A 141,445-nucleotide genomic window follows, 5' to 3' on the forward strand; every position below is an offset into this window, starting at 1 on the left:
AGTAATTTCGAAGCAGTGTCATTGTTGTAATATAGGAAATATGTCAGTCAAATTGCTTACAGCAAAATCCTACAAACAGCAATATGATGACGTACACATAATTTGATTTTGAAGAATAAAAGTTACTCTCTGCACTGGAGTGTCAGCCTGGAATGGGACTCAAACCTGGAATCCTTTCGCTCAAAGGTCAGCATGGCTACCAACTGAGCCACAGCTGACCAAAAACAATAGACAAACAGTCACAAAGTAGAAAAGGTAGTCAAATTTTCTTGGAAGACTACATAGCTAGGATTTTATTTCAAAGCGTATAAGCTATTACCAACTGAGGAAATCACTGATGAAGCAAAACACAATAGATCTAAAAACAAAAAATGGTGGAAATGCTCAGTATCTGTGGAGAAACAGTCAACAATGACCTTTCATTAGAACAGGGGAAAGGTTAGAAATGTAATCAATTTATATAAGTAGGTCAAATGAAAAAGAACACAAAGGAAGGTGTGAGAGAGGGTGGAAGGCGGGAGATATCATATGACAAAGAATTTGCTGGGCAGGGGCTGAAAGAGAGTAGTAATGGGTCAAATAAAGAAATGGAAGATGTGATAGGTAAGAAAACGCGTGTGCAAGGTCCAATACTAAAATAAAATTTAGTTTTTGCAATAGGCAGTTTGTATTTGCTATAATCCATAATCTGAAAAATACTAAATACTAAATTTGTCTTGCTTTGTACAAAGGAAGAAAAGGGCAAGGAAGCCATGTGGTAGAACTCTATGAATTATAAACCAATTTTATGAAGCATGTAGTTCAGATAAAAGCTTTTTTCAGTTTGACACTATAAACCTACTGTGATCAAATAAGATGCTTTAAACTGCAAAATTGCAATCCACTGTAGCATGAAAATGAAATCTCTCTCCTAGACTTAATATTTTAAATTAAGTCAGTCTAAATAGTTTAGAATTTCAGATAACACTGGTTGCTTATTATGCAAAATGTTCATACCTTCCACATTAGTAGGGAATAGCCATATTTCAAATGCTCAGAGTACTTTGCAGAACCGAGTTAAACCTTGCAAACAATTTAATAACAAAGGTATAATTTTTTATTGAATAGATGATATTTAATGACTTGTAATACCAATGCTGATCAAGATTAATTGGATCATTAGAAAAGATGGTCTTACTGTAACCCCCACTACCTCATTAATCTACTATCCTGCTCATTTTACCTTTTTTAGCTTGTGTTCCGTATCCTAAAATGATCCACTTTATGTCCTTTTCACTTTGAAAACTCACCTTCAGGATCAATTTACCTGATCTCTGCTACTTCTCAAAAGTTAAAACTAAGCAACAGTATCAGTGCTATTTTGCAAATCCTACCAGTCAATGAGCTCACTACATCTCATGCTGCTCTGCACCATAGCTTTGACCCTATCATAAAAAGGTAAGCATCACAATAGATCCTTCTTACCTGCTCCTTGGCCACAATGCGATTCAAGTCCTCTCCACAGCAAACCTCAAACACTGCTGCACTCAAAGCTCACCTCTCAGCATCCATGTCACGGACTGCAGTCCCTTGCACTAGATTTGGGTTTCACCCATATGTTGCAACTATTCCTAATCTGGATTATAAATCTTGACTCACTATATTAACCTAAATCTTCAGATTATTACATATAGTTCTTTTATATGGTAGGAGGAAAAAAAAAATCCATATCCCAGTCAGATACCAGGGCTAAAGCTTCCAGCAAAACAGCATCAAATTCTGTCGGCCAGTATTCGATAAAGTGTTCCAAGGTCTGATTAGAAGCTGAGCAGTCACACGATTAGGATGCTTTAACCTTCCATCTACGCAGAAGGTGGCAATATCTACTGTGCCTGTTTCAGAGGTGACTGACGGTTGTCCAGTGTTTGTGAAGAAAGTTTGATCCTTCTGGTTGCATTGCAAGGCTCTCTATAAGGAATTAATTTGATATGCTGCAGGTTTTTTTAAGTATTGTTACCAGGGCAAGCAGAGATTGTTGAAAGGTTCGGCAACATTGCAAAATGGGTCTTAACATTCTTTCTCTCCCGTATCAAGCCCTGTGACCTCTTGCTCTTTTCTGGTGCAAGGGCTCAATCTCTACTAATGTAGGAATTAACCACTAATTTCTCTTTGCTGTTAGGTTACATCATTTCGCACATGGCATCTCCTCTACTCATTCCAAATCTCCGCTAGGTATATTATTCACACCTACTTTTAGAATAGAATCATAGAATCCCTGCAGTGCAGAAGGAGGCTATTCAGCTCATCAAGCCTGCACTGACAACAATCCCACCCCGGCCTTAACCCCGTAATCACGTGTATTTACCCAGCTAATCCCCTTGACACTAAGGGACAATTTTGCATGGTCATTCAACCTAACCTGCAAATCTTTGAACTATGGGAGGAAACCAGAGCACCTGGAAAAACCCATGCAGACACAGGGAAAATGCACAAACACCACATAGCTAGTCACCTGAAGCCAGAATTGAACCCAAGTTGCTGGCGCTGTGAGGCACAGGCCATCACAAAAATTAGATAAACCAATTTCAGTAGAATAGCAAAGCGATACGAGGGAGATACACCCAGGCATAGTGGAAGCAGTTAAGAGAGCTGTCAAACTTACAAAATGAATGAATGAAAGGATAAGAGACAGTTAAAATGAATGTACGTGAAAGACAGAACATGGAAGAGACGACAGCATGGTGGCACATGGTTAGCACTGCTGCCTCACAGCACCAGGGACCTGGGTTCAATTCCCGATTGGAGTCACTGTGTGGAGTTTGCACATTCTCCTTATATCTGCATGGGATTTCTCCCACAGACTAAAGATGTGTGGTTTAAGTTAATTGGCTAAATTACTCCTTAGTGTCAGGGGGACTAGTTAGGGTAAAAGCATGGGGTTGTGGGGATAGGGCCTGGGTGGGATTGCAATTGGTGCAGATTTGATGAGCCAAATGGCCTCCTTCTGCACTGAGGGATTTTATGATTCTATATAGAAAGATTATTTTCCTGAGGAAGGAATAGGGGTTACATTTTTGAAAAATTAATTTATGGGATGCGGGTGTCGCTGGCTAGGTCACCATTTATCGCCCATTCCTAGTTATCCTCGAGAAGGTGGTGATGAGATGCCTTCTAAAATTGGTGCAGCCCCTGAGATATAGATAAACCCCACAGTAATGCCAGGAAGGGAAATCAAGGATTTAGACTCAGTGACAGTGAAGAAACATGGGTTTATTTCCAAGTCAGGATGGTGAGTGGCTTGCAGGGGAACCTCCAGGTGGTGGTGTTCCCATGCATCTGCTTCATGTCTTCTTCCAGATGGTAGAAATAGTGGGTTTGGAAGTTGCTGCCTAAGTAGAAGACAGATTGTATACTGAAGTGACTAGTTGAGAGAGAAAATGTTCTGAGAGCTTCTCAGCAGTAACTAAATAAGAATAGTGTGCTCCTAGGAATGGAGAAAGGAAGTATGGGCTATCTGGAATGTTTCGCAAATAAGCTGCTACTTAGAATGATGGCATAGGAAGTCTCGCAACACCAGGTTAAAGTCCAGCAGTTTACTTGATAGTAAACCCACTAGCTTTCAGGGTTTGCTCCTTCGTCAGGTGAGTGGAGAGTTCTGAGTCAGAGTCAGAGGTTTACAGTCACAAACAGAGCATATGAAGGCACGCAGTTTACAGAATACTGATTAGAATGCGCGTCTCTACAGCTAATCAATTCTTAAAAATGCAGACGTGAGTGGAGATGGCATTAAGCATAGGTTAAAAAGATATGTATCGTCTCCAGACAGGACAGTATGTGAGATGTTGCAAGCCCAGGCAAGTCATGGTGGTTACAGATAGTGTGACATGAACCCAAGATCCCTGTTGAGGCCATTCTCATGTGCGGAACTTGGCTATCAGTTTCTGCTCAGCGACTCTGCGCTGGCTATCCAGCCTTCAGGAGAACAGTGACCACAACACCACACAACCCTGCCACAGCAACCTCTGCAAGACATGCCGGATCATCAACATGGATGCCATCATCTCACGTGAGAACACCATCCACCAGGTACACAGCACATACTCTTGCAACTCAGCCAACGTTGTCTACCTGATACGCTGCAGGAAAGGATGTCCTGAGGCATGGTACATTGGGGAGACCATATAGACGTGATGACAACAGGTGAATGAACACTGCTCGACAATCCCCAGGCAAGACTGTTCCCTTCCTGTTGGCGAGCACTTCAGCAGTCACGAGCATTCGGCTTCTGATCTTCGGGTAAACATTCTCTAAGGCAACCTTCACGACATACGACAGCGCAGAGTCGCTGAGCAGAAACTGATGGGCAAGTTCTGCACACATGATGGCCTCAAGCAGGATCTTGGGTTCATGTCACACTATCTGTAACCCCCATGACTTGCCTGGGCTTGCAATATCTCACTTACTATCCTGTCTGGAGGCAATAAACATCTCTTTAACCAATGCTAATGCTATCTCCACTCTCATTCTCTGCACCTTTAAGATTTGATTAGCTGTAAAGACTCACATTCTAATCATTATTCTGTAAAATGTGTGTGCCCTTCCATGCTCTGTTTGTGACCAGAACACTCCACTCACCTGATGAAGGGGCAGACCCCAAAAGCTAGAGGGCTTACTATCAAATAAACTTGTTGGACTTCAATCTGGTGTTGTGAGACTTCTTACTGTGTTTACTCCAACTCCGGCATCTCCACATCATTAGAACAATGGAACCAGAGTACTTGGCATCAAGAGAAACTTGGCTTGTTTTGTTAACTGTCATTAGTGACATGGACTTGTTGAAATTTGGTGAAGGGATACATTTCAAGCTATTTTTCATCTACCACTTTCAGTCATTATACTGTCAACAGTTTTGTTAGCGTTTGTGTTTTTGTATAGAAAATGAGAATGGGAGTTGGATCATGTGTGAAGTGTACATGACAGAGGGGAACAAAGTGTGCTGCATGAGACGTGGATGTGAGAGGAGGAATGAGTGTTTGGGGGGTAGGGAGGTGCAGGGCATGGAAAGGCATGCGAGACACATTTGTCTGAGCTGTGCATCAGAAATAGGTGTGTCTGGGGAGGGGTGAGGGATGTGTTGATGTATATGGCTATCTTTGTCTACGGGTGGATGTTGATGCATATATGTGAAGATGTATGGGTGAGGGTGTGAAAGATATAAACAGAAAGAAACTCTTGGTGATTGCAACAGCAACATACAACTGTCTGCCAGCTAACCGCATAATGTTGTGGCTGTTGTTTTACACTGCAACCATATTAAAATAGTACAAGTCAAATTGGCTCGAGACCAATCCAGTCGAACATACTTTTTAATTAATAAACAAACATCTTAACTATGTTTTTTAATTTCAGTATGCTAATTATTTCTTTACTATTGCCAGCACTAATGTTAAAAATGGTAGCCATGTCTTAAACGTAATCTGGCAAAGAAAAAAATGCAAGTGTTTTCTACTTCTCACTTTTAGATTCACTGGCAAATTGAAGTGAATGATTTAAGAAAGCAATATAGAAACAGACTGCAACTGTAAAAAGTACGATTCATTTTGTAAAAAGAGGAAAACAACCAGTGAAACAAATTAATTAACCTTCTTCAGTAGCTCAATAGATGCACAAGACCAAATGTGAACAGTAAATACCTTGTTTTTCATGACCAATATGTCCCCACAGAGAATTATACTAAGGGGTTAAATTTCTATATTTATCTATGTTAGACTTCCTCTTTCCATATTGTACGAAAACAAACGGTAACACAACACTGATATGATCTTTAAACACTATATTTAACAAGAAAAATCTTCCAATGGAATAATTATTAACATAATGGGCTGCTTCATAAATGCTAAGCTAATAATGAGCAGTGGAGGCTTTCAGTGAAGAGCTAGTTTGGATACAGAGTAGACACATTCACATGAGGAAAAAAGAAAAGGGCACCCAAAGCTCTAATTGTCTGGGTGACCAAATTTAGAGAGGTTAAAATGAAACAGAAAAAGGAAGCTTGTGTGACATACTGTGTTAAAGCTCAGTTTAAAATAAAACAAGCTGTTTACAAATTTAAACATGGGAAATTAGAAAAGGAAATAAAGGGACAAAGAGCGCATATAAGAAGAGATTAACAAATAACAAAAGGGAACCTAAAATATTTTCAAAACATAAATAAGCGGGGAGTCAAAAGAAGGGTGGGGGCATTCAGTATGGAATGATAAAGCACAGAAAGAGGTCATGTGGGCCATTATTTCAGTACCGGCACATTGAAAGGTCAATTAGACTTCACTTCCCTGCTTTTACCATATTGTCTTGATTAACGCAGCATGCTGAGCAATAACAAATCATTGTTGGAAAGAAAGACATGTTGCTGAAGCTTTTCATCTTGGACTCATCAGGACGAATGCAAGAATGTCAAGTTTCAAACAATGATAATTTTTGGTTCAAAATATGTGCAAGGCTTGAAAGGCCTGCATTTTTTTGAATTATCCAAAAAAAAGGAAGCCTAATTACCTTTTGCTTTCTCTTGCCAACCAATCAGCACCTCTTTTCTCCTGTAGTATTTGTAATTGAAATTTGACATTTTTACATTTGACTTGATGAGTGATAGGCTTCAACTATGTGTCTTTTTTTCAGCAATATTTAATTTCTATAAAACAAATTAGCAAAACTAGCCTTAAAAAATTGTGCGAAACTTGATTCAGGACTATTAAGATTTTGTGCAGGCAGCTGGATTAGTTGAGGTACCAAACGAGTGCTTTGTAAATATTGGCATTAAAGAGGATGCTGCCAATAATGTAAGAGAAGAGATAGAAAGTTGAGCAAGATAAAAATAAACAAACAGAAGGTATTTAGACATCTGCCAGTGCTCAAACAACTCTGGCAAAATGTCCCAAGCCCCTTGATATATGGGGAGTGGTGTCAAAGGATTGATAGATTGCATCTATTAAACCCGTGTTCAAAAGTGGGAAGAGGGAATAAATCCAGCAACTAAAACCTTGTCAGACTGACGATGATAGGAGGGAAACATATAGAGACATTAATCTGGGACAAAATTAACAGGCACATGGAAAAACATGGCTAATAAATGAAAGCTTGTATACAATTCAATAAGACTGTTTGATTAACCCGAGTGAATTCTTTAACGAAGTAAAGGAGATGATTGATGTTGTTCATATAGACTTGCCAAAAGGCAATTGATAAAGTATCTCACAACAGACCTATTAGCAAAATTGAAGTCTTTGGAAATAAAGCTGCTGTCACTGCATGGACACAACATGAGCTAAGGAAAAGACAGCAGAGGGTAATGGTTTACCATTAATTTCAGACTATTTGTATATATTTTTAAGGTAGAACTAGATAGATTCTTGGTTAACAAGGGAGTGAAAGGTTATCAGGGTAGACCGGAACATGGGATTGAAGTTACAAGCAGATCAGCTATAATCTTCTTGAATGGCAGAGCAGGCTTGAGGGGCCAAATGGCCTACTCCTCCTCCTAAATTGTATGTTCACATGATCAGAGAGAAAAATGTAGGGGCCAATATTAGAACCACTGCTCCATCTAATACCTATTGATGACCTAGACTTGGATATATAAAGCATAGTTTAAATGTTTCTAGACGATATGAAACTCTCAGATGTAGTAAACATAGTAACAGATTTCAAGAGGACAGAATGGTGAAAAGGGCTGTAACGTGACAGATTAAATTTAATGAAGGGAAGTGTGAAATAATTTCTTTTGGTGGGAGGAATGAAGAGAGGCAATACAAATTAAATGGTATGATTTTAAAAAGGAAGCATGTACACAACCATTTGAAGGTGACTAGACAAGTTAAGAAGACCATTGAAAAGGGATGGGGGGATCCTTGGCTGTATGAGAGAGGCATAAGTGAAAAAAAATTGAGGTTAGATATGCAAAACATTTAAAAAGAAATTATTAGGCCTCAGCTGAAGTACTGCAGACAATGCTGGGCATCACACTTTAGGAAGAACATCAAGACCACAGATAGGGTGCAGAATAGATGGTACCAGGGATGAAGTCTTTCAGTTACATGGGGGAACTGGAGAAGCTGAGATTGTTCTCTTCAGGAAGGAGATTTCATTAGATGTTCAAAATCACTTGGAAGACTAAATAAGGAGAAGCTTCCCACTGGCATAAGGATCAGGAACTAATGGACAGATTTAAAATTTTTGGCAAAATGACTAGAGGTGACCCGAGGTAAAAACAATACAGTAAATTGTGATCCGAATACCTGAAAGGGTAATGGAACCAGTCAACAACACAGGGCAGCACAATGGTCGTGGTTAGCACTGCTGCCTCTCAGCGCCAGGGGCCCTAATTCGATTCCAAACTTGGGTCTGTCATACATTGCCATTCCTTCACTGGATCACAATCCTGCAACTCCCTTTCTAACAGCACTGTGGGTGTACCTACAACACATGGACTGCAGTAGTTCAAGAAGATGCTCACCACCACCTTCTAAAGGTTGGTTAATGCTGGCCTTGCCTGTTGCAATCCCACAAATGATTTTTTAAAAATTATTCTGTAACAGTGGTATTGAATGAGATGACATTATTTTAGAAACTCTAGTAAATACTGAAGTGAAATCAAGGCATAACGGCAAATGTATCTTGCAATCAGATTGACACATTTAGTCATGGATATCATTTGTCATCTATTCTGAAATTGAAAATGGAAACTTGGTGCTGGATTATGTTTCTCGGCAGTGAGGGAGGTGGAACAGAAATCAAAAGGGGCCACCCACTTCTGAGCCTGGTGACTTTGTATCCAATCAAGCGCAAATGGCCAAATAGTGACCATCCGACAGGAAGCAGGCCAATTAAAGGTATAAAGGAAGCTTGCCTTCCAGCTATAAATCCTTCTTCTTGCTTCCTTCCAACTGTTTAGTTATTATCAGGGCGAGGTTCTCATGCCTGCTTTTTGCCACAATATAGTCAACTCTTATGTCTGAGTTCATAGAAAATAATATTGTTGAATTTTTGTTGGTGCAACTATATTTACAGTGGAATATGAATCCCACCTTAGTGGGACTATATAACTTATACATTCTGTAGGCCGCAGTGGAGAGATGTTCATGGCTAGAATTGTGAAGGCCCCCTATTCTCAGCCTTTTTTGTTCAAGAATCCAAAAATGTCATAAAAAACATGCAGATGCTGCCACCTTCCCCAGCAAAACCTGCTGGTACATTCAACTGTGGCCCCAGTAGCAAGACACAAAAGCCAGTCCTTTGTTTCTTCTATTTATAATGCAATCCTGTGCAATTTTGTTATTTCTGGAATATTGCCAGTGAGTGCATAATAATCAGGATCTTAAGTTAATCAATTAATAATTTTCTTCATCCTAACAGCTGATACAATTGGGATCAAATTTGAAATTCTCTTAATAATAACCCACTCAAACTTTGAAATTGTTCTGCTGTAACTGGTCAGCAAGTGCAATCTAATGAACCTATCATCTAGGATTTAGATCACAGTATTTTTTTTTGAAGATGAGCATTACTTTTTAAATGTGCTCAAGCAGCTGCATCCTGCTTGCTCAGCAATAACAACAGACATTTGAGAACAATGTAGAAAACATAGTGCATACTTGACTAACTATTCATGTCACCCTGGGGCACACGACACTGATGTTGCCAAATGTCAAGAAACACTAGTTTAAGATTATTGCAGTTTTGTTTTAAATAAAATCTCCTGGCACAAAACATGCTCCTTCCAAAGAGGCCAGTGTAGTTTTTAATTTCTTCACAGGGTGTGGTTGTCACTGGCTTAGTCAGCATTTATTGCCCAGCTGTAGTTGCCCTCGAAGGTGATGGTGAGCTGCCTTCTTGAATTGCTGCAGGTCATGCAGTGTGGGTACACCCGCTGTGCTGCTAAGATTTGGACAGGCTGAGTGTGTGGGCATATGCAGTATAATGTGGATAAATGTGAGGTTATCCACTTAAGTAGCAATAATAGGAAGACAGCTTACAACTTGAATAGGTGTAAATTGAGAGAGGTGGGTACTCAGCGAGACCTTGGTGTCCTCGTGCATCAGTCGCTGAAAGTAAGCACAGGTACAGCAGACAGTAAAGAAGGCAAATTACATGTTGGCCTTCATAGCAAGAGGTTTTGAGTAAAGGGATAGGGATGTTTTGCTGCAATTGTATAGGGAGTTGATGAGGCCACACCTCATTGTATTGTGTGCAGATTTGGTGTCTTTATCCAAGAAGGATGTCCTTGCCGTACAGGGAGTACAGCAAAGGTTTACCATGCTGATTCCTGGGATGGGATGTTTGTCATATGAGGATAGATTAAGCCAATTAGTTTTATATTCACTGGCGTTTAGAAGAGTGAGAGGGGATCTCATAGAAACTTATGGAATTTTAACAGGGTTAGACAGGGTAGATTCAAAAAGAACATTCCAATGTGGGGGACTCCAGAACCAGAGGTCACAGATTGATGATAAGGGATAAACCTTTTAGGACTGAGATGAGGAAAAATTTCTTCAGCCAGAGGGTAGTGAATGAGCAGAATATAATTAAGGCATAAATGTTGTGTGGTTTCATGAAGAAACTTGATATAGCTCTTGGGGCTAAAGGGATCAAAGGATATGGAGGGAGGGGGTAAGGATATTGAATTCGATGATCAGCCATGATCAAAATGAATGGCAGAGTAGGCTCGAAGGGCTGAATAACCTACTCCTGCTTCTATGTTTAAGGGATTTCTAGGACTTTGACCCAGTGACGGTGAAGATTCCAAATCAAGATGGTGGGTGGCTTGGAGGGCAACTTGCCAGTGTTGGTGCTTCCATGCATCTGGTGCCCTGTTCTTCTAGGTGGTAGAAGTCAAGAGTTTGGATGGTGAAGTTGGAGGAGGTCTGTTGAGTAGTTGCAGTGCATCCTACATATGATACACACCGCACATTAGTGGCAGAGTGAGTGATGTTCAATATGATGCATGATGTGCTGAATAAGCAGGCTTGCTTTGTCTTGGATAGTGTTGAGCTTCTTAATTATTGTTGCACTTACCCAGTCCAGGTGGAGAGTATTCCATCATAGTCCTGACCTGTGCCTTGGGGAATGAGGAGTATTAGGTGTTGCAGAATTTCTAATCTCTTACTTAGCCTTGTAGCTACAGTATTCAGTTGCTCGTCCAGCTCAGAATCTGGACAATGGACTTTGATAGTGAGAGATTCATCGATGGTAATGCTGTGAATGTTATGGGGAGGTAGCTACATTCTTTTTACTGGAACTCAGTGTGAATGTTACATACCCGTTATCAGCCCAAGCCAGAATGTTGTCTAGGGTTCTTGCTGCATGTGGGTGAGAACCCACATGCAGCAAGTAGCAAATGGTACGATACATATCACGTGGAGTGAATTGAATTATCTGAAGTTTGGTATCTGTGATGCTAAGGAGGCCTCTCAGAAGGAGACCAAAATAGATCATCCACTTGGCACTTCTAGCTAAGGATGCTAGCTGGACTACATCACCACGGGGGATGGGGTATTTGTGGAGCCTCCTCATTCACTTATTTTTTAATTGTCCATCATCATTCACTACTAGTGATGGGAGGATTGCAGAGCTTTGGTCTGATCCATTATTTGTTACTTTTGTGTATAACATTCTGCTTCTGCTGTTTAGCAAGCACTTGGTCCTGTGTTATAGAACATAGAAAAACTACAGCACAAACAGGCCTTTTGGCCCACCAGTTGCACTGATGATATCCCTACCTACTAGGCTTACCTGTAACCCTCAATTCTATTAAGTCCCATTGTAGCTTCATCCAGGTTCAGACCTCATTTCTGGCCATGCTGGCATGTTCTTCTGGACTGCTCATAAATGCAAATTATGTGGAGAGACTGGAGAAGCTGATATAGACTCACTTTGAAGTGGACAAGTTTAAGAGGAGATTTGATCAAGGTTTCAAAATTTTGAACAGTTCTGATAATAGTTCTCATACCAGAAGAAGTTTAGTAACAAGAAGGCAGAAGTTTAAAATGATTGGCAAACAAAAGTAATAAAAGAGGTTATAATTTGGAATGCACTGCCTGAAAGAATGTTGGAGGCAGATACAACACTAAATAGAGGGGAAATGGAGAAATAATTGAAGGAAAAAATTATAGGATATTGGGAAAAAAGCAGGGCAGTGGGACTAATTGGATTATTTTAGCAATCAGGTGATGGAGGAATGATGGGCCAAAGGCAACCTTCTACACTATCATTTTATGAAATATGTCAATAAGCAACACTGCAGGAGATCATCTGCATCCTGCAAGTCACTGCAGGATTCAAATCTGCCTATTGTACATTCAGCGCATGATATATCAATGAGAAAACTTTCCCAAGGGTTGTAAAGGAGATACAGAAAAGCCATTCAGTGGGTCCAAGTCACCAATTTGTTGAAGTCAAATTACCAGAGCTAGGGAGAAAGTTTTCTTATCAATCTTGCTTTTGTACCAGGCCCTGAACCCTGAACCATTTAAATGAGAAATCTTAATGTTTGTTTTCAATGAAGTGCACATCTGTTACACCAACTTAAAATCTATTCACAGGTTTGCAACTCTATGCTAATTATGCCTTATCATACAACTCAAGGTTTCCTTGGCTTATAAATTCCTTTCAATATAAAGATGAATTATTTACACCCAAACTATCAAATTTCCTTGCCGAATTATACATTCAGCTTCTTTCTTTTTATAAAACAGATGAAATCCATTAAGAGACGGTACAATTTCCATTTTTTTTGACACACCCATCCAATCCAGTATCACCATATCAGGACCCGATTTTTCCTGGTATAAACTTTCATTGGTTTCCTATATAAAATGGGTCTGTTTGCAGCAAATATACAATGACTTGAAAATTTAATGAAAAATGCATTTGATTAGTTACATGTTCATTCAGCACTATATAAGTTCTCCTATAAAGCCTAGTTGTGTTCCAGAAAAGTGGAGCTTAAAGTTAAACAACAAGTAAATCAAATTTTCCCACTACAACCATATACAAACAGTAGTTACGTTCCTTTCCTATCATAAGACATAAAACTTAGACCATGTAAGTTGAAATACTGTATATTCCTATGTTCCATATATGTAAATGAAAACTTTAAATATAATGCATTTAAAAATATAGAATATGCTAACTTTTTCTACAATATCTGGCCAGGGAACAACCATTTCTTCCTAAAAGTGTAGTGGAAGCTCAATCTTTGAATATTTTTAAGGGAGAGCTCAGTAGATAATTGATAAAAGGAGTGAAAAGTTATCAGGGGTGGGTGAGAGTGTCATATTGAGGCTACAATCAGATCAGCCATGATCTTATTGAATGGCAGAGCAGGCTCGAGGGGCCTACTCCCGCTCCTATTTTGTACATTTGCGTATATGTTTGAATAAAATGAGTGAGGGACTGTGAGGCGCAATGGAAAAAATTTGCAGAAGCATTAGGTGAAGGACGGGAGTCGGGTCCCCATAACAGGTTCAATCTGCATTAAAGAACTGTGAGGACAGTGCTCTGGACAGGCTGGTTTGGAAAATGTGATCACCTGTATTCTGAAAGAAACCAGAATGAATATCAACCTTATTTACTACAGTGGCATATTGTTCAAACTTTGGCTCATATTAAGCCCAAGATCAGATGCAATGCCTTCTCTTGTCAGCTTGGATCTTGTGTGTCTCCATGAATTGGATTCAAAATTGTTTTTGGAGCAAGGGAGGAGATGGATTAAGGGCTTGCCCCATCCACTGTGTACATTGATTTTTGTAATTTTGATGGAATGAAATTTGAAAAAAAAACTCAGATTGCCAGTGTCTTGCACCTGGTGTTCAAAGCACTACATGAATGTTCTCTCAATGATTAACTAGAACTGCAAAGGCTTGCTTATCTAAAGCTAATCTCAGAATCATTGAAATATGAACAATAAACCTGAAAAACAAGAAAAAATGGTACGGACATGTAAATATCCAAACAGTAATTTTGAGTACTTTTCATTTTCAATTTGATTATGAATAGATTCTCCACAACTATTTGAGAAGAAAACAACTGTCCTTTATTTTTAATATGGGTACAAAGAACTAGAATTAATATAAAAGCAAATTACTGCAGACGCTGGAATCGCAAACAAAAAATAGGAAATGCTAGGAAATAGAACCATAGAGGTTTACAGTACGGAAAAAGGTCCTTATCCATGCCATCCAGTTTTTATCACTGAGCTAGTGCCAATTTGACCCATTTCCCTCTATACCCATCTTACCCATGTAACTGTCTAAAAGCTTCTTAAAAAAACAAAATTGTACCTGCCTCTGGCAGTTCGTTCCAGATACTCATCATCCTCTGAGCGAAAAAATTTCCCTTCTGGGCCCTTTAGTATCTCTCCCCTCTCACCTTAAACCTATGCCTTCTAGTTTTACACTCCCCTATCTTTATGAAAAGATGTTGGCTATCTATCTTATTGGATAGCATCTGTGGAGATAACTACAATTAATGTTCCTTTGGACGATCAACATATGTCTCACCACAGTATGGGTGGTTACCAGAAAAGGTGCATTAGTTTAGAAAAAAAATCCGTGTTCATCAGTATTCACTTCAAACAGAAGCACTAAAGGATAAGAAACTTGAAATTAACAAATAAAATCAAAACTATGCAGGAGTGCGCTACTTGTCTGCAATTCATTTTTAAAAGGGGGTGGCTGATGTGAGACTTGCTTTCAACAAGTTAGCATGTGTAGTTAGGATTTTTTGGAGAATATGGTGATAATAAATGGACAAAAATATTTTGTATATAGATTCCAAATGAAAAGTTTTACATATGCACGCAGACAGTGATACGTCTGTTCTGCCATTCTAGGAATTAGTCTGGTTGAGGTGTAAAAAGTTGAGGAACATAGATATGGTAAAAAGGAAGAAACTTTGCCCTTTAGTAGAGTGGTCCATAACCAGGGGGGCGGGGGGGCTTAGATTTAAAGGTAAGAGGAGATTGAGGAAAAGCTTTTCCATCCGACGGTGGCAGGAATCTGAAACTTTCTGCTTGAAAAGGTGAAAGAGGCAGGAACCCTCACAACATAAGCATTTTGATGAGCATTTGACACCATGGCATAACAGGGCATGAACCAAGTGCTGGAAATAGGATTAGAATAGATAGGTACTTGATGGCAGGTGCAGAAGGATTGAACGGACTCTGAGTCATAAAACTTTATGATCATAACTCTATGACGACTAAACCACTCAACATCCTGACCTGGAAATATATCCCAGTTCTTTCACTGTCGCTGGGTTAAAATCCTAGAACTTCCTCCTTAATAGCACTGTCAGCGTACCTACTTCACATGGACTTTACCAGTTCAAGAAAGCAGCTCACTGCCACCTTGTCAAGGGCAATAAATGCTGGCCTAGCCAGCGATGCCCACATCCCGTGAATGAAAAACAAATTTGGAAATTTACTCCACAAGATTTTACCAGATCATCAAACCAATAATTACAATTTCAGGACAAAAAAACTGCGTCATATTTTTGATGGAGCTTTTAGAATGAAAGCATATATTAAATGTTTAGTAGTTCAAGCTTGCAACTTGTTCTGTGAATTAGATTCTCAACCGGAAGCAGATAATTGCTTACTATAATAATAGCAGAGGGCTGTGGCTTCCCTTCCAGCAAAAAGAAACATTTTTTTCCCGATGATATCTGAGGCAAATAGTTGCCATGTACATTAGACAGTTTAGTGTCAATGTAATTCCAAGAATTTGGCTAGATTCTAAGACTGTAGACAAAAGCTTGAAGTATAAAAGAATGCTACATGCTATTTACTGAAAAATATTTTGCAATTAAAACACCAATCAGATGTCAGAAAAAATAACTTGAATGTGATCATGAACTGTACATAGTTTGACCGTCATGATCATTGTAGGTAAAATAGTACGAAGTTAACAGAACTGGGAGTTTGTGTAACACAAAAATCAGGAATAAACAATTTGTGAAACAGAGACAATTTCAAGAGGAAACTTCTATGTTTTTTCTGTTATTAATTTCTACATTCAGCATTTGCTGTTGTCGTGATCTTGTAGTGCCAATATAAAAGTCATGCCAATATAAAAGTCACTTTTAGAAGTATTTCATATGTTCTTTCAGAAATAATTCTATAAATTCTATACAAGAGGCTTTAAGTTAAAATTACATTTCATCGCATTGGTGGTAACTTATTGGCCTAGTTAGGAGATTGGTTAGGCAGGAAAAGATAAGAGATTATGGATAATAGGTATTCTCTTGAATTAAAACTAATTGATTATTGTTGTCCCACAAGCATCTATACTGGGACCTCAACTATTCTATTAATGACTTGAGCAACACAATAAAAGCAAAAATTCAAGCCTGCCAATGACATTAGGGATGTGGTGTCAAGGTAGCACAGTGGTTAGTACTGCTGCCTCACAGCATCAGGGACCCAGGTTCGATTCGAGCCTTGGGGGAGTGTGTGTGGAGTTTGCGCATTCTCCCTATGTCTGTGTGGGTTTCCTTCTGGTTCTCCTGTTACCTCCCACAGTCCAAAGATGCGTGGCTTAGATTGATTGGCCATGCAAAATTACCACTTAGCGTCAGGGGAACTAGCAGGGTAAATACATGGGTTTCTGTGGATAGGGGGGAATTGTTGTCAGTACAGGCTCGATGGGCTGAATGGCCTCCTTCTGCACTGTAGGGAGGCTATGAAAGATTGGCTTGTGGTACAGCAAGTAGTGTTGTTGGGAATATGAAATTAGAGAGAGATGTCATAGAGTCAGAGGTTTACAGCATGGAAACAGGCCCTTCGGTCCAACTTGTCCATGCCGCCTTTTTTTAAAAAAATCTCCTAAACTAATTCCAATTTCCCGCATTTGGCCGATATCCCTCTATACCCATCTTACCCATGTAGCTATCTAAATGCTTTTAAAAAGATAAAATTGTACCCGCCTCTACTACCACCTCTGTGCCACACACTCATCACCCTCTGTGAAAAGATTGCCCCTCTGGACACTTTTATATCTCTTCCCTCTTACCTTAAACCTACGCCCTCTAGTTTTAGACTCCCTTACCTCTGGGAAAAGATATTGTCTATCTACCTTGTCTATGCCCCTTATTATTTTATAGGCCTTTATAAGGTCACCCCTCATCCTCCTACACTCCAGGAGAGAAAAGTCCCAGTCTATTCAGCCTCTTCTTATAACTCAATACATCAAGTCCTGGTAGCATCCTAATAAATCTTTTCTGCACTCTTTCTAGTTTAATAATATCCTTTCTATAATAGGGTGACCAGAATTGCACACAGTATTCCAAGTGTGGCCTTACCAATGTCTTGTACAGCTTCAACAAGACATCCCAACTCCTGTATTCAATGTTCTGACCAATGAAACCAAGCATGCTGAATGCCTTCTTCATCACTCTGTCCACTTTCAAGGAGCTACAAACATGTACCCCTAGATCCATTTGTTCTGTAACTCTCCCCAGTGCTCTACCATTAACTGAGTAAGTCCTGCTCTGGTTCAGTCTACCAAAATGCATTACCTCGCATTTGTCTAAATTAAAATCCACCTGTCATTTGTCTGCCCACTGGCCAAATTGATCAAGATCCTGTTGCAATTGGAGATAATTTTCTTCACTGTCCACTATGCCACCAATCTTGGTGTCATCTGCAAAACTTACCATGGCCCCTATATTCTCATCCAAATCATTAATATAAATGACAAATAACAGTGGGCCCAGCACTGATCCCTGAGGCACACCGCTGGTCACAGGCCTGCAGTTTGAAAAACAACTCTCTACAACCACCTTCTGGCTTCCGTTAAGAAGCCAATTTTGTATCCATTTAGATACCTCACCCTGCATCCCATTAGACTTAACTTTATGCAACAACCTACCGTACGGTACCTTGTCAAAGGCTTTGCTAAAATCCACGTAGACAACATCAACTTTTGAGCTTTACCTCAATTTGAGCATGGCACCTTCTCATGGTTACGAGTTTTGGCCATGGGTTTTCATGTGGTTTGACCCGCGGATCTTTGGGCACATGAGCAGGAGGTAGTGGGATCTGGAGTGTGGGATTTGTAGTGAGCAGGAAAAACTGTGGCAAATGGAGTTCAACACAATTAAGCATATGGCTATCCATCTTTAAATGATAGATTTGGGTATTTTGTGACTTTGTATGATGGCCACACTCGATAGGCTGAACGGTACTTGATATTATAGTGATGTTAAAATGCCAGTCCAAAAGTCACATGGCCCAAAGTAAAATGAGATCATGCCTAATCAAACACCCTGTTTGAGTAAGTGAATTATCAGGCTTCATTAATTGCATTAAACAACATTTATCAATGAATTTAAAGCACAATAAAAAATTATGTACAATATGCTGAAATTGAAATATATTTGGTTAACTGATCAATTCATAGAGGTAACATTTGGATAGATGATATTTGTAATTTACCAAATGCCAATTTAGTCATCACTTCAACTTTTTTTGCAAGGTGGGTGGGGAGGTTAGGTTTTAATTTTTTGCTGCAAGTGTCATGGAAATAGGATATTTATCATACTTTGGCACTTAGCTTCAATGTTTTGCATAACATCAAGTACAGTTTGAACAAGAAACAAAAGTATTTTGTTCCAACAATGTATCTTAAAACTTCTAATCACAAAACAACCCTTGTGAGTGTCATTGGAAATTCTTGCATTCCCTACATCATTCACCATGACTAGGAGTATAATCCACGAGAAACAGGATTGAGACTATCTAAATCTTGCAACTTGCATAATTTTTTTTCAATTGCTTTCCAGGAAGAAAATATAGTCTTCATAGAATCTCTACAAGTGCGGAAAGAGACTATCCAGCCCTTGAGTCTGCCCCAACTCTCTGAAAAAACATCCCATCCAGGCCCTCCCCTCTGTCCTATTCTCACTGCTATCCCCCATTTGCCATGGCTAATTCACCTAACCTACACATCTTTAGACACTAAGCAGAAATTTAGCAATGGCAATCCACCTAACCTTCACATTTTTGGTCTGTGGGAGGAAACTGGAGCATCTGGAGAAAATCCATGCAGACATGGGGTGAATGTGCAAACTCCACACAGACAGTCACCTCAGGCCAGAATCAAATCTGGGTCCCTGGTGCTGTGAGGCAGCAGTGCTAACACTATGCAACTGTGCCACACTTCATAAATAATGTCAGCAACCTGACAATGAGTGCTAATACAGACTTTGATCTACCCGCCAACGTGAAACAGCTGCCATCTGGTGGTAGTACTAGGTAAGTCAAATATAAAGTTTAAAAGCACTTTTGTACAAGATTTCCCAATGAAAACCTTGAAAACTAAGATAACACAACAATGATTTCAGTTGCAATTTGTATTTTTGTGACAACTTCAATTATATGCATTTGTTTCTATTTGAGTAATTGAAGCACCTACAGGAAATTGAATATTTATTGAAATAAGAACTTTCCTTGATGCTCCTTCACAAAGGATAAAGAACAAAGAAAATTATAGCACAGGAGCAGGCCCTTCGGCCCTCCAAGCCTGCACCAACCATGCTGCCCGACTCAATTAAAACCCCCTACGTTTCTGGGGACCATATCATTCTACTGCCATCTTATTCGTTTATTTGTCAAGTTGTCCCTTAAAAGCCACTATCGTATCTCCTTCTACTCTCTCCCGTAGCAGTGAGTTCCAGGCACCCACCACCCTGTGTAAAAAAAAAATTGCCTGATACATCTCCGTTAAACACTGTCGTTCGCACCTTAAACATATGCCCCCAAGTAATTGAGTCTTCCACCCTGAGAAAAAAGGTTCTAACTGCTCTATCCATGTCCCTCATAATCTTGTAGACTTCTGTCATTCAAGTGAGAACAAACCAAGTTTCGCCAACGTCTCCTCATAGCTAATGCCCTCCATACCAGACAACATCCTGGTAAATCTTTTCCGTACTCTCTCCAAAGCCTCCACATTTTTTTGTTTGTGTGGTGACCAGAATTGAACGCTATATTCCAAATGTGTAAGGCCCTATACAGCTGCAACATGATTTGCTAATTTTTAAATTCAATGCCCCGGCCAATGAAGGCAAGCATGCCGTATGCCTTCTTGACTACCTTCTCCACCTGCACTGCACTTTGGTGATCTGTGTACCTGTACACCCAGATTCCTCTGCCTATCAATACTCTTAAGAGTTCTGCCATTTACTGTATATTTCCCATCTGTATTAGACCTTCCAAAATTACCACACATTTGTCCAGATTAAACTCCATTTGCCATATCTCTGCCCATGTCTCCAACTGATCTATATCCTGCTGTATCCTCTGACAGTCCTCATCACTATCTGCAATTCCATTAACCTTTGTGTCGTTCGCAAATTTATTAATCAAACCAGTTACGTTTTCCTCCAAATCATTCTAGTTTCCAAGTTTATATTATTGGTCAAATTACTACAAGTACACAGTGAAGAGAAATAGATAACGTAAAGCAAGTTTAATGCACGTTAATGTTTGATTGCAAATAAAATAAACAATAGAGAGAAGACATAGAGAAAGACCATATGCTGTTTTGGCAAATTAGATTAGAACACTGCACCTAGAGTTCCAAGAGATAAAAGCCTTTCAGAAGATTTCCAATTAAGCCCACACCTGCTCTTTCCCTATATTCCTGAGCAACATGAAAACATGAAGAACAGAATAATTGTGAAGATCTTGTTAGAGGCGTGCAGACTTTTTTCTGCGCTAGTACTTAAAATAAAACTTGGCTTATACATACACAAGCAAACACTGCACAAAACAAAATGGTTGATATACAACAAGTTCAGGAAACTTCATACTGATATAGTTATCAATTTTAAGATGCTGTAAATGGGATTTGAAAATAATGCTCCTGTTTAAAAAAAATCATAGGTAATGAACAACACATATAGGGGAGACAAAACAATTCTTACCTGCTCTATGTCAGCATTACGAGGTAAGAAATAAATTATATTTGGTGATATCTTCTGGGTCAGTGCAAAAATTTCAGAGGTAATATGGAGTCAAGGCAAAATAACAATAGCAAGGAGTTTAGAACATGGACATCAAACAAACAATGAAAAACACAACCTTCAGCTTAAGGGTAAACTAGAAACAGATCTGACAACTCAAACTATACTGAAACAAGAAAAACACTGGAAATTTACAAATATTTATGAAGATTCTTTAAAGGGAAAAATAGTTTAGGCCTACAATCAAAGTATTAACCTTTTTAAAAAATCTTTCTGCTGATCGGTTTGACTAGTCAGAAATTTGTTTTTATTTCAGACTTCTAGCATTTCAAGTTTTTTTGTCATTCAAGGAATATTTCATTGGATGGCTGCAGATTATAGAATTTGATGACTTAGAGTTATTCTCGTAGTTATCACTCCACATCTCATTTGTCTCAACCTAATTTAAGAGGTTTTCACACTGGCTGCTGCAGGCAAAAACACACTTTGGCACAGTCATTTACAGCACAGGGAGACCATTTGGCTCAATGAGTATATGCCAATTCTTTAAGGAGTCACCATCCAGTCAATCCCATTCCCTCATTCCATCCCAGTATCCCTGCAAGTTTATTTCCCTCAAGTGTCCATCTAGTTCCCTTCTGAAATTATTGATCATCTGTGCCTCCAATACCCTCAGCAGCAAATTCCAGGTCATTAGCACTTGCTGCATAAAAAAGTTCTTCCTTACATCTCGGTCAAAATCCTAAATCTGTGTCCTCCTAGCCTTTGTATCATCAGCTAATGGGAACAGTATTCCCCTTCAACCTTATCTGAACTACTATAATTTTGTACATTTCTGTATCAAATTTCCCTCAATTTCTCTTACTCCAAGGAGAACCACCCCAGTTTATTGAATCTAATCTTGTAGTTAAGATTCCCCATCCCTGGAACCATTCAGGTAAATCTCCTCTGCAACCTCATATCCTTCCAAAAGTGTGGTGTCCAGAACTGGATTCAATACTTGAGTTGTGGCCTAATCAGAGCTTCATAAAGGTTCAGCATAACTTTCCTACTTTTGTACTTAATACTTCTATTTATGAAGCTTTAAGCCCCCTCTTAATATGTCTTACCACCTTCACAGATCTATGCATATGCACCTCCAGTTTTGTCTGTCCCTGGATACTGTGCCACTGAGATTATATCTGCCTACTCTTACTGATAAAATGCACCACTTCATCTGCATTAAATTCCATTTGCCACTTGTCTCGTAGCTTATCAATACCACGTTGCAGTCAATTTATAAATTGGATACATTTATAAAATGTGCTTGAAAATTACAAACAACTTGGGTCTCAAATTGAAAATGTGTCTTCTTTAATGGCAAGAAATGTTGGTTGATGACACGGAAAATTAATCATTCTAAACATTCCGTGGCTATGTCCCAGTAAGTTGCGGTCCGAATAGCAGAATTTCCACAATTTCTTTGAAGTTTAAGCATTTAATTATTAGTCACAAGTAAGGCTTACATTAACACTGCAACAAAGTTACTGTGAAATTCCCCTGGTCGCCAAAATCCGGTGTCAGTTTGGGTCAATATGCCTAACCAGCACATCTTTCAGAATGTGGGAGGACGCGGAAACATGCAAACTCCACACAGACAGTGACCTAAGCCGGGAATCGAACCTGGGTCCCTGATGCTGTGAAGCAGCTTTGCTAACTACTGTGCCACCATGCTACCCACTCAAACTCTTGCAAACATGCAAAGATACTAAACAGAAATGACAATCTATGAGCTGCCTAGTTTTAAGATGTCCTTGACAATTTTTAATTTGCGCTAGTGGTTTTTAAATCGTCATTCTCACTGATGATGCAAATGCTTAAATCAGAAGATAGTGGCATTACAGGTTTTAATTCTCCATAGACCTTTGGTTGGCGGCAGCATTCAAAATCTGCTATTTCCATCACCCGCATTTCATTTTCCAGGAATATGGGAAAAATAGATTAAAAAAACAATGGCTTTTATTTACATAACACTTAATTTTTCAGAAGCATTGTAAAACAAAACTTGACACTGAGCCACATCAGGAGATAATAAGGTGGGTGACTAACAACTTGGAAAACGAAGTAAGTTTTGGGATTTAAGGGAGAAAACAGAGAAGAACTTGAGCGTTTGTGGCCTAGACAGTTGATAGCACAACTGCCAGTAGTGGCACGTTTGAAGCTAAAACTGTTGCTGTTTAATTAGGCGGTTACAGAACAAGGGAAAGACAAAACCACATGGATGGTGGACACTATTTAGAAACAAGGCTGAGAATTTCCAGCCCCTGAACCCTCTCCTCTTTTACCTCAACCCAGCCAGATCTTTACTGCATCTGATCTGTTCCCTGTTTCCAATCTCTTCCTCCGCTATACTCCTTGGCTGTGGCTAGATGCCAAAGGTTTCCATTTGACTGGCTGTGGCTGGGAAATGAACATAAAATCTCATAATAGGCAGGACCTGAGGAAACACATTCTTCTCAATGCAGAACAGCCCCTCAGATCCAACCCCATAAGTATGAATTTCCTCAACCTGAAGCTATCTGCAGCATCTGCAATACCTTGCCATCTAACATTAACCAACTTAGTAGATGAAGCATTGACATTTCTGCTGTTTGGCTCAATGGATATGTAGAGTACATAGTGTGCCATTCAGTTACTGAGGGAAAAATTACATTTAGTCAGTTTAGCCATTTATCCAAATTTCAGTTTGTTCATTGAATCCTTAATGGATTTTTATCAACTTTGTTGGAATGTTGCAGTTATAGAACTCAGTCTTGGAAACACACTCAAATGCTATCCTATAGTTAATGCACATTATAACGAAGCGTTTTAACGCTTTCAATAAGTAACTCTTGTACTGTGTTTTCTTGATGTTCAACTGTTTTTGTTATACAGTAGCAACGCTTTGTCGACTAATCAAAATTCACTAAATATAGCTTAATCAAATAACAAATCTTATTTGTCAACTGTAAAAGTAAATTCTAAGCTTAGAGGTTTTGAAGGATATCCATCAAGAGCCATCATAGTCTTCAGATCAAAGATCTTTGCATTGACATAATCAGGGCCTCCCCAGGGAGGGCTGAGGAACACAGCATCAGCCTTTAGATCAGAAGCCAGCAACATGAAGTCACCCAGGATGAATTCAATCTGTTCAGACACTCCATAGACACGCGCGTTGTTTTGTGCAAGATCTATTTTCACAGGATCAATATCAACTGCAATCACTGGATTTGAAAAATAAAGGTCAAAATACCAATGCAATTTCCTGATCAAGAAAGATTGTCAAAACAAAATATCACGAGAATGCAAGCTTATTTATTGTAGATACAGTAGCAATCCTTTGAAAACCATTCAAAATCAAGGTAGGATTAGTACTGCCTCACGCAACAGAGGGAAATTTGGAGCTTCTGCTCCTTTCAGAGCTTCATGCCATGTACCTTGGTTAGACACTGAACATAAGCCACCTGATGAAAAGTATCTATTTATAAACCAAACGTTAGTCATTAAGCACATGAAGTACCAGGTCCACCAGCATTTGTAATTGCAATGAAGGAAACTTCCTGGTCAGGAATCATAGTGAAAGCAGGAGCTTGGGCTTTTCTAACTGCCTTCCACAGATCTTTGAGCACATCAATCTCTCTGCTTCAAAAGGAGCCAGCCTTCATTGCTAGCTATCAGCCCATCAGTTCTTCGAGTGACACATTAAACGGCCTTCTCAAGTGGATGCAAAAAGATCCCATGCCACTCTTTCAAAAAAAAAGGAATGTTTTTATTGGTGCCCTAGCCAATAAGTATTACTCAACCCATATTAGACTACTTAAACATTATTTGTTCATCACATTGTGGGACCTTGTGTATAAACTGGCTGCCACATTCCCAAGTTACAATGCTGACTACACTTCAAAAAAAAACACTTTGTTGGTTGTAGTGTTTGGGACATCCTGCCTAAATTCAGGTCTTTCCTCTATTTTACATGTTGCCCAACATTGGTTTGGGCATATTGTTCTGGAAGTTACACTTGGAATACCTTCAAAATTTTGTTACTATTTCAAAACCTTTAAAAATTGTTCCCATTATTCACCAAAATATTGTTTCTCAGGAAAGGTTGAACTTGGCTTCACATCAATGAGAAAATTCAAAGCATCTGACATGAATTAAGATATATTACATTGATACTAACTTTGAATTTATATCCAGATCAATCTTATTGCTGCCTAACACGTTTAAGTACTTGGACATAACCCACAGCAGTGTAAGAACAATCTTAAAGAATTTGGGTTACAGAATCACTGACTTCTGTGGAGTGACCCAAAGAATCTTATAAGATGTCAATCTCATTTGAGCACTTTGTACTGTTAGGAATTCGTACTGAAATGTAAAGTAACGAAATCCAGTAATTGGGAATGTGTCCTGGTAGTTGTAAGTTTTAACGAAACAAACAATAAAAAAAATGGAAATTGTAGTCGGAGATGGTTGGTGGAACTCAGTTTTGATAGGATAAGCACAGCTACACTGTAAACATTTTTAATCTAGGGCAAGTTGGTAACAAGGGAGGATATAATGTTAAGAGTTTAAATAAAGATGGTAAAATTTCAAAAGGAAAAGATGGAATGTGAATTTGACAATTACAGTGTAAAAGGTAATCTCACAAAATAAAGGTAATCAAGAGCAACTTCTGAGGCGGTTAAGGGAAGATCAAAATGGGAAAACAGTATATCATCCCATGGAGAAGGCAAGAAGCTATGACAACTCCCAAAAGCTGTGTTTGGAGAAAAGCCTGTTTGAGAAACTAGTTTTTCTACCCCAAGTTGGAAGCAACCCTGAAAGATATAGGTGCCTGGTGTGGTCGCTATTGCTGGATTTTGCCAATAGTTTTAAAAGCTGTGCGTATTGGATGTGAGGTTTAGCTCTGAAGTTAGGAAAATAGGGGGATTTGGAGCTGGACAAATTTCAAGATACTGTGTACAGACATTAAGGAAGTTAAGTATCTTCGTAGTTGATTTTGTATGTTTTATTATTTAATAAATATTTATTTTGTTTAAAATCATTACAAAAAGCATCTTTCACTGGTCCTCGCATCTTTCCTCAAAATTGTAAAAGTACAATTGGAGAGCAGGTGTTCCAAGTTTTCCTTCTGGGATTTGGAAAACACTAGCATTTACTATCAGCTGTGCTCTGAATAGTACATTTTCCCCAGGTACATTTTTAAGAGGAAAGGAAAGCATAATTAAGGACACCCAAACTCCCAGACATTCTTTCTTCCACCTTCTTCCGTCAGGAAAAGATACAAAAGTCTGATGTCACATACCAACCGACACAAGAACAATTTCTTCCTTGCTGCCATCAGACTTTTGAATGGACCTATTCTGCATTAAGTTGATCTTTCTCTACACCCTAGATAAATTGTAACACTACATTCTGCACCCTCTCATTTCCTTCTCTACGAACAGTATGCTTTGTCTGTAAAGTGCGCAAGAAACAATACTTTTCACTGTATGCTAATACATGTTACAATAATAAATCAAAAAAGCTTTCTCCAATAGGGAGGTTTGCCACGTATTAGAGTGAAATCTTACCAAAAAAACAGCAGTGTTGGTTCTGTAAAAAAAAAGTGTTTCTCTCCAGTGAAACAGGGTGGTTTTCTCTCCAGGAGGTATCTCAATGTCACAAAAAAAAAACAAATAGGTGGACGAGTTTCACATCATCATAGAGGGGTAGGGCCTCAACACAAAGTCCAACGGCACTGAGATTTGGGCCCAATGTTTCAGACCAAAAAGTAATCTCCCCTCCCTGATCAAAGCTGGCATTCACCATCCATCCCCCCGCCAAGAGTCAATGCCAGCACACACTACCCACCCCCCTTCCCAGTCAATGCCAGCACCCACTCCTTTCCCACAAACACTAGATAAAAGTATTAAATTCCAAAAGTAAATGGTTTCAGGTAGTTTACCAGATTTGAACCCTTTAAAACTCCAGGAGCAAAAAAAACCTAAATTCTACACATCATGGAACCTAGGGAGATACGAAGCAGTCAGGAAGTTACTTGGACAAATAAACTGGAAGGAGGCGTTCTTAGGGAAAAGCACCGAAGGAAGGTGGCGGATATTCAAGGAATGTTTGTCTGGAGCTCTGCATGACAACGTTCCGATGAGACAAGGGGGTTTTGGTAGGTCGTGGGAACCGTGGTGCACGAAGGCTGTGTTGAACCTAGTGAGGAGGAAAGGGAAGGTGTACAAAAGGTTCAGGGAACTAGGAGAGGTTAAGGATCTTGAGGAGTATAAGGACTGTAGAAAAGAGCTTAAAAGGGAAATTAGGAGAGCCAGAAGGGGTCATGAGAAGACCTTGGCGGGTAAGATTAAGGAGAATCCCAAGGCCTTGTATAAATATGTGAAAGGTAAAAGGATGAGGAGAGAAGGGATAGGACCTATAAAAGGTGAAGGGGGAAAGGTCTGTGTGGAACCAGAAGAAATGGCAGAGGTGCTTAATGAGTACTTTGCCTCAGTATTCATGGTGGAAGCTGATCTGGGAGATTTTGCTACGGATTTGCAGCAGATGGAAAAGATTGAGTTTGTGGATATTAAGGTGGAGGATGTGTTAGAATTTTTGAATTCTATCAAGATAGATAAGTCGCCGGGACCAGATGGGATGTACCCCAGGATACTGTGGGAGGCGAGGGAAGTGATTGCAGAGCCCCTGGCGATGATCTTTGCGTCGTCAATAGAGACGGGTGAGGTTCCGGAAGATTGGAGGATTGCGGATGTAGTTCCTATTTTCAAGAAAGGGAACAGAGATAGCCGGGGAAATTACCGACCGGTGAGTCTGACCTCAGTGGTTGGTAAGCTGATGGAGAGGCTTCTGAGGGACAAGATTTACGAGCATTTGGAGAGGTTTGACATGATCAGGAATAGTCAGCATGGATTTGTCAAGGGCAGGTCGTGCCTTACGAGCCTAGTTGAGTTCTTCGATAATGTGACTGAACACATTGACAAAGGAAGTGCCGTGGACGTGGTGTACATGGACTTCAGCAAGGCGTTTGATAAGGTCCCCCATGCAAGACTTCTTGAGAAGGTGAGAGGGCATGGGATCCAAGGGCCTTTGGCCTTGTGGATCCAGAACTGGCTTGCCTGCAGAAGGCAGAGAGTGGTTGTGGATGGGTCTTTTTCTGAATGGAGGTCAGTCACCAGTGGAGTGCCCCAGGGATCTGTTCTAGGACCCTTGCTGTTTGTCATTTTCATAAATGACCTGGATGAGGAAGTGGAGGGATGGGTAAGTAAGTTCGCTGATGACACGAAGGTCGGTGGCGTTGTGGATGGTCTGGAAGGATGTCAAAAGTTGCAGCAGGACATAAATAGGATGCAGGACTGGGCGGAGGAGTGGCAGATGGACTTCAATGTGGATAAATGTGTAGTCGTCCATTTTGGCAGAACCAACGGGATGAACGAGTACACTATCAAGGGCAGGAGTCTTAGTAGTGTTGAAGAGCAGAAGGATCTTGGAGTCCGGGTCCACAGGACTCTTAAATCGGCCTCGCAGGTGGAGGAGGTGGTCAAGAAGGCGTATGGTGTACTGGCCTTCATTAATCGAGGGATTGAGTTTAGGAGTCAGGAGGTAATGCTGCAACTTTATAAGACCCTTGTCAGGCCTCATTTGGAGTACTGTGCGCAGTTCTGGTCGCCTCACTATAGGAAAGACGTAGAAACTATTGAAAGGGTACAGAGGAGATTTACAAGGATGTTGCCTGGACTGGGAGGCATGCCTTATGAAGTTAGGTTGAGGGAGCTGGGTCTCTTTTCCCTGGAGAGACGAAGGTGGAGAGGCGACCTGATAGAAGTTTATAAAATGTTGAGAGGAATAGATAGGGTGGATTCTCAGAGGCTATTTCCCCGGGTTGAAATGGTTGCTACGAGAGGACACAGATTTAAGGTGCGGGGAGGAAAGTACAGAAGTGATGTTAGGGGTAAGTTTTTCACTCAGAGGGTGGTGAGTGAATGGAATCGGCTGCCGTCAGTGGTGGTGGAGGCGAACTCGCTGGGGTCTTTTAAAAGACTTCTGGATGAGTATATGGGGTTTTATGGGATTGGGGGTTATAGATAGGTCTATAGATTGGTAGGTGTTGATGTGATCGGCGCAACTCGTGGGCCGAAGGGCCTGTTTGTGCTGTAGTGTTCTATGTTCTAGTCTTGGCATAGATTATTATTAAAGTTGTTAAAATTTATATTTGTTACCTAATAGTTTGGTATATAATGATGGTAGTTACCATTAAGATTTCATAATCAGCATGAATATATCAGCACATTATCTTTTCTGCAAAGTACAGATATTCAGAATTAAATACAAGTACAGCAAGTATGTTCAATTAACCAAATTTGATCCACGTCACCTTAATGAGAAGCGAGTCAGTTTCATAAAGAGCTGGGTATGGAATGCTAGCAGCCCATGCAGCTACTTTTATGTATATAGTCACCACCCATGAAGTGGAAGTTCCTACTACAATAAAATGTACAGACGTAATTGGATTTCTGCAGAATGGTAGAATAAGCAGCTCAAAGTCATGCTACTGTACCTCTTTTCCCAGCTAATGCAAATTGAATTGAATTGCCTCCAACTCCACAAAATGCATCCACAATTATATCACAGTGAAAAGACTGCACGACTCGATTGGCAATGTGCTCAGCAATTTTCTCAGGTGTGACTGAAAACCAGCCTTCTAAAAGATAAAAATCACAGTTCACATTTAAAGTGCATGCAAATAGTCACATTTTAAGACATTCATAGGGCTAGACAAATCTGAGGTACCTTACAGGTTGGATAGGCATAATACCCCTCCAGTCTTACCATTATAACCACACTCTTAAATTGTAGACCCAGGGCCAAAGTATTCTTGCCCTGCAAGCAGCTGCACATAACTACTGAAAAAACGCTAATGCCCAGGATAGATATTTCAATATTAATATAGTGCTGCCCAATGGGAATCTAGAAAATTTCACTGCCACACACAAATGCTAAGCAAAGTTCTCAGCATTTTTAACGTAGATACATATTTCTATAGAGTGGGAAGAAAGGCAGTAGGAGAGGATTTTATCATATAAACACAAAGGAATTCACACTATTAACAATGCTCAGAAGTGTGAGCAACATGAATACAAGGGAAATGGAGCGCATGGACGACCATTCGTCCAAGGATCCCAAACATGATTTAGTGCGCACCCAGAAGATAACCATCCTTGTAACATGACTGAGTACTGCGCAATCTGTCAATTTGTTCCCCAGTGTGGTGTGACATTCACAGTGCGTTCAGAAGTATGGAAAATACATAAAGAGCAAAAAGAAGTTCAATTACAAACCTTGATCAAGTTTGACTCCCTCATCAAAGCGTGAAAATAGTCTATAACGCTGAGCCCAGTATTTGGTCAATTCTGGAACTGCTACAATGTCAGAGGGTATATGAAAATTTTTCTTCTTTTTCTTCCTTTTTTTATCCTTTCTAAGATTCTTCATTTGTAGTGCTGCAATAAATGAACACTTATTTATCAAGATAAATTAAGTTCTTAGCTATAAAAGAACACTGACATGTGTACATATCTACTGCATTCCGCGAAATATGAATTTTCTCCAATGATAGACTAACAGTTATCTAAAGAGCTTTAAACATTGATTTGCATTTCTCAGGAATATTTCAGTCTATGATCACTCTGGACGCCTGTGCACAATTAAGTACTCTAAAGTAGGGCAACATTTGCTTTTAAGCAATTACAGCTGTCACTGTGCAGCAAGGGTTCCTAATGTTAGCTGGACCACTGAAGTATCCAGCAGAACTCAAATTCTTAAAGGAGTGGAGGGGATAATTTTATCCAAGATATTCTTAAATGCACTAAACAGATCAGCTACAAAGCAACACTAAGAGGTTTTGCAGAAGTTCAACTGTCTGTCATCTTGTTCAGGGCCTCAAATGGCAAGGGAGGGTATAAAGCAGCAAGAAAAATTAAACAGGAAAATTATTTTTTTGAAACAGGCAAAGATTCCTTTTTGAACTTTTGCACAATTTTTTTGTTATAAACTTATTACCAACACTTTATGCAAGTACAACATAAAATGGGTACCCACGCCTTTCTACTAAAAGTGAGAAAACAATGAATTAAGATGGTTTAACATTGCAAAGAATACTGGAGGCCAGTGACAAATTTTACCGTGCAGTAGGTGTTCTTTTGCAAAATCAAGAGTCTATGAAAACCTGAAATTGTGGTTTGAATCTCTGATTCAACCAAAATAAACATGTCTGGATGTTTTAAAGTCCACCCTTCAGTTTGGTACATACATTCATCGCCTCTCTCAGTTACATCAGCATCAGGAAGAAGAAAGTCTGGAATATCAAGAGGGACTAGCTGTCTGTCACAACACAGTTCACTCTTTTCAGTAGGTGCCTCATCATACATCTTGGGAAGCTGTTCGTTGTCGCCCTTGGTGCAAATATTCAATTCAGAAGGGAGGTTGACACAAGTTAGGGATTCTCCATCAGCACAAATTCCTTCCCCTCTATTTCCACCGTTGCTGTTTTCATACACAGTGGAGCACTCTGCTTTGGAGCTGTGGTGCTGCTCAGCACTGGCACGTTCCTCAGAGTTGTGTACCACAAATCGTTGAGTTTCTGTGCTATTTGACTCAAAGTCATCCGAAGACATGGCCTGTTTTAGAAATCTTTGCACCTGAAATCGTTAATAGTAACAATCAACTCCAAACATACCAATTACTTTTACCGTGGTGAGAAAGCTAAAACAAAAAAAGAGCGAGTTGAGCTATTTTGGAGCAAGTATTTGATACATCGGCTGGAATTTTACCGTCCCGCTCGCCACAGGAATTGGAGCGGGCAAGGGGCGGATCATGGAAAGGTCTGTTGACCTCGGGTGGGATTTTACAGTTTTGGGACCGTAAAATCCCACCCATATGTAAAACCTCAAGTATATCTATACTTAATCATTTAACACCAACTTAATACATTTAAAAAATACATTTGTTCTTGTTTCAATTTACTTTAATATATCTTGCGTTTTTTTTTAGGTAAAAAAATAAAATTTGCAAAGGTCAATAGACTAAGTCTTTGTTTGATCATTAAAAATATAAAAATGACTGAGGTAACTAACGTTGACTCTAGCCTATAGTTGTATTAGGGAATGGGTTCAACTCAGACTGGGCTGAACAGAAACCCAGAGGTGCTAACCCATGGCATCACTGACCAATGTTGTATGATTTTTATTACCTTTGCTAAGGTTCTGCTCTTTTTAAACTTCACAACTTCTCCTTCTTCTGTGAAGAATATATGTTTATTTTTGGTAGCTGTTGGTTGATGCATGTCAAGGTGTCTGGATAGCTCAGTGACCTTACGATAGTGTGCATGCCCACGGCTATATTTTGAAATGCTGTATGTGAAGATTAAAGGAAAACACAGACACTTAAGATTAATAATCCATTTTGGGGTTGATATGTCAGACAGTTGAGTACTGCAGCAGTCTTAGAGTCTCTTGCACTTTCAGGGGGATTTAAATCTCTAAGCTACTACTGCTGAAAAGTGTTTAGTATTTTGTGGCTAGGTCTTGTTGGAATTGTCCCTAATTAGAGCTCAAAGAAAATGGTTTTCCCGCCTGCTTTTGCTGAGATTCCTATCATCTATCTCCTGCCTCTTCTCTTTTGCCAAGTCATTTAGTGTCGGTTAAGTTTTGTGGAGTTTGGTGTCTCACACTTCCTCTTGAAATGTGTGAAATTACAGAATGTTAGGTCTCTACATGCTTATTAGCTAAGAAAGCTCAGTGAGTTATGAAGATTGTAGGTTGACAAGAGCTGGTGTAAGATTGTGCCTGGCTATCTTTCAGCACACTGAAGGTCTGAAATTAGTCTGAGATTAGTCGAACTGTTTGTGATCGGCTGACTACTACTTCCTGCTCACTCTGTAATTGTTCAAATACTCTGAATTAAGATGAAGATCAAGAGGCCTCAATTTCTAGGTGTTCATTCCCAAAGTGATATTAAGACAGCAAGGTCTTTTATTTTAAAAAATTACTTAGTTAATTACTTAGTCATTTTATCAACAACACAGATAAATGGAGTATTTTATATCTTGATTAATTAAATAGAATTGTAACATTGAAACCAGGTCCTTTGTAAGGGAGGTGTGGAGAGATTTCTGAGAAAAAGTTAGAGTAGGGAGAGAACTGGGACAAAATAAAATAAAATTTAATTCATTCACAGAATATGAGCACCATTAGCAAGAGCAACATTTATTGCCCTCCTTAATTGCCCTTGATAAGACGGTGGTGAATCGCTTTCTTGAACTGCTACAGTGAAGTAAGCAGTTTGTTGCGAGTGGATGGTTTGCTGGACTGTTTGAGGGCAGTTAAGAGTCAACCACATTGCTGGGGTCTAGAGTTGCATATTGGCCAGACAAGGCAAGGATGGGAATTTCTTTCCATAAAGAACGTTAGTGAACCAGATGAATTATATTTTTTTAAACAAATCAGCAGTTACGTGGTCACTATTATGGACGACAGCTTTTTATTCCACGTCTACTTATTTAACTGGATTTAAATTCCCAAGCTAAAGTGGTGTGATTTAACTCTGGTCTTTGGATTTGTGCTCATGTTCTTGGTTCCATAACATCACCATTATGCTACCATGCCCACCAATATATTATTTTGATAATATTACATTACCACAACATACATGATTCACGACTGGGTCCAAAATGATGGAAAACACAGCTTATTAAAGAGTTGTTCGGTAGTGCAGAATTTAAGTATTGCCGGAAAAAAAGAGGCATGCTCTCCTCAACTTATTAGATGTTAAAATCAATTTTCTCAGAATGGGACTTCCAGAATTTCCAATGTTAATAAGTGAATCATGAAAGGTAATGAGAAATCCCAGAATTACTGCGAACTACATTATTGCTCATTGAAAGGTACTGAAGCTCTATAGGCAAGATATTCTAGGAGACTGACAAACGGAGATCCCCATTCTATAACATGGACAATAAAGGGGATCCCTTCTGGTTGATTATATAGCTATTGGCTGGGATTAACAGACTTTGTTCACCCTGCCACTTCTGCCCGCGAGAATGGAAAATTTGGCGCTCAGTCAAAACTCCATTCACTGCAGCAGAACTGGAGAATCCCAGCTGAGGGTGAGGTCGGAGAATTCTGGCCATCATCGCAGGTCCTGAAAACCAAACTTTCTTCAAAATTATAACAATTAGAAAAAAAATGCTGAATTTGCTGACATGTTCCCTTAAAAACACATACGTTTTTAATATTATCTTGTAATAATGTATACCAAACACACGTGGGCAAGGAGGATACCTATGTTATTTAATTTATAATGAAACAGTTCATTTTTCATTTTGAGTTACTTATCAATTATTTCTTCTCTAGTTAATAAAATGGATATTTGGCTAACTCATTCTAGTGCAATCTAGTTAAATCATTGTTCATCTCAATATTCTTACTTTTGACTTGCATGGTACTTGAAACCAAGAGCTAAGCAGGCATCTTCCACTGCCACTACAGGATTCTCTTCAGCATCAAGTTCATGACTAAAAAAGATAGGCATCAAAATAGATAAAACAAAATTACAAAAAAGTGAAATTAGGTCTGCCGAATGACCATTTGAAAAAGGAATACTTAGATTCACACTTGAGGGGCTTTTCTCCCAGCCAACTGTGCTGCTCGAGTAGCGCAACACTGGGAGAAATCGGAGGCCGTTTCGCAGGCTTCCTGCTGGGCGTCACAGCCTCCACAAGTCTCTCAGCCAAAGATTGCCACATCATCAGCTCCATGCTGGAAATCAGCACGGAACTTATTAGCATATGGAAATCAGCATTTACATTTGATTCGTGGGACTGGGACTGAAGTCTCCAGGCCTGCTAGTGTCTCCCCTCAAAAGACTTCAAAAATATTTACTACCGCCCTTCTCTCACCTTCACGTGGTCCATTTCTAACACTCCCCTTCTGAGACTTCTCAGTTTCAATTTCTGGGGATAGACTGTTGACTAACATTCATTACAAGCCCAACAATTCCCACTGCTACCTCAACAATACCTCATCCACTCCTTCCTGTAAGGAATATAGGTCAGATTAGGTAAAGATGGCAATTTCTTTCCCAAGTGGATATTAGTGAACCAGATGGATTTTATTTTGTATAAACCAGTAGTTATATGGTTACCATTATTTATGGCAGCCTTTTAGTCCAGATTTATTTAATTCTCCCAATTCCTTTGTTTCTGTCACATCTGTTTTGATGATGCTACATTCCATTTCAGCACTTGTCTTTTGTCCTCAGCCTAGGAATCCATCTTCACTGTAGTGTCTGACAGGGCCCTCAATAACATCAGCCCTCACTCATTGTTCCCAGAACCATGATAGGGTTCCCTTTGTCTTTACTTCCCATCTCACCAACCTCAACATTCAAAGGATTATCCTCCATCTTTTACAGCAACTCCAGCATGTTGCCATCACTAAACACATCTTCCCTCCCCTGTCGGCATTCCAAAGAAACTGTCCCCTCTACAACATCTTGGTCACCTCTTCTATCAACCTTCAGCAGCTCATCCCTGCCTGTGGCACCTTCCCATGCAAATTCAGGAGATATAACACTTGCCTCATTACGTTCTCCTTCCTCATTGTCTAAGACCTAATATACTCCTTCCTGGTTTAACAGTGATTCAGCATATGTTGTTCAATTTATTCTACCACATTCACTGCTCATTATGCAATCTCCTCTATAATGGGGAGACCAAACGTAGATTGGTGACCACTTTACAAAACACCACTATTCTGTCCACATCAGGGTGAAAGCAAAATTTACTTATTACTAAAAATAAACGTAATATTAATCTCATTAATGTCTCATCAATTAAGTCTGTGACAGATAACATGCTAAATAAGACTGTCTACTAATATTTTCTTGCAAGCAATTCTTAGCAAATCAATCTTCCCCAATAAGTCTTCAACATCATCCTTTAATTTTAAAGAATGGCTCATCACCACAAAATTACTGTTAAGACTTCTCCATCATGAATAAAGGACAGGGTATGATTGTTAAACGTTAAATTCATATTATAAGATCTTTCCACTATGCTGTAAAATAGCTCCATTGTCCTGAGATACATTGCTTCACATGGCCTGTCTGATGACTGCATAACCATAAATAATCTCAAGTACATCAGAGATGGAAGCAAATTGGAGAATATTACTATTTTTGCCACCAAAAAGAATTGCAGTGAAATCCACTAATATGTGAGACTCAAGTATAACATAATCTATGCACACAGTATTTAATGAGGTAAGTGAATTGACAGCATAAATAGAATCAAATAGGAATGATCCAATTGCTGTAACAGAGAGATGGCTACAGTGTGACCAAGGCTGGGAACTGAAAGTTCAAGGGCTGTCAACATTTAGGAAGGATGGATCTTAGGTCGCAAGATCAAGATACAGAATTAGTTTGGGTAGACCTAAGAAACAGCAAAGGCAGCAAATTTTGGCAGGAATTGTTTATAGGCCACCAAATAGTAGTGGTAATGGAGGGCATGGCACAAGTCAAGAAATTAGAGGTGCATGTAACAAGGGTAATTGAAGTCCCCAAGGGAATCTTGGAGAGTTCAATCTAATACAGACTGGGTAAACCTAATTAGCACTAAAGCTGGAGAGGAAGAGCTCCTGAAGTACATATACAATGGTTTTCTGCAACAATTTTTGATAAACCAACAGAAAATGGGCTATTTTAGGCTGAGCATTAGGCAATGAGGAAAGGCTCGTTGTAAAGGAGCCTTGAAGGAAAATGACCATAACATGGTAGAATTTTACATGAAGTTTGAAAGTGGTGTAGTTGAATCCAAGATTAGATTTTAATTTAAACAAAGGAAACAATGAAGATATGAAGGCGAGTTGTCTGAGGAAGATTGGGGAATGACATTAAAATATACAATGGTAAACAGGCAATAGTTAACATTTAAAGAATTAAGACATGGTTTCAACAAATTTACATTCCAGTACAAAACAAAACAGAAAAGGGATCTAACTATGGCAAACAAGTGAAGTTAAGGATCCTATAAGATAAAGGAAGATGTGTATAAAGTTGGCAAAAAAGTAGCAAGTGTGAGACAGGAACATTTTAAAATTCAACAAAAGAAAACCAAGAAATTGATAGAGAGAAAATAGAATAAGAAGTTAAACTACAGAAAAATACAAAAACAGACTAAAATCTTCTATAGGTATGTGAAACGCAAAAGCTTAGTGAAGCCTAATATGGACCCATTAAGGAGATCTTTTTCGGTGCTCAGCATAAATATATTCCAATGGTAAAGAAGGAATGTAGGAGAAGGGATAACCAGTCGTGGTTATCAAAGGAAATAAAGGAGAGTATTAAATTAAAAGCTGATGCGTTCAGAGTGGCTAAAAGTAGTGGGCGATTAGAAGATTGGGAAAGGTTTAAAAATGAACAAAGAATGACTAAGAAGTTGATAAAGAAAGGAAGGATAGACTATGAAGCTAAACTAGCACTAAATATAAAAAAGGACAGCAAGCATTTTTACAAATATATAAAGGAGGCTGGCTAGAGTGAATGTTGGACCCTTAGAGGATGAGAGGCAGGATTTAGTGCTGGGAGATGAGGAAATGGCTGTGGCCTTAAATAAGTTTTTTGCCTCGGTCTTCACGGAGGAGGACGCGAATAGTTTGCCAGATATTAAAGATAGAAGGATGGTAGGAGTTGAGGGCCTGAATGCGATTACTGTCACTAGAGAGGTAGTGATTGATAGACTAATGGGACTGATGGTGGACAAGTCCCCAGGACCGGATGGAATGCATCCCAGGGTTCTGAAGGAAATGGCAGAGGTGATAGTGGATGCCTTAGTGATTATTTACCAAAATTCACTGGATTCCGGGGAAGTGCCGGAAGATTGGAAAACGGCTAATGTTACGCCGCTGTTTAAAAAAGGTAGCAGACAAAAGGCAGGGAATTATAGGCTGGTTAGTTTAACGTCTTTAATTGGAAAAATGCTTGAATCCGTCAAAGAAGAAATAGCGAGGCACCTAGAAAGGAATGGTTTGATAGAGCAGACGCAGCATAGATTCGTTAAGGGGAAGTCGTTAACGAATTTATTGGATTTCTAGGAGGATGTGACTAGTGCAGTAGACAGAGAGGAACCAGTGGATGTGGTGTTTCTAGATTTTCAAAAGGCGTTTGATAAGGTGCCTCACAAAACGTTGCTTCAGAAGGTTAGGGTGCACGGAGTTGGGGGTAAGGTGTTAGCGTGGATAGAGGATTGGTTGGGCGTCTAATAGGAGGCAGAGAGTTGGTATCAATGGGTGCTATTCTGATTGGTGGTTGGTGACTAGTGGAGTGCCGCAGGGATCAGTGCTGGGGCCTCAGCTATTTACCATTTATATAGATGATCTGGAGGAGGGGGCTGAGTGTAGGGTGATGAAATTTGCTGATGACACGAAGACGAGTGGAAAAGCAAATTGTGTGGAGGGTGTGGAAAGTCTGCAGAGGGATCTGGATAGGCTGAGCGAGTGGGCGAGGACCTGACAGATGGAGTATAATGTTAGCAAGTGTGAGGTTATCCACTTTGGCAGAAATAATAGTAGGAGGGATTACTATTTAAAGGGTGAAAAGCTGCAGCATGCTACGGTGCAGCGGGAACTGGGGGTCCTTGTGCACGAGTTGCAAAAACCCAGTCTGCAGGTGCAGCAGGTGATCAAGAAGGCGAATGGTATGCTGGCCTTTATAGCGAGGGGGACAGAATATAAAAGCAGGGAGGTCTTGCTGCAATTGTACAGGGTACTGGTGAGGCCGCAGCTGGAGTACCGTGTGCAGTTTTGGTTGCCGCACTTGCGCAAGGTTATTTTGGCCTAGGAGGGAGTGCAGAGGAGGTTCACTAGGCTGATACCGGAGATGAGGGGGTTGGACTATGAAGAGAGACTAAATAGACTGGGTCTGTACTCAGAGTTTAGAAGGATGGGGCGGGGGGGGGGATCTTATAGAGACGTACAAGATAATGAAAGGGATGGATAGGGTAGAGGTAGAGAGATTCTTCCCGCTTAGAAAGGATAGCGGGACTAGAGGGCACAACCTCAAGATAAGGGGGGGATAGTTTAGATCAGAGTTGAGAAGGAACTTCTTCACTCAAAGGGTGGTGAGTCTCTGGAATTCTCTGCCCGTTGAAGTGGTGGAGGCTACCTCACTAAATATATTTAAGTCACGGGTAGATAGGTTTTTGACAGACAAGGGAATTAGGGGTTATGGGGAGAGAGCGGGAAAGTGGAACTGATCCACTTCAGATCAGCCATGATCTTATTCAATGGCGGGGCAGGCTCTAAGGGCTAGATGGCCTACGCCTGCTCCTATTTCTTATGTTCTTATTACAGGCAGCAAATCGATAATTTATTATGGGTATTAAAGGAAATGACAGAGAAACACAATAAATATGTTATGAGTTCATGAAGGAAGATAAAAGAAACCTTCCTGAAATATTGTAGAGCCAAGGACAAACGAGATAGAGGATCTGAGAGAAATTAGAATTCGAAAAAAAGTAATGCTGGAGAAATTAATGGTGCTGAAAGTTTATAAAATGCCTGAACTTGAATGATCTGCAGCCCAGAGTTGAAAGAGGTGGCTGTAGAGAGTGGATGCACAGATGACCATTGTTCAGAAGTTTCTGGAGCAGTGCCTTCAGATTCAAATGCAGCAAACGTAGCCCCAAACTTTTAAGAAAGGAGGTAGAAAGAAAATGGGGAACTACACACCTGTTAACCTGACATCGATAGTTGGGAAAATTCTACAAAGGATGTGATAATGGGGCATTTAGAAAATAATGGTGAGGTTCTGTTCACAGGAAACATGGTTTTATGAAAGAGAAATCATGTTTAACAAACCTATAGGAATTTTTTTGAGGATATTACTAGCAGAATAGATAAGGGAGAAAGATCAGTGCTTGGGCCCCATCTATTCAATCCATATTAATGATTTGAATGTGGGAACCAAATGTAATATTTCCAAATTTGCTGATGACACAAAACTTGGTGGGAATATGAGTTGCGAGGAGGAAGCAAAATGTCTTCAAGGAAATTTAGACAGAATAAGTGAGTGGCCGAGAATATGGCAGATAGATCCTGTACGAAAATGTGAACTTATCCACTTTGGTAGTTAAAATAGAAATGCAAAGTATTTCTTAAATGGGGAGAGATTGGGAAATGTTGATGTCCAAAGGGATCTGGGTGTTCTTGTCATGTTACTGAAAGCCAACATGCAGGTACAAGAAACAATTAGGAAAGCAAATGGTATGTCTGCAAATATTGTAAGGGGATTTGAGTATAGAAATAAGGAAGTCTTGCTCAGTTGTATAGAGCCTGAGACCATACTTGGAGTAGAATGTGCAGTTTTGATCTCCTTACCCAAGGAAGGATGTATTGGCCATAGAAAAAGTGCAACAAAGGTTCACCAGGTTAATCCAGGCTTGGTGAGATCGTTCTATGAGGAAAGCTGAGACTAGGCCTCTTTTGTCTAGAATTTAGAAGAATGAAACATGATCTCATTGACATGTAGAATATTCTTACAGGGCTGGACAGTATATATGCAGAAAGAATGTTTCCCCTGGTTGAGTGTTCTAGAATCAGGAAACAGTGTCAGAATAAAAGGTAGTTTATTTAGGACTGAGATGAGGAGAAATTTCTTCAGTCAGAGGGTGGCACAGTGGTAAACACTGCTGCCTTACAGCACCAGAGGTCCAGGTTCGATTCTGGCTTGGGTAACTGTCTGTGCAGAGTCTACACATTCTCCTTGTATCTGCATGGGGTTCCTCCCACAGTCTGAAAGATGTGCCGGTTAAGTGCATTGGCCATGCTAAATTCTCCCTCAGTGTACCCGAACAGACGCTGGAGTGTGGCGACTAGAGGATTTTTACAGCAACTTCATTGCAGCGTTAATGTAAACTTTAAATCTTTGACATTCTCTTCCCCAGACAGGCTTAGTCATTGGGCATGTTTAAAGAATAAGGAGTACAGGGAGATGCTGTTCAGATCTTGACTTTGCTAAATGATGGAACGGGGTCTAGGGGCCAGATCACCTTCTCCCATTGCTATGTTTCCTTTATGCGATTTCCACAACAAATTCCTTATTCTACATTTGCCATTTCTTTCACCTTTGCTTTATTCTTATGGTGGCCAGCTACACATAGACAGTTTCATTTCCATTCTGAGTATATATGCCACAGGATAGACATCATGAAAATGAAGCGAGCTTAATGAGTTCAGGGGATATTCACCTTCTCTTCACCTTTGCTGATCGGAATTCAGGTGGTTCATCCTCCTCTTCATCTTCACCAGTTTGACTTTTTCTTGCTGCAACATTGGTTTTTAAAGCTTGGCTGGAACTTTTAGGAGAATCTGCTGGCAAAGTAAATCACATATTATTAGGATGAACCATTTTAAGTAATCTTCAAAAGACAGGGTTTGTGCTGCTTAGATAAAGAACATGTCACTACCATCCTGGTAATGCTTATCCCAACTACGTGACTTATGGTTCTAGATTACTACTTTAGCCTTCTAGAAGTTGTTAGTTTTTGAATCCAATCATGACCAGATACATAAATAATTGAAACAGAAAATGCTGAATAAACTCAGCAGGTCTGCCAGCATCTGTGGGGAGAGAAACACTACAGCAGGGTAATCTGGACTCGAAACGTTAACAATGTTTCTCTGCTCCACGGATGCTGCCAGACCAGCTGAGTTTATCCTGCATTTTTTGTTTTTATTTCAGATTTCCAGTATCCACAGTCTTTTGCTTTTACAGGACCTGAGACACTCCTGCCATTTCACTCAAATGTGTGCTACTGCCTTTTTAATCTGAAATGAAATGATCAACTTGATTAACACAAACATTATTAAAATTTAGAAGTTATTTCATGATGCACAACTTCAGAGGTCTCATACATCTTTAATACAACAAATACAACATCATCTTTATAAGAGTCAAAAATTAATTTGCATTAGTTTACTTGCTCAGCAGCATGCCTTTTTTCTTTATAAAAGTAAATCATTTTGGTTGTGTGGCTTTTGTACCTCTACAGAAACAAGCTTGGCTGGACTCATTTGAACCTAGATAGTTAAATCAAATGCTGATCATATTTGCTGCAGAAACAGTTTCAAAGCAACATATAGAAGAAACTGCAGAACAGATGGAGAGATACTATAGGCCAATACATCATGGCGACTTTATTAATGGTAGTAATAAGTTCAGCACAATTTCATGTAAAAGACTGCTGCCTCAAATTATAGGACAAGTATAGGTGAAACAAACAAACAGTTGCAAGGCCCTTAGATGTAATCTACAACTTTATATTGAGATTAAAGTTGCTTCTTGCAGTTAAAAGGCAAAAAATCTGAACACCAGCCCACAAACCAGAAATAACATTCTTTAAAAATGAAGGTACATGAAAAAAATCTCACCTGTCTTTACTGCAACTGAAGGCTGTCAGCTATTCTAACACCATTAGTTGAATACCATGTTAAGTTTTGTTTAGATTTAGACATCCAGGAATAAAAAGAAAAAGAATACCAATATTGATCACTGCAAGAGAAGATGGGAGATTCTAAACTAAACTTCACTTGCCCATCTTCAATCTATCTGTAAAATAAAACTTGCTCTAAATCTATTACTCACATCTAATTTTGATTTGTCACACGTATTAATATACTGTATTGTTTCTTGTATGCTATACAGATCAAGAACATCATTCATAGAGAAGAAAACGAGAGGCTGCAGAATATAGTGTTATAGTCATAGAAAGAAGTTAAAAAGCGTAGAACGAGAGTAAAAGATAGAATTAGAAGGTATGCTGGGCACAGCTTGCAAGAAGTCGCCTCATTCTGGCACCATCTTGAGAAACAAAAAAAAGCCGCTCTAGTATCTTAAGACAATGTTGGTAATACCAACCTGACTGAACTGTAGAAATTCTTCCACTGGATGCACACCTTTTGCTGTTGCCTCCATCACATGGTTCTTGCTCATCAGAACCACACTCACAAGAAATTGCAGCATCAGCAGGACTCCAACAGATATTTTCCACATCTGTTGATTGTTTAGCTTCATTTCCTGAATCAAGTCTTATGTTATTGATCATACTGACAACACCTCCATAACTAACCTCATTACACTTAATAGTACTCTCTTCATGTGATGCACTGATGGACTCTGCTGCCTGCAGAATCATGAAATGTTCATCAGCATTACTGGAAATGTCTCCTGTTTCATCCACATTTGCACAAGATGAATCCTTCCCAAGATCACTGTCTTTGGTACAGTCCACAGACCATCCTTGACCTGCCCAATACTGAAACTGTTCATAATACAGCCAATACTGTTCAGCATAAAACTGTTGCCACTGCTCCTTGGTCTCAGGACAGTTCCATGGTGCTGTGGCATCTTCTGACCATTCAGGATGCTTGCCTAACCAACTTTCCCAAAGAAGACCTTCACCATATTGATTCCAATATTTTTCCCAGTCTGTTTTGAAATCTAGCTCCAAGATTGCTGCTCCTGCACGTGAATGATTAAGATCATCACGTTCTTCTTCAAAATCTGGTTGCGCTTGGATGAAGTCATTGACATCAGAAAGCACATTTAAAAACTTGTCTGGGCATTCTTCACAAACTTCAGACAGATCTTCCTTGCATTTGTAATTTGATTTTTTCTTTTTGATTCTTTTCTTTGGAATAGTGTTTGTCTTGTAAAAGAAAAGTTGACAAATTGTTCATCTCAATTAAGTACAAATAATGTAAATATAACCTGTGAATTAGCTTTGAACTTCTATATTATACATTTTATGCATGAAGTTATTAAAGCATAAAAATTAATTTAATTTTAAATATTAAATAGTTTGGTTTTCTCAAAGTGCTGTATAGAATTTTTCTTTTGCCTCTGCTGGAATGGTAGATGAGATTCGACGAAAATCCCCAATCCCATTATTAATTTGTTATGTTCACATGATTGTGTAAAGATAACAGTAAGCAGTTTTGGTTGGCATCTTTTTTGCCTCAGGTTTCAAGAATACAAAGATTTTGTCCGATAGACAATGCAACAAATTACATGCATGCAATGTTGGATACCAGAAGATTACTCTAAGTTTTCCGTGATTTATTCCTCATAACCCTAACATTTTGGATGTATATATGTCTAATGAATTTGTCTTAGAATTTAAAAGTAATACCTACAATAGTTCCGACATACAAACTTCTGATGTTAATTATAACAAAATGATCCTTACCACTGGTTGTCTACAGGTTGGTTTGCTACCAAACTGGAGAGGTAATCCCATATTTGCCATTAGCTCTGCCTCACTATCCAGTCCACTTTCCTCCTGAGTCTCTATAACAGTAAAAGTGGGCTCATCATCAACATTCAGGTCCTCTTCAACATTTAAGTCTTCTTCACTCTTTTCATCTTCCTCTTGGATATCTGTAAGTAACGAGCAGCAGCTGCAATATTACACATCCTCTACCAAGTATGGGAAACAAGTCTATATTAAAACAACATTAGCCACTTTCGATGTTCCAAAGTCTCTATTTTCATTTTTAGGATTGTAATTGCAAGAAGCTGAGATCCAAAAGCCTGATTATCAGAACAAAGTGTGTGCTGAGAAAACAATAATGGATGTTAAACCTGATCTTGATTTTTCAGTCAACAGCAGAGTTAGGGCACGTGTCGCTAACCTCAAACTTCCTTTTTCCAGTGGCAGCTTAAAACTGGCACCTATTCAAGGTTAACATGCATCAAACCAGGAAGTTAAAAACACGTAAAATCCTTCACTTTTAATTTAAATATTCACGTAGCAAGATAAATTTATACAGTTTTCAAAATAGAAATTGAAATAAAGATACAGACTTTAAAAAATAATTTTGTAAAAGCTGGAGAATTTGACATTTCACAAGTGTAAAATGAGCTTTTAGGGCCAATAAAGGGTGTTTTAATCATGATTATGAAGTTGTACATTAAAAACATAGTTACAGTTCATTTAACAAAGTCTAGCTTACTCCAGGGCTTCTAGTGAGACATGTGCAAAATAACTGGCATAGGGAACTACATTCAAAAAAATTTAAAAATATACCATCTTGTGATAAGCCAATTAGACTACAAGCAGTTGACACACATTTAGAACCAATCACATGACTATATGGAGAACTTAAGAAATGGGAGGAGTAAAGCACAAGCTCATGAGCCAGCTCCACCATTCAATATGATTGTGGCTGATCTTGGGCTTCAACTCCATTTTTGCACCTGCTCCTTATATCTTTAATTCCAAAAATCCAAATATGCCAGCCTTAAATGTGTCAACGATAGAGCATCCACAACCTTGAGTACAGAATTCCAGAGATTCACAATTCTTTGAGTGAAGAAATTTCTTTGCATCTCATCTAAATGATTGGCCCCTTATCCTAAGACTGTGCCTCCTTGTTTTAGATTCCCCAACCAATGGAAATAAGTTCTGTGTCTACCTGATCAAAGTCCTTCAGAACTTTGTAGGTTCCGATATATCATCTCATTTTTATAAATTCCAGAGAATATAAGCCCAAATTACTCAGTCTCTCATCATTAATCCCAGGGACCAATTTAATTAACTTTTGCTGTAGGGTCTCCAAAGCAAGTGTATCTTTTCTTAAATATGGAGATCAAAACTGCACACTGTACTCCAAATGTAGTCTCATCAATACCATATACAATCTTCTTTACTGTTATACTCCAGTTCCCTTGCAATAAAGACCAATATGTCATTTGCCTTCCTAATTGCTTGCCATACATGCATTCCAGCTTTCTGCAATACTTGTACAAGCACACTTAAATATTGATGTTCAAAGAAACTCATAAGTTTCTGAAGTGAAAAAAATCAGATTTTTATTTTTATGATCAAAGTGAAAGACTTCACACTTTCCTATATTATACTTCCATTTCCATCTTATTGCCCACTCTGTCTATATTATTTTGCAGTCTCTCTGTAGCATCCCTGCAGCTCACCTTTCCTCCTAGCTTGGTGTCATCAGCAAACTCAGTAATATTACTCTATGTCTCTTCATCTAAGTCAGCACTGTAGATTGAAAATAGTTCAGGCTGCGCCACAGCACTGATTCTTGCAGCACTCCATTATTCACAGCCTGCCAATTTGAAAAAGCCCAGTTTATGCCCACTCTCTATATTCTACCCATTAGCCAATCCTCTACCTAATAACATTTTGCACAGTAACCTTTCAAATGCCTTTTGAAAATTCAGGTACACAAATTTTACTGGTTTCCCCTTTATCTGCTCTACTAGTTACATCCTCAAAAATCTTGAATAAACTTGTCAAACAGGATTTCCCTTTAGTTGACTAGTTCTAATCATACAACGTTTTTCTAAGTTGTATAGAAAAACTGAGATATCCTCAGTAATAGATTCCAGCATTTTCGTAATAACTGGCCTGTAGTTCACATTTTTCACAGTCGCCCTTTCTTAAAAAGCAGTGTATCATTCGTCACCTTCAATCCAACGGAACCATGCCCAAATACAAGGAATTTTGGAAATCATAGCTAGCGCATCCATTATTTCAGCAGCTCTTTTAGAACACTACAGCATAAGCCATTGGGTTTCGGGGATTTGTCAGATTTAAGTTTCGCCAATACTTTATTTCTGCTGATATTCTTTTTAGCCCCTAGGTCATCGTCTATTTCTGGTATGGAACTTGTGTCTTCTACTGTGAAGACAAGTACAAAACATTTGTTCAGTGTCTCTGTCATTTCTGCAATCTCTATTATGATTTATCCTGCCTCTGCTTCTAAGGGGCCAATGCTTACTTTAGCCATTCTCATCGTTCTAATTTATTTATAAGAACACTTACAATTTGATTATATATTCCTGGCAATCTTATTATATGTTCATGGCTTGTTTACTCTCATATTCCACTTTTACTTTTTAATATCAACTTTTTGGTGGCATTCACTGGTTTCTAATACACTCCCAAACTTAATACTTGTTACAGTGTTTTTTCTAGTTTTAAGCCTCTTCTTTTAATCTAATACTATATTTAACTTCGAGGTGAGGTGTAGATGATTCTCTCTTGCTAAGTTTTTGTTCTTCATTGGAAAGTATTTTTGTTGAACATTTTCAATTGTTTCTTTAAACGTTTCTCATTGCTACATTTACCTCCATACCTTTTAGTCTAATTACCGAATTAATTGTAGCCAGTTTTCCCCTCATACTTGTGTATTTGCTTTTGATTAAGTTTAAGATTTTTGTTTGCAACTGGAATATTTTGCTTTCAAACTTAATATGGAATTGAACGGTATTTTAAAAGTCCGAAATGTAACGTAGAAAAAGGATAAAGACAAGAAACATAAAAACAAAGTACATTAGATACACACTAGAATCAAGTTTCAACACTAAACCAAATACTTAATAAAGTTAAAGTCATGTGAAATTCCCCACTGTACCTCCATTATCTTCATTGTCATAATATGTGCCCTTTAATCCCATCCGATAAAGTTCCCGGTCACTGTAATAAATTAAATAGGAGCCAACATCACACGAAGTACACAGTGTAGATACATGCCATGCAGGTAAATAAACTTTAAAAAAGCTTTAAATAAACAAACTTTTAAAATGCTGTTAAATGGTTTGGAATATCTAATTACTAATTTAGACATCATTATTGTTGTCTGCACATACATTTTATGATTGTAATTGACCTGTTCACTGACATTCAAAACAGTGAGAGACAAAAATAGAAAAAAATCATGTGCTGATAGAATTGGAGATTATCTCCAATTCAAATTCAATGTTGTATTTGTATTTGGGAACAAATACAACATTGAATATGGAAGATACAGAGAAAACTATATTCCAATTATAAAGACAAAATGAGGAAACACATCCTAAAAATGTTGATATAATTGGAGTTAATGATACTAGGAATAGTTTCTTGGAATGCTTACTGATATCCAGATCCCTCAACATCTGAGCTCTAGCAAAAGAAAGTCAGGGAGATCAGAAACAGTTAGGTCAGTTTCACTGAAGCCCTGTGTTACACTTTTCTGGTTTTCCCAAGCAGACACTTTGCTGAACCTCATGTACTTCAGTTTGTGCACACAATCCAGTCTTATCGTCTAAGGTTAGGGGCAGAATTCTTCCCCTTAACCATCGAAAAGGGCAGAATAGCAACTGAGCTGTCCATAAAGGCAGTTGAGGGAAAACAGCTTGTGAGTGAAAGGTTCATTAGGAACGCAGTCCTGAAATTAACTCAGATACACAATCAATTGATAGATGAGACTGTTAATTGAATCAAGTCACATTTTGCAAATCTATAGATATAACAACATATATGCTTCAAATAGAAGCTATCATGATGTTAGAGTGGACTTCACAGCACAGGCGGTAACACAAAAACAAACAAAGATGCACATAGGGCTATTTGAAAAGTCGAATTCCAATTTTATTTCTGCCCACGAAATGGTCCTGGAGGTGCAAAGAGGCTCAGAAAACATAAATGTTACTAATGGCTTTAGTGAGGCGCTCAGCCTGTTCTTGGATCAAAAAGTAACTGCTGCTCGCAGCAGTGATACGAGGCATTTGTTTTCAAAACACTGAGAATCAGATTTCTGTTAATCACCAATTGTTTGGTATTTATATCAAATGTGTTTAGCTATACAATAATGAATATATTTTGCATTGATAATATTATGTTCTTCTGTGTAGCTGGAATAGTTTTTAAAATTTAACATGGATTCCCCATCTGCACTACTCATGGAGGAAGTTAGTAAAACACTCAAAGTCAGGCAGCTTAAAGATCCTCAAGCACACACATTTTAATAATACCTTTTTTTAAAAAGCCTATGTTCCCAAAACAAGTTAAGCCGCTGAATTCCAAAGTTTACTGAAACGTGTTTGTTTAGAATCTTAAGATTCAGATTGGCAGAGCAACAAAAGAAACTTGCAAGGAAACTCTACCACTTTAGTCAACACATTGATTATAAATATTCATTTCTGTGCAGTTTCACAATGGGCTTTCTGAAATCAGGAAACCTGAAAACAGCAATTATTGACAAACAAAATTGGAAGAGGCAAATTTGAAGTGCTCACCTGTTACAATTTTTGACTACGTTGAAATGCAGTCATCCTGAACTTGTTAAATAAATACATCCAGATATAAACAGACTTATCAATTTTATTCAGGGGTTATTCTGGTCAAGATTCCTTTTAAAATAAAATCTAGATGCAAACCTGTTTGGGATACCAGATCCAATCTTGCACTACATATATCCTCACTATGAATGCCATAGTTGATCCTTGGTTGATCATGGTATTGGTACAATAAGGGCAAGAAACTAAGTTTGAAAGAGTGGAGAGATTTAAGGACCTATGCACAGAAATCACTAATGGATAGGTACAGAAATAATTAAGGTGGCTAAAAGGAAATTGACTTTTATTTCAATGCAGCTAGAATACAAAGAGGTTAGAAGTTGCATAAAGCTCTGGTTAGACCCCAGTTGTCATAATGCATTCAGTTCTGACAGTTTAAGGAGATGTCAGGCAGCATTTCTTCACGCAAAAGATAATGGAAAGTTGGAACTTTCTCTCCCAAAAAAGCTGCAAAAATTGGCCAAGCCAATTGATAGAATTTTGTTAGAGAAGGGCATTAAGGATTATGGAACCAAAGTTAGGAAAGTGTTGAGATACAGAACAGTAATGATTTAACTGAATGGTGGAACAGATTCGAAATGGTGAAGTTCTGTCCCTATCTTATTGATTTTCAAGGAAGCAGCCGATGTTTAAGTGGTTGCATTCCTATCTGAGTCAGAAGGTGAAGAGTTCAAACTCCATTATAGATAGCCCAGACAAGTAGAAATCAGAGTATAGCATCTAAATACTGGCTAAGCAATGAGACCTTAACAGCTGAAAGGGTGATGGCTGACTTATTGGTAGCATTGCTACTAGAGTCAGACGGTGGGGTTCAAGTCCCACTGCAGGCAGCCATGGTGAACAGAGAGCTGTGTCTGAACTGACAGCCAGCAGGAATAATTACATCTATTGGATATGGATGGCCACAAAGGCCATCCATAAAGGGATGTAAAAGGGACATTGAATCACTTTCTCTTTGGGTGAAGCACATCGATCAGATGGTATTCAGGAGATAAAAATATCTGACGATGGGAATAAGATCACTTCAAATACCCTTCCTTGATAAATAGCTCCAGAATCTCATGTTCAAGAACTGAATTAAGTTCAGTATTACGGCAAACATAACAAAGATGGCGTATGCCATAATGACATTTGCCTGCTAACATTTACGTACAATTCATTGTTCAATCATTTGTTGATCTATGAATCAATTTATTTTTAAAAAATCATTCTCATCACCAATTAGGTGGAGAAACAAACAGTCATTGTGAAGCAACCAGTCCTAATAGTGAGTACACTGAGGTTCAGTGGTACCCGGTCTGAAACCTTAATGTCTGAGAAGACAGGATTTCCTTGCCAACTAGTCATCTGTTTCTCTGTTGCAATGAATTAGTTCAGCCAAGTCAAACAGTGTGTTTCTAAAGATGATTGACGGGTGCAGCAGCTCTCCAGGTCAATGAATTGGATATTTAAGCGCTGGCATGGGACAAGCTATGAAGTTTTGTCAGTGAATCCATCTTAACAGAAGCAAAGTCAGGTTATCAGAATTGCAGTATGGAAGATTTTGACAGCCTCATGCTCCCATCCCTTTACTGGGCTTTCAACTAGTGTCACCTGACTCCACTTCTATCTCATTCCTATTGCTGATAAAAACCATTCTCAGACTCAAATAATAAGTGTTCTCCTTCCAACTATCAGAAAATGCATCTTATCCACAATTCCTTAATTTACATCCTACCCAGCACTTCAGTATAGTTCCATTATTTTTTTTGTCACACAGCAATGTCTCATTGTGAAAACTACAAAATCCTTGCTCTCATTCGCAGGTTTCTCCTTCCGTACCCCAGCCACTGCCTTCAGAACTAAATTCCAACACACATTATCTACGCTTTTACCTCGCCCTTTTCTACACCCTTTCCCTCCATCTTTAGTGGCAAAGCCCAACACCTAAACTGGGGCCCAGTCCCCTCTCTCAGGTGACTGCAAAAGATCCCATGGCATTATTTTTAAAGAGTAGCAGTGGAGTTATCTTTGGTACAAAAACAGAAAATGCTGGAAAATCTCAGCCAGTCTGGGAGCACCTGTGGAGAGAGAAACAAAGTTAACATTTTGAGTCCAATGTGACTCTTCTTCGAAACTCTAAAGTTCCTCTGACTGTTTTTCATCACCATCCCAAGTCTTCTGTCGTTGCTACTCAGTATCTAGCTTTTCTTTTACCTTAAACACTTAAGGACACTGTGTTAATGCACTACAAGAGTGTCTCAGGTCTCAAGATGAGAATTGAGAGAGGATAAAAAGGGAAAATTTGTATTTATAATCACAATTTTCTTGATATTTGGACATGCCAAAGTGGCAACAGCAACTGAGGTACTTTTGAAGTATTTGTCTCCTTGGCTATTGCAAGGTGTTAATTCAGTCAAATCATACTTAGTGCATTTCCAGAGGAATAGTAGCTCTCTGGGCCAACATGAATTGGTTATTTAAGTGCTGTCATGTTGTTATGTTAAGCACTTAAGGCTACTTACTGCACTAAGTTGTTAAAGTGTGCACAATCATCAGGTATCACACAGGAGTGATACAAAATATGTCAGCAAACACTCTTGAAATCATTACACACAAGTTATTTAGAGATGCTGTGGCTCTGATGCAAGTATATGAGAAGTGGTAATTGGCACATTGAGAATCAGATGGGCAAATGGGGAAAATGCAATACATTACGGTTCTTTTGCTCCCTCAGTTTCCCCTGAGTGGGTGAATATTTTCAGAACATCAGCAGTCACATCGTGATGACAACTCGTTTTAGTGTGCCCATTAATTTTCTTTAGCCAGTGTGCTTTGACTCATTAGCAACATATGTGGGGACCCAAGAATCATAAGAAATATCTGCATCGTTAAAGTATTAATTTGTTTTATTAAATGCTGGCTTCTACAGCAGATAATAAGCTGAAATGTAGCATAATCTGCATTTCCCTTGCACTGTCAGTAATTAGATCCAATGATACAATTATTGAGCACAGGACATGGGAAAAGCCACAGAGAAGGCACCAAATAAATCAATAGCAAGAAAGAGTTGATAAGGGTAATGTAGTGAATTTGGACATCCAAAAAAGGCAAAAGGAAAATGCAGATGCTGGAAATTTGGAATAAAAACAAAAAATGCTAAAAAAGCAGCATCTGTGGAGACACAAGTAGTCAACGCTTCAGATAGTAGTAGGAGGAGGAGAAGAAGGAGGAGAAGGAGAAGAAAGGGCAGGGGGAGAGAGAGGGAGAGAGAGAGAGAGAGAGAGAGAATGGCAGCACAGACACAAAGTTGCCTGAGTGGCAGGAAACAACAGGGTAGTGGCAAACAGTTCCCTTTCAGCATGGAGGAAGGTATACAACGGTATTAGGGACCATGGCTTCTCTTGCTAAGATGACAAAACTTGAAAGCATTCTAACAGTGGGGAGGATAATGAGGTGGATAACAAGGACAGAGATTGCCAAGTAGAACGGATCTGCAGAACATGTAGCTGATGAAATTTAACACAGAAGTGTGAAGTAACAGATTTTGGTAGGAAGAATGAAGGGAGTCAATAAATAAACAAAAGGGCGCAATTCTAAAGGAGCCGCAGGAACAGAGTGACTGGGAGCATATGTGCACAAATCAATGAAGGTGGCAGGGTAAGTTGAGAAAATGATTAAAACGGTTTTTGGAATCCTGTGATTTATAAACAGAGGTATAGAGTACCAATGCAAAAAAGCTACCATGAACATGCATTAAACATTTATTTGGCCCCATTTGGGGTATCATGTCCAATTCTGAACTGTGCATCTTAGGAAAGTTGTGAAGATTGTACAGAGGGTGCAGAAAAGATTCAGAAGAACAGTTCCATTGGTGAGGGACTTTCATTTTATGGACACAGAGAAATTAGGGTTATCCTTAGGGAACAGAAGGTTGAGAAGAGATTTGATTGAGATGCTCAAGATCATGAGGGATCTTAGACAAATATATAGATAAACTGTTCCCACTGGTAGAGTTGTGTAACAAAGGATATTGGCAAAAATAAGGAAAAAAAGACAGGAAGAAACATTTTTAACACAGTGAGCGGTTAGGACCTGGAAGGCACTGTGAGTATGGTGAAAGTAGACCCAATTGTCCCTTTTAATTTGGAATTGGATAAATACCTGAATTGAGGCTGGGGAGTGGGACAACCAAACTTCTCTTGTACAGACTCTGTAGACCAAATTACCTCCTATAGTACTATAATCATTTTATGGTTCTATGATCTGGGGTTGTATGACTGTTTAATCCAAGTCTGCTTTTATGTTTTTACAGTAAGAAGTCTCACAACACCAGTTTTTACTCATTTTCTTCTGATAGGAGACAGAAGTTGAATAGAGAACTGTTGGCCACGTAGATTCTCCCCAAGTCTGCCCCCGTAACTCATTCCTCTCCTTTAGCAATTAAAACAAGCGTGGATGTCGTTGGAGAGGAAATAGAGCCGTGGAAGAAAGGAAAACAATAAGTTTTGTCATTCTCACCGTGGTACAGTGGCAGGAGAGTGAATCGTATTCTTACTATATGAAAAGTCACAGCAGGAGCTGTCCTTTGCCCCTGTATTTCAGCTCACGCTGTTTTTAATACACTGAAATCAGGATAGTCTGGAAAATGTTGATGACTGGGAGGGAGAACATGAGGTTATCAAACTGACCCAACACTTCGGCGTGAGTGACTTACTGTACGTAGGCTCTGCTGCAGAAGCACTGGATCTGCTCCGTCTCCTCACTGAAATCTTCCAGCCAGAGGAAAATCTCCGCCACCATACTCCAGTTCTCACACATACTGTCTCTCATCTCAACCCGGAACCACCTACACTCTCCCCCAGCAGCCGGGGACTTCCGATAGGCGCAGAGGCCCTATTTCCGGTGAGTGAGGTCGGGCCTGCGCGGGTCCTATTTCCGGTGAGTGAGGTCAAACCAGCCCGGAACGCGACCTGCTCCACTGTGAGTGCTGAGTGCGCAGCCGCGGTGGGTGGGGCGGGGTGGCTCCAAGGGCCGGGTGGGGGAGCGGCGGCTCGAGTGACAGCTGGAGGTGGCGCAGGAAGTACGAACCAGGGCAAAGCGTAGGCCCAGGCTTCAGAGGAGTCTTCCGTTACTTTAACAGTAAATTAGTGAATGATGGAACAGATTATCATAGAGACGACGTCACAGAGTGAGTGAGTGTGAAGAAGAAGGGAGGAGGTGTGGACAGAGTGATGGAGGGCAAGTGAAGGGGAGATGGGAGGAGGGAGAAAGAGACAGAGAGGCATTGGCATTCTTCACGCTTCATGAGAATAGTCCATCATTATTCTGCCCAAATAGCGACGTGTAGATAAAACAATTTCCTGATCGCTCCCTATTGAAGTCTGACCTGGGACAGAATAAATCAAAAAATGATATCTATCATGTCCCTCATTCACAATATCAATCCCCAAACATATCTCTGGGTCGGTGCCCAGGGCTTTTCTGATGTTGTATTCCAATCTCTGATGCAAGCTTATACCAAGAGTCGCTTAAAAGGTTATTCTTAAAATATCATGTTGCAGAATTAGAGCCAAATGGGTCCGGTTCTCCCCGAGCGATATTGTAAACTCTTTGTAGCATTAATTGTATGCAATATTTGTAAAGCTGCAGCATAAAGAATGGCATTTCTTTTATTTATGTAGCATCCTAGTCCATCTTGAAGCATTTGTGGACTTACTACAGTTGGAATGGATGACATCAGAAATTTACTAATTAGGTAAGAAGTCATCCCTAATGAATATGAATGTAATTTTCGAAACTGACTTAAAGTTAGATTGCTTTCTCAGTTGAACAACGGTTTTGTTGGCTGTCACATCCACACTTAAGATGCCTACTTCTGGTGGTTATTAAAATACCCTTCCCATTACTTACCAGTATTTTGGATTCAACTTTAGTAACATACAGTGTTAATGCGTCTGTAACTTCCCAGTTCCCCACTTATGGATTTGGAGAATACCCCAAATGTTTACCCAGCAATTGTCCAGAAGGACTAACCCTGGACAATTGTGCTGAGCTGGGAACCACCTGAAAAGTGATTTAAATTGCTAACTTTGGATGGTTCTATCAGTTTTACACTTGTAGTTATTCTGAAACAGTCACAAAGAATAAAAGCACTTCTAACTTCAGTGTAACTATTTGAACCAGGTGGAGTCCCATAGGGGACATCTACATGCCCTGAACAGCCCTGTGATGATGTGGAGATTTTGGTGTTGGGCTGGGGTTAAAAACAGAAAGAAATCTCTCAGAATATCCCTGTGACCCAATCGGGCTGACCTTGCACGTGCCCAAACCCCCAACCCCTGACCCACATGATCTAACTGAAGTCCAAACCTCGATGATTGAATTGGCCAGCTCCACTCCCCCTGATGTCCAACTCCACCCTGCGCTTTCCAACAGCCCCCACTCGCATGTCCACGTGTCCAATGTCTTCCATGTAGCCCCTTCCACCTCCACCCGCATTCCCCCATTCACTTACCTTTTCCCTTTCAATGGGATTTTAAACTCACTTGCTTCATGACAGAGAGTGCCACAAAAAGGGGGCATGTCTTCCTTTGTTCCTTTTACACTTTGCTGCTGGAGTGGGGGACTCACTGCGATGCTTGAATCTTGCCTTGCCTGAGATGGTTACTTAACAATTTAACTGCAGATAAGTCGGCACACAGTGGCAATCTGCAGCTGATTGCCACCCCAAGGAATTTACCATTCTGCTTGGGGGGAGGGGTGACATAAAAGGTTCCTGTGCAAGAGGAAATTCTGGTTTGTTGTTTACATTATTAAGTTCTGATAAGATCTTTCAGCAGACTGGTATTTGTTTGACTCCTATTACCAAGAGCTTAGATTGGTGGTGACAAAAGGCACTCAGTTGATATCTTGCAAAATTGAAGCCATGGCGACAAACTATTCTGTGTCTAATAAATTGGTTTTGTTGTTCTATGAAGAAATACATCTGAGGAAGAATATACTTGCCTTGAAGATAAAAAATTAATAAGCTTGCTCTTGGAAAGAGAATGTTACTCTAGGATGAGAGGCTGAATAAATGGACCCTCTCCGGAACTCAGAAGAATGAATGGTATTCTTATTGAAACATACAGAATTCTGAAGGGGCTTGACAGGGTAAACGCTGAGAGGTTATTTCTCCTAGTTGGTGAGTCTAGAACCTGGGAACACAGTCTCAGAATAAGGGGGTGGGGGGGCATTTAAGGCTGAAATGAAGAGGAATTTCTTCACACAGTGGGTGGTGAATCTTTGGAATTCTCTGTCACAGAGGATTATGGATGCTCCCTTCATTGAATATATTTAATCAAAAATAGACAGATTTTTGGTGTCTCAAGGACTTGCGGGAATGGGTGGGAAAGTGTGATTGAGGCTGAAAATCAGCCACACTGTTGTTTGGCAGAGCAGGCTCGAGGGGCCTAATGGCTTACACCTATTTTTATATTATCCTACTGTAAATTTAGTGTTGCAAAAAAAAAGATGTAAAGACTGCTGACATTTTAGGAGCAACAATGGTTCTTCTTCAACAATCACTTGCTAACAAGAATGATTGTCCACCTAAGAAACTCCAAGGGTCTGATTTTACCATTTTCATTCTAATTGCTGAATCTGGGCGCAATTCAGATCCAACTTGGAAATCTGTTCTCGGACGCCCCATACGCACTTAGCTTGAAAAAGAAATTGTGGCTCTGAATCGTGCTGCCTAGCATGCCCAAAATGATCAGAGCTCTGAGCTGTGCATGCGCAGTTAGAAAAAATTTGAAAATTGTGCCACTGTCACATCACTCCCAGGCCGCAAGAAACAGATAAAGTGGCCTGAAAGTGAAAAGCGGGAGTGATGGCCCCCCACAGACGTTGCCCGGCCCCCACAACATAACTGTCTCGCTTATCTACCCACCCCTTCCTACCCAGTCTGATTGCGACCCCCTGCCCCCTTTTCCCACACCTATCACCCACAGAGTGGCAGTGGACTACCCCTGCCTCCTCCGCCTCCTCCTCCTCTTTCTTCCCCCCCCCCCCTCCCCCCCACTACCTACCTGAGTAACAGAGCCGTTGGAAGCTCTGTACTTACTCCTTCAGCATCTGGAGCGTCTGAAACGGATCTTTTGCTGAGCATGTCTGTTTTGCACCTAATCTGGATGTGCAAACACGATGGTAAAGGGGGAAATGCTGATAAAGGTGGGTGGGCAGTTCATTAATACAATTTAAATGCATGCAAATGCATTTAAATTGCTGTTGTGCCCGTTTCTGACGCAAATCAGATTGTGGCCATTTTCGGGCCTTGCCAAAGTGGGCATCTGCATGGGCACAGATCACATTAATGGCCTCACGCCCGACTTTACCACATTTTCATGCCCAAAAATGGGTGTGGCATAATGGTAAAATTGGACCCTGAGTTACTGGCCGTGGGTTTTGTGGGTCCTTGCATGACTAATCCTAGAGTCACATCTTCAACCGCACTCTTGGTAGGTGTATCTGGGAGGAGGTAGGTTCGGTTCTTGGACTCTAGATTGTTGCTATTCCTTTCTCAGGCTCCTTTTCCAGGCCTCCTTTTGATGGGTATGCTTGAAGAATTGTGTCCCTGCAATCAGGAGGTTTCTCCAAGTAGGTCTCTTCAGAGCAGGGCATTGATGTCTATGTTGCATTTCTTGAGGTAAGTCTTCAGGGTATTTTTCAAGTGTTTCCTTTGTCCTCCTCTTGTTTGAGAACCTTTCTTAAGTTGGGTGAAGAAAATTTGCTTTGGCAGTCAGGAGTCAGACATCCTAAGCACATGGCCAGCCCAGTGAAGTTTGTTTTGGATGATCATGGCCAATTAAAGGATACAATTTTAAGTTAAAAGAATGAAAGGGAGGTGTTTGGAATTTCATTTAACAGGGTAGTTAAAAGTACATTTCTTTGGCTGCTACCATTGTTGAAGCAGTTCATTAGTTAATCTTAAAGGAAATTGATAGTTCTTGAAAATGAGGAAATATATGATTTGATTTATCGTTGTCACGTGTGTTAGCATACAGTGAAAAATATTGTTTTTTGCACGCTGTACAGACAAAACATAGTATTCATAGAGAAGGAAACAAGACAGTGCAGGATGTAGTGTTACAGTCATAGCTAGGGTGTAGAGAAAGATCAATTTAATGCAAGATAAGTCCATTCAAACATTTGACAGCAGCAGGGAAGAAGCTGTTCTTGAGTTGGTTGGTATGTGACCTCAGACTTTTATATCTTTTTCCTGAAAGAAGAAGGTGGAAGAGAGAATGTCCAGGGTGCGTGGAGTCCTTAATTATGCTGGCTGCTTTGCCAAGGCAGGGGGAAGTGTAGACAGAGTCAATGGATGGAAGGCTGGTTTGTGTGATGGATTGAGCTACATTCACGACTTTTTGTAGTTTCTTACGGTCTTGGGCGGAGCAGGAGCCATACCAAGCTGTGATACAACCAGAAAGAATGCTTTCAATGTTGCATCTGTAAAAGTTGCTGCGAGTTGTAGCTGATATACCAAATTTCCTTAGTCTTCTGAGAAAGTAGAGGCGTTGGTGCACTTTCTTAACTATATGTTGGCATGGAGGGACCAGGGCAAGTGTTGGTGATCTAGACACCTAAAAGCATGAAGCTCTTGACCCTTTCTACTTCGTTCCCATTGATGTAGACAGGGGCATGTTCTCCTTTACGCTTCCTGATGTCGTTAATAATATCATTCATTTTATTGACATTGAGGGAGAGATTATTGTTGCCGCACCAGTTCACCAGATTCTCTATCTCATTCCTGTATTCTGATTTGTCTTTGTTTGTGATCTGACCCACTAAGTTGGTATTGTCAGCAAACTTGAAAATCGAATTGGAGAGGAATTTGGCCACATGATCAGAAGTGAATAAGGTGTATAGTAGGGGGTTGAGAACACGGGCACTGGTGTTGAGGATGATCGTGGAGGAGGTGTTGTTGCCTATTCTCACTAATTGTGGTCTGTGAGTTGGGAACTTCAGGATTCAGTTGCAGACGGAGGTGTTGAGACCCAGGCCACAGACTTTGGAGATGTGTTTCATGGGAATAATAGTGTTGAAGGCTGAGCTGCAGTCAATAAATAGGAGTCTGATATAGGTGTCTTTGTTACCTAGGTATTCCAGGGTTGAGTGCAGGACCAGGGAAATGGCGTCTGCTGTGGACCTGTTGCAGTGATAGGCAAAATGTAGTGGATCCGGGTAGTCCGGGAGACTTGATTTGTATCATGACAAACCTTTTTGAAGCACTTCATAATGATGGATGTTAGAACCACCAGCCGATAGCCATTAAGGCACACTGCTTGGTTTTGCTTAGGTATCAGGATGATGGTCGTCAGATAGAGACCTTGGATTGTTGTAAAGAGAGGTTGAAGATGTCTGTGGACACCCCTGCCAGCTGACCTGTGTAGGATCCGAGTGCATGTCTGGGTACCCCATCCAGGCCAGTTACTTTCCGTGGATTGACCTTCAAGAAAGCTATTCTGACATCAGCAATGGTGATCCCAGATACAGGTTCATCCAGGGTGGAGGGCACGCTCTTGTTGACTTCTTGTTCAAAACGGGTATAGAATGCATTGAGCTCATCAGGGAGAGGTGCTTTGGAGCCAGTGATTTTACGTGTCTTAATCTTGTAGCCAGTTATGTCTTGCAGACCTTGCCATAGTTGGCAGGGGTTGGTATTGCTAGCCTGGGACTCTAGCTTGGTCCAGTACTGTCCGTTGGCATCTCTGTTTTTTGGCATTTTAGCATAGTCTAAGGGGATCAAGCAGCAATTGGTCTTCAAAAGGGAATTGGATAATTATCTGAAAAGAAAATATTTTCAGGGCTGTGGGGGAAAGGACAGGGTGTGGGACAAATTGAGTTGCTTTTACAGAGTGTTGACAAAGGTCACGAATGACTTCCTCCTGTGTTATGAAAGAACATAAGCAGAAACTTGATTGGTTGAATTAGCCTTCTGTTGTGCTGGACCATTCTATGATTCTACAAGTGACAGATTGCAAACATTTAAAAGTTTTTTTTCTGAAGTGGCAAACACCGAAATAAATTACTCCTGTTGAGATAACACTAATCAGACCGGTACACATTGCCTTTATATTGATCAAGCAATAAAGTACTGATCCTGTGTATAATTTCTCATGAAAATAAAGCAGAGGCAGACAGTGGTGGCTGAAATGCATTCTCTAAATCTGGAATAAATGATTTTGTGTCTGTGGAGTTTGCACATTCCCCCATGTAGGTTTCCTCCCACAGTCCAAAGATGATTGGGTTAGATTGATTGACCATGCTAAATTGAACCTAGTGTCGGGAGGATTAGCAGAGTAAATATGTGGTGTTATGGAAATAAGATCTGGGTGCAGTTGTTTAAAGATGTGCTGGTTAGGTGGATTGGCAATGCTAAATCCTCTCTGTGTACCCGAATAGGCGCTAGACTCTGGTGACTAGTGGATTTTCACGGTAACTTCATTAATGTAAGCCTACTTGTAAGTGACTAATAAATTAACTTTAACTTTAACATTTAGTTTTACAAGTGTCTTTGCAGACTGTCTAAGGTCACAGACCTTTGTACTGCCAGATTTCAAGCTGAATTTTTTAACAGATTGTGTATGGAAAACAAGAATATTTTATTTTGCCTTCAAAACTTCGTCAATCTCCATTCTTAACCTTCTCCCACTACTGCGGAAATCAAAGTGCACACCTTCTTCGCTTTAAGGATTAACCTGTCTATCACCCTGCCTTCAAGTTGTACCAATTACAGTTATTACAATACATATTCTGTATTCCCACCATAATCTCACCCTGGCTAAATTGCACTGGTTTCCCCATATCTCAGTGGGGGTTGAGTTTCAGATCCTCAGTGATCACAATCCCCAATCTGTTTGTTCTGTTATTTAGTGGTGCTTGTTCAGGTTCTTTGCCTTTTGAAATCCCAACTTTAAAATCCTCTGACTTGTCACCCATTCCTCTGTCAAAAGTTTCCACGAATAACTGATCTTTTATGTTCACTTTTTTCTACATGTTGTTTGAGACATCTTCCTGCAGGTGTGAAGAAATGTAAATTGTTCTTGTTTGTTGTTGTATGTATCTAGTTTTACTTTCTGCTGAAGTACATTTCCTCAATGCAGCATCATATACGTCTAGCTAGCAATGAGTGTTTCTTTAGTATCGCTGTGATTGGTTAGTAACTTAAATATATATTTGTTAAGAAAATGTACTGTCAGAAAAGCATTTAAGTTGTGTGATTTTCACATTAATTCTTGACACTAAAAGCCCCTTAACTGTGGAGATGCTGACCCCAATGGCAGGCCCTAAAGGTTACAAATAATAAGGTGGCACAGTGGTTAGCATTGCTGCCTCACCGCTGGGGTCCCGGGTTCAGTTCCATCCTTGGATGACTGTGTAGAGTTTACATGTTCTCCCTGTGCTTGGGTTTTCTTTGCGTGTTCCGGTTTCCCCTCAGTCCAAAGATATGTAGGTTAGGTGGATTAGCCATGCTGAATTGCTGCTTAGTGTCCAAAGATGTGTAGGTTAGGTGGATTAGTCATGGTAAATGAGTGAGGTTACGGGAATAGGGCAGAGGAGGGGGTCTGATGGGATTCATTTTGGGGGGGTGGTGGGGGCGGTGTTGATGCAGATTTGATGAGCTAAATGGCCTCTTTCCGTATTCTAGGGATTCTGTGGTTTTGTTGTTCAACACTGCATTCTGCTTCAGTGCATGTGACAGGAACGTTGGACTTTGGAGCTGGAGTAGGCTATTCAGCGTTTCAAGCCTGTTCTGCAATTCAATAAGATGATCTGATTGTTATCTCAACTCTACCAGCCTGTCACTTCCACAGACTAACGACCTTCTGAAAGAAAAAAAATTCCTTTATCTCGGTCTTAAGAGGTAGACCTTTTATTCTTAAACTGTGTCCCTGGTTGTATTCTCACCCAAAAGAGGAAACATTCTCCCAGTATCAATGCTATCAAGTCCTGTCAGGAACTTGCATGTTTCAGTAAGATCATCGCTCGTTCTTCTAAACTCCAGTGAGTATAGGCCTAACTTTTCTTAATGTAAGCACTTAAATCCAGGAGGAGTGGTGTGCAGCTTCTCTAAACTCCTCCTAACACAATTATGTCCCTTTTCCAATAAGGACACTAAAACTGTGTACTGTATTCCAGATGTGGTCTCACCAAGGCCCCGTACAGCTGTGAGTCTTCCCTACTTTTAAATTCCATTCTCCTTAAAATAAATGCTAACATACTATTTGCCTTCCTAATTATTTGCTGTATCTGCATACTAACATTTTGTGATTCATGTACCAGGGCATCCAGTTCCCTCTGTATCACACAGTTCTGCAATCTCCCTGCATTTAAATAGTATATTACTTTTCTATTCTGCCTGCCATAGAGGAAATACTCACTCTTTCCCACATGATTCTCCATTTGGAAATTCTGCCCAATCACTTTATCTGTTTATATCCCTGTGCAGACTCTCTATCTTCACTTAACGCTTATTTTCCTACCTATCTTGATGTCATTGGCGAAGTTAGCTACTATACATTTGATTCTTTCATCCAAGTCATTGATGTAAATTGTAAATAGTTGAGGTCCCAGCACTTATCCCTGTGGCACTCCACTAGTTACACTTGCCAACCTGAAAATGACCCATTTGTCAAATTACTGCTGGAAACTGTTACAAAATTAATTGTGCAGTTCCAAGTTGGTCTACAGAGCGGTCAAGTGTTTGGAATTTTGAAACACTGCTAATTAGAATTCAACCCTTGCTCATGTGTTTCCAGGGATTCTGAGGTAATCCCAAAACGGGAAGTGGAGTTGATTCCTTGGAATATCAAAGGAAGCTACTGAGGGACATTTATAGGCTTGAGGAATTAGTTTAAAGATGGTAGATTAAATTCAGAGCAAGTGTGTGGTGATGTATGTTGATTTAAAGATGAGGCAATAATTATACACTTGAACTAAGATCACTGCTGTGGGAGAGCCAAGGAATATGGGGATACAAATTCACAGTAAATTATGAAAAACATCTCAGTTTACCAGGTAATAAGACTCTAAAAATATAAACTAATGGAATTCCTAACTTACCAAGTGATAAAGAAAATGAAAGTCAAGAGACATGATGATTTACAACTTTTATAAGACTTAAATTAGGATACTGTGTGTTCTACACTCTAAAAGGATATTGAAAATTTGGAAAAGGTAAAATGTACATTCACTAAGATGTTACCTTGGATGAATAACTTCAAATACAAAGGAAATTGGAAAATCATTTTTTTCTCATGAGAACATTGCAGATTATCAAGCTGTAGAAGCGTTCAAAATTATAAAAGGATGTGTCGGGTAGATTAAAGGGGAATTATTTCATTCTGGGTAGTTGAGTTCAGAACGAAAAGGCATAGATGCAAAATTTGAGAAATTTAGCGAAGAGCAGGCAAAACAATTTTGCATGGAAAATTTAGAAGATGTGGAAATATATCATCTTAGAAAATTAGATTGGATGGCTGGATGAAGGACAAAAGGTGACTAAATGTAGTTAGAATTATTTACTTGCTCAGGTTAATTACCAACATGCGCTGATTGAGTTGTGATGTGGAGATGCTGGCATTGGACTGGTGTAAACGCATTAAGAAGTCTCATAACACCAGGTTAAAGTCCAGCAGGTTTATTTGATAGTAAATGCCACAAGCTTTCGCAATGCTGTTCCTTCGTCAGGTGAGACTTTTTGTCTGTTGGAAACCTGTTGGACTTTAACCTGGTGTTGTAAGACTTCTTACTGATTGAGTTGAACAGCCTGTTATAAATTCTACATGTAAGGTTTACCATGTTCCTGAAAATGGCATCATTGAAAGCAAAAGAAACAATGAATTGTGAAAACATTGACATCCTTGAACTTTATAATGTTTACTGCGCACACCAAGTTGGCTGTACCAATGTTGTGATCTTAAAGTATTCCTTTGATGCTCCTGTTAACCTGTGGTATCACACATGCACTTTACTTGATTATGGTGGGAAATGTTGATGTTTCTTATGACTATTGATTTAAAATTACAGTTGTGCTATACAACTGAACAAAATGATTAACTGTGCATAGGTCGAGACTGTTAAATAACAACTGGATTTATTTGGCTGAGAGGAATGGACTGGAAGTATAGGAGTGCATATTTCATGAATAATTAGCTTCCAGATTTTTGGTTGTAACATCTGGTTGTAATTCCATTATTTATTAAATACTGTCTGGTGTAATATTTGTAATTACTAATTTTGAGCTTAATAGCAAACTTTTCTCTAGACTGTATTAGTATTTTTTTTCAAATTGCTGAGACCATGACACTGTTTTCTGTTTCTACAGTTGACAAGAACTCTGTCTTACTCTTAAGAGAATACTGCTATACCTGCCGTAATGATCCCCAAACTTTATCTCTGTACTGATGTTTGCTGATGTTGGTTTGGTATGGCTGCTGCTGATGAATCCTTTGTGGAAGGACAAAATGGGAGTTTTGTGACCTACATAATTGACATAGTGGAAAAATGGACCGGCTTAGAAATCCTGGAAGGCTCCTTGCATTACTTGGATTACCTCTTGTGGGTTTTCACTCCCCTCATCATTGTCTTCATTCTGCCATTGTTTATTATTCTGTTCCTGTACCTTTCCATTCTTTTTCTGCACATGTACAAAAGAAAGAGGGAGCTGCAAGAGGCTTATTCAAATAATGTTTGGGATGGTGCTAGAAAGACTTTGGCAACTCTGTGGGATGGACATGCAACAATATGGCATGGTAAGCAGTTTTCATTTTTAGTATTGGTATTATTAAACTGTTGATCATTGCTGCTAACAATAATGATTATAGCTATCAACAAGGAAACGTTAGGCACTTTTTTTCTCCCTTTGAAAAATAAGGGATTATTCAGTTGACCCATTCTAAAGTTCTTGAAATTACAAGGAACTAATATTGATGATGCAGCCAAATAAACTCAAACACTGGTTGAAGATTGAAAGTTAAGTTTAAATGAAAGAGAAATTCAGAGGGAATTTTTTCATTTAAAAAGTAACTGTCTACGTGAAATAAGATTCCAAGGCAGATAAATCAAAACTTTTGTGGTTGAAGTGCTTTGGGAATAAACTTGACCTTCTATTTATGAAATGTGAATCGATTTTATTTTTATATTTGAGACAATTTTCACCAATTATGATTATGACGTTATGATGGGCTAATGTAAGTTGAGTAAAGTATTTTCTGTTAATCTTGAAATTTTCATGTCTACATTATACGACTGTATTAAGAGCACAGAGCAAAATACAGTGTTTGGCTGCATGGAAAAGCTTGTGCCGTAACTAGCCTAACTTTGTGATTTCATTACCTTTTTGCTGTGTTCTCTTGAAAGCATTGCACTGTTTTGTTTGAATGGCCTGCCTTGGTATCTTATGATGTGACAATGCGGTGGGGTAAAGCACAGTAAGAAGTCTCCAAACACCAAGTTAAAGTCCCACAGGTTTATTTGGCAGCACTAGCTTTTGGAGTCTCAAGCTCCTTCATCAGGTGAATGAGGACTTGTGCTCACAAACAGGTCGTATAAAGACACATACTCAATTTACAAGATAATGATTGAAATGCAAGTCTTAAAGGTACAGATAGTGTGAGTGGAGAGAGGACCAAGCACAAGTTAAAGAGGTGTGTATCATCTCCAGCCAGGACAGTTAGTGAGATTTTGCAAATTGTGAGGATTACAGATAGTGTGATGTGAACCTGAGATCTCGGTTGAAGCTGTCCTTGTGTGGAACTTGGCTACCAGTTTCTGAAAAAACCCACAACACCAGCTTATCGATTCCTGCTCAGTGATTCTACTGTGTCGTGAAGGCTGCCTTGGAGAACGCTTACCCAAAGATCAGAGGCTGAATGGCTGTTACTGCTGAAGCGTCCTCCAACCTGGAAAGGAACACTCTTGCGTAGTGATTGTCAAGCAGTGTTCATTCATTCATTGTTGTAGCATCTGTATTGTCTCCCCAATGTACCCTGCCACAGCAACCTCTGCAAGACGTGCCTGATCATCGAGACAGATGCCATCATCTCGCGTGAGAACACCATCCACCAGGTACACGGTACATACTCTTGTGACTTGGCCACCAATGTCTACCTGATACACTGCAGGAACGGATGTCCCGAGGCTTGGTATGTGGGGGAGACCATGCAGACCCTACAACAACGAATGAATGAACACCACTCGACAATCACCAGGCAGGAGTGTTCCCATCCAGTCGGGAGCACTTCAGCAGTCACGAGCACTCCGCCTCTGATCTTCGGGTAAGCGCTCTCCAAGGCTTCACGACACACAACAACATAGAATCGCTGAGGAGAAACTGATAGCCAAGTTCCGCACATGAGGACTGTCTCAGCTGAGATCTTGGGTTCATGTCACACTATCTGTAACCCCCACGACTTGCCTGGGCTTGCAAAATCTCACTTACTGTCTTGGCTGGAGACAATACACATCTCTTTAACCTGTGCTTAACCCTCTTTCCACTCACATCGTGTGTACCTTTAAGACTTGATTACATGTAAAGGCTCGCATTCCAACCATTATCTTGTAAATTGAATTTGTGCCTTCATATGACCTGTTTGTGAACACAAGTCCTCACTCACCTGATGAAGGAGCTTGTGACTCCGAAAGCTAGTGATGCCAAATAAACCTGTTTGACTTTAACCTGGTGTTGTGAGCCTTCTTACTTTTGGTATCTTATTCCAGATAGCAGTTTCTGTTGTGGGGGGACAAAAGTCCTTCTGAATTTCTCCTGAACTGAATGTTCAGAATTTCATCCTGCGTTTGAGCTATTTACTTGCATTAACTCAATTGATTCACTTTGTAATTTCAAAGCCTTGATTGGTTTCCCTGGAATTCTCCTCGTTTTCAAAGCAAAACTAACTTCCCTAATGTTTGTCACTAGGTAATAGCTGTAATCATAGTTGTTATGCTCACTGGTATATTATCCTTTGAGGTGATGAGAAATATTTAACAGGTGGCATCAAACCAATTCTTTAGGTTCAGAAGTACAATTTTTTTTTGTTCTGTATTTTGCTAATGCAACTTGATGACTTTGAGCGTGGCAGTTTCATAGAATCATCTACAATAACCTCATACGTTTTTCTGGTCAGATCACTGCACAGCTTCCATTTAACACAAGGACTTCACTCTTTCTTTAATGTTAATAGTTATCCAAGTTGAATCATCATTGTGGCTAGCTACTCAGTCAATTATTCAAAACACCAAATCTTCAGAATATTAATATATTTCTCATGATTTACACTATGCATTACATTGCTGTGGTTGGCAAACTTGGAGGTACATTAATCTATCATTAAAATAGACAGAGTCCCAGAACTAAACAATGAATTGCTTCGCTGTAACCTCTTTGCACTTTAAAAGTTTTTCTGCTTTTTAAGGCTACCAATGCCATATTTTAACTAATGTTTCTTTGTTGTTAATGCTGCATTGTCAAAGATGCATCTTTTTACAAGATGTTAATTTTGAGACCGTGTCTGTTAGTTCAGGTGCATCCCATAACATTATTCAAAGAAGAGCAATGTGTTATTTCCAGTATGCTGGCCAACATCCATCTGACAAGCAACCCCATCAAAATAGTTCAGGCTCTTATCCAGTTTTTCATTTGAGAATCTGTGTGCCAATTGGATGCTGCTTTTACTACAAAGGACGGTGACTACTCTGCGAAAGTATAAATGTTTTCTTGGATTGGCCTTTTAAGTGAAGCATTATCAAAATTTTGCTGGAAGATTAATATGTATCGAATGCAATTCCTTTGTATGTCACAAGCGAAAAAACATGATCAGGCTATTTAAATATCACCTCATTGCCTGAAAATGTGTTGTTGTCCTTCAGCTTGGAGACTGAATTCACTAGAGGCCTGGTTTTCCCACCAGCAAAAGTGTAACTTGGGTATTGTGCCAAATATGCATAGTGATGTGTTGTTCAACATTAAATCTGAGACTAGTTTAACCTGCTTGTTTGTTTCACAATGACTTATAGTTATTATTGTAAGAATTAAAACAACATCTAGAATATTTTAGGTAACATTGTGAAAAATTGATCTCTGACCATGTCTCATTATAAGCAAATATGCTGTCATTAGCTGATGAACAATTTGTGCCTCAGCAACAGAAACGTTTGAAATTACTTTAAAGATAGCTATTAGAAAAATTAATTCTGGGGTGGAAGGAAAACATTGAGTGGTAGCTAAGCTTATTCCTTGAAGATTTTTAAATGTTGAGAGATTTTGATAGATTGTTATAAAAAATAGGATCTAGGCACATGAAAATTCTGCCATAATGATGGGGTAAATTGGAGAGAATGGGGTTTGCTGCAGTGCACAACATGCAATCAAAGGGGTGAAGCGATATATGTCTTCAGGAAACTGCAGGTATAGAGTGGATTAAATACTGGGACCAAAGTGGAATTTAAAAAAGAGAGTAAGGATTTTAAATGTGATATTTTGGTATAGACATGTAAGCAATAGGTCAAAAAAGTTGCAATTAGTATAGGACAGTCCATGTGCAGCAGAATTGTGAACAAGTTGGATTTTATGGATGATAAGAAACCACCAAAGATATCATTTGAAAAAGCAAATCTGGAAATGCCAAGTAAGTGGTTTTCAGCAGTGCAGCTGAAGGAAGGACCGGAATAGGCAATGTTGTGGCAGTAGAGTAAAACAGGCTTAATATACAGGGTTTTAAGTTCAGCTCAGCTCAGGACATTGACTATATTCTAGTTTAGACCGTGAGAGTGACTAGTAGGGGGATAGAATCTAAGATAATGAAATGGAACTTATGGCCATACATAAAGATAATGATGTGGATTTTCTGATGTTTAGCTGAAGGAAATTGTTACTCCACCGTGACCTGATATTGGAAAGATATTTTGATTTCTTGGAAATATTATGGGTCAAGTTGAACAAAATTATTGTTGGGCTCATCTGACTATTGTATTCTGCCGGGTGCTAACTTAAGTCTTGGATATGAAGTTCTTAAATTACTTACCATGGGAGAATAGCTGGAAGATTAGGGGATGAGCGTAGGTGTGGATTGCTGAACAGAAAAGATCACCTCTTTTTCTTCTGCATTAATTACACAAATCAGAAATGCAAATACAAACAAAATATATGTAATTAATTGCCAGATCTGTCCAAATTTGGTAATGTTAGAGTTAAAGAAGCTCATGAGCTCCTCAGATTTGACTTTTGAGTAGCAGTGTTAGGATTAGAGTTTACAAGGGCGGTGGCCATGGGAAATAGAGCTAAGGATTACCCTTGCACTGTCCTCAAATGATCCTGAAATTGTTTTTGCTAAGGAAAGTGAAGCATGTTGCGGTCAAACTGGACTTTGGTGTCACACAATTTGCTTAACTGCTATGATTACATTGGAAGTCCTTTGATCTAAAGGAGAAATACTTCTTTTTCCTTTAGTCATTCATGGGATGTAGGCATTGCTGGTAAGGTGATTTATTGCCCATTCCTAATTATTCTTGAAAGTGAGTAGTTTGCTGTGCCACATCAGAGGGAGTTAAGAGTCAACCACATTGCTGTGACTCTTGAGTCACATGGAGGCCAGACTGGGTAAAGATGGCAGATTTCCTTCTGCAAAGGACATCAGTGAAAACAGAGATTTTTACAACTATTGGTGATAGTTTTCATGGTTTCTATTACTGAGACTCGCTTTGTATTCCATTTAATTTACTGCGAATGAGGACATTAAAGACAGGGACAATTAAACAAAGTTCAAAAATTAAGGCACAATTAAACAGTTGCAGAGAGAATTTAGTGGAAGGATTTGAGGAGTTCAGGAACGAATTGGGAAAAATATATCCTTTAAGTAGCTGGTAACAGCATACGTTAAAGCAGGATTTTGCACACCTGAAACACACAAATGATGTTGAACTAAGAGATATTAGTAGGCTTAGCTGAAAAGATGAATTTTGAGAAGATTTTAAAAGTGAAGTGGGTGGCTGGAGAGAATAGGACCAAAGCAGTTGAAGGCTCTTAACACAACTGGGGAAGCACACAGGTCCCAAGGTCAGAGGGCAAGGTGGAAGAATGTGGAGGATACACCTGCATATGGTTAGCACTGCTGCATCACAGTACAGAGACCTGAGGTGTGTGGAGTTTGCACATTGTCTCAGTGTCTGCGTGGGTTTCCTCCCGCAGTCCAAAGATGTGTAGGTTAGGTTGATTGGCCATGCGAAATTGCCTCTTATTATGCCCCAAGTGTGTAGGTTAGATATGTGGGGTTGCGGGAATGGGCTTGGATAAGATGCTGTGTTGAAGAGTCACTGTAGTCTCAATGGGCCGAATGGTCTCCTGCAGTGTAGGGATTCTATGATGCTATGATTCTATGAACTATAAAATAAGTGATACCTAAAGTTATGATAATATAATGGAGATTATGAATATGTTGCTATAAAGAGGGAAAGTAAACTCCTGGATGCATTTTTCTTGCAAGAGAATCCTTTATAATTTGAAAGTCATAGAAAATGTATACATTTCAATTCAATAAAACCATTGAAAAATTTCCTTCAGGAATGTTAAATTATAAATCACCTAATATTTGACTGTTTTCTTGGGAGAGGAGGACTTAGTCCATCTAGTCAGGAATTTGGCAGTTCTACAAGTGGGTTTCCTGGTTTATGGTTCAGTAATTTAAAATTATTTTTAAAAAATTGAATTGAATCTCCTTTATCTATAGTTCTGTAAAGACCAGAACACACTGAAAAATGAATGTTATTTCTTATTGTAATTTAATCAAATAATCAGCACACTCAACCTTGACCATACACAAATGATAATGACCAATTGCTATTTGTCCACAAAACTCTGCTAATAAATTTGGCTAATTACTTGCTGTTTATGTCCATTAGCCTTGTGCTATCATTTATTAAAGAGGAACTTTTAAAGAAGCCTTTCACGTTGTAGGGTGTTTTCACACATTTAGTGAAACATAACTGGCTCCTATAAAAATGTAAGATATAGACCACTAACGATTTAAGAGAATGACAGATTTTGAGATGAATGTTTGGTAGCCCCTATTTCCATGATTTGCTAGGTAAGTTTAGACAAGTAGAAATGATAAATCCAAAATCAGTACAAGTTGAATTGGATTAGTGTAACAGCAGTCTATAATTAAAACAATACAGTGCTGTGTACTGAATGTAAACTATACAATGTCTCATTTTCCACATGTCAAAATAATGACAATGTATTCACTGATATGCAACCCAGTGTAATTAGAATTGAATTGCTGTCTAAACTCTCCATTATTGCTTATCTGCTGTTGTTAGCTTGAAATATGCAACAAACTTTTGTTGCATTTATGCCCAATTCAGATTGGTTTTGTAAATTCTTATTTTTAAGATTTAAAATCCTACAAAAGCAATATAAGCATAATGATCCTCCCTTACCATAAAATGCATATATTCTGTAAGTATTAGTCTAACTCTGTTCCTTTTTCCTCAGGTTACGAAGTTCATGGATTGGAAAAGATTCCTATTGCAGGGCCTGCACTGATTGTTTATTATCATGGGGCCATACCTGTAGACTATTACTATTTTTTAGCTAAAGTAATTATCCATAAAGGAAGAACCTGCCATTCTGTAGCTGACCATTTTCTTTTTAAATTACCAGGTACATTTAATTTTATTTTCTGTACTTTTTGCTGGAGTTATATGTTCTGCAAAACGAGTTCTAAAATCAAATTCAATGATGAAAGCTTTGCAAAAGTTAAAATTGCAGTAACAATTACCATTTGTTTGAAGTATGTATCTTTAAATATTTCCTAGAATCATAGAATGGTTATAGCACAGGAGGACACCATTCAGTCCATTGGATTTATGCTAGGTTCATTGCAAGAGTAACTTATCTAGCCCTGCTCCCCCATCTTTACTCCATCTCCCTGCAAATTTCTTGTCTTTAGATAATTATCCATTCCTGTTCAAAATAGAATATTTTGAAACTAAAGAAGATAATGATATGGGTAAGTTCGTTAAATAATCTCAAATGTTGTGACATTACTTTAAATAATTTGGCAGTGTAGTAACCAGTAAAATCAGTCTAGAGATTTATGAAAACATTTAGTTCGAGTAGGATCTGAAGAAAATTTTAGTTTATCTTTTAAACTGTAGAATTAAGTGACACAATAAAAGTTAATGATAAGTCAATATTTAAAAAGAAGTTGAAGTGTACAAATAGTGTGGAATTGGCATGTATCAGGACTTAGTCACTTTCCTCCCTTCCTTAGCCGTGATTTTACCCAAGACAAACTGCCAACACAAAACAAAACATAAACTGATCATGATGCATATTTTGTGTTGAGACAGAGGTAATCTTCAAACTTTTTCCTTTTGTGCAAACTCAGCATATCAAAATTTAATACCATCTTTTGGAAGGGAGCTATTGCTGGGAACTGAAGCAAGCATATGAGAGATGAATCATGCAAATACATATTTGGAAAGTGTGAATTTGTTACAATAGAAAAAATGAGAGGACATAATAAAATGATTTTGGGTATTTTAATGGTTGTTTTTCCAGATTGGAGAAATCCTTGTAAGAACTGAAAACTGAACAACGAGTATTTGTACTATTTGTAAAAAAAACTGAAGGAAGAGTTTAATTAGTCTTTCACTTTAGTGTTGAGAACATTATGTTTCTCTCTGAGTATGCATGTGTGGGGTTGCAAGAGAGAAAACAATGTGTTTTTTCTTTGACATAATGAGAGCAGGAGCATTTTGTAAGGATATTACATCAATTCAGATTTACAATAGCTTCAGATGTAAAGGATGGATTTACCAGGTGAATACTGGATATGTTGGGATTCTAATGAACAAAAATAAGAAATGCCTGTGCATCTTCTAAACTATTTGAACCCTTTGTAAGCTATATTGGAAGAAAATTGCAGTCTATTGCATTTCAGATTGAGAGCGGTCAGTAGCTCTATAAATGACTGCAGGTTGAGGTGTAGCAAAAACAACATGACCTAAAGAACAGATGGTGGATGGAGAAAGTGCAGGTGTTCCAGCAGTTAGCTGACAGCCATGATGAGCGAGATTTCTTTAGCGCAGTCAAGATTACCAAAAGCCCAAGCATCCAAAGTCCAACAGCTGAACAAGAATGGATTGGTGCTCGTGAAGAACAGAGAGACAGCCAGCATCCACTGCAAGGAGCACTTTGAAGGTGTCCTTAACAGAGACTCTGCCTTCATTGTGAGGGTTCTTGACTTCACCCTGTAGCATGCTGCCCCCCACCATTTTAGCACAACCCCACCCTACCATGAGGTTGAACTGCCATCTGTCAGCTAAAGAACAAGCTAGCCATCAGGAACAGATGCAATTCCTGCCAAAGCACTAAAACAATGCAGAGAAGTACTATTGGCATGAATACATGACTTCATTTTTCTTGTCTGGAAGGGGGAGAACATGCCCGGAGATCTCAGAAATGTCATAATTGTGGCCATCTTCAAAAAAAATGACAAGCCTGACTGCAGCAACTACAGAGGAATTTCCCTGCTGTTGACCACAGGGAAGGTCATCGCAAGAGTCCTCCTCAATCACCTTCTCCCTGAAGACCTCCTCTCAGACTCAGCAGCTTTATTCGCCCACTATGGGATACAATGGGCATGATCTTCAATGTGCAAAACTACAAGAGAAGTACAGGGATCAGAACTAACCCTTGTACGTGGCCTGTTTCACATCACAAAGGCCTTTGACACTGTCAATTATGAGGGATTATGGAGCAGCTTCCTCTGTTTTGGCTGCCCTCAAAAGTTCGTCACCAACCCCTGCCTGTTCTGTGATGATTTGCAAGTCATGGTCCTCACTAGCGAATCCACCACAGACACAATTCATGTTCAGACTGGAGTCAAGCAAGATTGTGTCATTGCAGCAATGCTCTTCTTGATTTTTCTTGCTGCAGTGCTCTGTCTCACCCTCAGCCATCTCCCCTCTGGAATACAGATAAACTACAGAACAAATAGGAATCTATTCAACCCTGCCTGCACACTCGGAGACCAAGCTCCAAGCCATTGTTAACACCTTAACCGAGGCGTACAAGAGCATGAGCCTTGCACGGAACATGCGTATGACAAAGGTTCGTTACGCACCCACTGCCCAGTTAGCAAAGTCCACAATGAGGACTTGGACAACTTAAACCATGTTCCATATCTTGGGAGCCTTCTGTCAACAAGGCCAGATGTTCAAAACCGCTTTCAGTATGCCAGTTAGCCTTTGGCCACTGAGGAAGAGAATGTTTGAAAACTAGGAGGTCGAACCCAGCACCAAGCTCACAAGTCTACAGAGCAGTTCAGAGATGTGAACTATGTATAACAGGCACCTCAAATCCTGGGGACATATCACTAGCACGCCTCCGTTAAACCCTGTAAATCCATTGGCAGGATAGGCTCATCAATATCAGTGTTCTTACTCTGACCAACATCCCTAGCATCAAAAGATTAACTATGCTCTATCAGCTCCTCTGGGTGGGCCATATCGTCCACATGCCTGACATCAAACTCTCAAAATAAGTGCTGTACTTGGGAGCTTTGACACACCAAGTGACTTCCAGGAGGGCAGAAAAAAATGCTTTAGGGACACCCTCAAAGTCTCCTTGAAAAAGTGCAAAATCCTGAATGACACCTTGGAGTCCCTGGCTCAAGACTGCCTGAAGTTGAGGAAAAGCATTTAGGAAGGAACTGAACGCCTCATGTTTCATCGTTGAGAGCAGGCTGAAGCCGAGTGTCAACAGCGAAGGGAGCATGTGGTAACTCAGGTACCCCACCCACTCATTCCTTTAATCACCATCATCCCATCTGTGACAGACTGTAGGTCAGGGATCGGATGCCACAGTCGCCTGAACTTATTTTTACTGTGGAACCAAATCACCCTCAACTCCAAGGGACTGCCTACGAAGAAGAAACAATATCTAAGAGAATGGAAGTATTAGTTAATCGTTTTAAAAAACATTTTAGGAGTATCATTTGAGTTAGAGTTTACCTTGCAACATATTGGAAAACAACAATTGATTAGAATGTAAATGCTACGAAGTACATGAATGTTCAAACTACATTGATTTATGAGCAATATGTCACAGAATTTCTTAGAATTTTTTGGCATAAGACCATTATTTAAAACCAATATCTTCTACAAATTTATTGGTATCATTCATTGTATTCAAATCACTACACATTATAGCTATCTACCTGCAGTTGTAATTTGAGACAATTATAATTTTGAATCCATACTTTACCTATTCATCTACACCTTGCAACTTTTTTAACTGGTTGTAAATTTCTGTATTTTTTTGCCAAAATGCATTATCTCCGCTATCTTTAAATTTGTTATTAATGACGTGTGATTATTGCACAATAACATGCCCATCTTTTGAATTCTGATAATTTATTTTAAGAACCAGTTCCTTTTCTACAATTATATCTGAATAAAAGTTTCAAGGGTATACGTTTCTCGTAAAAAAAAAAATGGATGTTGGTTGCTAACTTCAAATGAAACCAGAATGCCTAACTACTGAGCTGTAAATCAATAAATAGAGCTCAAGTTAGTGTGAGTCAAACCTGGTTATCATTGTAAGCCCATTTAGTTTTGCTTTTGATGCTATTATTTGAGACAAGCATACAAAATACTTGGTTGCTTCAAATTTTTTTCACATTTATTTCTGCTACCTTTTATAGATAACCATGCACACAGGTTTCTAAATTTCTCTTTCAGGCTTTAAATTATTGTTGGAAGTTTTTAGTGTCATGCATGGTCCTCAAGAGGAGTGTGTCAAAGCTTTGAAAAGTGGTCACTTGTTAGCCATTTCGCCAGGTGGAGTCCGTGAAGCGCTCTTCAGTGATGAGACTTACAATATATTCTGGCGCGGTCGGAAGGGATTCGCTCAGGTGGCAATTGATGCTCAAGTGGTGAGTATAATTAAGTTATGGTTTTCTCTTTGGAGGATGCATTATCTACTTCAGTTTGTATTTTGTGTCTGTCTTTATTCTTTCAATGTTTTTGTTCCCAAAAGAAATCCCCCGTGGCTCTAAAGGAAAGTAGCTAACATGAACAGCTGTAATTTAAGTATTTCGCTTTTACAAACAGCTGTCAATCCTTTTATAGCTTCCACAGTCACAGTGATTGCATCATTTGCCAAGTGGAAAAATCTTTATTGCAAAGGATTAGTTGGCAGTTGTTCTTATTCCCAGTCCTTTATTAGTCCTCCATATTTAGCTGGCAGACACACTGAAAACATGCCATCCTAGTTATATTAAATATTAATGTTAACTGCAACCAGTGATTCATTCATAACTACCAATAGACTTGTACTACTTTAATGTGTCAGCTGTGGCTCAGTTGCAAACATTTGACGATGAATCAGGAATTTGTATGTTTAAGCCTGAATCCAGACTTAATCATAATAATCTAGACTAACAATCCAGAGCAGTACTGAAGGATTTATTGCACTTCCGGAAGGGATGTTAAACCGAGACCCCATCTGCTCTCACGGATGGATGTAAAAAAAAATACGACGGCACAACTCAAAGAAGTACAGTGCAGTTATTCCCTGTGTCTCCTGGCCAATATTGATCCACAATCAACATCACAGAAACATTAATTGATCAATTTCACATTGCTGTTTTTGGGAGCTTGCTGCACTGAAATTGGCCCTCATGTTTTCTACTTCCAATGGTGACTGCACTTCAGAAGTACTTAATTAGCTACATATCACTTTAGGACATCCTGACCTTGTGAAAGGTGCTATATAAATACAAGACTTTCTTTTAAATAGGAAATGATATTTCAAGCAAGCTATGCCCCCCACCTTAAAAATGTCTTGTGACCAGTGATACAGCAGACTCAGCAATGTAGAAAATGGGTTTGCACTGGTTATTTTCCAATTATGGGTTTCAGTAAGTCAGTCTTATCAGGAGGGACCGAACAGTGAGCAGCTAATTTGAATTATATTAGTAAAACCCAGACAGAACAAAGGTTGCCTGTCCCTTCTCCCTCATTTGGGAATGTGGCACAGAGGACTAAATTAGAAAAAAAAGTACAGGAGAAATATCGCTGCAAGTATTGTTTCATATGGAATTACAAATATGGCATAATCTTTTAAAAATGTATTGACTATATGAAATTACAGATTCAATTCAGTATTTCTTCAAACCATCGATTCAAAAATAAATAACCTCTGCTGTATAAAATTAATGGGATAATAATCACATGAGCAATCTAAATTTACTGAGCAAAATTTAAGTTAAATTAACAGCACCAAATATGGCATTTGCAGTTAATGCTGTAATACTGCAGTCAAAAACAAAAATAAATTTTAAGGTTTATTAAAACATAGTTTGTGAGCTACTGCAAATTGTGTTTTCAAGATTAGTGCTGCAAAATCTTACACTAAAAGTAATGGCGAGACTGTCAGAGCACATTTATTAAAAAGTAAATCAGATGCAATTTAAGGCAACTGCACAAGTGCCATTAAACGTGAAAATCAGGAAGTTTAACTGCATTGGTATATGGCCCAGGGACTCAACATTGAAACACTTGGAATGCATCAGTTTGCTGTACCCACAAAATTTCCCCTCAAAAATTAGACTTATTTGTGGATTTTTAATGATGTGCTGCAACTTAATTACCTCGAGCAATGTCTGTGGCACTGAAAATTAACTATTACATGTATGAATTTTAAAGTCTTTAGATTTTAATTATTGCTGGAGGTTTTTTATAAGTTTTTTTAAAAAACATTTTCATTGTCTCTTTCATTTTTCCTTTATTATTTTAATCTTCCTTCTCCCTCCTTATTTTGCTTTCTGTGCATAATTTGTCATTGAAAAAATATATATAATTTGCAGTCCTGCACTGCTCATTAAGAATTTTTCAGTCTGATTGGCTAAGGAGCTAGTTAACTGGTTAACATAGTTGTTTATCCAGTCTCTCCCAGTAGAGGGCTCTGCACTGGTGTCGATTTCCAAACACAGCAAGTTTCAGTGCAAAGCCATAGAAATTTTGCAGGTGAGTGTAATGGCTGACACTGTTCATTTGCAACTACCATAAAATCCAGGCCAGTTCTTATTACTAATGTATAAAGGATTTTCCAGAGTTGAACTGCAAACCCATTAGCTGATTTTAAAAACACTGAAGTTCTATGATTGATACTCCGTGGAACTCTACTAAGTACTTCTAACAACCCGAACAATGATGTGATTCTATTAGAGTTTTAATCTAGCTCAATATCTTTGATAGCCCTAGTTGAAAAGCTCAGCTGACAGGATGATGTTGGGTAGTCATGTTGGATTATCAATGATGTCATCATTGGCCAGTAACTAAGCTAATAAATTATCTTGCCACATGCCACATAGCCATATTGCGTTTAAAACTTGACATTTTTAAGGAGGTAAACCTAGTAGCATTCCAAATTGACTGTTCTGCAAAAGGCATTTTGCTTGAGAAAATACTTAAATGACCTTCATAACAAATGGGTGCAACATTCAGCTTGGGAGTATTTGTAATAATAGAAAAAAATTGGAAGGCTGTCATGCTGCAGGTGTTCATCAGTTGGGGACCGTTGGCATTTCCAATACCTGTTTACAATGTCTGAAACAGATTACTGAAACTGTTGTTTAAAAAGCCAAATTTAGCTGATATCTGGTGAAGACTAATTAAGTTGCCTTTTTGCAATATCATTCAATTTTAACATTGCCTTTGATCTTGTCAGAGTTATTAGGTATGGAAGCAAGCCTTTGCCAAACCCAACTATAGAAAGCAGTTTTTCCACTGGTGATTACCATCACCTTGCTAAGGAGCAGGATGAATGGAAGTCTTCAAATATTTGATTGCTATCCATTTCAATTGATGGACTTTACCACACAAAAGGGACAGGTGCTGTTTCAAAAAGAGACACTGACATCATTACTCATTTATTGTATCCTGTAATTGTTCAGTGAAAATCTAATCTCTACTTTCTGTGGATGCCAGATTATATTGGTGGGACACCTATCAAATTAATATATCCAAACAAATAAACATTCATTGCAATGACAGGTTACAATAAACGATCAGCTACTTCTATCATGTAAATTTACCTTGCCCCACAGTTTGTTTCCATCTGCATAATTTAAATGTGGCTCCTAATTTAGAATCATCTTCCAATGTTGAATATTGCAACTCTATTCATTCATCCAAGTCATTGATAAATATCATGAAAACTGAGGGTACGGTTCATGTCGCTGGGCATCAAAACTTGTCACGTCTTGAGAATCAGAGTGCATGCTCTTAATTTCTACTCCGTCTCCTCCTCTGTAATCAATTTCCAACCCGTAACACAAGTTTATCTCCAATACCGTACCTTTTTATTTTTCAAATGCCTTCTGGCAATCTACACAAATATCATTCATAAACACTGCACCATATTAGTGGCTTCTTCAATTAAAAAAAAGTGATTAGCCAGGCAAGAACTACCCCTCAGAAATCCATGATAACTCCCTGGTCATGTCTTGTCCAACTGCTGCCACATTGTCCCTGAAAAGTACTGCGTGTTATGGTTTCTACTAACCTACTTCATCCCTTTCACTAACAACTGTTAAGACAGAGAATCCAACAATTTACAATATTAATGTCATATATGATGATCTTCCAGCCACATGTATGCTCCATCACCATGCCTACTTGCATCTCCATAGTATTACTTGTCTGCAGTCCTGTCTCAGCTCATCTGATCCTAAAATTCTCATCAATGTCTTTATTACCTTTGAACTGGATTATTCCATTGCTCTCTGAGCTAACCTTTAGCTTCCATTCCTCATAAATTTGAATTTGTTCCAAACTCCGCTGTTCAAATCCGAGCCTACAGCAAGTTCCATTCATGCATCACCCCTCTTCTTACTGATCTACATTGGCTCCCAACCTGGCAGTGCTTTGATTTTAAAAATACACAATATTATTCTCAAATTCTTTCTATGGCCTCCATCCTTCTTATCCTTGTAACCTCCTTCAGTCCTAAAACATTCTAAATTCTCTGCCCAGCTCCAATCCTGGTCTATTGGCCATCCCCAGTTGTAATTGGCAACCAGGTCTTCAGCTGTCTTGTATATAAACTCTGGACTACACCCCCCCCCCCCCCCCCCCCCCCCAAATTCTGTGCCTCTTCATGGATCATCCTCCGTGAGGGTGCTCGATAAAGGCTACATGTAGCTCAGTGCCAAATTTTGTTTCACACTCTATGAATAGCCTTGGGACATTGAACTATGTAGGTATTGCATAAATGTAATTTTATGTTGATAATTCTATCAGTTTCCCTATAACTGACTTTCAGATGACAGGTCTGTTGTTCCCACCATCTACCTCCCATATTCCATAATGGAGTGGCACAAGGCGCATTCCAGCATTTGGGGATTCCAGAATTATGACAGAAATATTTGTGTTTTCGTCTATTTTGCAGTCCTGAATGATCCTGAAGGCTTCTGTTTCTTAAGTAATATTATCGTTTCTTACGAGTCATAAAGTTGTTACAACACAGACAACTCCCTCAGCCCTCCCATCCTAGGAGAAAAATGGGAAGACTGATGTCTCTGACAGTGCTGGGGCTGATGAATTGGGAGATGCTCCCATTGCCACTTGCCACTCTTACTGCATGCACCTCAATCGCGCACTCACTGCAGACACAGTGAAATCTGTTAGCCCACCTCTACAATGGCGTGTGTAGAATCAATTTGCTATCTCCACAGGTCACTATCATTCTTAATCGGATGGTGATTCTGGAGGCAATGGAAGGGGGTGCGGGTGGGAGAGGAGAGTGTGATGGCACAGTGGTTAGCGCTGTTACTTCTTGGCACCAAGGACGCAGGTTCCATTCCCAGCTTGTCTGCAGCGTCTGTACATTCTCCTTGTGTCTGCGTGGGTTTTTCTGGCTACTCCAGTTTCCTCCCACAGTCTGAAAGACTTGCAGATTAGATGCATTGGCCGTGTTAAATTCTTCCTCCGTGAGACCGAACAGGTGCTGGACTGTGGCAACTACAGGATTTTCACAGTAATTTCATTGCAGAGTTAATGTAAGCCTAATTGTGACACTAATAAGCAAACTCAACTTTAAAAACTTAATGCTGCGATTCTCCCATCCCGACCCGCAACTTTTATGACAGGTTGGGGTGGGAGATGCATGTTGCTGGCTTTGTTCCGGGAGTTGTGCATGCACCAGGAATGCACGTGCGTCTCCCAGAGCCAGCAAACAGTTGCCAGTCAGACCACGTTAGAAACCGGCCAGAAGGTAAGTAAGTAATTTGAATCTTTTTAATTTGTTTTAAGTGTATTTCAAATGTAATTATTGGGAACATACCGGTCCTGATTGATCTCCCACCCTGCCAGGAGTACTTCATTCCAGCGGGGTTTACACTAGTTCCATGTTCGGGAAACGAGTGGGAGATCCCGCCAGAATGAAGGACGGGGCAAATGGGGGCCCCTGAGGTCGTCAGGTGGTGGCAGTGATGCCCCCTGGGCACCCTGGTAGTGCTAGTGTGTGCCCCCTGACACTGTCAAAGGGGTGAAGTGCCCATGCCCAGGGAGCATCTTGGCACTGCCTATCAGGCATCAGCAGTGCCAAGGGAGAGGAGCCTATTGTGGGCAGGGCCTAGGGGCAATTGAAGGGGGGGGGGGTTCCTGCTGCCATTCTGCATGGGGATTGGTTCTGGGATGGAGGGAGGACAGCGATTGGGGAGGGGGGGTGTCTGCCAGGTAAGGGGTTGGGGGGATCGCCACAGATGGGGCAATAAGTTGGACATCAGGGTTCTCTGGGGCTGGGGTGGAGAGGGCTGCTGGAGGGGCAGCACTGTGGGGGTCCTGGGCTAGCCAGCGATTGAACTGGACAGCAAATGGGAGGCTGATAGGTTGGGGCCACTGTGCATGTGTAGAGTTCGAGAACTGTCAGATTCTGGTGTGAATAGGCCCCGCCGCCCCATGCTTTTAATGAGATTCACGATCGTGACTTTTGCAGTGCACAGTGTGTGGAGATTCGAGTGTGAACTTGAACTGACAAGAGTCAGGATCTAGAACAGTTTTCCTGCCAATTCAGCACTTTTGGGAGAATCACAGCATCAATTTCTTAATTGGTTGCTCCTGGAAGATTGAACCCCAATAGATGGCAGCTGCTGCTGCTATGGATGAGGTCTGGACGCGAAAATGGTCCCAACAGCTGAAAATTTTCTAAGTCTGGAATATTCTGTCCAATATTTCATATTTTGGATCAGTGAACTCCCGCAGAATTGGAAGAAGTTGGAAATGTATGAGACTTTAATGAAGCACAGAAGCAGGCGGCTGGGAAGATGGTGCTGGTGGGAATTTGGAGAGATGTAACAAGCTGGTGGAGAACAAAGTGGAAAGTCTGTGGTAGAGTGGCAAGCAGGAGAAATCAAATGGCAAAAGGAATGATGAGATGTAGTTCAGCAAGTTTCTATTGAACAACATCAGAACAATGAAGGAGACCAGGGTAGGAGAAGTTAATTTGGGAGTAGACAGAGAACGTAAATGATAGCAAAAGGTGATAGCAAAATTCAAGTTGCACTTGTAGACTGAAGTTGTTTTGCAAAGCGATCATGATGTTGTCCTTAAGTACATTGTCCACTTCCTTTCCACTCTTCAATCACCCCACAATCTTCCTTCTCCCTGCACCTTCTCACACAAGCACTGACTGCTTTTCCTCTTCCATTCCCACCATCCAAGATTGGATTCCCACCTCCATTCCTCCAGATATAAAAGCAATTTACTTGTACCTTGTTCAAATTAGTGTATTGCATTTGCCATTCACTGTCTGAACTTTTTACATTAGGGAAACCAAATCACATTAAAGAACCACTTTATAGAACACCTCCATTCAGTCTGCAAACAATGACCCTGAGCTTGTGATCAATTGCCATTTTAATTCTCCACTTTGTTTACCACCCTGACCTCTCTGTCCTTGCTGCCTTGCACTGTTCTGATAAAGCTCAAGGTAAGCTTGAGGAACCTCACCTCATCCTTCAGTTAGGCATTTTACAGCTTTACGAACTCAAAATTAAATTTAACAGTTTCAGCTCATTTCCTTTATCCCCAAACTTTTTTGGAAGGCAGCTGTGGATGACAGCTCTGCTGTTCCCAGCCCTCTTTCATTTATTTGATTACACCATTGCCATCTCTTTGCACTATCGTCCCTTTTTTTGTAATTAAAACATTCTTGCCTTCCTTTTTTTTATTCTCTTGCCTCCTCCCTCTGTACGGCTTAAAACTTTATTCTTGTTACAGCTTTCTTTTCCAACTCTGATGAAAGATCATCAAGTTGAAATGTCAAGTCTTTTTTCCACAGGTGCTGTGTGATGACCTGAGTATCTTAAACATTTTGTACTTTTATTTCAGTATTCCAGCATCCATAGTGGTTTGCTTTTGTATTAAGGTATTTGTGCATGTCCGGATTAGCTTTAACCATCTTTAACAGTTATCAGGACTACCTGACAACTGATATTTTACCCATTCCCTCTATTTGGAAATTAACACATTGGCCTTGATTTTGTGGTCAATGGTAAACAAAAAATGTTTGCCATTCGTTGAACTTACGCTTGCCCACTGACTTTTTGTGAAGCTTTACACTTTAAATTTAGGACATTAAAAACTGCAGCTTTCTCAGAAGGGAATCTGGGACCTTTCTGAATGTCAATGCTGTGTCACCATAGCTAACCTGACTGAGACGTGCAATTTCTAAAACGTAAGTGCCAGGTAGAATTCCTAATTCACTGCCAAATTTTATATTGAAAACAAAATGGAGAGGGAAAGATAGATAGCATTAAGAGACAAAGTTTTTTTTAATAAAGGTATTTTTATTTTATTAAAATCTCCATTAATAATTAAAGTCTAAACAAATGAATTAATTTGTAGAATTAAAGGGATTTCTTGACAATCATTAAACACACTGAAAAAATTCAGTTAGACTTGAAAGTGGAATTCCTTACTTTTTCCAACATTGTATCATAGGTAAGTATTGTTTCTTGGTGAGTTATTGTTATAAGCAAGCTTCTGAAGGAGCAAGGCAACTTGGACAGCAATTTCCTAATTTCTGCTTTTACCTGCACATATGTGGAAATACTGAACGGTTGCTGTCAAGCAAGGGGGTTGACACGGTGGCACAGTGGTTAGCACTGCTGCCTCACAGTATCCTTTCCTGGCTTGGGTCACTGCCTATGTGGAGTTTGCATGTTCTCCCCTTGTCTGCGTGGGTTTCCTTCAGGTGCTTGGTTTCCTCGCACCATCAAAGTTGTGCAGGTTAGGTGAATTGGCATGCCAGATTCTCCCTCTGTACCCAAACAGGCGCTGGAATGTGGCGACTAGCAGATTTGCACAGTAATTTCATTGCAGTGTTAATGTAAGACTATTTGTGACTAATAAATAAACTTTTTAAAAAAGCATTAGTTAGTCTACTCTATTGGCGAGCTGATGGCCTCACAGTTACTGCTACTGCAAATTTAAGCTGAACTGTCAACTTGTCTGGCATTTCTTCATTGTTTATTATGGTTTCATCCACAGTTAATTAACCCATGTTCCCCTTTATCACTCTTGATACACTTGTGAAAAACATTTACCATCAATTTTGATAGCCGTTGCATTTTTCTTTATGTATTTTATAATTTTCTCTGTAACTTTATTGCTTTTTATAGCTTTCCCAGTCTGCTAGATTTTGACTTTTCCTTGCATTTGTGTACGTTTTTTCATTTAGCTTGACACATTTGCTTCGTTGGTTGGGCCTCAACTGCAGTATTGTGTCCAATTCTGAACTCCACCCTTTCTAGGAATATCAAGGCCTTGTAGTGGGTACAGAGACGATTTATTAGAATGGTACCAGGAATGAGGGACTTCAATTATGTGACAAGATTAGAGAATCTGGGATTGTTCCCCTTGGAGCAAAGAAGGTTAAGAGCAGGTAGAGTACTCTCCAGTTATACACCTGACTCACCAAGTAATCCTGGATCCCATTATAATTGTGACGGACATTCCAGCCTTTCTGCCATGGAACCAGCTGCTGGCAGCACCGGAAAATTCCGCCCTTCGACTTTGAATCAGAAACTTCGGACTATGGCAGAAGGTTACGACTTACTTGCCTGGACTTACTTACCCAGAACATGTTAGACAGAAAATCCTAGTCTAACACCTGGATATTTATAGAAATTTTATCATGCATTTAAGAATTCAATTGCCAAAACTAAAGGTTATATTCTTAAAAAATATGAACCATGAAATTACATGTTCATAAACAGCTACATCTTTTGTTACTCAATTAGCACTGTGGACCCACAGCGCCAGAGACCCAGGTTCACTTCTAGCCTTTGGTCACTGTGTGGGGTTTGCATGTTTTCCTCGTGTTTGCAGGAGTTTCTTCTGGGTGCTCTGGTTTACTCCCACACTCTAAAGATGTACAGGTTAGGTTCATTGGCTATGATAAATTGACCCTTGGTGTCAGTAGATTAGCAGGATGAATACATTGGGTTAGGGGGTTAGGGCTTAGATGGGAATGTTGCTTATGCAGGCTTGATGGGCCAAATGGCTTCCTTCTGCATTATAGGGGTTCTATGAGTCTGTGATTTCCCTTACTGAAATCCTTTTATTCCACTGCTGTAATTCAGTTATAAATTCTCTGTCTCAGTTCCATCCTATCTCTGCAATATAGTCCAGTTGTTTATCTTCTCACAAATGCATTATTTCTCTGACTTCCACCTCCTGGTCATCCTTCCTTATTTCCAAAGCTCAGCACCTCTAGTAACATTTTCAGCGGCATTAGTTCTAAGCATCTCTAGTTCGTCGGTTTTAAAATTTAAAAGAAAAATCTTTCTTTTGATTTTGCTTCCTAAGCATTTTTCTTTTCGGCTTCACCTGAAGTATTTTTGGATTTTTACACATTAAAAGTTTTAAGATGCAATTCTTGGATAAACTTAACGGTCTGTAAGGTGACGACTCATAGTTGGAAGTTAGTAAATATTTTGTGTTCTTATGGAGTGTGAGCAGTGGAAGAAGAACTGCAATTCATAAAATTCTGCCCTGTCCACTGTTTAAAATGTTATTGGTATAAAATTATGCTTTTAATTACTGAAGGAAATGGTGGCAGCAGAATCTAGATCAGAAGAGACAGTGTCAGTAATAACTACAAATTCAATTTGAGCTTGCAAGATGTTTAAAACAAAACTTCATTGTGTTAAAAGGTGACAATTTTATAATCCTTGCTGCTAACCTCGTGACCCACGTTGTATGTGATGACGTATAATTCGAAAATGTTCATGTTTTATTTTGTTCCATTGTTGGCTCTGAGAAGTATCAATTTAAGTCCAGCTTTTCACTGCACTATTTGTGCTAATTAATTAAAATGTATGTTTCTGAAAGATTTTATGTTGTACAATATGCTTATTATAAAATATGTCCCATGTTTCTTTGACATTGTTCTTCCATTTTTAGCCCATTATTCCTATGTTTACACGGAATATTAGAGAAGGATTTAGAACGTTTGGATGTTTTGGTAAGTAACATCTTTGCTCTTATAGTCAATCTTAATTATAAATTGTAATGTATTTAATACTATTAGCTATGCACATTACAATTTTATCACTTAGCTATTTATAGAAATGTATTAACAATAAAGTATGCTTCATATTTTAAATTACACCAGAATTAAATAATTTCCCATTTGCTTGCACTTGATTATGCTCCAATATTGCCTAGCCAGTGATTTCCACATTATGTGAACAAATTGTGGAAAAGTATCATATCTGGTGGTGTGCCCAGTATTTTGCATAATAAATGACCAACTGTGCAGCAACATTTGACACAATGTTGAAATCTGCGTCTGAGATCCACGTTCGCACCTAAACTTTGATGAAGCATTATCTGTAATGCGTAAATTATAGCCATGTTAGAATTGTGAGCATTCTGACCCTGCAAGTAATGCTCATCAAATAAATTTGATTTAAACATTAAAGCAGGGATAGTATTATTCCTATGAAATGATTTAATAACCTTGGTGCAGAGAGGATAAATACGTTTTCTTGTGGCTGTAAATGGATTGGAGCAAAGAACAACAATTTCAGAATTATTTAATACAAAATAAATTAAAGCTAGTACTTGATCCAAAGAGGAGTCATATAAGTTTGCTAGAAAAAGTTGCAACCTGAGGAATGGGAACACTTTAGAATTCACTAAAGACAGACTAGGAGATTGATTGAGAGAAAGAATAGAGCATGGGAGTAAACTTGCAAGGAACAGAAAAGCAGACTGTAAAATCTTCCACAAATACATAAAAGGAAAAAGATTAATGAAGGCAAATGTAAATCCCTTATCATCTAAAACAGGAGAATTGATCATGAAGAAAAAGGAAATAGTACAGCAATTCACCAACTAGTGGTTCTATCTTCACAGAAGATGCAAATAACTTTTCTAGAACAGACAAAGGTCTGGTGAGAAGGAGGAATTGAAGGAAATTAGCATTAGTAAACAAATAGTGTTGGAGAAATTACTGAAACTGAAAGCTGAAAAATCCTCAAGGCTTGCTTTATTTACATCCCAAGATACTAAAGGAGGTGCCATGGAGATAGTGGATGCGTTCTTTGTCATCTTCCAAAATTCTGTAGACTTTGGAACAGTCTCAGCAGATTGGAGAGTGGCAAATATTTCCTACTATTTAAAAAAGGAGGGAGGCAGAAAATTGGAAATTACTGACTTGTTAGCATAACCAGTGATCGGGAAAATGCTATTTTTTAATAAAGGATATGATAACAGGATACCTGGAAAATATCAACAGGATTCGTCAAAGTCAACATGCATTTATGAGCGGGAAATCATGTTTGACAAATCTACTGGAGTTCTATGAGAACATAACTAGCAGAATAGATACTGGAGAAATGGTGGATGTGGCACATTTGGATTTTCAGAAAGCTTTTTGATAGTCCCACATAAGAGTTAGTGTGCAAAATTAAAGCATTTGGGACTGGGGATAAAGTGCTGGCATGGATTGAGAATTGATTAGCAGGAAACAGAGTAGGAATAAATGGGTCTTTTCTGGAGTGGGAAGTGATGACTTGTGGGGTATCACAGGAGTTAGTACATAGGCCCCTGCTATTCATAATATATATCAGCAATTTGCATGAGGAATTCAAATATAATATTTCCAAGTTTACTGAAAAACACAAAACTGGAATTGTGTGAAATGAGGAAGATGTTAAGGGTCTTAAAGTTGACTTGGATATTTTGAATGTGTGGGCAAATACCTGCAGATGCAGTATAATGTGAATAAGTGTGAAGTTATCCACCTCAAACAGAGAAACAGAATAGCAGAACGTTACTTAAATGGTGATAGATTGGAAAATGTTGATGTGCAAAGGGACCTGGGTGTCCTTCTATGTCAGTCAGTGAAATCAAAAATGCAAATTCAGCAAGCGGTTAGGAAGGCACATGGTATGTTGGCCTTCATTGCAAGAGAGTTTGAGTACAAGAGCAAGGATGTCTTACTGCAGTTGTACAGGGCCTTGGTGAAACCACACCCAGAGTAGTGTGTGTGCCTTTGACGTCCTTACCTAAGGCAAAATATTTTTGCCATTGAGACATTGCAGCAAAAGTTCACCAGACTGATTCCCGAGATGGTAAGATTGTTATAGGAGGAGAAATTGGGTCAACTAGTCCTATGTTTCCTGAAGTTTAGAAGAGTGAGAGGGGATCTCATAGAAATATGATTTCCGACAGAGTTGGACAGACTGGATGCAAGGATGATGTTTCTGCTCGGAGGTTCAGTTGCAGGATATAGTTATTACGAGAGAGGAAGTGCTAGGGCTTTTAGGTAGCGTAAGGACGGATAAAGCTCCGGGGCCTGATGGTATTTATCCCAGGCTGCTCAGGGAGGCGAAAGATGAAATTGCTGGGCCTCTGGCGCACATCTTTGTCTCTTCTTTGGACACAGGTGAGGTCCCAGAAGACTGGAGGGTAGCAAATGTGGTCCCGTTGTTCAAAAAAGGTAGTAGGGATAACCCTGGGAATTATAGGCCGGTGAGTTTGACGTCGGTGGTAGGGAAGTTAATGGAAAAAATACTTAGGGGTAGGATGTATGAGCATTTGGAGCGTTGCGATCTGATTAGGGATACGCAACATGGCTTTGTTAGAGGGAGGTCTTGCCTTACGAATCTGGTGGAATTCTTTGAGGAGGTGACAAAAACGGTTGACGATGGGAGAGCCGTTGATGTCATCTATATGGATTTCAGTAAGGCGTTTGACAAAGTCCCTCACGGTAGGCTGGTAGAAAAGGTTAAGGCGCATGGGATACGAGGCCAGGTAGCTAGGTGGGTTGAGAACTGGTTGGGAAATAGGAGACAGAGGGTAGTTGTGGAGGGTACCTTGTCGGGCTGGAGGCCGGTGACCAGTGGTGTGCCGCAGGGCTCGGTACTGGGACCTCTCCTCTTTGTAGTCTACATAAATGACTTAGAAGAGGGAGTAGGTGGTGTGATCAGCAAGTTTGCTGATGACACCAAGATGGCAGGGTTGGCGGGTACAGAACTGGATTGTCAGGTGATACAACAGGATATAGATAGGTTGGTGCAGTGGGCAGATAGGTGGCAGATGGCATTTAATCCTGACAAATGCGAGGTGATGCATTTTGGAAGGAATAATGCAGAGAGGAGCTATGTGATAAAAGGTAGGCCGATTAGGAGTATAGACGTACAGAGGGACCTGGGAGTGCAGGTCCACAAATCCATGAAGGTTGTGTCACAAGTGGAGAACGTTGTTAGGAAGGCTTATGGGATGTTAGCCTTTATAGGAAGGGGCTTAGAGTATAAAAGCTGCCGTCTAATGCTTCAGTTATACAGAACGTTGGTTAGACCGCATTTGGAATACTGCGTCCAGTTCTGGTCACCTTATTACCGGAAGGACGTGGAGTCTCTGGAAAGGGTGCAGAGGAGATTTACCAGGATGTTGCCTGGCATGGGGGGACTGGGTTACGAGGAGAGACTGAAGAGACTGGGGCTATTCTCCTTGGAAAGAAGGAGATTGAGAGGGGACATGATAGAGGTATATAAGATACTGAAGGGAATAGATAGAGTTAATAGTGAGAGACTGCTCCCTAGACTGGGTACGAACACAAGAGGTCATCAATTAAGGGTGAGGGGGGAGAGGTATAATTTGGAGGTAAGAGGAAGGTTCTTTACACAGAGAGTTGTGGGGGTCTGGAATGCGCTACCGAGTAGGGTGGTGGAGGCAGGCACGTTGGACTCGTTTAAGATGCAGTTAGATAGGCATATGAGTGAAACGAGAATGGAGGGATATGGTAGGGGCTATTAAATAGGGTTAAACCTCAGGAGACACCGGAAGGGCAGGCTGTATGATTAATATGTTTTGTCTTTATTCCACAGGTGGAGGTCCACCTCGTGTCAAGCGAGGGGCATGCACACGGCGGGTTGTGCGTGGGCTGCTCTTGGAAGTCCGGGAGTGGCCTAGTACTTCATGTCGGTGTGTGTGCTTGATCCTGGACCGATAGACGGGCTCCACAACAGCTCAGTGACTAGCACTGCTAGCTGTGCAGATACATGGATTTGGGCCTGTGTCTGTGGGAGTTTGCGCATTCTCCCTGTGGTTGCGTGGGTTTCCTCCGGGCGCTCCGGTTTCCTCCCACACCCCCAAAGATGTGCTCTTAGGCTAATTGGTTTCCACCAAATTGACACTATTTCTTCCCTGAATCTGACTGAGTAGGGTCCCATTCGTAGACATGCAGGGTAGAATAGGTGTAGGGTGATGCGGCGGCGCGGGCTCGTTGGGCCGAAGGGCCTGTTTCCCGTGCTGGATTGTTCTTTGTTCTTTGTTCTTTGAATAAGGGGTCACAGTCTCAGGAGACAGGATCAGCCATTTAGGATAGAGATGACAATTTTTTTCAATCAAAGGGTACTGAACCTGTGGAATTCTCTACCACAAGGCTGTGGAGGCCAAGTCGCGAAGTATTTAAGAAATAAATAGCTTTCTTGACAGTACTGGCCTCAAAGGATATGGGGAGAGAACAGGAATCTGGTGTTGTGATAGAGGATCAGCTATGATCGCAAATGACGGTGGAACAGGGTCGATGGGCTGAATGGTCTCCTCCTCCTATTTCCTGTTTCTATAATAATGTGTATACCAGAATGTCTGTCATCTCCTTTGTAAATTCCTTTCCCAGCCTCAGTTGTTTTGTAACAAAAATTAGACAAAATTGTTGCTTAAACTAAAATTGGAAACTGTACTCATAACCAGTGTAGCAGAGTAACCATAAATGTTACCGATTTAATAATTTTCCCTATGTAATAGTGTTTTAAGTTCATATTATACTTTATTTTTCAAGAAAATATTACAATATTTTCATTGTACTTCAAGTTGGAATGTGTGCCCATATGGCATTTTCTAGTGGTTTGCCACATTGAGTATTATGTAGTGTTTTAATCCAAAGTGCAATTTTCTCTTGTCCTAATATTTCACAGGTATATGTAGATGGTTGTATGAAAAATTTAGATGGCCATTTGTTCCCATTTATGGAGGTTTTCCTGTCAAGTTTTGTACCTATTTGGGAGATCCAATTCCTTATGATCCCAATATAACTTCTGCTGAGTTGGCTGATAAGGTAATTTGTTTTCTTTTCAATTGTGTTGTTTTATAATCGGACCCTTCATAATTTAGGGGGAAAAAAAAACTACAAAGCTTCAAAGTCCCAATATCTCAATGCTGAAGACAAATATTTGAAGGACTTCATAACTTAATGTTATGGTGCCAAGACTTGTACCTTCAGTCTTCTACAAGGTGACTTTCTGATTGTGCTTAATGTTTGGTAGATACCAAGCAGGCTCAAGGACTTTTCGGAAGGAAAGGGAATCTGAGAAGGTCCATCTACATTGTTACCACATAATGTCCAAAGACCAATTAGTGATTAAAATAGGTAAATTAGTGTAGTAACACTGCCTTCATCTCCTAGTTTATTGTGTATTGACGTAAAGTGAGCATGGAGTCATTTTTTAAATAGATGTGCAAAGGATTGAATAATATGCAATAATAATAAGATTGGTGGTCTCACAGAACATAACAGCACAGAACAGGCCCTTCGGCCCACGATGTTGCGCCGACCAGTTAAAAAACAATGACCCACTAATCTAAACCAATCCCTTTTCGTCCATAAACCTATCCACGGATCTCTTAAACGCCCCCAAACTAGGCGCATTTACAACTGCAGCAGGCAGGGCATTCCAATCCCTCACCACCCTCATATATGTCTCCCCAAATATGTTTAGCTGGAGGTTGACTGAAAACTGATACGTCTGCAGCAAATCAGTTTTTCCAGGCTAAGGTGATTTGTAATATGCTCATAACGCTATCTTTTCATCTTTCTAGGCAAAGCAAGCTGTGCAGAGCTTAATAAACAAACACCAAAAAATACCAGGAAACATACTTCGGGCCCTTTTAGAACGTGTTCACTTGGGACAAAAAGATGAATGACTGTACACTTTTGACAACACATTTTAGTGAACACTTTTTTAAAACATTTTCTTTTCATTCTCAAGTGTCTACATCTATACAAATATTGAATAATGTTTGCTGTTATGCATTAAAATAATTTTGTTGAAAAAGCCTTTTGCACCAGTATTGATGTTACCTGACAGTTTTAGTACTGAATATGGCATAGCATTTTGTGTTGCCATTATATGGTGTTATATTGAGTGGAGAAGCATGATTCAGTTGCCCCTTTCAGTTGCATCTTGATCTCAGTGTATTTCTGTGGAAGGATACTGAGTAAAGGCACAATGCATTCCTTTGGAATTTGAGGGTAGGTTATCCTGGGTCAGCTTGCAATATGGCTTTAGAAGTAGACTGGAGAATGTCAGTGACAGAGTACTGGGAGCAAATTTTCTATGAGACCGCTGACCTAGAACGATCTGTATGGAAAGGAGGAAGGGATTAATTTTATACTCTAGGGTTGGAGGTTGAGGACACTGTAAAGAAGACAAAACTGATGTGCTTCAATTATAAGTACACTAGATGAAGTACTGGAAATTTCTGAAATTTAATCCCAATCTGATATCAGAACATTAATTTGTTAACCTGTAACTTTTCAAGCTCTGTGATTTTCTGTTTTAACTAGATAGTTGTATTCTGTCCACTGTTACGTTTGCCATCAGTGCAGTTCATGCAGTAAATAATATCTCAGTAAAACAATCAGTCTTACAGTAGCATGCTGTTAGTTCTCACTGATTTGGGACACTTGCACCCTAGTTCAAATCTAACCATGTATACATTGGGACCGCTCAAGGCAATTTCAGTTCTAATCGAACTGTTCAGTCTATCTTGATTTGTTTTAATGAGTTGCAATCTATGTAATTTAAATCAGCTCCCAAACTGATTTTAAAAAATTTCTGAATGTCCGGTGTATATGGTGAACCTTGTTGTTTCAAATTTGTGAAAGCTAAAAGATGTCTGCCATCTACTTAATTGCAAAATTTGATGAATATTGAATTTTGCAGTTACTTTGATTATGGGAATTAAAAGCCTAGAAAAATTCTGATTAGTTTGAAAAATTATGGCATATATGTTAAGCTTGTGGAGGAAAGGGAAAGTTTGGGATGCAAAATAATTGTATCTGAGTGTTCCAAATGTAGCAGTTCATTTTATCATGGGTGTCCTGCTTTTGCTTAAATATAAATAGAAAAGAATAATGAATATTTCGTGTTTTTTTTTGAACAGTTCATTTAGGTGCATGCTGAAACTCTTGGTTGTAGTTGGGATATATCGAAGACTGTTCAGGAAAAGATGATGAACAAAAAAGATAAATTGTTTTGTTTGTGCCAATCATTCTAATTAATGTTTTAAATCTATTTAACTAAATTAGCTAACTGACATAGACGGCAAACTAGATCCGCCAGTTCTGGTTTTTGTGCCATTCTTGATTGATTGTGCCTTCAATGTTCCATACTCCGTTCTTCCCTTCCTAAACAACTCTCTATTTTGCTTGAAGCTCATCTCTGACTGACCTTGTGGAGATCCCTCCAAGTCACCTCTGACTTAGCATCCATTTTGTTTGATTATTGTGAAGCATCTCAGCATTGTTTTTGCATAAAGTATCTGTCTGAACAGAATTAAGGGCTAGAGGTGTATAAGCATTTAGGCTAAATCATTAGTTGCTCTGTGAAGGATATATGTAATTCAGGTTTAGCCAACGCATGGACAGTCAGAATGGGAGTTATTAGAATACTTGAATTTAAAAATCCAACTCTCCAGTAATGGTTGTTAAAGCTAATAAAGCAGTCGTATGAGGTTTCATCAGCACTTCTAATTTAGAGTGAGCAGGTACTGTTCCAAAAAAAAGTCTGAGTCAAATAATGCCCTTATTCTTGAATGTGATTACGCCATAACTGAAAATACTATCAATTATTTCACTAAATGTCATCCTTCAGCAAATTTACTTGTATAATTCCCCTCTATCCTGACTTGGAACTATATCACTATTCCTCAGTGTCACTGGGTCAATAACCTGGAACTCTGTTCCTAACAGTACCATGGGTGTACTTACACTACATGGACTGCCGTGGTTTAAGAAGGCAGCTCATCATTGACTCCTCAAGGGCAATTAGGAATGAACAATAAATTCTGGCCTAACCAGAGATACCCACATCCCACGAATGAATAAATCTTAAAGAAACATCATCACCAAGCTTGACAGCTTTGATTCATTCCTGCTGAACCCAGCAAAGCACATACAAACTTAAAAATACTCTTTGGTCCTTAAGCTATCAGTTTGAAAATTATTTGTGTTCTTTTAGCAGGCTCTGTCTCACTCCAAACAAATATCCTACTTCTCTGCCCGAAGCACATGATTGTAAAATTCTTGGATCTTTTGATCATGACATACTCCCATTTGCCAAAATAACGATGGTACATTTTGTGCACATCCGTACAAAGAAATGTTTGTTAAACGTGGCATGCAATTTCTTAAGCAGAATATTTAAAGGGCCAACGGGGCAATTGTATTTTACATAAAGTTTCTCTTATCTTTGAGAGATAAATCCGCATAATAGTCTCAAACTGCCATTGCCACTGTTCAGATCAGCTTTTCTTTGTTGTGATCCAAAAGAAAATACAAACTATCAGTGTGATTTGGGCAAAATCACGACCAGTTTATTTCACCGTGGGTGCCCAGGGCTTTTCAAATTAACTACCAATTATTATTTTTGGATGACAATTTGTGTTGCTTGTCAGATAATGTATCTAGTTTTCTGCCCAAAGCATGAAATTGTAAAATTCTTTGATCTTTTGATCCTGTCATACTCCCATTTGCCAAAATAACTGTGGTACGTTTCATGCACATCTGTACAAATAAATATTTGTTTTTAAAACTTATCCACGAATCCCACTAGAAGTGAAAGAATTTTTGTTTGGAATACATTGGCTTTTTAGCACACTTTTTTCACAGCTAGGTTAATTTTGGCGGTATATATTTACTATTAATGCACCTGTATCACTGAGAAGCGAAATAACAGATTTAAAGGGCTTTAATTTATTGCCTCCCATGACCAGCTTTTGTAACTTGAAACATTTCTTAAAGGATACCATACTCCATAGTCCCCAGAATGTTTGAGAACTCAGGGCTGAAAGAAATAATTTTAAAAAGCATTGAATTTTTTTTACAACATAAGGGTATTCCAAACTTCTGCACACCGAATTACTTTGCAATTTAAAACACCGTTATGTAAACAAACACCACAGCCAATATATACACAGCAGGGACCTACAATGAGATAAGTGCCCGAATAGTCTATGTTTGAAGTGTTGATAATGATAGAAAATGAAGGAGAAATATTGCACAGGATGCACGAATTCCTCTGTCCTTTTTGAACAGTGCAAAAGGGAGACTTTACATCCAGCGGAACAAGCAGTTGGGGGCTTGGTTTGGCATCTCATTCAAAATATTGCACTGTTGGTAGTACAGTAGGTAGTGCGCTAAATTTTCAAGTTGGCATTTAAATTGACCTGCAAAATTGAGGCATTCAAGTCGCAGGGTATATCATTGATAATTTTCAACTTTCAGAGGATAGGTACAAAAAATCCTAATGCCTACGTTTCTAGTGAAGATATATTTGAACCATTGCCATGTGTTTAAAAGTGAAGTAATTATATAGTTCAAAGATGTATGGGTTAGGTTGATTTTGCCATACTAAATTGACCCTAATGTCAGGGGGATTAGCATGGTAATTGTGTGGGGTTATGGGAATAGGGTCTGGGTGGGACTGTGGTCGGCGCAGAATTGATGGGCCGAATTACCACCACCTGTACTGTAGGGATTCTATGGGTTTTAGAGTTTAACTCAAATTGCTGTTCTGATGGACCAAAAATATCCCGAAATAAAGATCAGTAGATTTCACACTAATCAATTATAGTTAAATGATATTTGCAAATTCTATTTTTTAAATTTGTTTCACCTTTTTTACTTTCTGTTTTTATTTTCCTTCCTCTTTGTATTTAATCCATCAATTTTTAATTGTTTAATGTTTAATAACTTATCAACTTATGCATTGGTTTAACTTGCAACAGGAACTTTTTTATCAAGACTGTCCAGCCTGCTGAATTTTGCAAAATAGTGGTCATTGCTTGTCAGGGTGTGCTAGAATAATCAGCAGAGGTATTTCAGCATTACATACCATAAGTAGAATAATGACCGGTTTTGGTTATTCTACTTGCAGAAAAGAAAGACCGTGATAGTTCAAGAAATGATGGTGGAAAAAAGACATAATTAAGTTATGGTCTAACTTAACCCACTTCCACAGTTGAAATTCCACATGACTGGAGAACTTCAAAGTAATTTTCCCACACCAAAATCTTCTTTATATATGTGTCAGAAAACAACCACCATGTTAGTGAGTGCAGCAGGTTTATTTCTGGTATTGCTGCCAGTTGTACAAGATTCCCACTTAAGGAGCTAGCAGCACAAACAGAATGCAAAAAGGTGATTCATCTCTGTTTTTCACTGCACACTCTGTTCTAAAAAGCACAGCTTCAAAGACATTGCCTTCAATGCTTTCTATTTTTTCTAAACTTTGTATTCTGAGTTTCTGATATTATCCCTTTTGGAGATTATTAAGTGAATGTTATACAGTCCGCTGTTACTGCCCTGGGAAAATGAATGCATTTGAAAGTGGAACATTTCAGCAACATTGAATGTTTGGCTGTAATGTTCTATGTGAAAAAATCTGCATGCAAGTGAATCAAAACATTTCGCATCTATCAATCACTTATTCAGTGATGCTAGTAATTATTTTACCAAGCAGTCAGTTGAGCCATTTAAAGCCTGCATGTATTTCTGTGAAATTTGTGTGTGTTTAACATATAAAATATTCCTATTTTGTTTTCATGTTCTGATGTCAGAGTGTGGACTAAAATGAATGTGAAATTTTTTCTTCATCCATTACTTCTATCATTGTACATCAATTGTGTATTGTTTACTATGAAAGTCCATTGATAGTGGTTGAAATGAAAAATCAAACGTTTATATATATTTTGTATAAAATAAGATAATCGGAAATAAATTACTCAGGTGTAGATGAACAGAAATTGGATTTAAGCTCATGAATCCAAAGCCACGTTGGATGATTTTTAAAGATTATATCCCAGATGTTGATTATTATGTATGCTTTTTACCTACTGAAGTTTAAATGTTGATTGTTATAACAATATCACTTAATTGTACAAGAGGTTTTTCCATGTTTCTTCCTAGGCTATCGGAAATATAGTTTTAAAACAAATCTGTGGTGGTTTCTGTATGTACTGTTTTAAATCTTTGACTATTCAGGATTCTGTCTTTATCAACTAATTACTTATTGCAAAATTATACCTGAATTGCTTTAATATTTTTCTGATTATTGTAATTATGTTAATTGTGAAAACTATTTGAAAACTTTTCCTATAGCACAAAAAAAATTGACTTTTGTTTACCTATTTATACTCTGTGTAGATGAGTAGTTTATGATGGAAATACATTTTGATTGGTTTATTTAACAATGCAAGTGCCAAGTCCTGCTGTTTGGAATGTGTTTTTGAAGTGCTCAGGATGTCCTCCCCTCCTCATTGAAGTAAAACTTCACTGTGCATCGTGTCCTTTCAGATCCTTTTTATAGGATTAAGAATAAAATTACATGAGGCATTTCCTTAAAAAAAAAGCAGATTTTGATTTAGCATTCATTTTCTTCTTGAATGTTCCAGAGTATTTGTTTTTGTTCTTAAAAGGAGTGTTGACACCATTTGAGATTTGCTAACTTGGTACAAAGAAATCCAAGTATGTCAATTAACCAAGTTGCTACAGCTTGCTGAGTTTCTAACTGTTTCTGCTGATAATGCAGTATCCTTAATGCTAGCAGTTCTCAGTGATCACACTCCCAACTTATTATTTTGACCCTTCTTGACTCTTCACCTTATTTGCACTCCCCCCACAAAAGTACGAAAATGGACTTATTGCTAATTGCAATTACTTTTAAAGAGGTATTTCAAGTCTCTTAATATAGAGGGTGCTAGTCTAATCCGGTTGGCAGGTAGTCAGGCGATAGGTTGGGAGGTAGTTGGGGATAGGATAGTCTGGTCTGGTCAGGTGTGTTGTCAAGGAGGTGGGGAGGGTCATGATTTCTTACCTCCCACTGGACCATATCCTCACTACCAAATATCAAGCCATTGTGGCTTGGACCATCACTGACCTCATTCTTTGGCGATCTTCCACTGCCTGCAACCTCATAATTCCCCAAACCCCAATAACCAGATTCTATCTTCTTCCCACAATCCATATGTAAGACTGCCCCAAATTTATTTCTGCCCCGTTGAACTTATTTTTTTCCCTACATCAACTACATTTTTTTATCCCTTGGTGCAGTCTCTTCCTACCTACATCGATGCCTTATGTCACTTCAACAGTTTTGTGGCCCTAATCATCTCCTCTTAACAATGGATACCTAATCCTTCTTACCACCACCACCCCCCCCCCCGCCCGCCCCAGACATACGCACACCATGACCTCAAGCTTCCTGTTGCTTCTCATTTTCTACTTCCCTTGTGCTCATGATGACCTTTGTGTTCATGGCTGCAGCAATGAACAATGTTCCAGTGAAACTCAAGCTGAAGGAACAGCACCTCATTTTTCAACTGTATTGTAGCCTTTTGGATACACGTTGAGTTCTGCAACTTTTGATCATAACCACCGTCTCTATCTTGTTTTGATTTTATTTTGTTGGCTTTGTTTCTTTATTTGCTCATGTTGCATTCAGATGGATTTTATGTAGTAATTCATGGCTCATTTGGAAGTAGCCTTTGTTTTTGCATTATATCCATTAACACATTCTTTGGCTGTTGCATCATGAAAGCTTTTGTTAGTCTGTCAGGTCCTCGACCCTATCGCAGATCTCCTCCTTTGTTCTTTCTGCTCCCTCTCTCTCCCTTTCACTAGCTTCAAAGTTCTTACATTTCCATCTTTCTTTAGATCTGATGAAAGGTTATTGATCCTGTTTCCCTGTTGACTTTGTTTCATGCCACAGATATGTGGCCTACTGAGATCTCCAACATTTGTTGTTTTTATGGGTGATTGGGAGGGTTTGTTGTAGATTTACTCAGATGTTAGACCACGTTATAATCTGCCCAATATTTTATGGGTAAATCAGCAAGTAAGTCCAAAGTCTGAGACTCTAGCACAGAGGCTGAGACATTCAAACAGACATTTAAACTTGTCAGGCATTTTTCTGACAGGTCCACGTGTCCAGAGTTCCAAAGAGTCCTGCTGAGCATGTTCCTGCCATGCAGCTGGTTTCAGACCATCTGGAGATCAGAAGGCTTGGCCATTTTTTTTGTTAAATACTGAGCATCCAATAATTTGTTAACTAGTACTAATTTGTAGTTTGTTTTAAAAAAAAGACTTAATTGCTTTAATTATGAAGTTAAAGCGATCAATAACCATGAGGTTAGAAACAAAGCACACTTTCCTGCAGGGTATGAAAATTGGAGCTTACTGGAAGAATTGATGTCAACATACTCTTTTCACTGTGATGTGACATTTGTTATTAATTGGTCTTGTTTTATTTGGTTTCTTATGGACTGGACCAATCCGAGGATGCCTGTAAACATTCTAATGAAATTATTCCTGTAATTTGCCCTCAGTGGTAACTATACTACCAGGTACTGAGACAGATGTATCAATACGTTTCCAGGTTTGATCATTAGTCTTCTATTTTCTTCTGGATCAAATGTTATGGATGATATAACTGGCCTCTATCCACTCCCAAACAGTCAAGCCAAATGCAGGAAAATGGGAAGAAAATTATCTAAGGTACTTGTTACTAACATAGAAATATAGGTGTAGGAGTAGACCATTTGACTCTTCAAGCTTGCTTTGCCGTTCATTATGATTATGGTTGACATTCCAACTCAATAGCCTGATCCTGCCTTCCTTCCACATCTTTGATTCCCCTTCACTCCTAGAGCTATATCTAACTTTTTGAAAACATACAATGTTTTGGCCTTTACTGCTTTCTGTGGTAATGAATTCCACAGGTTTACCACTCTCTGTGAAAAAATTTCTCAACTCAGTCCTTAAAGGTATGCTTAGACTATGACCTGTGGTCCTAGACACCCCCACCATCCATCCTTCATGTATCTACCCTTTGTAGTCCTGGTAGAATTTAATAAGTTTCTATGTGGTTTCTTCCCCCCCGTCACCCCCAATCTTCTGAACATCAATAAATATAATTTTAACCAAATCAACTTCCTTATACGTCAATCCTGCCAGCCCAGGAGCCAGTCTGGTAAATCTTCACTGCGCTCTACAGCAAGAATATCCTCAATAGAGACCAAAACTGCAAACGCTATTCCAGGTGTGGCCTCACCAAGGACCTATGTATTTGTAGTAAGACATCCTTACTCCTATACTCGCATCCTCTTGCTTTGAAGGCCAACATACCATTTGCGTTCTTTACTGCCTGCTGCAGTCACACTTGCAAACTGTGTAAACTGCGCACACTATAAAGACTGCACCATGGTCAAGTACAATAAGTAATATCTCGGCTCAAACTTGGAATGATCATGACAGGTGTCAATATAGGTATCTATATGTATGTATCTCCCCATGAAACACCACCTTTACAGGAGGGACAAGAAAAATGGGTACATTAAGAGCTATGTCGGTAGGGATACTGAACTTCTAATTGAAAGGGCATTGGTTAGCACTGCTGCCTCAGTGCCAGGGACCTGGGTTCAATTTCAGCCTCTGATGACTGTGGAATTTACACATTTTCCCCGTGTCTGTGGGTTTCCTCTGGGCGCTGTAGTTTTGTCGCACAGTCCAAAGAAGAGTGGGTTAGGTTGATCGGCCATACTAAATTGCCTCTTAATGTCTGGGGGAGCAATAGGCTAAATAAGTGGGATTACGGGGATAGGGCCAAGATGGGATTGTTGTCAGTGCAGGCTTGATGGGCTGAATGGACTTCTGCACTGTATGGATTCTATGATTATATACTTTGCCAGTTTCTGCATGATGTTTCAAACAGCAGGAGTTTATACTTGTATTGTTGGCACAACTGCATGAACACAACCTTTGTCAAGCTGCTAAGATTATTTCATTTTTACCGAAGAGTGGAAGAATGTTGAAATGAAACTTGTATTATTCAGGGACTGGATTGTATTCAGAGTAACATGTTTTAAGTCTGAAGTAATTTGATTTGAAACTTTCACTCGAGTGAAATGAATGTATTTTCTGTGCTTTTCAAGAATGTGCCATGTCATAAACGGTTATGCGTTTAATGTTTTGCTGGAATAACGGAAATCAAAGTATAAACCAAAAAAGTGAAGGTGTTGCTCTGTCAAGGTCTAGACCTCAGTCTTTAGCTATGTGATGAATGGCTCCTTGACTGAATAGGACAGAACAGTGTGTCAGCAAGAGTCCGTGTGAAGAATATCAGAAAGGTAATGTCACAATGTTAATCATCAACCTTGATTTTTAACTACCAATCTTTCATATAATTGACTGGACAAATCATAAAACTGGAAAACAATTCTACCCTAATTTTTGAAAGTGTAATTTTTATGAATTCTGAATGGGTTGGGTTTTCTATTGAAATGTTTTCTTGAGCTAAATAAGTGGTTTAAACATCTGAAAAAAAAAATTAATTTTACTTAATTTTTTCTATCCAGGTTTTGTTTTGGTACGGTAGTTGTGTTTGAATATCTAAAATGTCCTGTCTATAAGTATTGTATGTCAATTCAATTTTAGAATTGTATGCGAACAGCTTAGGAAATGTTTAATTGATTTGTATCCCCACATAAGAAGGGATGTTCTGAGACATTTGATAAGATTGAAACATCAGTTTATAGGGAGTACAGAATTCCTGTTGAATTGCCATTGTGAATATGAAAAAATATTTTAAGGGTTGTTTAATTTAGCTGGCCAGAGTAACATTTTAATTCACCTTTATTTGATGCCCTACTTATATTGCCAAATTAATGTATAAGTTAATCCTTCATGAACTTAATTTAAACTGTCTTTCAACAAAGCATTACCTGTATGAAACTTCCCATTGCTATGCAAAGCAAATACCTTCATCTGACAGACAGTAGCATCCTGAATTTATCTTGAGGCAATAAAAGATACTTGTGTGGTGATGTACAGTCACTGTGCTGATGTTCTTGTGTATCTCTCAATAGACTTCAGAGTTTTGTATTCTGCAGTAGGATTTGAAGATTAACATCTCATTTATATAACCGAGCCATTTTGTGAATGACTTCAACGTAATTGGGCTCGCACAGATCTTGTCATACGTAGTGAATGCAAGTTATTTTTATGACTTTGCTCTTTGGACCAGATGTTTCCCAATATAAATAGAAAGTCTATATCTGCCAACAAGAGCAGGAGTGTGTTTCTGGCTTTAATGGTAGAAAGAGCAGGTTCAACAGTGGCAAGTAATTCAAGATGGTGGACCTGGCATATGTGCTTCTGCCGGCAAACATTTATTTTGCTATCAAAGGCATCCAGTGAAGTGCTGACATTAACACTGGCTGTGTATATTGGAGTACCTTTGATAGCTTGTTAGTTTAAAGCAACCATGTAACCATTAATGAGATCTAAAACTAGTACAACTGTGCAGCTGTTTTTTTTTACTTCTCTCTGCCAACATTATTCACACCAAACTTGCTCATTGCTGAAATTATGCCTTTATCAGTTTTGTCCATACTGAAAGGTTTTTACTGTACAATTTTTTTCCAACTGTGATAAAAGAAAAGCACAAGATTTCCAGAGCATGGGTTCGAAAGTTAAGTTAGAAAAGCCTGAGCTTCATTTTGATTTTAATTTTGAGTACATTGTGAATGCTGGGCAGAAGTAACTGTAATCTTTAAGTTTGCCAGTGCTAAAAGGTCCGTGGCCTTTTGACTAAGATCAAGTGTAGTATTGACATGCTGTGCTTGGTTGAAGTCATTAGGTGACATTTTAGCATCATTTGAAGCAATTTTTAAAACGGCATCTCGGCCTTTTGACTAAGATGCAAATGAGATCAAGCTTTGGAGGGGGTGCTATGCCTGCTGCAGTCAGCTTGGATCATGTCGGTCAAGCTCAAGACAGGAGGTAAGAGCCCTGTCTTGTCAGCTTGGATTGGAAATGTCTCAACTTGCTGAGACTCTGAATTGGATTTGATTTGATTGAATTGGAATAAAACAAAAAAAAAACTGTGTGATTGTGGTTTCACAATACTGGTTTTAGTTGCATGCGGTTTTATTGTTCATTGCCGAAAATCTTCTGCAGTGAAATAGAAATAGACATACTGAATCAATGATCAATCTCACCAACGTGAATATAACTTTGCACAAACTATTTTGTTAAAACTGTCAGTCTGATCTTTTATGTTGATATTTTGAAACGTTTTAGTTTATGATTAAGCACTTGATAATTTTAATGGGCAAATTCATTTGATCATAAAATATAGCTTATTTTGCAATTTTTGAAATTGCTTATTTTTACTTACAACATTCCAATAAACAATTTGTTTTATAGCTGTCAATTCTTACAAATTTGTGATTACTGAAAGTATCTTGTGATTATTGAAAATATCATTCCAATTGTTATAATTATGTTGATTTTTTTACCTGTTCATGGGATGTTAAATCTTTACTGTAACAACTAAAATAAACATGCTTCAAACATTAATTAGCAATCAACTAATATTTCAAACCAAAACAGTTCAACTTCACTTTAAACAGTTGATACAACAAAGGTATGCCTAATGTAGTTACAAGCACTTGTATCATTGCCACATAGTGTGCAATCTGACAGTCTTTCCAACTCGCCCTCTGGTATGTAGGGTCGCTCACTTTTTACTTGCTGTATTTGACCCTCAAATACTTCACCAGCATCCATCTGTGACTCATGGATATAGTTAACTCTGACCAGGTGCTTGTCTGCAAACCTGCTCTCTTTCAGTCCACAACAGTCCTGATGGTGTAGCTCTCCAGCATTGCATTTCAGCTGACCAATCCATTCACTAGGTTCACAATCTGGTCCTCTGACATAAACATTTAAGGTCTTCTACATGCCTGAGCTATTAATATTGCTTTTAGGATTTAGGACTTGCTTGCATGTGGCTGGAGTTAGTCATAGAGGTTTACAGCATAGAAACAGGCCCTTCTGCCCAACTTGCCCATGTCACCCTTTTTTTTAAAAGAAAGCTCCCAATTGCCTGTGTTTGGCCCATATCTCTCAATGGTCATCTTACTCATGTAATTGTCAAACGGGTTTTAAAAGACAAAATTGTACCCGGCTCTACAATCTCTGGCAACTTGTTCCAGACACTCAACAACTTCTGTGAAAAAAATTGCCCTTCTGGACCCTTTTGTATCTCTCCCCTCTCAACTTAAACTTTTCCCCCCTAGTTTTAGACTTCCCCCACCTTTTGGGCAAAGATAAAGACTAGCTGATCTACGCCTCTTATTATTTTATAGACCTCTACAAGATCACCCCTAAGCCTCCTACACTCCAGAGAAAAAAATCTGTCTATTCAGCCTCTCCTTTCGACTCCAAACGATCAAGTCCTGGTAGTATCTTAGTAAATCTTTTTTGCATTCTTTCTAATTTAATAGTATCCTTTCTATAATAGGCTGACCAGAACTGTACACAGTATTCCAAGTGTGGCCTTACTAATGTTTTGTACAACTTCAACAAGATGTCCCAATTCCTGTATCCAATGTTCTGACCAATGACACCAAGCATGCTGAACACCTTCTTCACCAAGCTTTCCACTTGTGACTCCACGTTCAATGAGCTATGAAGATGTACCCCTAGATCTTTGTTCTATAACTCTCCCTAACGCCCTACAATTAACTGAGTAAGTCCTGCCCTGGTTCGATCTATCAAAATGTATCACCTTGCATTTACCTAAATTAAACTCCATCTGCCATTTGTCAGCCATTGGCCCAATTGATCAAGATCCAGTTGCAATCTGAGATAGTCTTTTTCACTGTCCACTATACCACCAATCTTGGTGTCATCTGCAAACTTATTAACTATGCCTCCTATCTTCTCATCCAAATCATTAAAATAAATGACAAGTAACAGTGGACCCAATACCAATCTGTGAGGCACACCGATGGTCACAGGCCTCCAACTTGGAAAACAGCCCTCTACAGCTACCCTCTGTCTTCTACTATCAAGCTAATTTTGTATCAATTTGACTACCTCACGCTGGATCCCTGGAGTTGTATTTTCATATTGCAAAGGGCAAACCCATCAATTTGAGAGCTCTGCTTCCTTCCCATCCCAAACTCTTACTATAAACTATTTGGAACAGCTGCCACAAAATAGGCTGAAACGTGATACTGCTGCAATAAGCTTTTATCTCCTTTGCAACCTTGACCAAGTTAAACTTTGAAATTATGTAATAACTAAGAGGTTCAATTACTCCCACTGCCCCCCCTCCAACCCCTTCACCTTTCAGAATTATCTTTTCACTTTGGACTTCAATGGACATCTTACAAAAAGAAAATAGTCTTTTCCCAAAGCACAAGGGTATTCTCAATTCTGACTTGGAACAATGCTGCTATTCCTTCACTGTTGATGGTCAAAATGCTGAATCCATCGTAGCATTCTGGACGTACCTACACCAGATGGACTGCAGTGGTTCAAGCAGGTAGTCAGGGATTGGGAAACGGATGCTTGCTATGATATTGATGCCTGTATTAAAGAATGCAAAAAACGTGTGTGCAGCTGTACCCACCATATTGTTTGGAAGTTACAGGATTTTGTTCCAGTGATAGTGAAGGAGTGACAAACTATTTCCAAGTAAGGATTGTGCTTGCCTGAGGAGAATTTGCAGATGGAGTGTTTTTATGTGTCTTTCTCTCATATTTTAGGTGGTACAGGTCACCATTTTAGAAGATGCCATGAAAGGAACCTTGCATGTTGATGCAGCGTATCTTGGAGATTATACAAACTGCTGCCATAGGATAGGCTTAAGGTGGAACTGGGAGGAATTTCATGAAGGTTGATTAACCTGCGTGTTTTTGCTTCTGGGGGACCTTTCTTTATGCGAGCCAACAGTTGCACAGGTTACTTTTCAAGTTGCAGCAGATAGCTAACTGCAAAGTTAAATGTACATTTATGGTCTGATTGCAGATACCACTAGGAGAGGATAGACTACCCACTAAGGGATAAGCCCTGGATTGTGTGCGTGTATGTGGGGGCAGGCAGTGGGGGGAAGGTGGCTTTAGCTGCGCACCACTTTTAACAGTTTCACTAGAGATGTGGCCATCAGCCAGCCACAGCTGTAGCTGCTGGCCATCCTGTGGGAGAATTTTCCCCTCCACAGAGTGGCCTCACCGTTGTGACAGCCATTTATTGAATTGTTACCTCAAGATGAAGATGCCCTCCTGATGTTCTTATGGCAGTGGCAGCATCATCATCATCTGTTGGGGTTATTTTTCATCCAAGGTCATAGGCATGGACGGTGGCAATCACATGGCTTCCTTTAATTGTGTAGCTGACCCAGCAGCGACTTCCAAATTGGGTACATCTGGAAGGATCTCGTGGGCTGGCACCCTGATGGGTTGAGTTAGATGGGGATCCAGATATGGCCTAAAAGCAAGAGTCTGCCTATTTTCATAGAAACCCCACAGTGCAGAAGGAAGTCATTCAGCCCGTACTCCCACCCAGGCCCTACCCCCCATATCCCTACATGTTTACCCACTAATCCCTCTAACCTACACATTTTGCACTGCTAGTGAAGGGAATGAGTGTTTATGATCCATTTATCTAATGTGTCTGTCTATGCTTGAGTATAATGTGGGAAATGTCAAATTTTCCACTATGCAGGAAGAATAGAAAAGCAGTATATTACTTAAGTGGAGAGAGATCGCAGAAATCTGAGGTACAGAGGGATCTGGGTGTTCTGGTACATGAATCATAAAAGTTGATATCCCAGTACAGCCAGTGATTAGGAGACAAATGGAATGTTGTCATTTATTGCAAGCAGAATGCAATATAAAAATGGGGATGTTTCGCTACAATTGGTGAGACTACATCTGACGTTTTGTGTACTGTTTTAGTCTTAATTTAAAAAGTATATAAATGTTAGAATCAGTTCAAAGAAGGTTCACTTGACTGATACTTGGGATAGGTTTGGGGCATTGGGGTGTGGATGGGTTATTCAGTGAGGAAAGGTTGAAAAGGCTGGACTTGTATCCATTAGATTTTGGAAGAGTGAAAGATGATCTTTATTGAAACCTGGGGGGACTTGACAAGGGATTGATGTACGAAGAGGGATTAAACAATTTGGGCTTATACTTTCTGGAGTTTAGAAAGATGAGAGGGGATCTAATTGAGGTATATAAAATTATAAAAGGGATTGATAAAGTAAATGCAGACCAAATGTTTCCTCTATGGGGCACTCTAGAACAAGAGGTCACAGGCATGGGTTGAGAGGTGGTAGATTTAAAACTGAGATGAGGGGGAACTACTTATCACAGAGGGTGGTGAATTTTCAGAACTCACTGCCCCATAGCGTGACGAAGTCTGAATCATTGAATGGTTTCAAGAGGGAGATAGACATATTTCTAATATTAAAAAAAGAACAGGTGGGGAGGTGGATTTGAGACCAGGGAGAGATCAGCCATGATCTGATTGAATTGCAGAGCAGACTCGAAAGGCTGAATTTTCCTACTTTTGTTCTTAATTCCTATGTCCCTAAATGGATGCTTCCCTATGTAAGGAGAGGCTAGGATCAGGGGCATAGTTTAAAAATAAGATGTTTCCCATTTAAGATGGAGGTAAGGAGAGTTATTTTCTTAGAGAGTTGTGAGTCTTTGGAACAGTCTGCTCCAGAGAGTAGTGGAGGCGGGGCCTTTGAATATTTTCAACAGAGTCAGATTCTTAATTGACAAGAGAGTCAAAAGTATAGAGAGTAGAAGAACAGTGGTGTTGAAGCCACAATGAAATCAGCCATCATCTTATTGAATGGTGGAACAGGCTCAAGAGGCTGAATGGCCTACTTCTCATCTGTATGTGCTGAACTATTCTCTAAACTCTACAACTGGATAAACTGCTCCTAGACCCTGCCAATTGGAATAGTTATCAGCTTACCATAAGCAATAATAACAGCTTACATTTGTACAGCATCTCTAATGAAGTAAAATATCCAAAAGCACTACACAGGAGCATTATCCAACAAAATTTGACACCAAGGCAAGTAAGATATTGCAACAGGTAACCAAAAACATAGAGATATTCAGTAGGAATTTCCTGTCTCAATTGCCCTGAAACCATAAAACCATAAAGTCCTATCCATGGCTCACCCCTCGCCTGCTCTGATTTCCGTGGTGGGCAGGATGGTAAAATTCCAGCCATTGTTTTAAGGAGTGTCTTAAAAGAAAAGTGAGAGAAAGAATTAAGTCCCAGACAGCTAAAGCACAACCATTAATGCTGGAGTAGTTTTAAAATTGGGGAGAAGCAAGAAGCTTTTGTAGTATTGGAAGAATTCGTTGCAGAGGGTTATAGGGATATGGAGGAGGAAGTTAATGAGATGTGGTGGGGATGAGGCTGTGAAGCAACGTGAAACCAAGGATGAATATTTTAAAACTGAGGCATTGCTGGACTTTTTTTTAACTTAGCTAATGCAAATTCCCTAAGCCAAGCAGTTTTTTCCGGTCCTGTTGTATTGAGTGCAGATAGGCCTCTGCTGAGTTTGTGGATTGTAATTTCCTCTATGATGTGATGCATAGTCTAGTCTCTCCCAAAGACACATAGCGGGCTGGTATTGTGAAACGATGCCTCCTTGAAAATTAACGTGGCAGCCATGTGTGAGATTTTTGAGCAGCAATGAAAAATGTGTGTGTTCCTGTACATCCTTGGAGAGATTGGAGGAGTCTAGCTCCAGCACGAGTACCATGATGCCTCAGGCATTTGTGGTGATATCCACTTCTGGACAGAGTGCCACCTGCATGGAGAATCAGATGTGCTCACCAACACGTGCATGCTAGCCCACAACAATATAGAATGGAGCAAAGCTTTGCCTCAGTGGTGCAACACCTTATTGACATGCAGCCAAGTGTTCTCCAGCTCCTGGAATGTGCAGATGGGGCATGAGATAGAAAAAGGACACATGATAATGTGGAATCCTCTCAAAGCACTGCCAATTCTTATCCTTCACCCAGATAGCTGCACATGTTGCTGTCTTCTTCTTGTGCAGGTAAGGTGAGCAATATTTGCTGTGGCTCTCATAAGGCCCAAAGCCCAGAGGATATCTGTCACAAGCATATCAGCTGTCAAAGCAGAGGAAGGCTTGTGAAGAAATGGATGAGAAAGACTTCAGTTGCACAAGGGGGATTCAGTTGGATGTTTACAGTAGTATTAATGGTGTTGGGCTGATATTTTAATTAATAAAACACCCTGGGTGTAATCTTGTGGATGCAATGGGAACTTCTGCGCTGGCAGGGTCCTTTTCTTTTGATAGGCCAACAATGTGTCTTCCCATGGAATCGTGGACCCCGGAGTGAAAACCCGACCTGCTGAGAACTACTGACCAGCCAGAAGGCAACAGCTCTTCTGTACTTGATAGTGTTACCCACCCAAGGCCTCTGATCAAGGAGGTATCCAGGCACACATGAGTATTGGGGGGGTGAGAGTCACAGAGTGTTGACTGCAGTGAGAGGAGTCAACAGCAAGGGAAGGGAGAGTAACATTCAACATCCTCATCTAGCTGTCTGGTGCCTCAAACAGGCATTTTGCTGTTAAATATTGATTGTTTAATAACTATGGTGAAGTTCTGCCATATCCAAACAGCTGCAATAGAAACTAAGATTACCAGCCATTCATTGTGCTCTTAATTAAATACCTTCTATTACCTGTGTACTGGCTTGTTTTAAGTTTTATGCTGGTTGTTATACTTGTTATTTTCTAAATAATTACGTTGTATGTGAATTATCTTGACATTTTTAGAGAAGGTCAACAAAACAAAGAATGAACAGTATCTGATGCTAGTGAGACCAAACAGACCCTAAAAATGATTGTGTTGCATTTTTGGTCAGAGCTTAATATAACATAGATGGAAAAGTCAGAATCTGGGGTGATTTATTTTTCTGTTTGATATTAGCCTGAATTTTGTACTCAATGGAGAGTGAGCAGCACTTGCCATTTCTCACAGCTTTTCGCTGGGCTTTTGAACAGCAACTTAGGATAATTGGAGAACCAGTTCAATGCGTCGCTCTCGACAAAAGACTGTAGAAACAGCGTAGGCCATTTAGCTCTTTGAGTCTGCCCACCATTCAGTGACGTCAAGGCTTCTCTACAATCCAAATCCATATAACTGCCTTTACTCCACAATTTTTAATACCTTGCACTCAACCAATCGGATTGACGAATTATTTTTGAGTCACAGACTAGGTGGGATTTTACAGGCTCCCTTGAACGAGACTGGAAATTCCTGCCCCAGGTCAACAGACATTTCCATTGTCTGCGCCTCACCCATTCTGCTGCCATAGTGGGCAGTGCAGTAAAATTCCGGCGTTAGTGCAAATAATTCAGTTCTGTACAGAGGTCTACAGGACTATTCCATATGTGCAGTGCATTGCTGCCCACTCCCCTATGTGTCTCACCTAGCATTAATAATGTAGAGTAGCACTTAAAGATGCAACACCAGTATGCACCCAAAGAGCTTGAATGGATACTGCCCTGAGATCAGTAAGCTGAACAGGCTTTTCAATGCTAGGATACCAATGTTTTCAAATGTATATGAAGGCAGCATCTTTGCTATTCATTCCTGAAAGCACAAATGGTTATGAAAAAAAAGGACCCTATCCTGAGGCTATTTCATAGAATCCCTACATTGCAGAAAGAGGCCATCTAGCCCATTGCGTCTGCACCAATTCTTTGAAAGAACATCCCACCACCGCCCCCACCCCCGCCATATCCCTGTGACCCCCACACATTTGCCATGGCTACTTCAGCTAACCTATACATCTTTGGACACAAAAGGGCAATTTACCATGGGCAATCTATCTAACCTACACACCTTTAGACTGTGAGAAGAACCCTCGCTGACATGGGGAGAACTTGCAAATTTCATACAGACGGTCCCCCAAGACTGGAATCGAACCTGGATTTCTGGTGCTGTGAGTTCAGTGCTAACCATTGTGCCACCATGCTACCCAAGCAGTGTTATGGACTCTGGATTTGAATTATGTTTTAAATTATCTCCTTTAATTCAAGGTACAATTGAATCATTTTGAGGGGGGGGGGCGGATGTGAGCTTGTAAGAAATCTGCTCACCTGCTTCCTATGGAGACAGAAACACAAATCAAAACTTTTGAAAGTAATGTTCAAGTTTTCAGCAGCAGCAGGACACATGGGAGGCAATGATGATAGTGGTATTATCACAACACTATTAATCCAGAAACTCAGCTAATGTTCTAGGACCCAGGTTTGAATCTCACCATGACGGATGGTGGAATTTGAATTCAATAAAAAATATCTGGAAATAAGAATTTACTGATGACCATGAAACCATTGTCAATTGTTGGAAAAGCTCATCTGTTCACTAATGTCCCTTTGGAAAGGAAATCTGCCATCCTTACCTGGTCTGCCCTTACATGTGACTCCAGAGCCACAGCAAAGTGATTCACTCTCAACTGCCCTCTGAACAAGGGCAACTAGGGATGGTCAATAAATGCTGGCCAACCAGTGATGCCCATGTCCCATGACTGAATGAAAATAACACAAAGGAGGAGGAAGCTCATCCTGCTACGTACAGACTCCCAAACTCTTACAGCTAGTCAGAGAGTTTTGGTGAAGAAGACCCACAACTGGAGCTGTTATGCCAGGCAAAGAAAAGTACTATTGTGGGGTTAAGCACCAAGCAGAGTGCTGGTAGTGATGGATTACAGTTTGAAGAAACAGATTATGGAGAGTTTAAAAACCAAGGAATTACTAGTGGCTGCTTTGTTACTGGAAATTGATTCAGTTATCAGAAGATTGAATGAAGGACTTTCTTTTAGAAGGATATTGCAAGATTCACCCTTTAACCCACAGGGAAGAGATCCCTGGATTACAGCTGGAAGGAGTTTGCAACTTTAAACACAAGAGTGCATTTCTGCTGAGAGTGTGGTGTAATGTATAACAATGCAGTAGGGTTTTGGTTAAGAAGTTAACAGGGAATATCTTCAGTGTAGTTTAGTGTATTAGTTGCCTGCTGAGTAATGTTTAGTCAATATTGATTTTAGTTTATTTATACAATAAAAGTCTTAAAGTGTGGGGCAGGATTCTCTGATCTCAACCATGCCAGGCCCACTGCAAGTGAGAAAGGAGAATTTTGCATTCCAGCTAAAATTCCAGTTACTTTAAGCAGCACTGGAGAATCCCAGCTGCGAACTAAGAAAGAGGCTTTCTGCAATATAATCTTGTAATGCAATACTTTGCATTGGTCTCTGGGAAATTCATATCTCTTCCTAAAAGTTATCAGTCTCTTCAGGGATTGTGGCAGCGTTATCCAACAAATAGCAGCTAAGATGTTTTTGGCTCACTTCTGCTGGGGCAACAGCTTGTAGAAGTAGTGTGGTGAGTTGCTGGAACAACTCCCACAGAAACGCAGGAAAGATCAGTTCCTTACTGTATGAGGGTAGATGTTGCAGTGATAATTTCTCTGCAACATGAACATTTTTTCACAGCTAGATTAATTTGGTGGTGCATATTTAAACAACCTCTGTACTATTAATATATCTAAATCACTGAGAAGTGTGAAAGAACAGATTTTAAGGGATTTGTTAATTTATTGCCTCCTGTGCCCAGCTTTTGTAATTTGAAACATTTCTTAAAGGATTCCATAGTCCCCAGCATGTTTGAGAACTCAGACTGAAAGAAATAATTTTAAAAATCATAGATTTTGTTTTAACAACATAAGGTATTCTAAACCTCTGCACAACGAATTGCTTTGTAATTTGAAGCACTGTTATGTTGACAAACACCAGGGATTTACTATGAGATAAGTGCCCTATTATTCTGTTTTGGAATTGTTGATAATGATAGAAAGTGAAGGAGAAATATTACACAGGATGCATGAACTCTTCTGTCTTTTTTGAACAGTGCAAAAGGGAGACTTTACATCAACTGAACAAGCAGTTGAGGGCTTGGTTTAGCATCTCATTCAAAATGTTGCACTGCTGATAATACAGTCATTAATGCACTAAATTGTCAGGTTGGCATTTAAATTGACCTGCAAAGTTGAGGCATTCAAGTTACAGGATATATCATCAATAATTTTCAACTTTCAGAGGATAGAATAAAAAATCCTAATACCTCTGTTTCTAGTGATGATGTATTTGAACCACTGCCATGAATTAAGTATATAGTGCAAAAATGTGAGGGTTAGGTTGATTTAGCCATGCTAAATTGACACTAATGTCAGGGGGATTAGCAGGGTAAGTATGTGGGATTGTGGCTGGTACAGACTCGATGGGCCAAATGACCTCCTTCTGTGCTGTAGGGATTCTATAGATTCTGTGAACATAAAGACAGGAGCTAGAGAGGAGAAATTCTCAGAGGGAGGAGGAGAGGAAGGGCTCTCCAGAAAAGACTCACAAAGGATGTTCTGGGAGCACCATTCCAAGCTAGTGACCATGCTGGATGAGACTATGATTCACGAAAGAGAACATCAGATGTTGTGCCTCCTTCCACACTCTGACAGCTTCAAAGCAGGGCGAGGACGTTATCCTGGCAGCACTCATGTTGTTTTTATCCTATGTAAGAAGTCTCACAACACCAGGTTAAAGTCCAACAGGTTTATTTGGTAGAACAAGCCACTAGCTTTCAGAGCGCTGCCCCTTCATCAGGTAAGTGGGATTTCTGTTCACAAACAGGGCATATAAAAACACAAACTCAATTTACAAAATAATGGCTGGAACGCGAGTCTTTACATGTAATCAAGTCTTAAAGGTACAGACAATGTGAGTGGAGAGAGGGTTAAGCACAGGTTAAAGAGATGTGTATTGTTTTCAGCCAGGAGTCCTATTCCAGTCTACAGTGTCCATGTCCGGGCCTCCCAAGTGCATCATGGGATGGCTGCTTATTGATCAAGCTACCTGCCTACATATGCTTGTGACCTCTTTCTACCATTCCATCACTAGAGGTCAGATGGCCTTCAGTGAAAACCATGGAATCACGCACAACATGGTGGAACAAGCCTTTGACCTATAAAAGCAATATTCAACTTAATAAATCACTTGGGGGCATCTTTGCCGTACAGGCCAGAGGGGATGTACATGTTTGTGGTGGTTTGCTGTATACTGCATAACCTTACAATTCAGCTGGGCAGCCACTACTTCCATGGATCCTGATGTCTGAGCCCCTCCAGAGAATTTGCTGTGCCTTATATTGCCAAAGCTGCTGCATGGGCATTGCCAGTGATTAGGAGGGCATGTCCTTTCTATCAATTTCACATATACCATTAGTCATGTATAAGGCTGTAGGCTTAACATTGTGTGCTGCATTCACCTTGCTGGCTTGTATTAAACCATTAAGCATTTTGTGGCACTGCAGCCATGTGCGAGGGAGAGCCTCATGGTTACTGATCTCTGCAATCTCCAGGCAGGCTTGCTTCATTTACCTGAACATTCTCATCTGTTCCTTCCAGTTGAACAGGATCTCCCTCCTAGCCTGAGTAGTCTGGAGCAGAACTTGTGGACTTCCCATCCCTCGATTTCCCTTTGGCTCTTTGGGTTGCTAGGGTTCCCTTTCTTGTCTCTCTGGGTTGCTAACTTCAATAGGGTGTCAGTGTTGACAAAGCCGTGATATCCTCCCTCTCCTGCTGCCTCAGTGAACAGAGCACCAATATGCTAGCTATTAATTGGCTGGATCTGAAAATATTCTGAGCACAACTTCACCCCTTGCCCATGGGGCAATGGCATCTGCTTCCCTCATTACTAAGAAACTCCCAGCCCATGTTTTCAATGTCTTTTGGAAAGTAGGCCATTACAGTCTGTATCTAGACACCTCCCGAAAGACTTCAATAATTCTGGACTTCTAAACTCTACCTCCTGGTTCCATAGAAACCAATAATGCTGTATTTCATCCTATGCTTCTTACATGGAGTTGAAGAGAAATTGCAAAACAGAAAAAGGCAATGTGACCCATCAATTCCTGGTTGTTCTTAACCCTCACACAATCTGTGGTCAGAATTGTATGGGCTTTACTTGTTGTGATGATACTGTGCCTTTAAGAAATGGACTTTATTATGTTTCATGTAAGGGGTATGTTTAACATTCAGCACCATTTTACTTGGCGTTGATTTGTCTGGACAACAGGCAGTTAAAATGTTGAGAATACAGGATACTGACTGATTTTAGCTAATGAGGTGTTTGCCTGAACAGAGTTGATGCGTTTGTGTTTATGTAGGTTTGCCTTGAATTTTCAGAGTAGGGTTTTGGTTCGGTTGATTGACAAGAGACAGTGTCATTTGCTAATGGGAGGCCCTAAGCTTGCAGGGCAGATACAGAGTTTCTCTTTTATTTTTAGAACAGTCCATTTTCTGCCTGGCCCTGAAACAGCAAGAAATGTCTCTCCATCTCCCCCTTTCCTGAATTGGAAGTTCAAAAAGCTGTAGGACTGTTTCCAACTACAAGTATGTAGTTTTCTATAATTCTGTAAGAGGCATATTGCTTGGATAGGTTAGCAGTTAAGAACAGTATCTTGTCATGTTTAAATATTGTTCAATTGTTAAATGTTTAATTTATTTGTTATAGTTGAACTGTGTTGTTAAATAAAGTTTAGATAAAAGCTTCTGGGTGTGTCAATAGAATAACATCTGGAGTAAAACTCCTTATCCTCACAACAATGCCAAAATAACAAATAGTCTAACTATATAAAATACCTTGAGTTTTCTGATCTTAATGTTCCTTGATGTTGATAGAGTCTCTGCAACTGTCACTAACTGGAACCACTTCAATATTTATTTAAATATTTGTATCCTGAATTGGTGCTCTATACATCTGTGTGTTATGACAGTTGGGACAGTGATAACATTTTTTCCTGATTGGTTTGCCACCTGGTATGCCTGGGTATTAATACATCATTAACCAGATTGATTAAGTTAAGGCAGTATGAAGGATTCACTAACTGGCAATCCTAATGAGGCAAAAAGATTTTTCTCTTTCAGCATGAGTTCAGTAATCCCTTTGATGGAAGGACACCTACTCAGTCTAAGTTGTTAGGTTGCCATAATTTGAAATGTACTGCCATCTGAGTATACAATTGGGCAGATTCATAGGCAACAGATTACTCCTGGTTGTATTAGTGTCCTGGACATTAGAACTTTTGCAGAACTTCAGTGTATTGTAAATACACTGAATTTATAATGTTCTCCTGTTTAGTTTGCAATTAGTGAAGATACAATTACTGTTCCACATTGTTTTAGGATTGTTAAATTGTATTGAACTTAATTGCTAACTAAAACTGTGTGATTATCTTTTTCTTCAATATGTTTAGTTTTGTTTCCATAGTTTATTTTACGTAGTGAAAATTACAGTCATTTAAACATAATTATTCTGCAGTGAAACCTCAATTATCCATCAAAATGAATGGCATCCCTCAAATTTCAATGAACATTGTAAATTGGTGTATAATCAAGAGTTCCAAAGTCTTCGTTTGAAATATATCTTCAGAGCTGAGTATAAAGTCTTGACTGACACTTCTGGGAAGTAATGAGGAAAAGCTATCTGTTGTGGATCTTAATGCTTGGTTAGGATCGGTAGAGACTGCTGGAGACAAGGCTGATGGTAAACTTTAACCTTTATTAAATGTTCTTCTTACTCTGTACAAGGCAAGGTTTGGCACAAGGTTTCACATCAATATACTTTTGTTCTCATGTGATGTTACAGCACTGACAATCTGTCTGTCTATTTACATTAACCCTTTGCACTACCTGCTGCACTGCCATTTTTCAGATGTGATAATCTGAGGCACAAAGATGTGCAGGTTTGGTGGATTGGCCATGCTAAATTGCCCCTTAATGTCAGCGGGACTAGTTAGGGCAAATGCATGGGGTTATGGGGATAGGGCCTCGGTGGGATTGTGGTCAGTGCAGACTCAATGGGTTGAATAGCCTCCTTCTGCACTGTAAGATTCTATGATTCTAGACTGTCTCAGCTGGGCAGAAAAAAATCTTCTGACAATTTTCAAAGAAGAGTGGGGAATTCTCCAAGTTATCTGGTTATCATTTCATTACTATTTGAACTTGCCATACACAATTTATTTCACATTGCAATAACTTCTACACTTCAGTAGTGCTTAATTGTCTGCATAGTGCTTGGGGTCAACCTGAGGACATGACAAGTGTTATATAAATACAAATCTTTACTTTTTTAAATCATTTTATTCGCAATATCCTACAAATCAGGATCAAGACAAGTGTAATATAAAATACACAAACAGAAGGCAATATTTCTTGGATTATATGACTTTTACTTAGAAATAAAAAGCCTTTGATATAGGTGGGCTAGTGTTGACAAAATATCCTGGAAGTTGTTGTAAATGTGTCTTTAAAAATATAATCAGTAGGAAGTTAAACCATGGGAAAGCAAAAGGCTAAAAATTGTGACTATCCATATGAAACAAGGCATTCTGCCAGAAACTAGAAATTGGAGGACATCAAGGCTACAGACATTTGGTAGTAAATTGAAAGAGTATGAAAGAGCTTATTGTTAAGAGACTGAAGGTCAAGGGAGTGAAATTGCTACTTGGTCTGTCTGGGTACTGATGCATGGTTATCCGCACATCATTAAGGTAGAGACAACATATGGAGGTATGGTTGCATAAGGTGATTTATACCAAAAGGCAATGAAGAAAGAAATGCCACTCTGGTTGATTGTCCATTTCAGTTGTGGAGGTGTCTTTGAAAATCAAGTATATATAAGGGTTGAATTCTGACTTAAGTTCAGTCTTTATCAAGAATATGTAAGTAGGAAATTTCTGTAAAAGGCCATTACAAACAGAGAGAAGGAGCACAAGATTGCAGATGCACAAATGTTTACTGGGCCAAATCTAAGCAATGTTCACAATAAAACATGAGTTGGAATTTTTCTCATCTTCTTATTGTCCCTTGGTAACATCAGCTGAAAAAGTGTTAGTTCCAGCTCCCACTGAGCTTTACCTCATAACCACCTCTCTCAACACACCCACTGTTGCTAACCTATCCAACTATTTATACCATACCAATTACAGAATGAGCAGAAATTTCACCCAATTAAATATTGGCGAAAATTGAAGTCATTCTTTTCAACTCCTGGTCTGACTTCCATTTCCTTGTTCCTGACTCTACCCCTCGCCTTGGCAACAATTTGAACTTGTTCTTTGGGGCAGGATTTTCCCTGTCGGCTTCAAGATCTTTCACTCAGGCTGAAGTGGGGGCTGAAAGCTTGTACTCTATGGGGAACAGTCTGTGATTTTCCCCAAATTGGTTAAATAGTAGCCAGACAGCAGACAAGTTGTCCAATTCAGAACGGTGTGTGTATCTCTGAAGATGGCAAGTATCCCCATCCAATTCCAACTCTGGGAAAAAGCCCAAAGGCCGGATGGTGCAGGAGTACTAGCATGCCAGTTGGTACTGCAAAACTTTGCACCCGCCTGCCTTTGTGGCCGAGCTGATTGCAGCCAAACATGTTAATTTTTAACGTCATGGTTTACCTCAAGATAAGCTTCCAATCACACCAACACTAATAGCGCTCATTTCCACCCCCATGATATCACCCAACTTTGCCTCTGCCTTGATTGTCTCATCTGTTTCCAAACCTTCATTCATTCCTTTGTTGCCTCTTGAATTTGACCATTTCAAAGCACGCCAGGCTGGTCTCCTACATTTTATTCTCCGCAAACGTGAGGCCGTCTGTTGCCTATGTCTTAATTTGCACCAAGACCAAGGTGGTATTATTAGAACTTTACTTCCCAATTTCTCGATTTTGACCCTGCAGTTAAATGTTGAATGGTACAATTTTTAATTTACTGCCTTGCATTTCAGTTCACTGTGAAGAGTAATCACTTTTCTTCCTCCTTTCGCCTTCTCCTGCTACATACATAGAAACTAGAAGCAGGAATAGGCTATTTGCCTGTTTGAGCCTGCTCCGCCACTCATTTTAATCATAGCTGATCATTGAATTCAATACCCTGATCTGCGCTCCCCTTCTCCCCCATATCCTTTCATCCCTTTAGCCCCAAGCCATGCACTATTCTCAAAACAGAGATTATGCAATCTTTCCCAAACCATTCTACAGGCAGCAAAAACAAAATTCAGCAAAGTAACTTTGACTCGTTCTGAATGACGTTTCCTTCTATTACTACGGAGAGATATCTGTCCACCTGTTCTTGTCCAAATGAAGATGAAGAACATTTCATGCTAAAAGAAATGAGAAATTATATTTAATGAGCTAATTTTTCTTGCATCGTAAATCTTTGTGATGAATTCAATTCACAAATCTGTGATAGAATGTGCTTTCCTGAAATATGCTTTTACTCTACAGAGAACTAAAATTATCAAATGTATCAGTGTTTTCTCTTAAAGATGCAAATGTGTAACTTTTCTTCTAAATTGATTTTTTCCAAGCTTTTTCTCAATCATTTATTGTAGAGTTTATGAATGGATAGATTGTGAAATTTAAGATTCTTCACTTTTTAACTCTCTTGTATAGAAAAAGACATAGTTAAAACCTATATATGGCATATAGTTCATTAATCAGTTTTGAACCATACAACTATAGTGAGAAAAATTGAGCATAATAAATTATTATGATCATATTTTCTTACCTTCGATAATCTCTTCATCAACTTCAAGGAAAATCAGCTGTCCAGAACATCTGAATCATTTTTTGCCCCTTGTTCTCAATCACTACATAAAATGATTTCATGTCTGTCTCTCCTGCAAAATTAATTGCAACCTGGCCTTGACTCTTTGAATACAGTTTAAAAAATGCAGGATCCTCCTCATTTAAGATAAAGTTGTCATCATGTTACAAACCTATTTGCTGCAGGTTAGAGGCCCTTTTTAATTTTTGAAATAACTGATGTTTCATAGAGGAGAAAATTGGGCTGCAAGAGTGAATTGGTAGAGGACATTAGAATGCTAATATTCATAATATCATAGAAACCCTACAGTGCAGAAGGAGGCCATTCAGCCCATCGAGTCTGCACCGACAACAATTCTACCCAGGCCCTATCCCCATAACCTCACATTTTTACCCTGCTAATCTCTCTAATCTATGCATCCCAGGACACTAAGGGGCAATTTAGCATGGCCAATCCACCTAACCCGCACATCTTTGGACTGTGGGAGGAAAAACTACTTCAAAGGAAGATCATGTCATTACAAGATAATAAATCTGTCAATAAAACAAAGCAAGAAGTTCCCTTTGCATTCTTGGAGCTGAGCCAAACATTTATAAATAAATCACCTGACAACTGTATCAACAGAAACAGATTGGACAGATGAGCAGATATCAAAAAGGAATATTGAATATCTGATTTTTCTTTGAGTCCTGAATCTAAACTTAGTTCTCCCACGGCTCACAACTCCTCTGAGGAGCTGTGAACTATGTCTTCTGCAAAACTCAGCCTGACTGAATCACAATTGTGTGGATCTGAAATGCCAATCCCCAGAATAGAGCTAGCAAGGTCAGGAGTAGTGTGTTCAGGCTTACCACTGGTGCTTTTTGCCTGCATCAAGAAAAATTATTGGGAATGGAGGTGGGAATCACAGAATTGTGCCCCATCCAGCATTATTAAAGTTTTTCTGTCTGTATTCCAGAGCTTTAAAAATCTGACCAAAGGGCATTAAGACATTTCCACAGTTCTGAGGTCTTAGAAAATAATGTCTGAACATAATTAATATTTGGCATTAAAACATGGTTTATATAATCACAATATACCATGAAGTGGTGAAAGTGCATAAAGATGAAGAAATATTAAAATAAATGATAAAGCTCCATTGTAGCTTTAATATGTGTATGATCACAACCATAATCATATGGAATGGCAGAGCAGGCATGATGGGTCATATGATTTACCTACTTCTGCTCCCACTTCTGGTGTTCTGTTCTTGTGAGTAATAAATCAATGTGCATTCATTTGAACAAACAAATGTATGAATCAGAGCAGGCTGTTCAGCCCTTCGAGCCCACTTCATCGTTTGATAAGATCATGGCTGATCTGATTATAGCCTCACCTGTATTTTCCTGTCTACCTCCACAATTTTTGACTGTCATGTAAAATAAGAATCCATCTAACTCATCCTTAAAAATATTTAATCATTAATTGTTCCAAGTGCTCTCTGGGGACTAAACACCTTCTGAGATAAAAACAATTCTCCTCATCACCATCCTAAACTTTTAAACTATGTCCCATAGTACTTTTCTTTTCTATAAGGGGAAAATCCTCTCAGCATGCACACTCTAAGCCCTGAGGGGTCAGGATCTTATGTTTTTCGGTGGGATAATTGCTTATTTTTTAAACTCGAATGGATACAGGCCCAATTTGTACAATCAATCTCATTGGATAACCCCTTCATCCCAGCGAACCTTCTTTGAGCTATTTCTATTGTAATTATATTTTTTTAAAGTAAGGAGACTAAAACTGTATATAGCACACAGTACTTGGACTTCAGGTTTAATTTAACTTCAAAACTGCAAATGTTTTAATAACATGTGGTTTGCCACTTTGGTCAGACAAATAAATTGTTAAATTAGCACAACAATGCATTTAATTCGCTGATCAATTGTATCAAACAAAACTGATTACATTTAATCCCCTGACAATTGTTAGTATTACCTTAGAAATAAATGATTTTTACTATTAGTCTGTTGATACGTCAAAAACATTTAATGGATACATTCCAGTCAATCGCTCCCTTCATTGCTCATCTTATCAAACAAATCTAACATGTCAGAATTAATTCATGCCAGAGCAAACGGTCCTATAAATAGATGTGTAAGATTTTGGATTTGAATGCCACAGATACTAAAGACAGGCAGTCAACTAACCATAAATAATTTTCAGGTAGTTTATAAAGTTAATTAAGAAGCACCAGTTTAGATATGACGCCTTATTAATTAGGCAGAAAAGGTACATGACCCATGACAGTTGAGAGTGATTTTCAGATCCCAGAGGATGAATGGACAAAGTTAGTATAAAGTGTGTTGATGTCTGTAGCTTGTGATAGAAGCATTCTGCTCTCCGGTTGAAGTGTTAGCAAATTCTTCCCTTTGTCCTCCTTCTGTGGTCTATCTTCCATCTGAAGAATGCAGTTGTCTGAAGAGCACTGCCATCTTGGTAAGGACTTGAGCATTTGTTAACTTATCCTTTCTTTAAAGGCTGGTAACTTACCCAGCATCAATACTTATGCAAATCTTCCTGACCAATGGATACAGAACAGGTTCCCAAAATGCCAGGGTGGGTGCCCTCTCCCCCTTCACCATTCATTACCCTGCTGGAGGTCAGCTTTTTAGTTTGTCATGCTGAGGATCATTTCCTGACCCTCTATAAGCACTTGCACAGATAAAGGGGTATACAAGACTTCATCCTATCAACTGAGGAGTGTCAACCTTGAAGCCAGAACCTAGTGACCCTCACATTTCCAGAGACTGCTCAGAATTGTTGCCGATTTAGAAATTTAGAAAGCTACCACTCTAGAGAGAGGTAATCAATGCTGTGTTAACTAATCTCATGAGAGCCCTATACTCTGCAGAAAGCACCGATTTATCAAAGCCCATAATTTCTTACAGATGCAATCAATAAATTTGTCAAATCTTTGCTGCTTAAATATTAGTAATAGTATCTTTTATATCTTTCAGGATGTCCTGGTTTATTTCATTGAGAGAATTAACAGGGTTTCCATATCTCTCAACATCTGCTTAAAGGATTAGAAGACAAACCTGTTCAATAGTTTAATTTGATCAAGGCTGATCTGTGTCTTAAATTCATTTACCTGCCTTGGCTCTATAACTATTATTACTTTTGTCTGAGAAAAATGTACTATAGAATTTGGGTAAATTCTAACTAACTTGTGTTGAGCAAGTTTGGGTCAGTGTAATTTTCTTTAGGTAGAACTGATGTATATGTTGGTGCTGCAACCTTCAGTGAAGCATTGTTAATGACCAGGTATTCCAAAATAAACATGATACTTAAAAGGCCCATGGATACAATATGATATATTTTCAAATTGGCAGAATGATTCTAACTTAATTAAGACATTAACTTAGCACCCAATATGGGGTGATCAAAGGTTAAGTTTGAATCAAACCTAAACCTGTGAACTTGTGCATTTAACAGAGGTAAAATAAGGACGACCAACCTGCTCCCAAGGACGGGGGAGGTGGCGGTTGACATTCTAAGTGTTTTAATAAGGCTCATAAACTCTAACCATTAGGTTTTGTGCTGAAGGCAGGTAAAGACAGATTCAGAAACTAAGTATTTTTACAATGCTTTCCCTGGACCCCAATCTCCCCACCATCAAAGTTAAAAATTTATTACTCACAAGTAAGGCTTACATTAAAACTGCAATGAAGTTACTGTGAAAATCCCCTAGTCGCCAAACTCCGGCACTTGCTCAGGTACAATGAGGGAGATTTTAGCATGGCCAATGCACCTAACCGGCACGTCTTTGGACTGTGGGAGGAAACTTGAGCACCCGGAGGAAACCCATATAGACACAGGGAGAATGTGCAAACTTCAAACAGACAGCGACCCAAAGCCAGGAATCAAACCTGGGTCCCTGGTGCTGTGAGGCAGCAGTATTAGCCACTGTGCCACCCACTCACATGGAAAGAAGAAGCACATAATTCTGCAAAGGTAGGTAGGTGGCAGGTCAGAAGACTGGACAGGATATAAAGAACTGCAAAGAATGATTAAAGGTGCATAACTTCCTGGTTTCCCCAATGCTGCATTTGAAGGGTACCCCAGTGATGCATTAACGCTGCAGTGAAGTTATTGTGAAAATCTCCTAGTCGCCACACTCCAGCACTTGCTCAGGTACAGTGAGGGAGATTTTAGCATGGTCAATGCACCTAACCACATAAGGGTTTACCTAGCAATTGTCCAGAAGTACTAATTTTCTCTGGGCAATTGTGCTGGACTGGGAATCATTCAACAGAAGTGATTTAAATCACTAACTTTGAATGATTCTGCCAATTTCACTCTGATTGTTACTCTGAAAGCGTTAGAAGGAAAAAAAAGCCGTTCTAACTCCAACATATCTATCTAAACACCCAGACCCAGCCTCGCAGAAAACACACCCACACACACAACCCCCCTCCACCCTTCCACAGCTCCCCCACCTCCGATCTGATACATCCTGTCCCTATCTGACTCCCCTTGATGGGTCTGGCTACGCTGCCCACACCGGCCCTGGCTCTCCCGCCTGGTCTGACTTGACTTCCCCCATGCCCCCCTCCCCCCGATCCATGTAGGCTCCCCTGCTGGTCTGACCTAACCTCCCCACACCACCCTGGTCTAACCCCTATACCCCAGTCCAGATCACCCCCACCATCTTCCTCTCTAGTCCAGAATGCCCCCTTCCCCCAACCACATTTTCTCATCCAGGATACCCATTCCTCTGCTCCTCCACAGGACATCTCTCCCCATCCCACTCCAATCTAAGAACTCCACCCCTGCTTCTGGCACCAATTGGTGTTGATTTTTCAATCTAAATGCGCATCAAACTAATTTAAAATGTTTGGGTTCTTCTATTCAGATAGCTGCTGCCACCATGCTATATTGTTGGTTCCTATAAGTTAGAAGTAACCATACATTGAACTCAGATTGTTAGAGATTCATCGCGTGTCTTTCTTGCTACTCCTCGTGTGGCTGTTAGACTTTTAGACTGATACATTGTTATTCAGCACCTGACTGCACTGCAACTGTAAATGTGGCATCCTGGGATGTATGTAAAGATAACAAATTATTCTCAACTCTTATCAAATAATATAACAATATAAATGTGTACTGTTCAGCATCTTATGATGCTCATAGATTTCTTGCAATTGTCAGTTGTCAATACTAACCTGTGAAATTTGATTGCTGACAGTTATCAGTCATCAAAAATTATTTTGGACTGCACCCTTGCTGATCTCCATCCATTTAACTCATTATAAATATTCCACCTTATGCTACATTGAGTCATGGGTACCAGGTCAAACATAGGCAAGGAAACCTCCTGCTGATTATCATCTACCATCTCCTCTCAGCTGATGATTCAGTACTCCTCCATATTGAACACCCTTTGGCAAAAGCACTGAGGGTGGAAAGGAGTGAACAGAGAGCTATGGAAGCACAAGCAATATCATTTCTAGTTCACTAATATACTCGTTGATGGCTATTTTAATTTTGTTTCAAGTATGCCAAAGCTGATGCCTATAATTTTTTGGATTGTTGCCTACAAAGCATCAATGTTAGCATCTATGTTAAAAAGTTCCTTCTATTAATATGTATACCTAAATGTAATTATACTCACATCATTAAGTTGATAAAGGTCAATTGTAGGCCAGTTTCATGATGGCAGCCATTAGTTTTCACTTGATGTTGAGGTATGTGTGCCTTGATCCAATACTTTATGAATATTACTCCCCAACCAGTCACTCTTAGAGCCATAAGTGACTGATTTACTACTGCTTAGTGTGTAGGTACCCATCACAGTTGATGAAAAGTGCAATATAAGATGAATGATTTGAAGGTCTCAGCTGAGGTCATAGTTTCTCTTACTTGAATATAATAGTTTGTCATGACTTCCATGAAAGACATATTTTATAATGAAAGCTCTATGGAAAAGAACATTCTGGCTTGAATTTTGCATTCAGGGTGTGCTTGAAGTTGGCATGGGCAGGAGCAAGTGTGAAACCACTCCAGCCTGAGGTCATGTTTTGAGCATGATATTACACTAGTAAGCCAATTAATGGCCATACAGCATGAAACATGCTCTATGAAAGTCTGAACACTACTGGGGTGAGTAGGGGGGAAGTGGGTGCTGAGAAAAGGGAGCGTGCGGGCTGGTACTTCCAATGAGCTCTCTCGGGAGGACTGCTGCTATGGAGCTTTCTGAGGAAGCTGCGGACCTGTGGAAAACAATGCCACAAGTGACTAGGCAACATAATCATATATATATATATATACCTTAGTCCCCAGGCATATTTGTTAATTTTATTTGAGCCCTGACTTTCATCCCACTCTGGATTGAGGTTGCAACCAAAACATAAAGGCTGTCTTGCCAATCGGGCTGACTGCCAAACAAATGGGCAATGTAAAATCCCAATCAATGGCTGTTTAACTACTTTAAATTGGCCTCTTGTTGTCTGTGGGAGTGCTTCTGACTCATGCCCATGCCCGCAAACTGAAATATCGCTCAATGGTGTGATGACGTCGGGGACCTGTGGCCAATGCCTTCTCACGTGATTTTATGTACTTCGGATTGGATTCATACCCATTTGTGCGACATAAAATTCTAGCCCTTAACCTGTCCAGATGAAATGTGATAATGGTTTCCATATTATTAACCATCATATTATTAGTCAGGTTGTGTAAATATTATTGTAAGGAGAACTCATTGAACCAATTTCTGTATTTTTCCTTTTTTTGAATAAAGTAGACTTTAGTAAAAAGAAGAGCAGCAGGCAACTGGAAGTAAAATAATCTGATAAGCATGCTAACCATGCTTGAAGAGGTAATTGTCAATGTATTAGTTTCAAAGACCTCAGAGGATATAACTGGTTCTGAGGCAGGTGTAATAGTCTGAGTCTACTGAGAAGACCCTTTGGGTAACATTTAAATGGTAACTGCAGCAGCCCACAGCTGCCAACACATACAATCCTTAAACCTTTGAGGGAAGACGCATGTGAACTCATAAAATTGTTTATTTCTTTTTCCAGAGACATCAAAACAGAAGAAATAGGAGCAGGAGTAGGCAATTCAGTCCCTCATGCCTGCTCTGCCATTCAATACCATCATGGCTGATCTTGTCTTGGCCTCAACTTCACTTTCCTGCCCATTCTCCACAATCCCTCAACCCATTACTAATTAAAAATCTCTCTCTCTCCTCCTCAAATTTACTCAGTGTCCTGGCATCTACGACACTCATTTATCCACCGATACATGACCCTGTGAGAGAACAGTTTTAAATCTGCCACCCCTTTTCCTAAAATTATGATCTATTATTCGAGGTTGCCCTACAAGAGGAAACATCCACCCTACGTTTACTTTGTCAATACCTTTTATCAATATTTACCTCAATTAGATCTCCTCTCATTCTTTTAAACTCTCAAGAGTAAAGGCCTAAACTGCTCAATCTCTCTTCATAAGACCAGCCTCTTATCTCTGGAATTAATTTAATGAGCGTCCTCTGGACTGCCTCTAATGCCATTACATCCTTCCTCAAATAAGGAGACCAAAACTGTACACAGGTACTGTCTTATAAATGACAGGTATAGTTGCAGCAACATTTTCTTACTTTTATATATGCTATTCCTTTAGTTACAAATGCCAAAATTCCATTTGCTTTCCTTATTACCTGCTGTACCTGCATACCAGTTTTCTGCAACTCATGCATGAGGACACCAAGATCCCTCTGCACAGAAGAATCCTAAAGTCTCTCTCCATTTAAATAATACATTGTCTTTCCATTTTACTGACCAATGTGGATAACCTCACATTTATCCAAGTTAAATTCCATCTGCCACTTTTTTGGCCCAATCACTTAACATATCTATATCCATTTATAATTTCCCATTTCCTCATTGCAATCTACTATCCCATCTATTTTAGTTTCAACTGCAAATTTGACTATAGTACCTTCTATCCCTGCATCTAAGTCATTAATATAGATTGTTAATAGTTGGGGCCCAAGGACTGAACTCTGTAGCACCGCACTAGTGACATTTTGCCAACCAGAAAGAGATGCATTTATCCCGACTCGCTGTCTTCTGTCAGTTAACCAGTCTTCTATCCAAGCTGATAAATTACCCCAAACCCATGTGGTCTTACTGTGTGTATTAACCTTCAACCATCAGACGTCTTGTTAAAGTCCAGATATTACATTTACTGGATCCTCATTATCCACTTGGCTTGTTAGACCTTTGAAGAACTCAAGCAATTTAGTTAAGCATGATTTACCCTTCATAAAACCATATTGACTGTGATGCATTGCATTTTGACTTTAGAACATAAGAACATAAGAAATAGGAGCAAGAGTAGGCCATCTAGCCCTTCGAGCCAGCCCCGCCATTCAATAAGATCATGGCTGATCTGTCGTGGCTCACTTCCACATTCCCGCCCTTTCCCCATAACCCTTAATCCCCTCTCTTATCAAAAACCCATCAACCCGTGTCTTAAAAATATTTAGCGAGGTAGCCTCCACCACTTCAACGGGCAGAGAATTCCAGAGATTCACCACCCTTTGAGTGAAGAAGTTCTTCCTCAACTCCGTTCTAAACCGCCCCCCCCGCCTTTATCTTGAGGCTGTGCCCCCTAGTCCTACTGTCCTTTCTGAGTGGGAAGAGTCTCTCCACCTCTATCCTATCCATCCCATTCATCATCTTATATGTCTCAATGAGATCTCCCCTCATTCTTCTAAACTCTAACGAGTACAAGCCTAGTTTATTCAGCCTCTCCTCGTAGCTCAACCCCTTCAACTCCGGCATCAGCCTAGTAAACCTCCTCTGCACTCCCTCCAAGGCCAAAATATCCTTGCGTAAGTACGGCGCCCAAAACTGCACACAGTACTCCAGCTGCGGCCTCACCAATGCCCTATACAGCCGCAGCAAGACCTCCCTACTTTTATATTCAATCCCCCTCGCTATGAAGGCCAGCATCCCATTAGCCTTCCTGACCACCTGCTGCACCTGCAGGCTGGGTTTTTGCGACTCATGCACAAGGACCCCGAGGTCCCTCTGCACTGTCGCCTGCTACAGTTTTTCGCCACGTAAGTAATAATCCTTCCTACCATTATTCCTACCAAAGTGGACCACCTCGCACTTGCCAACATTAAATTCCATTTGCCATTTCCTGGCCCATTCGCCCAGCCTACCTAGATCCTTCTGTAACTCTCCACACCCTCCGCGCAATTTGCCGTTCCACCAATCTTGGTGTCATCAGCAAATTTCAACACCACACACTCGGTTCCCTCCTCCAGATCATCTACATAAATGGTAAATAGCTGAGGCCCCAGCACCGACTCCTGGGGCACTCCACTAGTCACCATCCGCCAATCCGAATAACACCCATTGACCCCCACTCTCTGCCTCCTATTTGACAACCAATCCTCTATCCACGCTAACACTCTACCCCCAACTCCATGTCCCCTGACCTTCTGCAATAACCTCTTGTGAGGTACCTTGTCAAACGCCTTCTGAAAATCAAGAAAAACCACATTCACCGGCTCTCCTCTATCCACCGCCCTAGACACATCCTCATAGAACTCCAGTAAATTTGTCAGACACGACTTCCCCTTAACGAAACCGTGCTGCGTCTGCTCTATCAAGCAATTCCCCTCAAGATGCCTCGCTATTTCCTCCTTGATGACGGATTCTAACATTTTACCTACAACAGACGTTAAACTAACCGGCCTATAATTCCCTGCCTTTTGCCTGGCACCCTTCTTAAACAACAGCGTAACATTAGCCATTTTCCAATCTTCTGGCACTTCCCCGGAATCCAGCGACGTTTAGAAAATAACCACCAAGGCATCCACTATCACCTCTGCCGTTTCTTTCAGAACTCTCGGATGCATTCCATCCGGTCCTGGGGACTTGTCCACAATCAGTCCCTCCAGTCTGTCGAGCACCACCTCTCTAGTAACAATAATGTCATTGAGACCCTCCAGTCCTACCACCTTTCCATCTCTAACACCCGGCAAAGTATTCACATCTTCCTCCGTGAAGACCGAAACAAAAAAGTTATTCAAGACCTCAGCCATTTCCCCATCCCCTACCACTAAGTCCCCCTTCTCATCCTCTAAGGGTCCAATGTTCACCCTAGCCAGCCTCTTCCTTTTTATATATTTATAAAAACTCTTGCTATCCTTTTTTATATTAAACGCTAGCCCAGCTTCATAATTTCCAAATATTATTCCCAAAAGTTATTCTTCCTTAATAATAGAATCTAACAATTTCCCACCAACAGATGTTGGCCAGGATTCTTCCAGAAAAGTCCCCAATGTGCGGAAAATGGGAGTAAATCCTGTTGGTTTCTTTAATGTGTTTTCCAGAATGAATCTCTGACACTATGCATTACAAAGCTCATTAGTCTTCTGACCCCCTGATCACTGGCTTCCTGGACTTCCCTGGACCAGCCCCTATGTCTCCTGCCACCCCCCACCCCAGACAGCCCCCATCTCCCTGACCCCCTCCCGGCTAGCCCTTTGTTGATCTTTAGAAATTTTCCAATCTTCCAGCCTGCAATATGGTATACCTTAGTTTATGTCCTTATGTTGTCTTTAACTTCCTTGCTTAGCCATAGATCTTTTTCCCCTTTTGCAATCCTTCTCCCTGTCTGGGATATATTTTAGCTGGGAAGAATTGAATATTTCCTTAAACAACTGTCACTGCTCATCAACTGTCCTGCCTTTTAGCCTTCGTGCCCAGTCCACTAGGACCAAGTTTGTCTTCATGCCTAATTGCCTTTGGTTAACTCCTGAATGTGAGTGTTGACTCCAGTTTCTTGCCCTCATACTGAATTTTGAATTCTATCATACTATGATCAGTCTTCCCTAAATCATTCTCAGCTATGAGGTCATCAATTAAGCCCTGCCCATTACACAATATTAAATACAAAATAACCTACTCTTTGGTTGGTTCCATGATGTATTGCTCCAAGAAACAATCTCTAATATGTTCAAAGAACTATCCCTCCAGGCTACCCTGGGCAATTTGATTAATCCCGTCAATGTGCATATCAAAATCACCCATCATTATCACCGTAAAAAGCCCCAGTATTTACTGGTTAATAGTGTGCCCCACTGCAGAACTACTGTCTGGGAACCTATAGACTCTACCCTTTGCTACTTCTTATTCCTACCCAGACTGATTCCATATTTTGATCACCAGTACCTATATCACTTCTCACCACAGCACTGATCCCTTCCTTCACTAGCAAAGCTATACCATATCCTTTTCCTTTCTGTCTATCCTTTCGAAATACTGAGTACCCTTGGATATTAATTTCCCAGACCTTTGCCAGGACTCTAGTTTAGCATGATTCAGGTGAAGACCTGAACAGCTCCCTTCTTCCCAAGTACTGGTGCCAATGTCCCATGAATCCAAACCCATTTCTGCTACTCCAACTTTGGAACCACACATTTATTTCTTTAGTCTTATTGACCCTGTGCCAATTAGCTCATGGCTCAAAGAAGACAGCCAGAACATCCCACAAAGAGAGCATATAATGCATTCAACCAAAGAATTATTCCAACCACACTTACAAAGAAGGGCCAAGTCAATGACATAAAGGAATCACAAGATGATATATGGAGCAAGGATGAGGAAGAGAGAGAGAAAACAATTGAGTTTTATGGCTGTGAGCTTGTCTGATTGCTGGTCTGCTTTGAAAAGGATGCTAAGGTCTTTGCAAATAATACATTGGTAATTATCTCTTCAAGCATGATTAGCACGCTTGTCTGGTTATTTTACTAACAGTTGCTTGAAGCTCATCTTTTTACTAAATGCCACCTTAATCTGAAAAGATAAATACAGAAATTGGTTCAGTGGGTTCCCTTTACAATAATATTTATGCAATGTGACTAATAATCTAGTGGTTAATAATATGGAAACTGCTGCAGTGCTAGTTGAACGAGTTGTCATACTTCATCTGGACCAGTTATATTATGTTACTCCCTATAGATAGTTTTTACAGGGGAACTATCTGTAGGGAGTCATGACAGATCATTGGGTCTAAATGTGGGCAACTGTGATCTCAGTTAAAATCACCTAACAATATATTGCCCTTCAGGTCATGCATCCCTTTTTGCACTTTAATCAATTGTGTTGTGTAACACACATTGCATCCACCATGTCAGTTACATGTTGCTATGCTTGCATGGAGTGTTACGAGGTATGATACCCTATAACAGTATTGCCTTAAAAGAGCCCTTCTAAGAAAATATGGAGGCCATCATGAGTGAATCTATCTTTGAAGACCTTGCATTACTCACTGAATTCGTGCACTGTTCTTGAGCAGAATCAAAAATTGCATGTTAAATTTCCTCTTCCCGATTCCACTTTAGGTCAAATAATGTGCTGTTGGAAACTATCCAGTTTGTAGTTGCACAGAGCACAGGTCTGGATATTAAAAATAATTTTGAATCCCTTCTGCAAAATTCCCTAAATGTGATCACTCACCATTCTGAAACCTCAAGCCTCCATAGTGGCAGCCTGAGTATTAACTGAGAACCACCCAAACAGGTTAAAAATATCTGGCATTGTTGGTTCTGCCGCATCTTTTCCTTGATTTGCCGTGCATTCCACAATGATCTGCAGTGCAATTATTCACTCTCAGCTTCACAGATCCTCCAGCTGGTGCTCCCTGTCTCTCCACCCCCGCCCCGCCTTTCAGTAGACTCCTACCGAGGTTTTGCAGGTTATTTGAACTCAAGTGACTCCAGTAGATGATTCTGTTCAGCCAGCTTTTTCCTTTTATAGGCAGGTCACCAGAAGCTAGAATCCCTGGAAGCTGCAGCAAAGCATGAAATATGAGTCACATAAAGCGAACTGCAACTGTTGTTGCCGTGCCAGTTTTAAATGGCACATTCAAAGCAGGATGATTTCTCCAGCAAAATGTAATGAATGGAGGTTAATTATAAAATACAAATTGATTCTTTCTCGGCAAACTGCGATGCGGATGGGGATAGTTAAGTTTGCAGCTGATTTGATGTGACACTGGTACTGACCCTGTGTAAAGATTATCAGTTAGACTTCAGTAAATGATTTTCATGTGTTTTAGTCACCCCAAGACAGCAGTAATGTGTCTGACTGCTATCTCTCTTGAATATCCAGATTATAACTTGGTAGATATTCAAACTGAGGAGACCTCAAATCTTCCCTTGGTGGCACAGATATCTTGCTGAAATCGCTTTGAATATATGACTTTCCAGCTATATATATCATAAAAAGACATTGAGTTATAGCCATTTTCAGATATTGCACCAATGGCATATAATTGGAGGAAGTAAACCTATTGGTATTTTCAGTTGGTGAGAAAATGAATATTTTGTCCTTTACATTCTTAGTAAGTGAACAGGATTGTTTTACGACATACCTTGCAAACATCAGTGATAGGCTTTGGGTATGTACACAGCATAGCTTAATTAAACATACATTCAATACTTTGCAGCAGAAACTTTTAGCAATGGTGTTTTCAGGACAAGTGTTTTACCACTTGAGGTGGTAAAAAGTGATAAATATGATGTGTTTTGCTAAGTTAAACCTTGTGGCATCAATGAAGTGAAGGCACCCCGTATTTTGTGCTTACTGGTGTATATATAAGATTTTCTCTGAGTTTCTCCCTCCATTTCCTGGTGTGCTAACTCCTTGTGGTGTGTGCTTCCACAAGTACTGTGGCACTCTAATGCTTTAACCATCCTTTCATATCTAAGTCTATACAGTGAATTTATTTGATAGTGAAGGTTATCACACCTGAACATTTTATCCAACATTCTCCACACATTGCACATTCCAATGGAAACAAGAAAGCAATCAGCAAGGGGAATTTGGTTGTGTTTTTTTTGTTGACCTGAGGGTCAGAGGTCAATTTTAATGCCCCAATTGCTGTGCTATCTGAAATTAGCTAACTCAGCACAGGCTGGAAATCAAACCTGAACTTTTTGGCCTGAATAGTTTAGTGTTACGCAGGGTGGTTTCATATGCACCATGCTATTAGTGTGATCTTTATAGTAAATCTTATTATAATGATCACAGCTGAATTACCTTTCCACTATCATTTTTTTACCTATCGATCAAGGTAAGTGCTCAGGCTGCTCCAAGCTGCTATCGTAAATGCACTGTCGACTGTAATTGCTACATGAAGGAGTTTGGGATCTCTGGAGGGCTATTGGGGGAGGAGGGAAAGGAAACACAGGGATAAGGCGAAAATCATCGAGTGAGCTGACCTGTGTTATTTTCACGTTTTCAGCAGTTTGCTAAGCTATGATGTGTAAATGATCTCCATTTGATGGGGGAGTCATAAGAACATAAGAACATAAGAAATACGAGCAGGAGGAGGCCATCTAGCCCTTCGAGCCTGCCCCGCCATTCAATAAGATCATGGCTGATCTGTCGTGGCTCAGTTCTACATTCCCGCCCTCTCCCCATAACCCTTAATCCCCTTGCCTATCAAAAACCTATCAACCCGCGTCTTAAATATATTGAGCGAGGCAGCCTCCACCACTTCAACGGGCAGAGAATTCCAGAGATTCACCACCCTTTGAGTGATGAAGTTCCTCCTCAACTCCGTTCTAAACCGCCCCCCCCTTTATCTTGAGGCTGTGCCCTCTAGTCCTATATGTGATGTGCAATAGTTTTAAAAGCTGGGGAGAAGAAAATTGTGCATGTTTGAAATCAGTTAAGTATTTTAGGATCAATCCTCTTGCCCATTGACAAGAAAGTGGTAAAAGAATACAATTAACAGTTATAATTTGATTATAAATAGACTCCAATTTCTGATAATAAATCATTGCCTTTTTCATTATAGTTTCCTTTAATTCAGTGGACAATTTTTATTTTGATCTTTCATTTGAAAAATGTATTTTGTTTAACAGACACGAAGATTATTATTACATGGTACTGTAGTCTTGGCCATAATAAGTGGCTCAATTGGCCTCCAGACAGCAGGATCAGCTTCCACCCTTCCCACTGGTGGCAACTGCATTGGCAAAGGGAAGATGATGGACACTGCACCCTCTCCCAAACTCTCTCACTATTTGACTAGGGCTGACTGCTGCCACCATAGCTGTGGAGTACTTAAAGGGGCTTGTGAGGTGTCACAACATTCCAACAATCTATCCTCCAGCAGATTTGCTGAGGGACTTCCCTGAAGGAGTGGCAATTGCCCCATGGAGAACAAATCTGCTGCCTTCTCTCAGGATGACAGCATTCATCATAACATCTCTGCCACTCCACCAGTACTTGTGTTGTTACCTATCTGACAGCTCTCCTACGCTGCTGCCAAAGATGCGTTAAGTGGTTCAGCCTGAAACTGGGCTTTCGAGGTTCAAAAATTGTCCTCCAAGGCTCTCAGCATTCTCCTCCACTGAAAGTCTTCCATGTGTTAAGCTGCAATCTCTGTGACAGCACTGTGCAGGAGCAGCAAAAAAGTCAAATGTAGATAGAAGGCAGCCAGTAAGGGAATGCATAAGAATGACTGATGCCTTTTATAGGGAATATAACATGATTTCATTAATTATTTTAGTCTGGAGTATTTACTTTGTGGTGGCTTTTAATTTTGCATTGTGGACAAGAGGGTGGTCAGTGACAGAGGAGAGGTAAGGAGTGTGGGAATGTTGGTGAATGGACAATTGGGGTTGTGGTTACTGGTATCACAATCAAATGGAATTTTTACATACTGTCAAATAAAAAGGGACCATCTTGGTTGCCACCTCTCTTCCTGTTCCTCCTTTTCCATCCTCATGTTGCTCAGCTTTTTACCAGATGGCTGGTGACTGTTCCCTCATGACAGTGAGGTTGTGCAGCATGCGGCAGATCAATCAGCTCCACTAAATAGTAGATCACACCACCAGAGTGCTCCAAGCAGCAGGATGCACCAATGATTTATCTATCATGTTGCTTCTGGCAATATGTTTCTCATTGAATGCCACCCTTTTGACCATGGTAGCTCAAATGCAGTTGGCCCAGCAAACATTTTTAGAATGAAGGCATTATAATTGCTGCCAGAATACTGGGCATTGTCCTGCACTTGAATTGTTTCATGTGCTGCCTATAAACACATACCATCTGTATGTTGAAGAAGTGAAATCCTTTTTGCTTCTGGTACATTACAGAGTTGGCATGTGACACCTGGAAAACAAAGCTCGTGCGATCAGCAGCACCTGTGCCTTGGGGAAACTATTATTCTGCATGTCCCACTATTCTCTTCTCTCTCACATACTTATCTAGCCTTCCCTTAAATGCATCTACATTATTCATCTCAGCCAATTTCGTGATAGCAGGTTCCACATTCTCACTTCTCCATGGATAAAGCAGTTTCTCCTGAACTCCCTATTTAGTTTCTTGGTAACTTGTAGCTCTGCTCTGTAACTGCTGTATCAAAACATTTTGGGGAAAGCTTTCTTATTTTGTTTCAGTGTGTCAACCTAGGCACGAAAACAGGGTGTTTAGCCTGCCGACTATACTGCCGGCTTCTCCCACCAAAGTTTTAAACACTTATGAATAAAAACTCCTGGAGGTGGGTTCCACAATGTCATATTGGAGGGTGGATGAGCTCCCACTCTGCCAGGAAATCTTGGCCACTGAGGGGTCAAGAAAGTATTTTCAAAGGACTCCCCAGTGTAAAAAGAATAAAAGTAAAAAATGGACCACCTCACTGACACACAACTCCCCCCTCCTTCCCCATAGACATGGATCCCTCCCATACTGAACCACCCAATGGAAGCCACCCAAATGCACTGCCTGTATACTTCCTCCTGCACTACCTGGGCACTGCACTTGTCGGTACCAGGGAGCAGGACTAGGAGGCAGTGCCTAGGTATGACACTGTCCCCCGAGAGCTGTAATTACCTATACACACCAATGGGAGTGGGGGGAGTGTGCACAAGGAGGTGGTGGAAACCCCACATGGGGAAATGATACAACAGGGAAGCCTGCTAAGCGTATGTTAACAGGGTTCATGACCTTTCATTGCTGAAATCCCATTATGTCATTAGTGGGGAGAATTGAGCTTGGAAATCCCAGTGGTGTGAAAGTTGTTTTGGGATTCCTTCTCAATTCTCCACCCCCGCCACCATTCCTGCCCACTGAAAATAGGATGGGAAATCCCCCCCCCCTACATAATTTCAAAGATCTCTATTAGGTCACCCCCTCAGCCTTTTCAGCTTATTCATCCTCTCTTGAGATGTATCCTGCATTCCAGGCATCACTTTTATATATAAATGTCTGAATCTGAATTCTCTCTTGGCGTGTTCTGACCAAGGCTCAGTACCAGTTTAGCATGTCTTCTTTGCTTTTGCATTCCAACCATCTGGAAATAAGCCCGAATGCTTGGTTTGCCTTTCTATAATAGTGTTGCTAACGTAGCGTTTCTGGAAAGGGAATGGGAGGGAAAGCAAAATTGGTATGCTCCCACCATCTGCAGTTTGTAAATCAGAAGAGGAAGGATAAAGGGAAATAGCGATGTGAGAATGTGGATGTACTTTCATCCTCTGCCAGTGACCATAGCCTCAGCTGTGGCTGCACCAGCATGATTTCCTCAGTAGGGGCGAGTGCATGCAACTGCGCCTGCCCTTTGCCAGTTAGTTTGATTCTTGCTTTCTAATTGATATACAAAGTTCTTATTTTTCTTACCAAAATGTAACAGTTCCATGTGTCTATATTACAATTAATTTGCTTGTGCTTGAATAGAAGCTGACACATTGACCATCAGACACTGCACCATGTTAATTCCAGGCCGGCACAATGGTTAGCACTGCTGCCTCATAGCACCAGGGACTAACGTTCAATTCCAGCCTTCAGTGACTGTGTGGAGCTTGTGCATTCTCCCCGTGCCTGAGTAAAATTCCTCTGGGTGCTCCGGTTTTCTCCCACAGTCCAAAGACATGCTGGTTATGTTGATTGGTCATGCTAAATTATCCCTTTAGTGTCAGGGAGATTAGCAGGGTAACTACATGGGATTACGGGGATAGGGCCTGGGTGGGATTGTTGTCCATGCAGGCTTGATGGGCCAAATGGCCTTCACCTGCACAGTAGCAATTCTATAAAAAGCTTGTCAGTGGAGTTGGTCATCACCTGCGTGCTGGTAAGGGTGGGCTCCAAACTCTGTAAAAAGGGTTGTGTCGAGTTGGAGCTGTGTGACAGTGAAGGCTGGCTTTCTGGCATGCCTGCCAATGCACCGAGAATTTCATTTTGTTTGTGCGCTCAGCCTTTCTCTGTATACCATCCCATCAAAGTCCTCACCTGAATCCTTTGCAGTAAAACAGGTGTGCAACCTCACCGGCACCACACTATCCTTTCCCCTCTACTCAGCCTGCATTTGTGCTTGGTTACATGCATATCTAACAATATATGCTGCTGTCTAAAGTTTGTGCAGTGCTAGTTTTTGAGCTGGTGGCTGCAAGTAAGTAATTGAGTTAGTTTCTTCTTTAGCAGTCTCTTCTTTCTCTTAGGCATCAGTCTCCAGTTCTTGACAAATTTATAGTTCTTGGGTATCTGAAAGAATAAGAACACAAGGGTAAGTTTGGAGTAAGGAAAGGGAATGGGAGGGAAAGCAAAATTGGTATGCTTTCACCATCTGCAGTTTGTAAATCAGAAGAGGAAAGATAAAGGGAAATAGCGATGTGAGAATGTGGATGTACTTTCATCCTCTGCCAGTGACCATAGCCTCAGCTGTGGCTGCACCAGCATGATTTCCTCAGTAGGGGTGAATGCATGCAACTGCGCCTGCCCTTTGCCAGTTAGATGCTGCTGTCTCCAATTCATTGTCCTGCAAGAGAAAGGGACTGTGTGAATGAGTGTGGTGAAATATATTAGGGTAATATGCCTGCCATTGTTGAATAGCTAGCAGTACGTTCAAACTGTGAATGTGAGGCTTGCAACAATTGTAAATATGTGAGGTGAGGCAGTGAACGTTGGACATAAATTACACTTGATTGAGATTGTTGGCACGTGAATGAAGGTGGAGAGTTGATGGATGGAGCAGTAAGTGTTTCATTTGTTAGAATATAGCAGGTAAGTGTCATCCGTCTTGACCACATGTTCTCACTCTTTGTGGAACTAAATACAGATCCTTGAGATTAGATGACTGGCATTGACCGCGATGATAATTGTCACGATATTAGAGTGATTATTGTAGTGTACACCAGTATTAGATATAATACAGTATGCTCTCTACTTCATTGGGTCACCTGAGAACCCATAAACGTAAGCTGCAGGTTAGCATTTGTGCCCAAACTCGCTTTTTAGTAAAGTTAATTTGCAATAATGACAATGGTCATGCTGCAAAATAAAAATAAGACAACCATTTTCTTCCACTGCCTTCGTGCTGGAGGGCACATTAATGAGCATCTCTCTTCCTGTCCACTTTTTGTATCAAAGCCACCAGTGCTGTATCATAACCTAGAGGATTGCTGTCTAGCCTTCCATCCATAGAAACCTTACAGTGCAAAAGGAGACAATTCTGCATCAACGCTCTGACAGAGCATCTTACCCAGGCCCTATCCCTATTACCCTACGTATTTACCCCCTAACCTAACATCATGGGACACTAAGGAGCAATTTAGCAGGGCCAATCCACCTAGTCGACACATGTTTGGACTGTAGGGGGAAACCAGAGCACCTGGACAAAACCCATGCAGACATGAGGAGAATGCATAAACGTTACACAGTCACCCAAGGCTGGAATCGAACCTTGGGTCCCTGGCGTTATGAGACAGCAATGCTAACTACTGTGCCGCCCCTCCTGCTCATAGTCTCTCCTTTCATTTGTTGCAACAGCTGCTGCAGCCAGAATGTATCTTGTCTTTAAGAAGTGAAGACTGGTTTGAGGCAGAGTGGGCTAGCTTTAAGCACCAACTTTAATCCCCAGCTGAGGCATTCAGCCTGTCAACTGCACGCTCAGTGCAAGGCTGCACGCCACTGTCATTTAAATTATCAGGCAACGTGAAATTTACACATTGCCTGCTTTGCAATGAAAGGACACGGTTAATTGTGCATTGCAATCCCTGTGCCAAATTATTAGCCTAGATCCAATTTTACCCCCATGGTAACCTTTCATGCTTTTCATGGACCTAATATAAAAGTCAGCTGCCACAGGCAAGCTCCCTCGCTCCCTACAAACTGAAGCATGACCCGGTGCACAAAGTAATATAGCATCACATCGCCCAACAAACAATGCCCTCATCTATCATTATTTTTTTCTGGATTTATGCTTGGATTTCAACTATCCATCCACATCACTTCCCAAGATGATTAATATCAGTCACACCGGGCACTTTTATATTAAATTGAATTACTGAACACATTTATTCACTGCTAGACTTTTTATACAGAAGCAATAAATACAGTCAGTTTGTCAAAGTCAGCTCGAAGAACAAAGTAGATTTGAAGCAGCTCATGAAAGAATGGTACCATTTTAAAATGTTTCGATGAACAGAGAGACCATGGTGTCCATACACACAATTCTTTTAATGTGGCAGGGCAAGCTAATAAAGTCCTTAAAAAAGTAAACAAAGGCATATAGCAAAATGATCATGCTATCATTTATTTATAAATCACTGGTTAGGCCTCAACTTGAGTATGAACATAGAACATAACAGCGCAACACAGGCCCTTCGGCCCTCGATGTTGTGCCGACCAGTGGAACCAATCTCATGTCCCTCTAACCTAATCTATTCCAATGTTATCCATATGCCTATCCACTGACCATTTGAACGCCCTTAAAGTTGGCGAGTCCACAACTGCTGCAGGC

At 39.7% G+C, this 141,445-nt stretch overlaps 2 protein-coding genes across 4 annotated transcripts; one reads left to right on the top strand and one right to left on the bottom strand.

Moving 5' to 3' along the window:
• Positions 1-23,906: 23,906 nt before the first annotated feature.
• Positions 23,907-54,044, bottom strand: tgs1 (trimethylguanosine synthase 1). 2 transcript variants are annotated; one of them, XM_080194916.1, is made up of 11 exons: positions 53,915-54,044; positions 47,514-47,575; positions 44,321-44,511; positions 42,991-43,780; positions 41,321-41,444; positions 34,502-34,588; positions 32,267-32,426; positions 31,328-31,715; positions 30,357-30,518; positions 29,576-29,719; positions 23,907-24,236 (listed from the first exon to the last, which is right to left on the bottom strand). In XM_080194916.1, exons 1-11 carry the CDS (start codon positions 54,028-54,030, stop codon positions 23,968-23,970), a joined length of 2,493 nt encoding a protein of 830 aa, XP_080051042.1. In that variant the 5' UTR covers positions 54,031-54,044; the 3' UTR covers positions 23,907-23,967. The 2 variants fall into 2 exon arrangements, with proteins under 2 accessions (XP_080051042.1, XP_080051043.1); XM_080194917.1 differs by having other exon boundaries at positions 23,908-24,236; positions 41,321-41,441.
• A 207-nt stretch (positions 54,045-54,251) lies between these two features.
• tmem68 (transmembrane protein 68) lies at positions 54,252-99,281 on the top strand. Of its 2 annotated transcripts, XM_080194215.1 has the most exons (8): positions 54,252-54,388; positions 54,882-54,955; positions 64,571-64,997; positions 71,735-71,902; positions 75,991-76,184; positions 86,725-86,785; positions 91,752-91,891; positions 92,653-99,281. In XM_080194215.1, exons 3-8 carry the CDS (start codon positions 64,673-64,675, stop codon positions 92,755-92,757), a joined length of 993 nt encoding a protein of 330 aa, XP_080050341.1. In that variant the 5' UTR covers positions 54,252-54,388; positions 54,882-54,955; positions 64,571-64,672; the 3' UTR covers positions 92,758-99,281. The 2 variants fall into 2 exon arrangements, with proteins under 2 accessions (XP_080050341.1, XP_080050343.1); XM_080194217.1 differs by lacking the exons at positions 54,252-54,388; positions 54,882-54,955 and adding an exon at positions 61,958-62,107.
• The last annotated feature ends 42,164 nt before the right edge of the window (positions 99,282-141,445 follow it).

Source organism: Carcharhinus amblyrhynchos, chromosome 8 (assembly GCF_965287045.1).
Source record: "Carcharhinus amblyrhynchos chromosome 8, sCarAmb.v2.hapA, whole genome shotgun sequence".
NCBI lineage: Eukaryota > Metazoa > Chordata > Chondrichthyes > Carcharhiniformes > Carcharhinidae > Carcharhinus > Carcharhinus amblyrhynchos.

What these genes read in the sequence shown, in the direction of transcription:
- tgs1 (XM_080194916.1), bottom strand. Translation starts at nt 54,030, where the DNA reads ATGAGAGACAGTATGTGTGAGAACTGGAGTATGGTGGCGGAGATTTTC. An exon ending in CAACCTGTAGACAACCAGTG is followed by an intron (nt 43,781 to 44,320) that starts GTAAGGATCATT and finishes TTCTTTTACAAG; the next exon opens with ACAAACACTATTCCAAAGAA. An exon ending in AGAGCAGAACCTTAGCAAAG is followed by an intron (nt 31,716 to 32,266) that starts GTAATAAAAATC and finishes TAACGATTTCAG; the next exon opens with GTGCAAAGATTTCTAAAACA.
- tmem68 (XM_080194215.1), top strand. Translation starts at nt 64,673, where the DNA reads ATGGCTGCTGCTGATGAATCCTTTGTGGAAGGACAAAATGGGAGTTTT. An exon ending in ACATGCAACAATATGGCATG is followed by an intron (nt 64,998 to 71,734) that starts GTAAGCAGTTTT and finishes CTTTTTCCTCAG; the next exon opens with GTTACGAAGTTCATGGATTG. An exon ending in CTGCTGAGTTGGCTGATAAG is followed by an intron (nt 91,892 to 92,652) that starts GTAATTTGTTTT and finishes TCATCTTTCTAG; the next exon opens with GCAAAGCAAGCTGTGCAGAG.